The following is a 144179-nucleotide window of genomic DNA, read 5'->3' as shown; positions in this document are numbered from 1 at the left end:
GCAGGCGAAACAGTAGCATGACTAGTTAGAGCATCCGCCTCTCACTTCTGAGAACTGGGGTTAAATTCCCGGCCCCGCCTGTGTGGAGATGTTCTCCCCGTGTCGATGTGAGTTTTCTCCGGGCATTCCGGTTTCTTCCCACATCCCAAAAACATGCAACATTAATTGGACACTCTAAATTGCCCCTAGGTGTGATTGTGAGTGCAACTGTTGGTTTATTTTTATGTGCCCTGCAATTGGCTGGCAACCCCTTTCGGGTGTACCCTGCATCTAACCCAAAGACAACTGACATAGACGCCAGTATGCCCCCCACCCTAGTGAGGATAGGGGGATATGAGAATGGACTGAGGGATAATCTCCACAAAAAAATGTGACCTTCACAGCTTTTGTGAACATTCATTCCATTTCAATGTTAGCGCTGGTTGCTCTGTAAACACAGCACAAAATAATTTGATCTCCATGAACATTTCAAAAGTGATTCATACAGTCACAGATTTCATCAATCACTGTAGTTATACAATCAACAATCTTGTATTTTTTTCTTTCATCAGTTTTTTGCAGGCCCGTAAAATTTAGGTTAATAAAAAAGTTACATTATCGCCACATTACTGGCAGCCTTTATTACGCCGTAACTGTTACCGAATGTCTTTATGTCTCAGTTGGCTGTCCGTTGTATCCATGTCATACTAGAGCGTCTCCAATTTTCCGAATTCCTCCTATTTTTCTTACGTACCTGAAAAATAAAGATGATTCTGATACTGATAACTAAGTTTCAGAATCAGCAATCACACTGAAAGGAGTTGAGAAGTGGCGTAGATATTTAATATTTTAAAATTTTGTTTAGAAACTTTGGCTTTTTAAGTGTATGATCAATATACAATGTTCTAAATCATATGTATCATCAAATTGATGCTCAGTATAACAGTTACCATTGAGACTTAGAGTAGCTAGAAAATTTCTTTCTCGATCAATGTCTCAGTCGAATTAACGAAGAGTGGCCAGTTTGCAAGATTGCTTTTTGTTTTTATTCATTTAGATGTTGGAGAAATTGAATTTTACTTTAAATAAATGGAAGAGATGTTTTTGGAAATTGGAATGTCACCAGGCATACCTTTACAGCATTTGCATAATTTGCGGTCCTTTGTTAATAGACATTAAAAATGACTTGAAACACAAAGGCAAAATGTTCTTGAGATTGCGAGAGTGAAATATTTCTCTTTTTGGCAAAAACTGTGTTGGGGTTGGTAATTGCACAGTTCCTTCAACAACTTTTTGTGTACAGAAGGAAAACATTTCAGCAGAAATCCAGTTGGCGTACAAAAGGCTGTCACTCACCAAGCTCATTGACTTTCTTAATAAAGGCGTAATGAGTTCTCACAAGAAGTATATAATTGCCTCCTGTCTCATGATCGACTGACAACCATCCCCTTTACACTCTGACCAGCATTACATCAATACTGGTACACAGTATGCATGGCCAATTTACTGCCATAAGGTTGTTTATATTTACATATCGTAATTACTCTGAACAATGTCAAACAAATATAGTACTCTTATTGCTCTTGAACTGGAACATATTCCCTAAACCTGGTCTTCGCTTAATTCTTGTGAATTCTCGTAGAACTAACCCAGCCGAACAAGCTCTGGTGAAAAGATGGGGGGTTTCTTCCTTGCTGAAGCATGACTCCATCTGTGTGGCAGCACCATTCATGACAACCCAACTCCATCTTCCAAATAAGGAGCAATCAGGCCTCCCCTCCGTCTGTGGACACTCATCAGTGTGTCAATGGCCCGTGTGGCTCCCACATGATTACAGGTGTGACCTCTTCATCTCCGTCCATTCCCACTGGTGTGAGCCAGTTCTCCACCTGCCGAATGTGCTTTAATTGGGTGATTCACCACTGTCCTCGAGTGCAAACACACCAAGCACCATAGTGATGAATATTGTCATGGTCCCCCTGGTGGTCCCACAACAGGAAAGCTGTCATCACACAACAGCCCCATTTCATTCAATTCAAAATGTATTGAATGTCCCGTTTACCGCTCTAAATTACAGAAAGTCAAACAGTGACCTACTGCATAGTTATTTTGAGCATCAAAATGTTTTTGGTTGATTGCGAGAAGATGATACACTGAAATATAAATTTTCTATAAACCTTATCCTGTTCAGGGTTATTTGGGGTTAAAAGGCAAACTCAGAGCTGAAAATGTTACGGAACGTCCATATTTCGTGACGGGAATCACTGAACGTTGAGTCATTACGACACGTTAATTGCTAAGCTATCTTTTACAGGTAGTCACAAAATATCAAAGTAAGTGATTTGTTGAAACATTTCTTTCGTCATATAGGTCTGGCTGGAACTTCATTTTTGAGAAGAGAGAGGAACAGAACAACAAACTAACCAGCCAATTAATACATGCTCAGAAGGAAAAAAAAAATTCAGATCTACTTGACGCCATGTCTTAACCAGAAATGTATTTATACATCACTGGATATGTCAATTCAGAAAGTGGCCACATTGAAAGTATATTATTGTTTTTTATAATAAATACTTGTAATATATGATAAGATAACATTTATTAGTCCCACAATGTGAATGGAAATGTACATTGTTTCAACTGCGATTATAGATATAGGAAATATAAATGTTTTATAAATACTATGACTAGAAGACATGTAGAGTATAAGAAGTCCATTGTAAAAAAAAACAAAAATAGAAACCAATTATTAAGAAACTAACCAATCCAGTCAATCAGCAATGTTATCTGTTGGGTTTCAAAACGTTTTTTTTATACCAAGGTAGAAAACAGAACAGGCAAAATGCATATTAATCTGGACACATGTTTTTTTATGAAATGTTGAACTATCAAACACTGATATTTTGATTTAGGTTCCTCCTGCGTCTGCCATTATAAGGGTGATGTCTATCTATCCATGTATTTTCTGAGCCACTTGTCCTCACAAGGGTCACAAGAGTGCTGGAACTAGTCCCAGTTGTCATCGGCCATGAGGCGGGGTACACCCTGAACTGATTGCCATCCGATCACAGGGAACATGGAGACAGACAACAGTCGCACTGACAATCACACCTCGAGGCAATTTTGAGTCTCCAATGAATGCATGTTCTTGGGCTGCGGGAGGAAACCAGAGTGCCCGGAGAAAATCCACGCAGGAACGGGGAAAACATGCAAACTCCACGCAGGCGAGCCTGGGATTGGAACCCCGGTCTCTAACCAGTTGATCCACCGTGTAAATATTCTGGTCTTTACTTAATAATATTTCATATGGGACATGAGAAAATAACTCAATCAAAAACACTCTATCCTATGTCACATAACATATCCGATATCAAATATAACAACCATAAACCCTTTTCCCACATGTGGTAGCACGAGGTCAATATACTTGAAGAGCAGAAAGATGACTTAAGATAATGACTGCTGCCCACAGTGTTCTCTTGGAAAACCTTGCATTTAACATTAAACAAGGACACCAAGAGTTACAGATTTCAAAAACCTTTTGACAACTTGAAAAACACCAGAGCTGTAAATAAAGCCTGAGGCATTTCCAGTTCATCTGTGGCCACCTCAACACCTCGATACACTCACATGTGTGCCTATCGACATTGATGTGTCTTCAGGCATTCAGACCAACTGTTCATACGAGGGGTAGCCAATATGGTCCTAGCGGGAACGCGGTCACTTAGGGGCACTATCCTTGGGGATGAAAGCACAAACATGCATCCAACTCAGGGTTATAACAGTTTTGGATCTTCCATTATAGTTCATTTTAATTTCAATTTGATTGTTCTTTTTCTAATTCAGTTAGTTTCACATTAGATAGATTACATTTGTGTCCATCCATCCATCCATTTTCTGGTCCACATATCCTCACAAGGGTCCCGGGAATGCCAATGCCTACCCCAGCTGCCATCGGGCAGGAGGCAGGGTGCACCCTGGATTGGGTGCCAGCCCAAGGGCACATGGAGACATTCAACAGTCGCATCGCACTCACACCTAGGAGCAATTTATAGTGTCCAATTAATGTTGCATGTTTTGGGGATGTAGGAGGAAACCGGAGTTCCCGGAGAAAACCCACGTGGCCACTGGTAGAACATGCAAATTCCACACAGGTGGGGCCAGGATCGAACCCTTCACCTCAGAACAGTTAGGCCAACACTTTTCAGCTGTGTCACCGTGCCACCAGTCTAACAGACATTCAAACCCAAATCTCCTTCCACTATGCTGCCCACATTGTTTAAATTACACATACATTATAGTAGTCTAAAAAATTTTATTATTTATACAGAGCAATATCCCCACTCATGACTGTGATTTCAGTAATCCCCTGTGTCACAAGGTTGGGTGCTTGTATAAAACAAGGCAGTTTTATACTTTCGATAAATCACTTATTCTGAATGCATTGAAATAATAAGAATAAAAATTAACTGGAACACTTGCTCTCATTGTATGTGTTTCCTTCATGGATGTCAAGTGTGGGAGTATGTGCATCATATTCATTTACATGTGAATAAAAAACAGCCTGACATGGAGCTGGAAAAGGGTTTGTAGGCGGCAACAAAATGGCTGCCAAGTGGCATGAGGTTTTTTTAATATTAACTGAGGGTAGATAACGAAACCTTTCAATGACTAAGTTGTGTGTGTATGAAAGGCAGAGACGCCAGCTGACATATCTTTCACAACACAGTCCATATTCCAAAGCAACCAAAGATAAACAAACTTGTTTGAATACAATGTTAACCTGGAGCGCTGAGATTTAGTCTGACAGCTCTTTAAAAGTTAAATATGCTAATATATTCTAGTGGCATGGGGTGAGTAGATGATTGGAACATGCCCAGTGCTGCTAGTGTCTTGTGGTGATCAAAACATCACACAGACAGAAATCATCACTCCTCTGTGAGCCAAGAAAATCCACCATTACTAAGCATGCAAATGCAATTGTTCCAATGCAGATCCACTTAGACCGATTTATCAAGCATTTTATGGAACAACCATCTGTGCATCAAGGGGCAAAATTATCATTCACAGACAAAGAAAAGTTCCTGTAGGAGATGTGTCTGTTTTGGTAGTTAATTATCAAGTAACTGCTTCACACTAGACCAGAGGTTGTCACGTCCCATCGGAACGAGAGTAGGACCCAAATGCAGGAACTCGGAAGACGCAAGGTAGTTCAAGAAGACACACGTTTATTATATGCAGAGGTAGGGGATCGAGCAGGCAGTCCGGTGCAGCAGCGGTAGTTGGGACGTCGGGCGAAGAGAGCAGATGAGCGGACAGGCAGGAGTCGGTACACAGGGGAACAATCAACGCAGGCAGAAGTATCAAAGGAGTCAGGCTTACAAGGTTGGTCGGAGAAAGGACGAAGGTCGGTACACACAGGTTCAATCAGGGATACCGGAGCACACGAATGGGACATGAAGATCATACGAACTGGCGCCGGCCAGTTGTCATCACGGTCATATAAATCCATAGCATAATCAGGCTGCATGAGGCGCAGGTGTGCACCTTCCAATCAGCGCACCTGCGCTGACACCCGCACAGCTCGTGCTGAAGCGGCAGGATCATGACAGAGGTATCAAACACATTTTTGTCATGGATTGCATTGTCGTAACAATTTGCTTCAGAGTGATGATATGACTGTGTGAGGATGTAAATAATTAATTATGTCATTATATACTGCCATCCTTTTCCTGACGCGCTTATCCTCACTAGGGTCGAGGGCGTGCTGGAGCCTATCCCAGCTATCTTTGTGTTAAGGGCAGGGTACACCCTGAACTGGTTGCTAACAAATCGCAGTATGGCACATATAAACAAATAACTATTTCCACCTACAGTGAAGAAAATAAGTATTTGAACACCCTGCTATTTTGCAAGTTCTCCCACTTAAAAATCATGGAGGGGTCTGAATTTTCATCGTAGGTGCGTGTCCACTGTGAGAGAGATAATCTAAAAAGAAAAATCCAGAAATCACAATGTATGATTTTTTTAACGATTTATTTGTTTGATACAGCTGCAAATGAGTATTTGAACACCTGAGAAAAGCAATGTTATTATTTGAAACGGTAGCCTTTGTTGGCAATTACAGAGGTCAAACCTTTCCTGTAGTTTTTCACCAGGTTTGCACACACTGCAGGAGGGATTTTGGCCCACTCCTCCACACAGTCTTGAGGGTCCTATGAGAATCTCTGTCAAAAGGAGTTCAACTCCCACCTCTGACATTGAGTCACAGTGGACCATGTTCCATGCCTCCATTGTTGAGGCTGCCGACCGGAGCTGTGGCAGTCAGGTTGTTGTTACCTGTCATGGCAGCAAACCATGAACCCATTGGCTGAAGCTGAAGAAAGAGTCCTGTCCGGCCTATTTGGCTGCGGAAGTCCGAGGGGAGTTGATGAGTACCATCTGGCCAACCACAATGCAGCTTTGGTGGTCCCTGAAGGAAAAACTCTGGCGTGGGATGATTTTGGTTTGGACATGGAAAATAATTTCCGAGGACTTCAGAGAAATTGTGGTGTCTCAGAATGGGAAAGCAGTGCACCGTTGACACTGTTTGTAGTGGAACAGTGTGCTGCTGATATCAACTCTGGACATTACAAGTCAGTAGGCCCCATGAGGAAGCAGAGTGCGGAGACTCTGAGGATCCTTTACAGTATCTCTGAGGTTGAGGTGACCATGATGGACAAAAAGCTCCTAGGTGGAAGGGCCACAGGGGTGGATGAGTTGTAAAGATTCTGGAAGTTGTGGGGATGTCCTGGTTGACTGTTCCGCTGCAACATCGCTTGGACATTTAAAGGGCCACTGTCATGAAATGCAGGATTTTTAGTATGTTATTAATGAAAAAACGGCATCCAACATGGAGCCGTGCGTTTTTTAACCACAAAACATGATTTTGACGTATACAGCTTTTTGTAGCTACCGCCATGAAAATCCTCTCGAGGGATTTTGTTTTCGACAAGAAGGAGGAAGTGACGTAGAGGACAGGACCGCCCTCAAGTGGACTCGTTTGTTTCTATTAGTTTTGCGTCCGGGAATGTAGCTCATTGTTCCTTCGTGTTAGCCAAAATGCCGGCTCATTGAATTGTTGGACATTGCTTGAACACTCGGGAGGATGGATTTACCCTTCATAAATTTGCAAGAGACCCGGTTCGTCGTGAAAAATGGATTGCACGGGTGCAGAGGACGAGAGCTTCGTGGGTTCCAAATGACAGGTAGGTGTGTATACAGCTACTAAAAAAAATAATAGTTTGGAGTGGACCACGTAATTGGTCTCTCATAACGTAACAAAAGATCCGCGTACGTATGACAGGCATCCTAAATGTGTCGATGTACGTGTCGGACGGCATCAGGCTGCTGCGTCACTTCGCCAGCGAAGGCTGCGCATTGAGCTCGGGGACGGCGGCGGCTCTGAACAACATTGCAGAAAATGCCGAAATCAGTTGCGTGCGACGACAATGCTGTAAAGCGCCCCGGCTCGACGGTGTTGTTCATCGCGAACAGCGGCGGCTATGAACAATGCCCTAAAGCAGCCCAGCTCACCTCCTTGATTAGCCACCTCGCCACCAAAAATGAGCCACACCGGCTGAGACGCTGCATTCACTGGTCACGGCTTCGGAAAAGGCTACGCGTCGGGCTTTCGGATGGCAGTGGCTCTGAAGAACGCCGCCAACAATGCCTCACTCAGCCGCGTGCGACGACAACGCAGCAAACAGCCCCGGCTCGACGGTGTTGTTCATCGCGTACTGCGGCGGCTATGAACAACGCCCTAAAGCAACTCGGCTGCGTGATATGGCACCTCGGCACCGAAAATGAGCCACACCAGCCGGCTGCGGAAGTGGATAGGTCGGGGGTTGGTCGTGATATGGCTCGAAACAATAAGGTAATGTTGCCCCGGTAATTTCACTCGGTTGTATGATGTTTTCTTCTTCGAAAAGAGGTTCCGTGTCAGAAGGGGCGTATTTGTCTCCCATAGTAGGGTCCATCGCATGTTTTCATTGGCGAATGTCTGGGTGACGTCACGACAGGGGATGCAACCAATATGGCGACCACTTGGATGTCGTTGAATGACACGTCTGCAACTTTGTGCATGTAGTGGTCCAGCTTTCTAAAAAGGAGGAGTGGAGGTTCTGTTCCAACTATTGGGGATGACATTCCTCTGTATCCCTGGTAAGGCATTAATTCAGGGCTCTGGAGAAGAGAGTTCATCAGGAAGTCAAATTTCATTCTGGTTGTCATCCTGGCCGTGGAAGAGTGGACTAAACTCTTCACCTTCAGCAGGTTGCTCAAGGGTGCACGGGAGTTCATCCAACCAGTCTACATGTGTATTGTGGACTTGGAGAAAGCATTTGCCCATGTCCCTGGGGGATGCTTCCCAGGCGAATGTGTGTCTGACTATATGATACGGGCTGTTCAGTACCTGTACGGTCAGTGTCAGAGTTTGGTCCATATTACAGGTATAAAGTCGGATTCATTTCAAGTGAGTAGGACTCCACCAAGGTTGTCTTTTGTCAACAATTCTCTATCTTACTTTTATGGATGGATGGATCCTAGCCTCAGGTGGGGTGTTGAGGAGTTTTGGCTTGTTGATGCCGGCATCAAGTTTCTGCTTTTTGCGGTTCTGATGGCTTCATCAAGCCATGGCTTGACCGGCTAGGAGAAAAATCAGCACTTGCAAATCTGAGGCCATCCTCCTCAGTCGGAAAAGGCTGCAGTGCCCGGGTGAGGCATGAGATCCTGCCCCAAGTGGAGGACTTCTCGTATCTTGGACTCTTGTTCATATTGATGTGGTGTCTGTATCGGTCTGTCATGGTGAGGAATGACCTGACCTATAAGGCGAAGCTATCTATTGAACTGCCAATCTACCTTCCTAACCTCACCTGTGAGTTGTGTGTCATAAATGAAAGATCAAGGTCATGGATATAAGCAGTCGAAATGAGTTTTGTTCATATTAGATTTGAGGTTGACAGTCACTAAGAGAGGGATAGTGTAATGGTGGCGCCATGTCTGCTTTGGCTCTCGATAGTTACACCAAACCAGGATGATACACAACATTGAAACCAGTAAAATTATACCAAAAGTTTAGGAGAATCCGACTAAACCTAGCAGTTTGAGTTGTCATTGCGTGGATCCAGTTTAGCGCGTCAGTGAACACTGGAGAGGTATCTGGCATGTCAGCCCGGTGCACTATAAATCATCAGACTTTACTACTAGCACATGGCACCGCAGAAGCATTATAACTACAACTGCAACTCTTGAACTCCACTGTGGATTCAAATGTTCATTGTTTTACATTCCACTGCCGTACAGCATTAAATCATCATCATCATCATTCATACTGTACACTTATGTGAGCTCAGCTGTAAACTATCTACTGTGCTGTGTTATTTTTTTAAGACTCCGTCAATGTTAGATGCTTGTAAGTGCTATTAAAAATTAAATGCTATTAAATTGTTTTGGGATCATAATTTGTGTTATATTTGCAAATTAGCCCATTACAAAAATCACACTTAGGTAATTAGTTGCAGATATTAGCTATTAGCTTAGTGTCTACCCCCCAACCCCTCGTGAATGACAGGGGTACTGTAAATATCCACAGTAAATTAATTCTGTGGAGGATGCAGGAACGAGGCCCATACTTAAGATCATCTTCTACGCCAGGAAGATTTTTCATGTGTATATTGCAGGTTGCTGTAATGCATCCTGCCTTCCTTCTGTTTTTGAATAAACTCTGTATTTGTAACCTTGTACTTTTCGTGCATGTTTTTTCGAGGTAACATTATGTCTAAATTTTCTGTTAATTCACTTTATTTTGGCATTTTCCTGGGTTTCCCTTCTGACTAAGTATTCACTTATTGCAACAAACAATTCATGTATCCATGAAGAGTGCCATCCTACTTATATTCTTGTTCTATAGACCTCTATAATTAATTGTCAAGCCCACCACATTCCAGTTGTATAGCCGGGTTCACGATCCTGTGTTGCATGTTTATTCTCCTGTTCTTGTTCTGTCCTATCTTGTCCTGTTCTTCCTTCACAGGGTGTAGCACGACAGTCACATGTAACATCCATACTTGTTTCTTTGTTGGAGATATTGAATGTTTGTTTCCCCTTATTCTGTTTACAGTTTGATGTTTTGTCTTTTTTCTTATTTATCACATGCTTATAGAAGTTCTGTTCAGTTAAACTGATTGACTCTGATCCTATATAAAACTTAAATTAAAATACAAAGAAACCACAGAGGAAGTTCAAAAACTCCATTGTGACACAGTAAAACCGTTCCGGAAATGCAGATTCTCCATTCTGCTTGATCTAACAGGTGAACAGGACACAAAAAAAAAAAAAAACTACAGAATCTGCTGATATCAAAGTGCTAAAAATGATATAAGGTTGAATAGTTACTCAAGAAGGGTGACAATTGTGGTGTTGTTAGATCTCAGTGCGGATTTTGATGAAGTTGATCATAATACATTCCTGAACAGGTTGGAAACGTGGGTAGGTCTAAATGGAGTGCTCCTTAAGTGGTTGAGGTCCTACCTGGAGGAAAGGACGTACTGGGAGGAAACCAGATTGTCCTGACGAAACCCACACAGGCAATAGGAGAACATGCAAACTCCACACAAGCTGGACTGGGATTTAAACCCCAGTCTTCAGAACTATGAAGCAGACACTCTCATCAGTCATCCATAGTGGCACCTGCCTGTGTAATGTGTTATTTAAAATGCACCAAGTGCCTTGGCCTGAACAGGACTACTGAGCTGCAAGTGTGAAACACAGTCTAAATGTCAAACAGACCTTGGAGTAAGAGACTCAGGCAGAGGGAGGGCTGGCCCTGGATGCCCAAGGTGCCCTTTTGTCAATGTTTTGTGTGCTTACGTGTGTGGCTTTTCAACAATTAAATTTAACAACAATATTTTTGATGATGTAAATAGAGTTACAATTGGTCGCATAATGTGTGGACATGTGCCCAGTCATGTCCTGCAGCTCGGCACCACCTGCAGCTGATAAAAAAGTTAGCAGCTTTGGGCCACTGGGAAGGTTTGTGTGTGAGACTGTGTGACACACTGCCATCAAATGACACTTTGTACCTGATTTACTAAAGGTTTGCATAGGCCTGTTCAAAATAAAAATCATGATTATTTTTCATCAATATTGTATTCATTAGAAATAGTCGTGAATCAGCTGATAAAGAAATGGCCTCACAGTTCTGAGGTCCCAGCTTCAATCCCAGACCCGCCTGTGTGGCGTGTGCATGTTCTCCCTGTGCCTGTGTGGGTTTACTCAGTCTGGTTTCCTCCCACATCCCAAAGACATGCAACATTAACTGAACATTCTAAATTACCCCGAGGTGTGAATGTGTGTGAGTGTGGGTGTTTGTCTCCATGTGCCCTGCAATTGGCTGGCAACCAGTTCAAAGTACACCCCGCCTCCTGCCCGTTGACAGCTGAGACAGGCTTCAGCACTCCACGCGACCCTTATGAGGATAAGTGGCAACAAAAATGGATGGATGGATAGTCATGAACGTATTTTATTACTTTATTTTTCAACAGACAATATGTAACAGTTTTCCTTGAATATGAATCTTTAAATAAGAATAAATGGATAATTTTTTTTAAAAAATCAATGTTACCCAAAAAAATTCAACTTTACCAAGGCGTAACTGTCCTATTACAAAGTGCAATCACAATTTGCAACTCAGTGGAAGCAAATACGCTTAACGCATACAATGCAATAGCACCACTAACTTTTCATTTGAAACTCAATCGTGTCGTGATATAGTGAATTGTCAAGGAAAGGTATGTCTCCGTTGTTCTGCTTGACCATTGGATAGTCATGCACGGCTACAAACTGCAAAGAACACGACACTTGTGATTTCCTTCTCTATTTACTATGGTCATCCCAACCAAAAAGTTGAAGTCAGGGCAGCTGCTACAACAATGATTAATAGTCTCGCACCGTGACAGACTGCCTTTCCACTAACGCACTGAGAGAGCCAAGTTCAAACTAAAAGCTCTAAATATTAGAGCTTTGGACACTTATACCATATGAAGCTTGTAAGTTGGCCACGGAGCACAGTGGCAGCCCTTCAAGAAAGCTTTAACCACATATTCGCCCACTGGTGGCTAGCTGACTAGGTTGCAGGCACCGCTATAAATCAAGCACTTTTAATCTGCTGCAGTGCCCGCATTTTAAATGTAAAAAGAAAAGGTGATTCCACAAATTTAATCGTCGCAGTAATTACAATTCAATTAATTGTGCAAACTTGATTGTACTCACCAGCAGATGTGGAAGCAAATCTGCTGACCAGGCCCAACACTAAATTGCTAAGTCATTTCATTTTGTGAGCTACAGAAGGTGTGGACAACAAATAGCATTTATGTATTTAGCAGGCATAATGTGATACAGAAAACCGAAGATGAATTGTGACGGCTGATTTTGTGTCTATAAATGGCTCATATGCAGGTGCAAACCAGCACCCAAACCGGTGTCACGGTAGTACAGGCAAAATGAGACAGCACGGAGAACTTTTCTGCTCATTTAAACATATTTCAAATGCCAGCAAAAAAAATATTGAGATTTTTCATCTACAGAGCAATGCACTTTTGGAGCTCCTGAAGGATATAAGGGCTGGTTTGGAGTCAGTCACGAGAAGGAGTCATGGCACATCAACAATGAGAAAGCGCTAAATGTATTTTCTGTAACCCAGAAATATGTCTGTCTTCCATTCACACTTAAAATGACATTTTGAAATTTAAAGAGAGATTGCTTTACTCTTTCAAATGTTCCACAGTGAAAGCCATCAGAGCTACTCTGTTCATAAAACCCTCTTGGAAGCACATGGTTTCTTCTACTCTTACACCTGTTGCCAAGGTATGTCCAAACCATTAAATTGAATGAAGTGTCGCTGTATATGTCTGTATCACGCCCATAATGTATAAAAAGGTTATGGTCATGTTAATGCCCATAATTATATACTCATAATTTAAAAAATGGAAACAAATGGATTACAGGGCAGCACAGAGGAGCAACTAGTTTAGAGCATTGCCCTCACAGTTCTGAGTTCATTCACGGACCCGCCTGTGTGGAGTTTGCATGTTCTCCCCATGCCTGCATGGGTTTCCTCCGGGTACTCTCGTTTCCTCCCACTTTATTTTACTGACTGTTTTAAAGTGGTAGGGGAGAGTGTAGCTCGACTACACGGGATGGTGCTGTGTAGGACGACTCTGGTGGTCGGTAGGAAAATTAAGAAGACAAAGGTGGTACAGAGAACCAGGTGGTGGAAGTTGAGAAAAGAAGAATCCTGTGCGGCCTTCCGGAAAGAGGTGAGAGAGGCTCTCAATGGACAGGAGGAGCTCGCGGAAGACTGGACGACTACAGCCAAGGTGATCAGACAGACAGGCAGGAGAGTACATGGTGTCATGCTCCTGGCATCCTGCCCAGGCTGGGCGTTTCGACTGATTACGCCCAGTACTTATAGGATCCGGTGACGACTGGTCCTCCGCCAGATCGTTGAGGTTCATGCCCCGTTCAAGCACCCCCATATCTCTGATCGTATTCCTGTGTGTACCGACCTCTGCCTGTTCTCTGACCAACCCCGGAAGCCTGGCTCCTTTGACACTTCTGCCTTCCTTGATCGATCTTCCGTGTACTGACTCCTGCCTGCCCACTGACATGCCCTCTACGCCAGATGTCCTGATTACCGCTTCTGCACCTGACTGTCTGCCCGATCCCCGACCTTGGAATAAGAAACTTTTTTCCCGAATTACCTCTGCGTCTCCCGTGTTCTCCTGCATTTGGGTCCTCCCTCCGTTCCGATGGGTCTTGACACCTGCTGTGTCATCTGGTAGGAAGGAGATCGGAAGGATGTGAGGCAGGTAAGCGTAATTAAGGATAGAGATGGAAATGTGTTGACTTGTGCCAGTAGTGTGCTGAATAGATGGAAACAATACTTTGGGAAGTTGATGAATGAAGAAAATGAGAGAGAAGAAAGAGTAGAAGAGGCAAGTGTGAAGGACCAGGAAGTGGCAATGATTAGTTAGGGGGAAGTCAGAGAGGCACTACAAAGGATGAAAAATGGAAAGGCAGTTGGTCCTGTTGACATACCGGTGGAGGTATGGAAGCAATTTGGAGAGATGGCTGTGGAGTTTTTGACCAACTTATTCAACAGAATACTAGCGGGTGAGAAGATGCCTGAAGAATGGAGGAAAAGTGTGCTAGTTCCAATTCTTTTAAGAACAAAGGGGACTTGCAGAGCTGTGGCAACTATAGAGGAATAAAGCTGATGAGCCACACAATGAAGTTATGGGAAAGAGTAGTGGAGGGTAGACTCAGGTCAGAAGCATGTGAGCAACAGTATGGTTTAATGCCTAGAAAGAGTACCACTGATGCATTATTTGCCTTGAGGATGCCAACTGAAAAGTACAGAGAAGGTCAGAAGGAGCTACATTGTGTCTTTGTGGATCTAGAGAAAAACCTATGACAGAGTGCCAAGAGAGCAACTGTGGTACTGTATGCGGATGTCTGGTGTGGCGGGGAAATATGTAAATATGAAAGATGGAGGCATGCACTGGAAATGAGAGGAATTAAGATTAGTCGAAATAAAACAGAATATATGTGCGTGAATGAGAGAGGTGGAGGGGGATATGTGAGGCTACAGAGAGAAAAGATAGCGAGGGTGGACGACTTCAAATACTTGGGGTCAACAATCAAGAGCAATGGTGAGTGTGGTAAAGAGGTGAAGAAACGGGTCCAAGCAGGTTGGAACAGCTGGCGGAGGGTCCCTGGTATGTTATGTGACAGAAGGGTCTCTGCTAGGATGAAGGGCAAAGTTTATAAAACAGTGGTGAGGCCGGCCATGATGTACGGATTAGAGACATTGGCACTGAAGAAACAACAAAACAACAAAGACAACAAAAATGGCAGAAATTAAGATATTGAGGTTCTTGCTTGGAGTGAGCAGATTGGATAGGATTGGAAATGAGCTCATTAGAGGGACAGCCAAAGTTGGATATTTTAGAGACAAGATTCAAGAGAACAGACTTCGATGGTATGGACATGTCCAGAGGCGAGAGAGTGAATATATTGGTAGAAGGGTGCTGAGGATGGAGCTGCCAGGCAAAAGAGTGAGAGGAAGACCAAAGAAGAGGTTGATCAATGTTATGAGGGAAGACATGAGGACAGTGGGTGTTAGAGAGGAAGATGCACGAAATAGGCTTAGATGTAAAAAGATGACGTGCTAAAACCCTAACCCCTAACGGGACAAGCCAAAAGGAAAAGAAAAGTAGAAGACTCCGGTTTCCTTCCACATTCCAAAAACATGCAATATTAATTGGACACACTAAATTGCCCCTCAGTGTGATTGTGAGCGTGGCCGTTTGTCTCCATGTGCCCTGTCATTGGCTGGAAACCACATCAGGGTGTACCCCGCCTCCTGCCCATTAACAGCTGAGATAGGCTCCAGCACTCCCCACAACCCTCATGAGGATAAGCGGCAAATAAAATAGATGGATGGATGGTTTACAGGGCAGCACAGACGAGCAACTAATTTAGATTGTTGGCCTCACAGTTCTGAGGACCAGGGTTCATATCCCTGTTGACAGATGAGATAGGCTCCAGGACTACCACGACCCTTGTGAGGATAAGCGATTCAGGAAATTAATGAATGAATGGTTTACAGACCCACTGTTCAGAAAAATCAACGACATCCCCTGGTCAGACTCGAGACCCCAACTCTAAGTAAGGAAAAAATCTGAGGGAAAAAAATGGGGGGAAAGGGATTAATCAGAGGGATACACGCATTTGTATCTCATTTGTGAGAACATTTTCACTTCATTATGTATTAATGGAATGTGGTCAAGCCACGACAGAAAACCAGTGTTATGCTATCAGTCAGTTGGTCCAACGCTTCCACCTTTTTATCAAATTATTATTTAATAGAATGGTATGAATGTAGTTTAAATGTAGCTCAAATATTCTCTTTTGTTTCTGCTTGTTTTTGTCTGTCTTGTCTTTCTGGATCAGATCAAAAAAGTGCTCCATAAAAATAAAACAGAGCACTTCTGTTTTATTTTTGTTTTTTTTACTTTAGAGAGGGCAAGGACAGTTCACCTCACTCACGCACAGTAATAAAACTATGCTTCAAGATTTAAAAAAAAAAATCAATGTTGTATTTGTTTTAGCTGTCTGGGCATAAACCATATACTGTATAGTATAAACACATGGATTATAGACAAACATAAACTAACCCATGAGAGTTAAATTTAGAAAATGATGAAAATGTGTGTAGTAATTTGTCCAGTTTTGTAGACATATCATGGAAGATTGCATTATAGAATGAGCTAAAGTGTAAATGAAAGTGTAGTGAGACAAGTTCAAATCAGCCTTTTGATATTTTTTCAGTCGGAGATGGTGAGCCTACCTCTAACATGATTTTTTTTGTGTGAGAAAAGGCTGTGAGAATTTTTAATTTTTATCAGGTTGCTTGGAGGCGGGGTGAATTTTCAGATTCATTCAGTGGAATGCACCTCTTGTCATTAATGTTATCAGGGTGGCAGCGGAGCACTTTTCCTTGGTGCATTTTTCATTTAGGGGAAGGGTTAAGTCGACATCAGGAGTTACCCTTCTGTTGTTGAGCTACATTATTTTAACCAACATCATCTCCTGTGCTGAGCCATAAACCAGCAGCAAGCCGAACAGTCTGACAGTCACCCATATAATTTTAGCCATATACAAAGCACATACATGTATAATGACTTCTAAAAGAATCCGTTTCTGTAAGATTTTTTCAAACACATTTTCCATTTGCCCCATTTTAATTTGGAGTGCTCAGCCCTCTGCTCATTATTCTGCGCAGCCCTGTGATACAAGAGTGATACAAAGACAACTTTGAGCAGCAGTGTAAATAAACACGCTCCTGACTAATTTCACACTTGTGAATTCTCTCAATGAAAGGCCGCATGTGCCATAGTGTTTTGATTGTGGCTCCGTGTTGCTGCTGACCCAAACTTAATGAAGGGCTTGCTGAAGCAAGTGAAGTCTGGAATGCTTTCAGGTCATTTTAGGGTCATCTAAGGGAGAAGGTGAACCGTCATCTCAAAACAAGACTGCATCACACTTGACTTAAATGAAAATCCTATTAGGTATAAGGAATGTAAGATCTTTTAATAGTGACTTTGTGAGAGTGAAGCTGTGACACTGAATGAATGCAAAACAATGCCACCTTTTTCGATAATTTGCCCTTTCAAAGTCATTGCTCAACAAAGTACTCCTCTAGCACAAAGCCAGAATACATTATTTTAGTGACAATATTGACATTGGTTGGTGGTGCATTAGAGCTTCAAGGCATCGCATTAGCATTGATGACAGAGTGAAAAGATTGGTCAGCAGAAGGAACGCCTGCCCACAGCCAACATTTGGAAAACCACGTGCACTCATTTAAAAACACAAACGAGGTCAAGGTCTGATAACACAATCACAATACCAGTCTTTAGTTCAGTCCAATGCCAAAACCTACAATGGACTGCAGTTCAAAGAAAAAAAATCTAATCAGGTTCAAATAACTGGTAATTTAACAACTATAAAAAAAACTTCCACCCACCTATGCCTATCAACAAAAGGCTCTGGCAGTCAGCCAGAGTGCAGGGCTGTCTGACATGACAGGGAAAATGAAAGCTTCTCGACTGCTCCTACGGAGGACTGGGAGGCCATAGAACAAGAAAAACAGAATACACTCTTGCTGAAACAGAAGCAATGCACCACAAGAGATGGGCGGGATTGATAGATACGAGATACTTTGTTGATCCAAAGAGGTGAATTAATAATAAAGAAGAAACCACAGGAGACTTATAAATGGACAAGGAGGTCACTGGAGGAATGATTGCGGCTGTGAGTACTGCAGGCGTAAGTGTGGGCACAAGCATTGCAGGTAACTTATTGGGTTTTGCTGCTGCAGGAGCAGAGAGTAAGTAGACGAACGGTTTTGAAACTTTCGGTGAAGTACAGAATCCAGGATTACAAAAGTATCCAGCACTGCCGTTGCCTTCTAAACATACATGTGTTAGGAGTGTCAGCCATTCAAAATGTATATGCAAAGTCATTTTTGTAGTCAGGCTTGACCATCAACTTTTAGGCCTGCAATAAATGGAGACTTGAGCGACCGTTGGGTACAATCTTCGTGAATTTTACCCTCCAGTTACTAGAGATAGCACAACACATAAAAGATTCTTCATGCTTCTTGCGATCTAAACCTGTAAAACTAAACGACTACATAAAACTCATTGAAATAAAGGTTAAATTGCAGAAACCACCAAGCACCATATGCATTTTTATACAGGTACGGTCATCTTCATCAATTCCAAACCATTCCTGATCCCATACATATATATGTCATCACAACCTCATCATGTAATTCCTCAGCTCACATTTTTTTTGTTGCTGTTGAGTGCCTGCTAATATAGCTTCAATTCGGCTGATAGTGAGTGTAAACGGTCCTAGAGTGGTGATGTTATGAAACTCATCAGTGTAGTGATTGGTCGGCCCTGAATGCTCATGATAAACAGCCAGGATTGGCTTTGTCACCATCCCATCGATGAACAACTTCACTCGTGTAGCAACAAGACAGATGTAAAAGTCTGTACCCCCTGTAGGCCATATGTTTGTGTGAAGGTATATTCTCTTGTATATGTGTATTTAATGAGAAAAGGATATTCACTTTTAGTTAATCATGATTGGGGTTTTATGTTTCATCTTATATACAGCACTTTTTTTTACCATTGCCGATGTCGATCGCGATCAAGTAGGTCAAAAGGGTGTTGCGGATAGCAGCAACATATAAGATATCTGGCTTGATGCAGTCAATATGACTTTTCTTTCCCTTTGGACGGTGAGAATTAGAGTTCCATCCATTCATTTAGTGAGCCGCATATCCTCACAAGGGTTGCGTGAGTACCGGAGCGTATCCCAACTATCATCAGGCAGGAGGCTGGGTAAGCCCTGAATCGGTTGCCAGCTAATCGCAGGGCACAAAAAAAAAAAAAAAATCACCAAAAACTGGATTGTTTGCTTTTGCATTTGAACCTCAAACTTATTGTAGCACTATTATCAGCAGAAATTGTGGTTATTTTATGTTATAAATAATAAAACACTCTTGAAAAATTCTTAACCTTAATAAAGAATGAGCAGCGGTCCTCAACATTAGCAACTTTGGATTAGCAGGAAACTTTGTAAAGACACAGCAAGAGAATCCTAAAAGGTACGTTCTTAAGACTAAATCCACGTGGCAACCGGATGAGCTAGGCTAACAAAATCTTTACTTTGCTGAAAAATCTTTGTTCTCAATGAAAGATTCATGAAGAGAAGGAACATATAGACAACAGATGTTTGGGAGTGATATAGGAGAAAAATGCCCACTCTCAAACACCACTGAAGTTTCATCATCTGTCTTAGTGTCACGACGTCCTGATCCAAATAATCTCCTCCATCTCTCTCCATCAGTCCCTGCTGCTGTCTCTTCATGATATTAAACTTTTTTCCTCACTTCAGATTATGCCACTTGTGCTTGCTCTGTGGGAGTTCTCCTCCTCACAGCCTCATCACCTCATCACTCAGCACAACTGCCCTTCTTTCTCCCCCGATTTATTTCCCCACTCATAGACAAACCAAAGGCCTCTTTTCCTAATTTCCTGCTTTTGATAAAGCCCATAGTTGTTTTACGCCCACCAGTTAGAGCATATAGAGCAGATTGCCAGCACCCACTCTCATCTTGAATAAATGTTTCTGACCTGACCAAAGTGAAATTGCAATCTTGATTGCTGAGAATCCTGGGAAAATCTATCCACCCACCCCCCCAATTTCCAAACAAAGTTTACCGTCCTTGATATTGAAGGAAAGGGCTGCTGTTAAAGTGTGGAATGGGTCAGATTTACAAGTGTTTGATGAAACATGCAATCAGATTCCATGGTCGCAGCCCTCATCAAATAGTCGAAGATTTAAGGTTTTCACTATGGTACTCAAGCAAAATGTTAAGGAGTAGGAACGGTACTTAATCACAAGGTTGATAAAACATAGTATATTAACAGAACTGACTCTTTGCTCTGTACAATATGGCTGGACAGGTAGTAGCGACAGATCTCTATTATCCAGAGTATCTATTTTCCCCAGGGCCTATTACAAGTCGTTAGCCTTATCTTTGAACCGGGGCGGCTGAACAGTGCTTTCCATTCTAATTCAACCTGAGAGGAAGAAAACTTCAGGTCTGTGCAGAGGCGATTTCAGTCAACGGAGACAAGCCTGGTGTCAGTGTGCCTGAGGCAGCTTGCTCGTCTGGCCCAGTGTGGCTGCAGAAATGTGATGACTTTTACTACGGTAAATTGGGGCTAAGTCATAATGGGCAGTGTAGTGGAAGGATTACAGGGGAACACAGGGCTTAGGCACATCTTTCTCTGGGCATCATGAAATGTATCCACCCCCCAGTCTAATTACCAGTGACTATAAAATCTTTCCTCCTGGATTCCGATGCTTCTTGGGGGAATTATGTCTCACTTTTGCAATCGGGCAAACGAAATGCATCTACACTTGCTTGCATTCAACTTCAGAGAGTAGTACTGCACTTTAATGCTGAATCTGTCAGAAAGTTAAAAGATTGCACAAGTTTCTTGTGCTGTACAGATAGCATATCTCTGCAGTGCTGGATTTGAATCTTATAGTTCAGTTCAGTTTCCTTCCACATTCCAAAAGCATTCAAATGAGGTTAGACTCCAAACTGTCCTTAGCTGTGAATGGTTGTTTGTCTGTATGTGTCCGATGATTAACTGGTGACCAATTCAGGATGTACCATGCCTCGTTTTGAAAGTCAGATGGGATAGACAGATAAACCATCACCCTGAACAGGATTAGTGGTAGAAAGTAGATAATAAATGGATGGATGGACTCATCTTTGGACAGTCGATGCGTTTCCCATTTAATTATACCGTGATAGTCCCACTACATATCCCACCCTGTTGCCCGCAGTACTGTGGAATTTAAAAAAAATCTCTCATTAAATAGTACTAAAATGAAACTGATCAAAAGTAGTAGACATTTAATTATCCCATCCATCCATCCATCCATCCATCAGGTCAGATTGTGGGGGTAGTAGCTTTAGCAGGGATGCCCAGACTTCCCTTTCCCCAGCCACCTCATCCAGCTCTTCCGTCTGCCAGCCAGGAGCCATCTTAATTAAACCAATTCTGTCCAATACAATTGTGTACATTGTGTCATGCCTCTCTTCTTTGATATTGGGTTTGTGGTTTTAGTACCTGGTTGAATGCTAGTGGGCAGGGTCCCCTATTGCACACCTAATGGCTATGATGATCAGCTGGTAATTTCTTCAATGGTCCTCATTGTTTGAGTGTGGTCAAATTGATGGTTTGACTCTCCTTCGCTTTTTGTTTTCCCCCTGACCATCCTCCTTCAGCTCCGGCCCCATCCACCAGTTCAATCTGCTATTGCTTTAATTATTTATTTACTTATTTGTTTATTGCTTTAGTTCCCCTTTTCTCCTTGTACGTCACATGGTACTTCTGTTATTAAATTGAAAGTATGCAAATATATCACGTCTGCTTTTTGGGTACTTTATTCCCTCTACGTTACATAACATATTGTGATACTATTACATACAGTATGCCCAGCACCAAGAAACCACCTCATAGCCTCTTAGAACATAATCAAAAAAATCGGGAAACATAAGTATGAAACACATGGGCTGTATACGTATATTGCTGTGCTCAAAATGTCTGGTTATGCAAAATGATTGTAACTATATTCGTGTAAAGTGTAAAGGGTACAGTATGTACAAGTGTAATTAGAATTCATTTTTTACTTCCCGTACTTCTGGGAAAATTTTGAAGAACATTAAAGAAGTGAATCATCCGTGCATTTTTTGAGCCACTTATCCTCACAAGGGTGGGAGTGCTGGGGCCAATCCCAACTTCTGTCGGGCAGGAGGTGGGGTACACCCTGAACTGGATGCCGGCAAATCGCAGGGCACATGGAGACTGACAACAGTCACACTCACAAACACACCTCGGGAGAATTTCATCCATCCATCCATTTTCTTGGCCGCTTATCCTCACGAGTGTTGCGGGAGTGCTGGAGCCGAACCCAACTGTCATCGGGCAGGTGGCAGGGTACACCCTGAACTGGTTGCCAGCCAATTGCAGGGCACATGGAGGCAAATAGCTGCGCTCACAATCAGACCTAGGGGCAATTTAGAGTGTCAAATTAATGTTACATGTTTTTGGGCATGTGGAAGTAAACCGGAGTGCCTCGAGAAAACCCACGCAGCCACGGGGAGACCATGCAAACTCCACTCAGGTGGGGCCGGGATATGAACCCCGGTCCTCAGAACTGTGAGGCCAACGCTTTACCAGCTGTACTACGTGTCGCCAGAAGTGAATCAATGGCCTTCATATTGATGTGTCGTTTAGTTACTGTAGTTCACACAATGTCAGTCGGAATTAGCGCTCCAGCTGTTCAACAACTGCTCACCCATCGCTTTGAAGCCCTCGTGCTTCATATCCTGCTGGTGCTTTAGCTCACATTTAGCACGTCCCATTTCATTAGTCTCACTCTGTCCCTCACCTTGTGCTGCATCTCAGACTGCTGTCCTCCAGCCATTTCTAGTCCACTGATATTTGCACATCACATGGGCTTTGAATATGGTGCATGTGTGTCTACATGTTTGTTTGTTTGGTTTTTTAGGTGATACAGTAATGGTATTTTTTAGATTGTTTAAATAATATTCCTATCTGTTGTACACATTTACGAGAGAATACAGAATAGATTTTGATGTAACACTCTTTCAGGGAAAAAATGCCTCTGGTCACATAATCTTCTTGCCGGCGACTGTGAAGTGCACTCTGCAACTCCTTCAAAATACCTTAATATTCCATCATATTTAAGGCCGCTGACATGTCATTACTTTGGATTAAGTAGTCAGTAAGTGCCACTGAGGAGACGACAGTTTGAGGGGCAGCAAAGAGGAGAGGAGCTCACAGCAGTCGCATCGACCCCACGTTCATCTTGACATTGAGTTTCTTGTTTGAAGGACTTTGTTATTGTCTTTTTTTTTTCTTTTTTTTTTACACTTTACATTATATAGCACTCAAGATTCTGTTGCTGTTTAAGGCCCTTGCAGGCCGGACGTGGAGTCGCTGTTTTTGAACTTTAAGTTATTCTATTCGCCGCACGAGTTCACTTTATTCATCCTTTTCTCCCCCACCACCACCCCCAGGCTAACGCTGCACTACTAATGCTCGCTGAACAAGTAAACGAACTCGAAGAAAAGTACTTAGATTCACCCCTCATTATTTGTGGGGACTTTGAAAAAGCAAAACCCAACCACAAACTCCTAAATACAAGCAGCACATTGACTGTCCTACCAGGAAAAACAACATTCTAGACCATTACTACACCACACTAAATGATACATACTGTCCTATGCTCCGTGTAGTTCTGGGCTTGTCTGATCACTGCTTAATTTACTTAATACCAACGTACAGGCAAATGTTTAAATGAGTGAAGGCTGCAGAGAAAGCAGTGAAGTGGACCTATAAAGCAGAGTTTGAAATTGAAGACTGTTTAGACAGCACAGATTAGAGTATTTTGAAACTTCAACTGGCACTCTGGTTAAATATACAAACACTTTCACATCCTATCTCACTTTCTCTAAAGATGTGTGTGTATCAACAAAGATATTTTGCACGCATAATAACAACAAGATGTGTTGCTCACTGCCAAACTTCGGCGACTTCGTCAGGCTAAAGAGGACACCTATCAAAATGGGGATAGTGCCTGTACAAGCAAGTGACAAACGAAATTAACAGTAAATGGAAATTATGCAGAAAAGATGGAAAAATAATTCAGTGCTCATGACTCTAAATCAGTCTGATGAGAATTGCAATTGCTAACCAACTACAAGAGACCATCCCTCCAAGTGGAGAACAATAAAAGACTGGCTGCAGCCAGCCATCTTCTACTTCTTGGACAGATTTAAAAATGACACTATCACACCACCTATCAATTCAGCTGGACCTCCGACAAGCATTGCAAGTGTGACTCCCCCTTCTGTGTTGACCATCCAAGAACAGGATGTGAGACATATCTTCAAACAACAAAACATCAACAAAGTGGCGAGCCCAGACCAGACCCTGCCTCGGAGTCTAAGTAGACTAGCTCGCTCCAGACTTCACACAGACCTTCAGCCTGTTTCAAGCGTTCCACCATCATCCCAGCCCCAAAGAAACCTTCAATTTCAAGTCATAAATACTACAGGCCTGTTTACGTGACATCACTCATCATTTCTCACTTTTGAACACCTCATGCTGGACCACAAGACCCCTCTGCAGTTTGCCCACCGACCAAACAGTCTGTGGATGTCGGATTCAAACTGGAAATCGAACTATATCCGAGAACACCTTGACAGCTCAGGGACTTCATGCAGATCCTGTTCAGGGACTTCAGCTCTGCAGTCGACACCATCATCATCATCAAACTCCTCTCCCCGAAGCTTTTCAAGCTCAGCGTCTCGCCTGCCATTTACCAGTGGATTTACAGCTTTCTGATTGGCTGGACAACAATTTAGGCTGGGGAACACCACCTTATCTACATGCACCACCAGCATCAGTGCAACCCAAACATTTGTCGTCTTTCTGCGCCTTTACTCTCTCTACACCACGTCCCCAAAATATGCATTAATTGAAGATTCTAAATTGCCTTTGGATGTGATTGTCAGTGTGAAAGGTTGTTTGTGTCTATGTGCCTTGCGATTGTACCTCGCGTCTCACCCAGTCAGCTGGGATAGGCTTCAACACGCCTGTGACCTGAGTGAGGATAAGTGGAATGGAAAATAAATGGGTGGATAGACAATAATAATGCATTCATTTTCATTTCTATGAGTCACTTTGAACTGCTCAATTTCTTAAGGACTCCGCACCATTCGCACAATTCTCACCATAACACATGATTGCTCAGTCATTTCAAACTGTTCTAAATTCCAAGAGGACTCGTCATTTGGAGAGCTGTCATTTAAGCAGGATTACTGCACATCATCATCATTATACTTGCATTATTCAGTTATTCTCTAGTATATTTTAAGATTTTATGCCTCAAAAGTTTTTTTTTTTTTTTTTCAAAATACAAGTGTATGTGTCTGTGTGTGTTTTTGTGATTTATGTGGCATTTTCATACATGTTTTGCCATTGTGTATTAAGAACATACTGTAGCTCTTTTTATAATGATAATTATTATTAGCAGCTGCAAGCAGATTAGGTGAAGAATGAAGATGAGGAGAATTATGTGGTGGTCTTATTGGGGAAGATGGAAGCAAATGGAAAAAGAAGGAGCCTTCTGCCGACTGGTCGAAATGCCAAATGAAAGGCTGTGGTACTCTAGGTAGGCAATAATACAAGTTTTATGCATATAATGCAGCACAAATAATAACACCTAAAATCACAACTCATTGGTTAGTATTCAGAGCTTTAGTGCAAAGCAGGAGGAACAAAAGTAATTTGGTCTTACGTTGTGAGCACCGGGGGCCTTTCCATCTAAATTTGGGCCTCATATGTCCCTGGTACCAGTGATAACAAAGAAGAAAAATTGTGATGACAAATATAGAAGCACTAATAAAGTTCATTTTGACATCGCGGCAGTAAAAGTAATACACACGGTGGTGTATCATGGGCCACCAGCATCAGGGCGAGTGAATTTATTTGAAATTTTTGTTGACTTCTACATTGCAGAACTATAAAAACTTGTGCCTCATCAATGCCTCTTATGATCATCCCAATGTCTTGAACTGTCTCTGAAATGGGTGCTTGACATTATTCTCCTTTGTTTCTGACCAGTCCCGTCCATTACCTTAGCCGCTTATCCCCACAAGGGTCTCGGGAGTGCTGGAGCCTCTCCGAGCTATTGTCGGGGAGGAGGTAGGAACCCGGGGAGTCAGAACTGTAAGGCAGATGCTCTAACCAGTCGCTCCACCGTGCCACCAGACCAGGCCCCCGAAAGAAATGTGGATAATATTAATGGCAAACATTTATATGTAAAATTAAATCTACATGATGCAGTTGTTTGATCATATTCATTCTTGCCTGTACATTTTTTGTTCCTGTAGGGTTTACAAACATCACTATTCACTGTTCCAGTTCAATGCATGAATGCTCTCATTTGATAGGTTCCCCCAGACGCATGTGTTCCAATCACCGCATGGTGTCATTACATTCTTTTGTTTTTCATTTGATCGGATCTTGCCAAGTCCCAAGTTTCCAAGCCCCAGGTGTTGTTATCTGATTGCTAAGTAGAATTCCAAAACAATTCGGTGGAGAAAAGTTATGAAACAAAAGTGTTTGTTCCTGTTTCAGAGTGACCTCTCATTTTGCACCACTGTTCACATTGTTCTTCTTTTGTTTATTGTAAATTGCATTGGCCACCTGCAATGTCAGTTTAAGTAGTTCTAGTTTCTGAGCCAACATTAAATGTTTGGCAAGTTACAGTAGTGTTCAAAAGAATAGCCCAATATGCCTAACCAAATAAATCCACATTTTCAATATATTCTTTTAGTGCTACATGTCAAAAAAAATTATCAGTAGCTACAGTAGATTCTCATAACCCCTCAAAACCCAGCATTCATGATATACAGTGAAGAAAATAAGTATTTGAACACCCTGCTATATTGCAAGTTCTCCCACTTAGAAATCATGGAGGGATGTGAAATTTTCATCGTAGGTGCATGTCCACTGTGAAAGAGATAATCTAAAAGAAAAATCCAGAAATCACAATGTATGATTTTTTTAACGATTTATGTGTGTGATACAGCTGCAAATAAGTATTTGAAAATCTGAGAAAACCACTGTTGATATTTGGTACAGTAGCCTTTGTTTGAAATTACAGTGGTGAAACATTTCCTGTAGTTGTTCACCAGGTTTGCACACACTGCAGGAGGGATTTTGGCCCACTTCTCCACACAGATCTCTCGATCAGGCAGGTTTCTGGGCTGCTGCTGAGAAACAAGGAGTTTTAGTCCCCTCCAAAGATTTTCTATTGGATATAGGTCTGGAGACTGGCTGGCCATGCCAGAACCTTGATACGCTTGTTTCAGAGCCACTCCTTGGTTTTCCTGGCTGTGTGCTTAGGTCATTGTCATGTTGAAAGACCCAGCCGCGACCCTTCTTCAATGCTCTGACTGAGGGAAATTTCACAATGCATGGCCGTGGTCATCCTCTCCTTAATATAGTGCAGTCGTCCTGTCCCATATGCAGACAAACACCCTCAAAGCATGATGCAACCACCTCCATGCTTCACAGTAGATATGGTGTTCTTGGGGTGGAACTCATCATTTGTCTTCCTCCAAACACAGTTGGTGCAATTATGACCAAAAAGTTCTATTTTAGTCTCATATGACCACAAAACTTTCTCCCTTGACTCCTTTGTATGATCCAAGCGGTCATTGGCAAACTGCAGACGGGCCTTGACATGTGCTGGTTTAAGCAGGGGAACCTCACGTGCCATGCATGATTTCAAACCATGACGTCTTAGTATATTACAAACAGTCACCTTGGAAACGGTGGTCCCAGCTCTTTTCAGGTCATTGACTAAGTCCTGTTGTGTAGTCCTAGGCTGACTCCTCACCTTTCTAAGGCTCATTGAGACCCCACGAGGTAATATCTTGGATGGGGTTCCACTCCGATTGAGATTGACCGTCATGTTTAGCTTTTTCAATTTTCTAGTGATTGCTGTGGACCTTTTTTCACCAAGCTGCTTGACAATTTCTCCGTAGTCCTTTCTAGCCATGTGGAGTTGTCTCTGGTGTCTTTGGACACCTCTTTGGTCTTGGCCATGTTACAAGTTCGAATCTTACTGATTGTATGGGGTGGACAGATGTCTATTTGCAGCTAACGACCTCAAACAGGTGCATCTGATTCAGGATAATACATGGAATGGAGGTGGACTTTTAAAGGCAGACAAACAGGTCTTTGAGGGTCAGAATTCTAGCTGATAGGTGTTCAAATATTTATTTGCAGCTGGATCACACAAATAAATCATTAAAAAATCATACATTGTGATTTCTGGATTTTTCTTTTTTAGATTATCACTCTCACTGTGGACATGGACCTACGATGAAAATTTCAGACCCCTCTTGGTAGAAGGGTGCTGAGGATGGAGCTGCAAGGCAAAAGAGCGCGAGGAAGACTAAAGAAGTGGTTGAACGATGTTATGAGGGAAGACATGAGGACAGTGGGTGTTTGAGAGGAAGATGCACGAGATAGATTTATAGACTTTCACAGATTACAGATCCAAGGCTCATAATTTTTACAATTTTAAGTATTTGTTTATGATTACATAATTTGGGCTTCCAGATCATAAAACCCACAAAAACAAGGATTATCCTCAAGACTAAATAATTTTGGCCGAAAAGACATTTTCCTTCACCCAGATGTGGATCAAACTCTGGAGTCCCATGTGGCATGAGTAATGTGGATCACCTTCCAATGGGCTTCACACCTGTGGGACATGTCAGAGGGGTTGGGTAAGTAGTCCGCATGGCTCGCTGGTGAGGTGTTGTGGGGACATTCCACGAGGACCAAGGACATGCTGCATGTCTTGGGGTGCCTTGGGATCTAACCTGAACAGCTGACCCAAATGGCTGGGGTGAGGGAAGTCTAGGATAATCCATGATGCACTGCTCTTGTGACCTGAATTGGGATAAACGAGTGGACAGATTATTTGAGGCCTTTTTGGACTGTATCTTGCTGTTTCCCCAATCACTAACATTTAGTGTATGTGTGTTGGAGGTCGAGGGGAGGTAGGAGCATTTTACATCCCACATTTGCCTCTTAAAATTCATAAAACTCAACCGGCTGGTATAAATTGGCAGGAACACAATTTGGCAAAGGCAGTTAAAAAAAAAATATTTATACAATTTATACACTTGAAGTCTTACTCTCTATTAATTAGATAATTAAGTAAGTATTAAGTATCTAAATATTTTAAAACATGGAATACCTAAAAGACTTCCTGCTTCACTCAAAATTGCCTCTCTTTATACTAATGGTTCAAAGGTGGAATACTGAGCCTATACTGAGGACAACAAGTTCAATCTGGTCTGCAGGTCTAACCTGACTTGTGGAAACAACCAAGGACCCCAACCTGTTCACACGCAATCCGCAGTGGCACAATCCCATTACGGGGTGTGTTATTGGTCCTTTCACAGCACTGGAACAAACAGCCACAGCAACCAATGCTGCCAATCGGGGGGAACGGAGTGGCTGCTTGATCTTCTGAGGTGCTCATCTCACATGCACCCCCACCTTTCCTCACCCCTCAGTGCCCACACCACAGTCCCAGGAGTCCCCACAACTTCCCCCCATTTCTCACTCCTCTACTTCTCTCAATTGCCCATGGTTTTCATCTGTATGCCTTGTCCCATCTATACTCACCTTGCCACAATCCTCACTTTTTTTTTTTTTTTTTGCACAACAAAAAAACGAACCTTTTTTAGCAGTCTGCTCAGCAGCACTATCGTAAAGCTGCCCATTCGCCTGCTTAGATTGCTGTATTCTCGACATCGTCTCCAAAACCCTTTGTGATTACGTTCCTGCCATATCTCATCAGTTCCCAGTATCGCACACACACACATCTTCCTGAAATGCTGTTTTTCTACCAACGTGTTGCTCATTTGAAAGCGGGACTTTTTGTGCACAAGTTTCAGATTAGAAGGAAGCCTGTTACAGTTCAAGCAAGACGTCAATACAGAATTACTCGGAGTGTTTCTACTACGTGTTAAATTGCTCTCTCATGTCAACAGAATTCCTTAGGAAGACAAGACTTTAATTTGTTTTTTTTTTCCTCTGTTGATTGTAAATCAGTACCAACAAGTGTTAGTTTATCTGAGGTTACAAATGGGAACAGTGGAACAGTTAGCTTATGGCAACTTCAAAATTCATGGCCGTGGAAGCAACTAGAACAAACACCGGAAACAGTATTGTGCTTCAGGACGGCAGCAAAGGGTTTCTTTGACTGTATTTTCTTTCATATGTAAGGCTTTATAGTTTCACAAAATAGTGCTCTTGTTTTTCTCCTCAGCAAAGCAAACTTACATCAGAGTGATGTAACATTAAACTATCCAAGTGTGACGGCCCTTTCAAGGTCTAAGGAAAAAAGGGGTTGACGTGTTAACGGGTTGAATAAATCTCCATAAACACTCAAAACAGTCATTTATCACACTCAATAAACAACAGCCCAAACGAATAAATGATTGAAGGGAACTAAAGACAATTCAAATCTGACTTCTGCCTAAAATAGTTAACATGAAAGGCGGTTGTTTATATGTTCCATCAGGTAAAAGTCAAAAGCCTTTCCCAGCAACTATCTGCTTGTTATGCATCCCAACGCTGAACAAAAGCTAAACCCAGAATGCACAAACTGCCAAACAGGCCATCTGTGTAGAATAGCATCATTGACTTAGACAGCTGTAATTGCACAAACATTGCTGCAAGGAGTGCAAAGTCAACAACCAACAGTGAACCAGAAATTGGTGAATTATACTGTGTAGACAGTTGGGGGTCCTCTAATGCAATATGTTGTACACTTGAGCCTTTCAAGCTGAATCCTTTCCATGGTCACGGCCCAATTCCATTCATTCACATTGGGAAACAATACTTCATAGCGTATCTGAAATTATACTAAAACAAAACCTTTACGAGAACTATATAGCAATAAAAGTTAGCCATTGTTAGTTTAAAGGTAAAATGTTTGGATAAATTGAACATACATTTCTTGAAGACACAACAAAGATTGAATGCCAAGGGGAGTCACATCACAGATGGTTTGTTTTCAGACATGTGGAAAAAAAGGCAAAAAGAAAAACATGCTTAGCAAATCGTTTTAATTCTTGTGAGGTCTGCTGGGGGCTTCTGTAATGTCACGAAGATGTGTGCGACATCAGGAGTGTTAGAGGGTTTTTGAAAATTATTTATTACTTTACAAAATGCATAATAGCTGAGATGCGTCTTGTTTGTGAAATCTGTCAAAATATTAATTAAATATCTGACACTCATCACTCTTTGAATTCCACCTCTCCAATGATGCATACTTTGCCAAAGTGAATTGCTCTGTGCTCATATTTTGTTTTGTGTGAATGTTTTAAAACAAATGTTTGGTATTTTTACCAACAGTTATCAGAATCCTTTTGAATGGTTCAAAAGTTTGGCTTTTAAAAAATTGGTTCAAAGAATATTTTTTTTTGTCAAAATGTCAAAATCAAGTTTCTCCATCCATTTTCAGCAGCTTTTCCTATGCAGAGTCACGAACTCGCTGAAGCCTCTCCCAGCTGACTTTTGCCAAGCGGGGAGGTTTACCCTGGACTGGTTGCCAGTCGATTATTTCCCTCTTTTTTTATATATTTTTTTTTAGTTTGGCCTTTGTGATCTCAATTTGTTCCACAAGGTTTTTGTCCCAATTTAACTACTTTGTAATTACAAGCAGTATAAAATGTGATTAGCTATGACCTGAGCACTTCTATAAAACATTCGGCAATGCCACGCTTGGTTACGTTGCCTCTGGCTGGGACACGTAATGGTGGAAAGTGTATCAGAATTGGTCTTGCAAAAGGTCAGGGACAGGAATTGAACATGTAGAATGAGCAATAACACATCTTCAACCTTGGTCTAAAATGAGAATTTGTGTTTTCAAATCAGTAGCTCGTGAAGAAAAATTCCTTCAAATAAGTGACTGAGTGATTTTGCCAACAAACACCTTGTGGGACTAATTATCTCGTCGAGCTAATTTCCAGCATTTCAGTAAATACCTTTTTTGTAAAAATGCTTGCTTATGTAGACTGTTTTGGATTTTACTCAGAAGAAAAATTCCCTCTGTTTTCACTGTTGCTAAGTGCTTGATGTACTGTGCGTTTATGTGCATGTGTGTCAATTTTACAAGCTATTGAATGTATCTGGGCTCTGCTGTGAGGCCATCCTGACCTTAAACTGGCTTACTGAGAGATTCGGATGCAAGCAATGACTGTACTTTATTTGGCTATTGGACCTTTAATGGCAAAGCGTCATCAAGATACAATCTTTTTAAAAAGATATATAGGACGTGTTTACATTTTGAATTAGCTACCCAGGAAAAAGGTTACATGATGTTGAGTGGTCAGCATATCCTCCTCCCCCTTACCCCGCCATTCCTCCAACCAATCCAGGGTGTACCCAACCTATCTCCCAAAGTCAACGAGGATGGGCTTCAGCAAACCTACACATGACCCAGATAAGCGGTATAGAAAATGGATGGACAGATAGACTAGACAAATGGCATTGCTGTTGTTGCCATGGTGACACGAGAGCACCTGTTTTTGTAGGAAGTCGGAACATTCATATGGCTCTATTTGTGTTAACTTTCCATTGATAATACATGAAAGTGGGCATCAAACCATCTGAATTACTGCCAATTTTAATTGAATGCATTATGATTATCCATCCGCCCATCCATTTTCCATTCCACTTACAGTATCCTCACCAGGGTTACAGGCCTGCTGAAGCCTATTCCATCTGACTCTGGGCGAAAGGTGAGGTACATCCTGAACTGGTTGTCAGCCAATCGCAGGGAACATATAAACAATAACTATTTGCACTCACATTTACATGTATGGGCACTTTAGAGTCTTCATTTAACCTACCATGCATGTATTTGGGATGTAGGAAGAAACTGTACCCGGAAAAAAAAACATGTAACCTCAGGGAGAGCATCCAAACTCCACACAGCCGAAGTTCTATTTGAACCCGGGTCCTCAGAACTGTGAGACAGATGTACTAACCACTTTCCACCATGCCACCGCCTCTTTTTTATTATTATTATTATTATCATTATTATTATTATTATTATTATTACTATCCAGCCATCAGGCCACCCATCCATTTTCTGCACCACTTATCCTCACTATGGTTGCAGGCATGCTGGGAGAAAGGTGGTGTGCACCATGAACTGGTAACCAACCGATTGAATTATAATAATAATAATTATTATTATTATTATATCTTTTTGTCACGACCCATCGGAACGGGAGTAGGACCCAAATGCAGGACTCGGAAGATGCAAGGTAGTTCATGGAGAAACGTTTATTATTCGGTGGTCGCGGATCGGGCAGGCAGTCAGGTGCAGCAGCGGTAGTTGGGACGTCAGGCGAAGAGGGCAGGTGGGCAGGCAGGTGGGAGTCGGTACACGGGAGAACGATCAAAGCAGGCAAATGTGTCAAAGGAGTCAGGCTTACGGGGTTGGTCGGAGAACAGGCGAAGGTCGGTACACACGGGTTGTCGATCAGGGATACGGGAGTACTCGAACGGGACATGAACCTCAACGATCTGTCGCGGACCAGTCGTCATCGGGGTCATATAAATACACAGGATAATCAGCCCACATGAGGCGCAAGTGTGCGCCTCCCAATCAGCGCAACCGCGCGGGCACCCACACAGCCCGGGCTGGAGCGGCAGGATCATGACACTTTTAAATCATCACACTAGCCAGCACAGCTCTGTAGGAGGGGGAACAGACAAACAATGGTGAGGTCGGTGTATATATTTACGTTGGGAGTGGTTATCATGCTGTATTTAAGAAAGGTACCCGCTGATATTGTCTGCTATAACATCAACTGAAAGCACTGACAATGCTCCACTCATGCAAGAATCATTGCAATTATGCATTGTCCTCCTCCGCACAGAAATATCTCACTGTGAGTCTTTGTGCCAGATTTAAAGGAAATGAAAGGAGCTGCTTTGATTGGATATGATTAAAATTTTTTGTGTTCACTCGCACAACTGCACAGAACACACTCTTTTAAATGTCAACATGTGCTTGTCTGTGAAATTACCAGGAGCCGGTCAAATCTGCCTCTACACTACTGCAGTAGAGCTCAAAATATTAGGAATTATCTGTTTCAATTTTGCTAGGTTTGTATTTGTTGTACTTGTATTGTTTTACAAAAAGTTATCATTAATAATAATCTTTGTGCATGTACTGATGCAGTGGTAAAATCTCGGGACAGGCCAAAGGACATGGTTGTCCTGGTCCGTGTAATTGACAGAACAAAATCCCTAAACCAACTAAAATAAATGCTCAATGATGGCAAGAAATTTAATTAATATTGTTGATAACACATATTACAGTCTTAAATAAAGAGATTACAGTATTTAACACAAATATTTTTGAATTAAATATTTGTGCATAAAATGTTTGTGCATAGTGCAGTTTATCCATGACAATACACATCCTTGGCCAAAACTTCAAAAGAATCATCCGACATCTCCAATCTAAAAAAATATCCATCGTTGCCATCTTAGGTGCATCACTGTCTAACTCATCATTGATGACTTGGTCCAGTTCTGGTGTCTCCTGCATTCATGAACAATGATCCCATCTTGCTCCCACAGCATGTCATCCTCTGTGCCATCCATGGCGTTTGTCAGGAAACATTTTTTGGAATCCCAAGAGTCTTGGTTCCCTTTATTCCTCATTATTGTCAACGGTGCGAGGGGAAGGTACACTGTGCTCCCAGCGCAGCCTCTTGCCCCCGTTCGGTTACAATTTGTCGCAGCTCTTCATAGCGTCGGGTCGCAAGAAAAATGAGAGCTCAATATGTAGAAATTTGCGTAATGGGCACTTGAAAAAAGTGAGCATTTCAATCATGTGTGCTATCCCGTTTTGTTTTTTTTAAACGTGCCCATTACAATCTAACTACGTAGTTTTGTTAGCTAGCTGTTAGCTCATGTTGTTTTGCTACCGGTTTGGCCGTGTCATCAGCCAGAGTGAGGTCACATTTCTTTTAAAAGTGGCTGCACAACTTGCCCTTGTCGTCGACATGTTTTGTCTTTGTTTAAGTTAAAACAAACTCACGGGCTGTCATTTGCTGCAGTAGCAACAAAGGGCTGGGTCACACGTGATGTCACGCTTATTCATCCGGTTACTTGACCGCCATTGTTGCAGACAAGAAGTCAGCTGTCCATCGTCATCATGCCAGATTTTTGTTACGTCTACAGATGTGGAAATCGCTGAAACAGAGACATTGGGAAGCGATTTTTCCAAGTTCCAAAGATTAGATTGCATGATGGAGATGATACAATGGAGTTATCAAAAAAAATGGCAAAAAAAGTGGCCGAAGCTTGAGTACACAAGGCAAATGGTTATTTGAAAGTCTGTTCTGATCATTTTGTAAGCGGTAAGCATGTGTACTTCTAGTGTCTGGATATTCTACTTCAGGGAAGTCTTTCAGATCCTTTGAAAGTACGTTGTTGTGGAGAGTATACAGATTAATATCTGCACAGAGTTTGATCTTCTGTCCATGTCTAGCTTTGGCGACATCATCGAGTGAATTAAAGTAGGCAGAAAACACCCGCCGCTCGCCGCCTAGACATGGGTCTGTGGACGTTGCCATGTTGATGTCGACTGCAACGCCTAGCCGTCTAGCTTGTCTGTAGAAATGGCGGTGATTATCACGTGATTGCAACCAAAGCATATGTGACGTTAACGATTGTAAAATGCAATGTGCCCCCCAAATCCTAATGAGGAGATCAGAGTTCAGGGTGGTGGCGCATATTACCGTAATTTATATAAATGTGTAACATTAGACATCATATATCATCGAATTGTATACCTTTTTTTACCACCTCCGGTCATTTGTATACGACTATACAATGTGATTGTACTTTTTTATTTTTCATCCATACGTAAATATAATGCACTACCTTGACTTTTTGAAAATATTTTTGGAAAAGATTGCGCATTATTTTTGAGAAATTATGGTAATGCTTTAACCTGCAACATATTGATCAAGCAGAGAAAAAGTTAGATTGATAAGATACATTAAAATAACACATGGTATAATGCAGAATATTATTTTTTTGCCAATCAATCTGCCCAAAGCATAACGAACAGCTGCAACTGCATCAAAATCTTTGCAGTTGTTCATTCGAGAAACAGTTAAAGCGTTGAATGGATGGACTTGCTATACGGAGTGGAAACTTTGATTAACTTTTTAATTACCATATTTGGTGTACATGTAATCTTACGTCACATCCATAACTTAGCTTCCCGGTATCACTTTGTAAAGACACTCTCTGTGTAGGACAGTGCACTATTTATAAAGGAATGTGCCAGGTGGGCACTTGGGCATGATAAAGTGACAGACTGACGGGCATGAACAGTCACAGCTGAGAGTTCAATGAGGGATGGGGAGCGTATGGGGAAAAAAAGTGGCTTTGCTGAAGCAAGATGAAAGAAACAGCTTGTGTGGGTTATTGTGGCGAAAAGGAGAAAGCGAGAAGAAAAAAGGGGGTGACACCACACAAATGAAATGACAGTGATGACTGAGCTGTCTAACGAGGCACAACTGTGTGGATGTGGGATTGAAAAAGCCAGGAAAAACAAGACCAAAAAAAGCAACCCAGTTCAATCTTTTCCCGTTCATTTCCGAAACCACTTATTTTAACTTAACACATTTTTACACGACACGTCACAATCATTTAAATGGTTCAACATATGTTTTCAACAGTTACAGTACGATAGGTATGCTTCTAATTCACTTGCGACTGAGCAGTAAGGTGAAAATATGACGCTGAAACAGAACGGCATACATTTTCACTTTTGTCTCTTTGTTAGTTTTCTTTTAGTTGTTTGACATCTTTAACACTGGTGAACACTCATACACATTGGATCCAGAGGGCCGTTTTTCCTGTTACCAAGGCAACCAGCTCAGCTCTGTGGCATTGCGGTGTTGTCTACCTGTTTCTTCTCTATACCAGATGAAAGCAAGGGGAGGAACTTAAAGTATTCAACCAAACTGTTTCTTCCCAATGGTTTAAGACATCAATACATCAACATTATATACTTCAATTTATGCTCAAGGGATGGAAATAATCTCGGCTGTGATATTCTGCAAGAAATCCCTTGCTTATAAGTGCACAGAGAGCGAACGGAGTGGTTGAATTGCTGTCAGGGTGTTATTTCTCCTTTCCTTTTCCATTTCCTGTGAATGTTGAGGTTGAAACAATGTGTTTGTTCCCTGTGTTGTCACATTGCTTTCCTCCCACAGAACAAAGAAGAGGTCGATGATACTGTTTGCCATTTCTGCTTGCTCGCAGATTACTGCTCTTTCTGGGCTCGCTTAAGTTTATCACAGAAATCGTAAGTTGAAGCCAGGGTAAGAACTCTTCTCAGTATAAAAACAATAAAAATTAAAATGACAAACTGCTTTAGACTTTAAGAGTGTAGTGAAGAACTTTTTCAACACATTCCAACTTAATTCTTGTCCTTTTTGACAGCAGCTAAAGTTGGTGAGTGAAGGAGACCACCGTCATCACACAGAAACCACAGAAAAAAAGGTTGTTTTTATATTTTATTTTTTATGTTTTTAATCAGACTCACATGTGAAACCAGCAGAAACTCGAAACAAGGATGAACCATATGAAATGTTTTACAGTTAAGCCCCCAATTGAATGGATATCTTCTTGCTGGAAATTACACAAAACGTTGCAATCAGTAAAAAAAAAAAATAATAATGTTTATGAAAATGATTAAAATCCCTGCCAATTTTGAGAAAACAATATTGCCATTTAAAATTGTACTTGACATACAACATTTCGACTTTACAATTACGCTGGTCCCCCGTCTGACGTTTTGTTTAGTTAATGTGCATAGTGCTCGTCCGTGTCTGTGTGCCGGGAGTATCTACACATTTTTCGCCCTCCTTTTAAGACATTTTGGCCCCAAAGAAGAAAGCTGTGTCTTTTAGCAACGCTTCTGTGGCCAAAAGAAGATCCATTACCACGGAAACAAAGCTCAAGATCATAAAAAGATCTGAGAAAGGAGAGACTCTGAAGGACATCAGTAAAGAGCTAGGCTTCAGTCAGTCGACCGTGATGACATTTATTAAAGAGAAAGTCTGTATTTTAGCACATGTGAAGGGTTCCCCTCCTATGTTGGATACAGTGATTACAAAACAACGTTCTTTGATACTTGTCGAGATAGAGAGGCTACTTACGTTATGGGTTGAGGACCAGATTCCTTTGCAATAGCTAATCACAGCCTCCCCTTCTTCTTCTCCATCCACCTCTCAACAGTAATGGTAAGTACAGCATCTTATTTTTTTTACTTAGATGTATTTGGTGTTTTATACAAAGTTTTTTTTACATAAATTCTGACTTTAATGATGAAGTCCGACTTACAACGAAATTCAAGTTATATTACCAGTATAGGAACGGAACTCGTTCGTAACCAGAGGACTCCCTGTACTGTACATTTACACCTTTGATGGTCTGGATCATGGGTAATGTTAAATAATGGACATGGAAACTTTGTAAAAAAAAAATGTGTAAAAACAGTATCTCTGAACACAGCGTTCAGGGTCCACTGTTCATTCAGTTAAAAGAACGATTCACCAGATAAACAATTCACTTAACTTTTATCAGGGTAAGAATAAATTGGTGTTGATTTATTTTTTTCTTCCTAATTCATGTTTTTTTATCCATTGTCCATTCCAATACCAACACTCGCCAATCTGGTTGCTCCAACAATAAAGAGCAAGGAAGTCAATAGCGATGAATGGCCTTTATTGTAACAGTCCAGTTAACTGTTGGCTAGTTAACTCCTGATGCCACACAAGTCAACAGCGACAACAATCCTCAAATCGATAGCAAAAATCATAAAGTAGGATCCATGGAAAATGAGACTAGATGATAAGACTGTACAATTTATGCTCTGAGGTGAGGGGGGAGTTTGATTGTAATTGAAATGGCTAAAAGAGGAATTCAATTCACTGACAAAATAGAAAAGGAGTTCACATTTTTGCTGATCTATTTGTAAATTACATTTTATTGAATGGGAAAGACATTAAGATGGAGCATTGGTATTTTGCAGCTAGGTGCTGTAAATGGGACTCAAAGTTGAATTGAAATCTTTTTTTTGTCCAGTTTAAAGCAATCAGCAATCCAACAGCTTTGGAAGAGGTATATTATAACATTACAGTACGATTTTTAAAGGTGCCTGCTTTATGTTTGTGTGGACTGTCCTGAGAAATGGACAACTCTCACACAAAAGCAGTGAAAGCATCTGAATGAGTTTAGAGTGGATTCCAATGTTTACTTCTCTCACTGTGAAGCAAAGTGTTCAAGAACTCAGCTGAGGGATACACACAAATATTTTTTCCTACCTGCATTTTTGTATCTGGAAGGCCAAAAGCCTCTGCTGGATGAAGCCATGCAAATTTGTAGAATATTATGTAAAAATAAGAAAACTACTGAGAATCAAAACAATCTCATCACATTTCATTCACACTTCTCGTGTCAAACACAAGGCTTAGGGGCCACATGCGGCCCACCACATCATTTTATGTGGCGCGTAAAATCAACTTATTTGTGTAAACTTCAGTGATTCTAGATCAAATCTGTACAAAAATTTAAAATCATAATATGTAATAAATAATGAAGTACTAACCAACATTGAAATATTGCAATCATTTTTTTTGTTACCAAACCGCTTTTTTTACTGTAACTTGACTAACAGTTGAACAAACTATTATTCTTCAATTCTGTTTCTTCTCGTCTAGCAATTCGTTGTAGATACAGTATGTAATACTGTGATGAGGTGATGAATTAATCTACCGGTACATGGTTTTCACAATAATATCTACAATGTGGTCAAACATTTTCCTTGAAATATCAAAGAAACAATCCATCTGTGATAAACATGTCTTCTTCAAAAGCACAAGTGGACACCTTCTGATCTGTGATCGCGGTCCTATGGAAGTGCATCATGACAGAAAAGATTTTTTCAGACCGGTAGCAAAATCTTGGCTTCAAGCCACAGATAGGCAGCCAAAAACATTTGCGCCTCAACAGATGGAAGAGACACTTAATAACCTCTGCTTAATTAGATCATGTACATCATTTTGACAAAGTCAGCTTTGAGTTGTGTTTCATTTCTCAGTTTCTCATGGCTTTGGGCATTTGGGCAACAATCAAAACTGCACCATTGCAGCTCCACTGCAGATATTATTGGCCTAACCTCACAAAAGGTTTAAATTGAAAGGGGGAAAGTGCCTTTAATCTTGGCTGAACTTGGTATCTCCAGGGCTAGCGATGAGAGCACTGGATGAGTGAGAGGCAGTAAAGTCAGTGTCATCAGTGCACAGAAAGCCTCACTGATTCCTGGTCTTAGGATGCGCTGTACTACAAGGGCTCAGCTGTGCCTCTGCCGGCCTCTCATCTTTCCCATCTGTGTCTGGGACCACCGAGTCACTCAGGTCCTCTCCAGCTTTGCATCCTGACTGCATCATTTGAATCCAGAACTATAGATGCACTTTATTACTTCTGAAAGCTGCTAAAACTTCAAACTCATTTTCTTGCCATGTGAGAGTAAAAACATGACCGAAAATGTGGAACTAAACACGTGCTTGCACAGAATGTTGCCCTACACGAAAGAAGTCTTTCGAAATATTGACAGATCATTAACAGGGCTCAATGACCAAGCCAACCAACGATCAAAATTTACGGTGAGACTTTGACAGGTGATCTTTTGGAGATTCACCTTTTTCATTCAGACAGTGTCTGTTTCTTAAAACACTTCTAGGTTTGGCTGTGTTTTCAATAAACGTCAGACTGTTTTTAAAATTAAAAAAAAAATAAGCAGAGGGAGTATTACAAACACCCACTGTGGCACAGCAAAACTGTTCCACAAAACGCATAGAGAGCCACCATTCTGCATCGCCATGCAGCTGAACAGGACATGTTCAAGGAAAAAAAAGAGGGAGAGATGGGGATGAGCAGCAATTTGTCTGGATCCTGATGGAGGAAATCAGCTCAAGACCATTAAACTACCACTACCTATGTTCGACTATTGGCATGATGTTCTTTTTCTGAAATGCTGTTCTTCATTTTTGAAAGATGTAACAAGACAACTTTCAGAAAGATCAGCTTTCATCTTGTCAGTCCATATAATATTCTCCCAAAGGTTTGGGGAATCATTCAGATTTTTTTTTTTTTTTTCAAAAGTAAAAGAAGACTTTATCTTCTTTTTGGTCACCACTGGTTCTGGCCATGGAACTCTGACATGGATGACATTTTTGCCTAGTCTCTTCCCTGTTGTTGTGGCATGAACACTGAGCTTAAATGAGCCAAAGGAGAACTGCAGTTCCTCCAAAGTTGTTTAGAGTTTCTTTCTGGCCTCCCGGATGAGTCATTGCTTTTCTTTTGAGGTAATCTGTGGAGCCCAGCCACTCCTGGGAAGGTTTAGCACTGTTTTGTATTTTCTGTGAGGATAATGGCTCTCCCTATAAATTTGTTGGAATCCTAAAGCTTTAAGAATGGGCGTTGCAACCCATTCCAGACTGATAGAGATCCAATTTTGAATTTCTCAACACTCCTGGAATTTCTTTTGCTTGTGACATTTTGTTGCTGATTTTTTTGTTTGTTTTGTAGATTTTATCCCATTCTATCTCAAAGTCTGGGCAGACCAATTTGCTCCAGTCTTCACAATGATCTTCAACAAAACTCTGGAATTGTGCAATATTCTATCCTGCTTCAAATGCGCCACCATCATCCCGGTCTGCAAGAAACTTGCAATCTGGCAACTGAATGACTACATGCCGGTCACATTCACATTTGTGGTCATTAAACGTTTTGCTGGACCACTTCAAAAACATCCCAAGACCCCTGCTGGATTCCCTGTTTTTGCTTACCAAGCAAACAGGTCTGCAGATGATGCAGTCAACATGAGACTGCACATCATCTTAAAACCCCTCGACAAATTCAACAAAAGACAGTGCCGACTACATGGCATAAAGTAGCCAACCAGAAAAGTCATTGAGTGCTATCTTCACCTTCCTCCTCCTCCTGCGCACAGAAAGCGCTGAAATCGTCTTCTTCTGTGTCAGAGCTCAACAAACTCAGAATTGCATAATCTGATAATTTCTCAGCCTGGTTTTTACTTTTACTTTCATTCAAATTCAAATTGCCTCTGAGATTGCGCCATCTTCCTGGACATGCGGTAGTCCGCCACAGTTTGGAGACGCACACATGCCTGCCCACGATGCACAATTTAAATTCCAACGCTTGCACGTGAACCAAGATTCAAGAGCAAGATTCTACTAGTGACGACTCATGACTATGTTAAGTCTTGGTGCATATGATGCATCCACTTGTTCTTGCTGGGCTCACTCGATCACTAATTAGTTGCTCACAGGCTCTGTGGTGAACGTGACCAACTATAAGAAGAGAAGATAGAGCAGAATGGTGATTTCTCAGCTGTCTCTATATGGATACCTTGTAGAGGTCTTTTTCCCTTCCGCTTGGGTCAGGCAGAAACACGCAGCGTTGCAATGCACCGTCGTACATAAAGAAAGTCTTGTCAGCTGTGTGCAAGGGTACCACAGCGTTGTTACCCACTTAATACAGTTCCAACATTCACCATCTGATTGAATTCACTAACTGTCGTTTATGGTCTAATAAAAGCATTATATTCCACGTAAATAGTCTTATGCTGCTTAGAGCGTCTCCTTTTTAACAGGTAACTTACTTTAAAATTAACTTGATTGATTCATTTGGCGGAACGTATGAGGAAATTTCATTGAAGCAGTATTATAAATCTACTGCACTACTTTTTATACAAAAATGCACATATTCACTTCATATTCAGCTATTTTCTGTCATTTCTGTAATGACATCCATTTTTAGTGATTTTTGGGGTGGAAAAAAAAAGTGCAAATATACCTGGCAATATGTATGTAACACTACATTATTTTTACTATACAGTGATTCTCATATGTGAACACATTTTGTTTTACCCTTCGAAAGACTGTGTACGATATACACTATAACCTGTACAGTATTGGGCCTCATTAGACAACTGAAACTGTACCTAATGATGTCAGTGTAAATGTAAACTCTTCCAGGCTGCCGTATGAGCTGCGTGCTCCGTTTGGCAGCAGTTACTGAGTGCGCATGTTAATAGTCTCTCCCGAACACAATGAAAAATAGATGAATTACCCAGCACGCCACTCTTTGTCAAACAATGCGTCGTTGCAACAGTGATGCATTTCAATCTATGTTTATGAACCGGTTCAAGCAGCAGCAGTGTCTTTTTCTCCTGGGTGGATATGGATAGAAGTGCAGAGGACGGAAGAGAGTCATGATAGTGAAAGTGTTGAAGGAATGTGTGTTAATGTCCTTTTGCTGAAGCTTTACATTCACCACTTGCTCCTCGGGGACTTTATTCAGGCTCCTCAACGAGGCCGCTAATTTCTTTTCGACATCGTAATTGTTTTTTTTTTTTTTGTCTGCCTTTTATCAGCAGCATACAGTCTCTTTTGCCTGAGCGAAAGTCTGCCAATGGCATCAGGTCTGTTACGTGTTGATCGAGGCATTTTAATGCACCATTTGTGCCAGTTATGCATACAATAATGTGTGCAAATGAGGTCGATTCAGCCTGTCTGCCAATGCAAGGTAATTTGAGATGTCCCCTTGATAGTTAATTTATGCGTTAAGTAAATTACAGACAGCAGGACTTAATATAGGTTGTTTGGAGGAATTTCCCTCCTGTGTAATAGAGGCTGTCTTGCACGTTTATTTTTTTGTGGGAAATGCTGCTGTTTATCACACAACTACAATCATAATTCTGTGTAATCACTTGGCACTCCATTTTTATGATGTCTAGTAAAAGCTCAAATGGGATTATATCTTCTTATTGAGCTGGTGCAGAGCAGTAGTTTCATGATGTAGCAGCGCTAACCATGCCTGAGCACTGTCACTGACTAAGATTTAATAGCGTCTCTGCTGTATGTATATGTCATGTTGCTCATGCTCACAAGGGTTGCGGGAAAGCTGGAGCCTATCCCAGCTAGCTTTGGGAAAAAGGCGGACTACAACCTGAACTGGTGGCCAATCAAGCGCAGGTCAGATATCAACACCATCACTGAGCGGAAATTCGATCCCACGCTACCCGCACCAAAGGCAGGGATGTGTACAACTACACCATCAGTGACTACTGTATGTATAGACACGTTCTAAAAAATGTGAACATCATGGGAAAGTTTATTTCTTTACATAATTTCATTCAGGGTCCACGGTTTAATTTCAAGTATTTATTTTCACAAAATTAAGTCTTCCAGCTCAGAAAACCCACAAATCTGCCTCACAGTTCTGAGGACCAGGGTTAAAATTCTGCCCCACCCGTGTGGAGTCTTCATGTTCTCTCTGTGTGTGTGGGGGTTTTCTTCAGGCACTCCGGTTTCCTCCAACACCCCAAAAACATGCGTGATAAGATGATTTAAGACTCTAAATTGCCGGTAAATGTGAGTATGAACGGTTTGTTGTTCCTATGCGCTATGCAACCAGTTCAGGGTGTACCCCACCTCCCACCCCGAAGATAGCTGGAATAGGCTCCAACGAACCCGAAACTCTTATGAGGATAAGTACCTCAGAAAACAGATGACTGGATGAACATTGCAAACTCCACTGAGGTACTCCAGAGCCCTTATTCAAACCAAAAACTGCAGAACAGTGAGAAAGACGTCCTAACCACTTGACCGACATGTCTCGATATATATATATATATATATATATATATATATATATATATATTTTTTTTTTTTAACTTGGCCATTAAAAGACAGTTGCTGTTCTGAAGCTACATGATACAGCAAAGGGTCCCAGGTGAAACATGAGAACGATTATTTATATGCTTGCCTCAGTCTTGTTATCCTACGTACAAGTCTTGATAGTGCGGTAATGGCTGGAGTTGTTAGCGCTCTCATATTTAGTTTTATCCTTTGATTCCATTATTGCTGTTATCCTCATTTATAATTCCAAATCCCCAAGGGAATCTAATTTATAAACTATCTAAGGAGTACATCTTGTGGGGGAGGGCGCCTTTGTGTCAGACCCATGTTTCAGTAAGAACAGCTCTTAATGGGAGAATAACATTTTGTCTCAGCATAGTGTTGCAAGAACACCATTAACAAAAGTTATGTTCTCTTTTTGGTTCAATATGATATCCATTTAACTAACTCTCAACTCTCCTGATACATGTGAGGAGAATCTGGCTGCAGGCAAGCAGTGTTCTTGGCTTACAGGCTGTGCACTTAGCGAAGATGGATGGGCAGTCTTCTTTGCAGAAGCAGCAGAAAGATGCTTTACAATATAGAGCCAGTGACAAAAGGTGAAGCTCTTTTGGGAAAGAAGCAGCACCGTGACACCTAGGAGGTGACGGTGGCAAGTCCGTGTGGGGCTGAGGTGGCGCTATGCCTGAGAATCACACGGCGCCAATTGCATGGCTGTCCTGCACCAAAACAAAAGCCAGAAACCTTCAGCCAACCAAACAAAGACCCGGCGGAGAGTTAATCAACATTACTTACAGTACTCGATAAAGATTTGAATATGAAACATTTGAGCTGCTTGGCTCGGGATGAGCTTTTTGTTAACCACTGCCAAGCAGATAGCCTCGAGAAGAACAAATCATTGCCTGTAATTGCACCAGATGACCACAATAATGATTTAATGTTAATTCCAATGTTGTGATGCTGTGAAAGCATCATCAAAAGACATAAATCACAAAAGCACATGAAGCGCAGGTATTCTAAAACTACAAACATCTGAAAAGTTCCAGATCATGGCATTGAGCTAGAGAGGCAGTGCTCTAAATTATTATTTTTTTAATAAAAATTCAACTGACTCAGCATCAATTAACGTACTGTCTGGTCAACTGAAAAGCAACTTAGTGTCAATATTAGAAGGTCAGTTTTCCAAATACGCACTGGTGATTTTTTTTCCTCCTATCATATTTTCTATATATCATATGTTTTCACACCAAAGCAATATCAATATGAATACATGAAATTTACATTTTATAAGTTCAAGTGTGCCAGCACGGTCACCAACTGGTTCGAGCGTCTGCATCAAAGCTCAAATCCCAGGCCTTAAATCCCGGCCACACCTGTGGGGAGTTTGAATGTGATTCCCATGCCTGTGTGGCTTTTCTCCAGGCACTCCGGTTTCTTCCCACATCCCAAAAACATGCATGGTAGGTTAATTGAAGACTAAGTTCTTCCTTAGGTGTGAATGTGAGTGTGAATTGCTGTTTGTTAATACATCTGTGTGCCCTGCGATTGGCTGCCAACTAGTTTAGGGTGTACCCCACCTCCCGTCCGATGATACCTGGGATTAGGTTCAACTCTCCCGTGAACCTTCTGAGGATAAGCGGCTGAGAAAATGGATGAATGGATGGACTAAAAACATTTATGTTGGCTGGAATTCGCCAGTAAATACAGAGGCAAGGCTCAAAAAATTAATCAGGGAAGTTTGATGGACTAAAGACGAACCTCTGCCAAAGTGATGCAAGAAGAAAGAAAAGATCTCATGAACCCAAAAATACAAGCTCATCTCGCATACAGTGGCAGTAATGGAAGCATAGTTTATTCTGAGCCAAACTCTCAAACCTTCACTGATGATGTAAGACTGCAGAAAATCAAATCTGCCAATTTAAAAAAAGTTGTAGCCAAAGTGAATGGAAGAGCCTTTGTCATGCAGAAATTTGAAAAAGACCCAAAACATACTGCCAAAACAACAATGGTGTTGATTGTGTCCCCAATGAAGGTTTTGCGGTGGACTGGTAGAGGCAAAGGTTGACCCAAAAGCAGAGAAGCAGGAGAGGTAAGGGAGGGGAATAGGAGTAATCGGGGAAAAATATATATTTATAAGGAAAAGGGCAACACAAAAAGTATCGGAACAAAATTATAAAAAATTAAAATCTAATAGATATTAAAAAACAAAGTAACGGAGAAAATCAAGGGGAAGACTCGCCACGACAGAAAGAAAGCATCATGATGTGACGTCCATCCATTTCTATCCATTTTCTACCGCTTCTCAGGGTCAGGTCGCGGGGGAAGTAGCTTCAGCAGGAACACCCAGAATTTCCTTTCCCCGTGCACTTTTTCCAACTCTTCTGGTGAGATCCTGAGGTGTTCCCAGCCTACCTGAGAGACATAGTCTCTCCATCGTGTCCTGGGTCATCCCCGGGGTCTCTTTCCGGTGGTAAATGCCTGAAACACCTCACCAGGGAGGCGTCCGGGAGGCATCCGGATCAGATGCTGCAGCCACCTCATGTGGCTCCTCTCAATGAGGAGGAGCAGCGGCTCAACACTGAGCCCCTCACAGATGACCAAGCTTCTCACCCTGTCTCTAAGGGAGTGCCCGGATATCCTGCGGAGGAAACTTATTTCAGCCGCTTGTATCCGGGATCTTTTTCTTTTGGTCACAACCCACAGCTCGTACCCATAGGTGAGGGTAGGAACGTAGAGTGACTGGACCAAACTCTGAGAGCGGTCGTACAGGGACCGAACAGCCTGTATCAGGGGGTTCGGTACCCCATACTCCCAAAGCACCCCCCACAAGACACCTCGAGGGACACAGTCAAACGCCTTCTCCAAATCCACAAAGCACATGTAGACTGGTCGGGTAAACCCCCATGCACCCTTGAGGATCCTGCTGAGGGTGTAGAGCTGGTCCACTGAACCGTGGCCAGGACGAAAACCACATTGCTCCTCTTGGATCTGAGATGCGACTTCCCGACGGACCCTCCTCTCTTGTACCCCTGAATAGACCTTACCAGGGAGGCTGAGGAGTATGATCCCCTTATAGTTGGAACGCACCCTCCAGTCCCCTTCTTGAAAAGGGGCACCACAACCCCAGTCTGCCAATCCAAAGGCACTATACCCGATGTCCACGCGATGTTGCTGAGGCGTGTCAACCAGGGCAGCCCAACAACATCCAGAGCCTTTAGGAACTCTGGGCAAATCTCATCCACCCCCAAGGCCCTGCCACCACGGAGCTTTTAAACACCTCGGTGACCTCAACCCTAGAGAGAGAAGAGCCCACCTCAGAGAACCCAGACTCAGCTTCCTCATGGGAAGGAGTGTTGGTGGATTTGAGGAGGTCTTCGACGTATTCTCCCCACCGACTCACAACATCCCGAATTCAGCAGCGCCCCATCCCCACTATACATAGTGTTGACAGTGCACTGCTTCCCCCTCCTGCGATGCCGGACGGCAGACCAGAATTTCCTCAAAGCCATCTTGAAGTCGTTCTCCATGGCCTCAGCGAACTTCTCCCACGCCCGGATTTTTGTCTCAGTGACTATCGAAGCTGCATTCTACGTGGCCAGCTGGTACCTATCAGCTGCCTCAGGAGTCCCGCAGGCTAAAAATGCCCGATAGGACTCCTTCTTCAGCTTGACAGCATTCCTCACTGTTGGTGGCCACCAGCATCTTCTGGGGTTGCCACCACGACAGGCACCGACCACCTTACATCCACAGCTCCCTCAAGTCCCCTGGAACGTGAGTAAAGTTCTTTCAGAAGTTGGAGTTGAATCTGCCAGCCATTCCCAGCGGACCCTCACAATACGTTTGGCCCTGCCACATCGGACTGGCATCTTCCCCCACCGTCGGAGCCAACTCACCACCAGGTGGTGAACAGTTGACAGCCCCTTCCCCTCAACCCCCCCCCCCCAACTTAGCTCCTAGGATCATCGAAACACACAAACCCCTTCACCACAATAAGGTGACGGCTCAAGGAGGGATGTGACGTGATAAGGACATTTGGAAATAAAAAACCAACAAAGACCAGAGACAAAGAAACAGGGAACTAAATACAAATTGCCGAGACAGTGAGGCACACCAAGACATGAAGCGTGTGGCCGGAGGGAGCTAATTAGATATAATATTACCAGGAGACAGGAAAACAATACAACATGAAAAAAAACTAAAACTAATCAAATCAAAGTCAACAAAAGCACATATCACAACAGAGCAAGAGAATGAAGTGGGAGATTTTACACTGGCCAAGTCACTCACCGGACAAACACTCATATTCTTTTCAGTGAAATAGGATCATCTGTCAATCTTCATCAACTGGCAAAGTACTAAACAATTTCACACAAAAAATGACGTGAGATTATTTTGAAAAGTAATCAGCTCTGACAATATAAATTAAAGGGTGCTCCCTTAAATTAAAATAAACATTAGAATGAAAATATTACAAATTATATGTACAGGATGTGTATTTTTTTAAATGGGGACATTGAAAAGTTTGTATTGTAAAAAGGTTTTGTTTGTTTCTGCTGTCTCTATCTACGACAGCTTGTGGTGTAGGGACACTAACACGTTTTCTGTAAACTTTCATTAAAAGTTTGACTTGTGCATTGGTCATAGTCCAACGCAAGAGGAATTGCGGGGGACGTCGCATTGCAGGGCCCATTTAATGTGTTTTTAAAAAGAAATCTCCCTTCTGCGGGCCTGCCTCTCTTGATTTTTTTTTTAAAGGAATACTTCACTGAACAATGAAAAGCTTTAATCCGACAGGTCATGTTTTATGTACTGTACCTTGAAAATTTGAGGTTAATCCAATAACATTTAATGGTGTTTTGAGAAGATTTTTTATTGGCAATTACGAATATTCATCGGCACCGCCATTTTGGCAAGTCACGTGAACTACTGGCGCGGATGTGACGTATTCTGTGTGTAAACAAAGAAATCATGTCTGATTTGTACCGTAAAAACATGCAGTACCGCCACCATCGGACACTTGAAAATGCCCTACTGTATTCTGCTCAGTAAGAAAAAGAAACATTTAAGGACCCAGTGGCTAGCTAAGTGTGGTCGCCCTGAGCCGTACGACATAAATACGAGTGTATTTGCATGTTTCCGTGGGACAAACCCTTTTAGGGTACGATACGTCTCTGAATTCTTTTAAATAAAATTATGATGTTGCTAACCAATGATGACAAAAGTACTTCTTCCCATTAATGCGACTTCTTGTGCTTTCATACGTCGTGCAGGTGTTGAGACTTCCATCCGTTAATCGTGAACGTAATTCAATTTGATTTGGCATTACGATGGTACGATGCTGAACAGTTCTTGCGGACAAAGGTATCTCTTTTATTCGTTTGATTATCTTGTCTTTATGCAAAGTTGGCAAAATGTTTACAGGCAACGTCGAGTACGAATGCTTTAGCATACTCCCCATCTGTGAATTTAAATACACAGCAGAACCCTCGCTCTCCACAAAGGCTGTCCATTCTTGTTGAAAAGTTCGGTGCTACTCATATTTTTTTGTTTGAGCGACCTATATCAAAAGCTTCCATAATTATTGTTCCAACACCATCAGTGTTCGACCGTTCTGTTCCTGTGGTTAGTTAGCTAGTCAGACAAAAATCCAAATATTCACCATTATTTACAGCCACAGGTTCAACTCTGTATGGACATATTCCTCCGTCTTCCGGATCAACTGATACTGCTATTTCTTCATCAGATGAGGATAAATCCGAGAAATCAGCGCTGTCTGTGATTGTGTATTCCCTTTGTTTGCACACAGGATACGTCACTTCCTGTTTTTAAGTCATGTGACACGCCAAAATGGCAGTGCCCATGAAAATTCGTAATTGCCGATAAAAATCTTCTCAAAACACCATCAAATGATATTGGATTAACCTCAAATTTTCAAGGTACAGTACATATTACATGACCTATCGGATTAAGGCTTTTCATTGTCCAGTGAAGTATTCCTTTGATCTATTGGGGTATTTTAGCCATTGTGGAACAAAGAAGAGCTACATGCACGGTTTGGAATATGGCGGCGTAGATCTCAGTTAACTCAGCAGCACCTTTTGAGAGAAGAACTTACCAGCAGAAGCTTGACGTTAAAGAACGCGGACCAGACCATCTGAACTTTAAAATCAAGCAGAAGTCAAAAGAGCGATGGAGAGAAAGGTGTTTTTGTAGAAACAAATTCAGGCACCACAGCCAGATGAATGCTATGTTTAATTTCCGTGCCAGCCTTTTACAATGTCAGGGACAAAATGTACTAGAACAGGTATTACGCATTTAGAACACTTTGCTGAAAAGGCAAACAGCATCAACTTTCTGGGATGCACAAAGGAAATTCACCGTGTCTAACTGCATGTAGTAAACATTGCTTGCCAGTTTGATGAAGGCAACAGTTATTTGAATACAATAAGAGTTGAATAGATTAAAATTAGTGGGGGGGGGGTCTTCATTTCATGTGGAAAAATAAAAGAGAGTAGTGATCCATAAAACCAATGTTATTTGTTAGTATTTCACATTGCTGTTGGCAATCAGGCATATGATTTTTTTTTTTAACTAAAAAAGGCGGGACAATGTAACTAAACATGAGAGACTGTCCACCTCTATGGCCAGCCATTTGAGCCACACAAAAAAATAACGACAACAAATATATGACTTGAAAGCAAACACATGAAACCCATTTGGTCTCTAAAGATATCAGAGGTAGTGATGGGCAGGGTGGAGCAGGTCCCGCCCCCCCACCCCCCCCTGAATGGCCACATCTGCACACGTTTGTTCCAATGCAGGACCGAGCGTACCCCATGCTAAGTTTTCTGACCGCAAGCCAGCAGCTGCACAGTTACACAAAGTTGAGCGACTTAAATGGAATTCGTTGCAAAGCCCAACACCACCACAGCAATGTGGAACATTTTGGATTCAAGCCAGATGAACACAGCCATCCCACTATCACCATTGAGCTGGTATGTCAAATTTTCACAACAAAGACAAAACAATGTAAAAACTCAAACGAACAAAATCCATTTTAAACATAATAACCACACCAAATTTCTTCAGTTGGGAGCAAAAAACATAGCGGGAGATTTCCAGTCTCTTGTCATCTTGCAGTTATGGAAACCTTTGCTCAACAATGCAAATACAAACGTGATGGTGTACATAGTGCACAAAAAAGATATAATGGATAGGAATTACAAAGATATAATGGATATGAATAATGGCCCCATCTCAGTCGACTATCAGTGTCCTCCTGAACATTGCTTGTTATGTCCAACAGTGCCTGAGCATCTCATCCAATTTTGTGCACAGCCAGATTTAATGAGTTGTGTGTGTGTGTGTGGTGTGTGTGTGTGTGTGTGGTGTGTGTGTGTGTGTGTGTGTGTGTGTGTGTGTATATATATAGAAGCTGAAATTTTCTTGACTGACTTTCCAATCTGGCCAAGGCTAAATACGAAGTAAATGTCCTACAAATGGCTCCAAAGATCATTTGTCAGATGTCAGTTTCAGCCATGAAAATTGTTTAAGAATGTATTCAAGCTGAGCCTGAGGGATGCTTTGTGGAAAACACTGACAAAAATTGACTCCTACCTGGCCTTGGGTTTTGTGGTTGCCGCATTTGAGAATGTCGACCTGTTTTCTCTAAATGGGATCCCCGCGGGTCATCGGTACCTACAAGACTCTGTTATGACTGCTATAAACTTGTTTTGTCTTTAACTGCAGCAATAATAGTCCACCACTAGCATTAGGATATTGTAGTATATGTCGCCAATAGCTCTGTGGGATTTATTGCCCTGTGCAAAAGTCGTAGGCACCATTGAATTTGGTGTGATCATCTATATTGACCATGTATAACTACAATGTAATTCTTTGGAGTTAACTGGGGTCGAGAGCATGAACAGAATCGTGGTGGTGGTGCAATTATGATTCTGGAGGATGGCTAGTTCTTCCACTGATGTCATATTAAAAAGGTTGTAGTAAAAAAAAATTTAAAGAAAAACAACAAGAACACTTAAAACGTGCATATTGTGTTTGAAACGTAACATTATTTTTAACAAAATACTACAATGCATGGGTGCGGGGGAGGGGGGGTATAGGTGCTCAGACACCTACCCTGGATACCCAACATTCCTCTTTGTCGATATCTTTTTTTAACATGTGTACAGGTGTGTGCAAGCCTCGCTGTGGCCTTTAATCAATAAAATCTAATGTAACAGTGCTGGAAACTCATACATATATTGTTAAACAGTAATAAGGAATGAATAAAGTTATATATGCTTGAACAGAGAGAGCGTACATGTGAGAGGGGAGGGACTATGGCGAGTCTCTTTACGTGCTCATGTAAGCTGTTCACATACTTGATATTCACATTTCTCAGACAATAAAACGTCAGTTTCACCAGAGTCAGAGGTGCCGTAAAAGATCATGGAAACAAAGCATCACCTGCTATCCCTAACTGATACACACAAACACAACTTTTCAGCCATTGAAACAATTAAAATCCTTTTACCATGCTATGACATGCATTTCCACCCTATGCTTGAATGCATATTTGCCATGGATGATACTGGAACAATCAGGCCGATCAAATGTTGGACGAAAGAGGGTCATGTTAACATTAGCAGGGATGATGTGTTTGGGAAAAGTTGAACAGTCAGGAGACGTCTGGATGACTCGGTGGTCCAGACCTTCCATAATCAAAAGTTTGCATTTTGATATGTGATGTGTCATAAAGTCAAACCAAAACCCTGATGAAAGACTGATTCCGTTGCTAATAGTATATTAGCCTACTTGCTAGTTATTGAATGTAATAAAAAAAGCCACATATTTAAGTAACATTGTATGGAAAATTATTGATCAAAGTCCCATATGTTGATCATGAGTTTTGATGTGAGGTTTATGTGGGGCTTAGAATTTCAAATTGGACAGACCGGGGACTTTGTTGGGAATGACTGGATTAATGTTTTATTACAACATGTCAGAAAAAAGGCAGCAATGTTGATCACTTTTCCAAAACCTGAAGTCCAAGATTTTTTTTGTGTGTCTTTTGTTTGTTTCTTGAAAACACAAAGGAAGGTTGTTTCCTTTGACAGAGGACTAAGGAAATAAAAAAGTGGTCCAATTTGGCAAAAAATCTGAGGATTTGAAATCTCAAATGTCATTTTAAAAAAGTGTTTCAATACACTTTCCTATCCATTCCATCGTGCATCATCATTAGCCAGTTAATTGTGTGTCCAGTTGTGATTAAACTTCACTGTATTGTACACTTTGGACCATTTTCCTTTTAGCTAAATTGTTTTGTTTTCATTTCATGATACAAACATGGCACACTAGATAATGAGCTGCGCCCTTTCTGTGTAGCAACACCCCCCCCACACACACACCCCATATTTGACAACACATGACACTTTTTGCCAGGCAAAAAATCTATGCACGTTCCAAACATAACAGTAACACCTACACAAATTATTAATGGACGCTGGAACAACCGACCCTGAAGCTTGCTAGCAACCCATTTGCACCAAACGTTATGTGGAAAGTTCACTATAAGATGCATCAAACCCAAGAATAGAGGCTGTTGCACTGTACTGTCTTGCTCATACACTGCTTGTTGCCAGGTCCATTCTATTCTATTCTATTCAGACATGACCGAGTGTGTATGTGTGTTGCTGTGGTTTGATTTGTAGCACGCTTGTCATGTCACCGTGTTTGTTATGTGTGGTTCAGGTCACAGGTGGAGGCAGCAAATCATTGTGCCAAAATAATGTGATTGAATGTCAGTGAGCTTGCTGTTTCCCTCAAAGGAAATAAATGGACACCAAATGGCAAGCTTCAGGGCCCACACATCAACATTTGTTAAATTCAAAATGAGCTCAGAAAGAAGGAAAAAAAACTAACTCCCAACTAAAACAAAGCTTGTACAAGAAGTGTTTAGTTTGGACGTAGGCTACTAAGCTGTCTTGTCAAGTGAAAACTAAAACATTCACACATTTAAAAGGTCAGTGACAGCTGCTGTGTGCCGCTCCTTCAGTTTGTACCTGTGCTCACGGTGTGAAACATATTTGGGAACAGTTCAGTTGGCAAAAATTTCATTTCTTCAGCATCGCTGCACTCAAAATGTAGGAAGCCAACTGTGCTGTTATTTTTTCCTGGCATAGAGGAGGCTTCTATTCCGAATGAAAGTGCATGATGTTGGATGTTTAAGCAGTGAGTGCAAAGAGGATTTGGCATGTGCTACATGTTTATTTGCACTGACAAGTGCGACGAATGGAGCAAACTTTTGCCGAGCATTTTCATAAAGCAAATGACATGCGTTGAAACGTTGGTGAGGAGTGAATATTAAACCCATTTCACCCATTGAGCTCTTTCATTATCATTTTAAAGTACTGAATGATTTTCATGTAAAACGGTTGCAAGATTGTTCTTTAAACACAACCGTTAAAAGAATGTTATGACTCTTAATGATAACGGGTGGAACACAGTGCAACTGGTTACCACATCCGTCTTGACAGTTCTGAGGACGCAGGTTTAAATCCAGCCTTGCCCGTGTTGAGTTTGCATGTGCCTGCATGGGCTTTCTACAGAAAATTTAGTTTTTCCTCCCACATCCCAAAAACCTGCATGGTTAATGGAAGACTCTAAATTGCCCGGAGATGTGAACGTGAGTGTGAATGATAGTTTGTATGGAACCTGAAAATGGTCGCTTTTTGCCTGGAGATAGCTGGGAGAGGCGCCAATATGCCTGCAACCCTAGTGAGAATAAGTGGAATGGAAAATGGATGATGATAATAATAATGATTAATATTAGACCATAATTATTATTAATCATTAATAGAATTAAGTTAAATTACTACCACATAAGCGAAAGGAACAGGAAGATGTTTAGCATTGTCTAATTTTAGTGCTAGAATTAAAACATTGTCAGGTTTAAAAATAAAACAATAATGTCTTTTACTGTATTCCTCTTATTATCCTCAGGAGCAAGACAGGAAATAATTGAGTGCAATGTTAATACTTGTAAATTAAACATGCTGCAACTCGGCTTAATAATAATGATGTCCATTCATCCATTTTCTGAGGCGCTTATCCTCACCTGTACCGGTTGCAAGCCGTATGCAGGGTGCATGGAGAAAGACAACCGTCACACTCACAATCACACCTAGCGGCAATTTAGAGTCTTCAATAAATGGACATTTTGGACATGTGGGAGAAAACCACAATACCCAGAGAAAACCCACGCAGGCACGTAGGTGACAACATGCAAAATCCACACAGGCGGGGCTGGGATTCGAACCCCAGTCCTCAGAACTGTGGGGCCAGCACTCAAACCAGCTGCTCCACTGTGCCGCTACTAACAATGTTATTATTGCAAAACATTTTGTATGCATCATGAATTCATTAAATAACACTTTCAATTTGCTTTGTCAATGATTTCATTTGTTTATATGATCCTTGAAAAATGGACCACTTTCTCACCACAACAGAGGGTTTGGTACCCAACTGTGCTCACACAAACCTCACTATATGAACCAGAGATTAATTAAAATAAACAAAGCCAAGTGTCTGCAGTACTGCTGCATGCTAGCCAATATAAGAAAAGTAAACACTTTTCACAAACAAAAACAGATATCTATGGCTTCCAACAAAGGACACTGGACGCTAACAGAAAATTCCAAGGATGTAAGTGACTTTATGTCCAAAACTTAAAATTTGGAAATAAAAATGTATGAGGCTCTGATTGGGCATGGAACTACAGTACACATTGGATACACGGTGAGTGAACGGCGCAGATGAATACGTGAACTGAATCGAATTGTTTAGCGGCCAGGTCAAAATAGACTAATGCACATCAGTCACTCTAAGGACACAAGCTGGAGAGACCAAGGCAAGGAGGGTGTGACTTAACATCAAACAGGAGGCTGCTATCAGCATTTATCTGCAAGAGCCTTGTCAGTCTAAGATGAGCTTTAATTGTGGCTCTGTCTATTAGAGGTCACAAGCATCTCATCAATCACTGCACCCGGGGCAAGGCAAAGCGTCTCCGAAATTCAAGGAACAGAGGGGAGCTCGTCAGGAATTAGAATAAATGACCCCGTTTGGCATTTGAGGGGAAATATGAAAATGAGGATGAGTAAATAAATAAGAATGGAAGGTGGTTGTGACAGCGATGATTGATATTCACACTTGGAGAGCTGAATAAAGAAAGTGCTGCAGAGCTATTAAAACAGAATTCAGGAGGAAGTAAGGGTGGGGTCAAATAGTGGGTGTGAGTGGGTGTGTGTGTGTGGGGGGGGGGGGTTGTTAAAAATAGGATGTCCAGCAGGTCCACACACACACACAAATTTGGTTCCATTAATTTTGAAGTCTAAGAAGGACGTCATTGATTTACAGCATCGTGTAAAACGATGACTCTCAACATGACCCATTCTCAATGGGTCGCTCGACTAAAAAAAAAAAATAATAATAAAATAAAAAAAGATCTGTAAAACTACAGTAAAGGGCGGCCACCATTTCACAGAATAAACGTGCTAATAAGCATGGCTAATGCCAAGCATAAGACAAGACTAAATGAAATATGTTTAATTTGGGACAAAAGAGGGGAGCGCTGATAAAACAGTTGATTACAAGTTAAATGTTTTGTTTTTTTTTAAAATCCTATTTGAATTGCATTTTGTATATAGTACTTGAATGTTACCTTGATTCAAATGGTATTTTGAGTTTGTGGATTAAAAACTCCTGTACTTTTATTTCTTCTTGGGGGGTTTCTATATTTTTAGTTGGCCGAGGTCGCTACATCCTATAAAATAAAACATACATTTGTTAATGTAGCATTAAAGGATAGTCGTAGACGAATTCATTTTGAATATGAATGATCTGAATTATTTAAAGGCTTATTTCAAATTGCTTCAGCCATACTGCCAAAACAACTTTTGTTGTTCATATAATTCTATTTGAAACAAGCCTATTTAGTGATAAAACTATAAATAAGTAAGTAAGTAAGTTTCTTTCGGCTTGTCCCTTTCGGGGTCGCCACAGCGTGTCATCTCAGATGAACACATATATGTTTGGCACAATTTTTACACCGGATGCCCTTCCTGACGCAACCCTTCTCAGGGAGTGGAGGCCCCAGTGGGATACGAACCCACAACCCCTGGTTTATCAAACCAGTGCTCTAACCACTGAGCTACAGGGCCTCTTGATAAAACTATAAATATTGTTGTCTTAAAGTTTTTAAGAATATTTTTAGTTTCACTTTGAGCTATAGTGATCATATAAGATTTTTGGAAAATTCCATTGTTTATTCAAAAATGCCCCCCCATAAGCCTGTGACATAATTTTAATTTAAATGAGTCTAAAATTTTCTGGTAGAAAAAAAAAAATCAGCTCTGCTGGCAATTATTTAACGCAAAGGTTTCAAATAGCATTATGGACATAAAAAGAAACAAAGAAACAAGAAACAAAGACATTTTTATGCACTTAAAAATTTACTTTTTTTTTCTGAAAGTGACCACTGAATCTAAACCTATGCACAAAAGTTGTTGCATTTACAAAATGTTACTGAACTCATATTCATTTCCTGTGTTATGGAGCTTTTTCTGTCCCCAACATTGACATTTGAGTGTTAATAGCGGGAATATTTTCCTCTCTAACATCTCACTATTTTGATTGTTTCTGCTTATGGCTAAAGTTCAATTTGTGTTTATTAGGCACACTGTAATATTTCATGTGAGAATTTGTATTAGATAAGTTTGACATATTGAAACTTTACCTTGATTTGGGTCAAAGTCCAAACAGTTGAGAACCACTTGTCTAAAATTATTTTGCTAAACTGGACTTGGGACATCATGTTTGTTTTAATAAATTCACACATTGCGGTTCTTCATAATTGTTATGTAGTGTATATTATGGCAATAGTGTACGTGCATAATGTGTTTTAGTGAGTTTGATTGAAATAAAATTTCTATTTTGGGCATATAGCACAAACCCTTTGGGAATGCCTGTTTTAGATTGTCAAGTAAAGAAGCCACCGATTTCTAAATATAGGCATCGCTTTGACTCAGTAAAGCAAAAAAAAAAGAAAGACCCATTGGCTCACTGATAAGAGAGCCTCGCCTCAAAATAAAGTAACAATTAGGAGGAGATATAGCTCAGACAATCACAGGGTATTAATTCAAAAACGAGAAGGGGCCAGATGTCAATTACGTATGTGTATATTAGTTTAGCATAAACAGTCATCAGAAGGGATTCAAGTGGAAACACTTAGAATTGTAGTTCAATTAGGCCTGGTGCATTAATGGAACAAGAAATAATGTTAGTCGTGCAACAGATTGCTTTGCAATAGCGAATAAGTAATAGCCAAATATCATATGCTGCATCTGCCCTCCTGATGGATTAGGATTCTCATGATTTTTGCATTTTGATGAATTTTCTTTTTCTTTTACAACCACCACATAATTTACAATTAGAAAGAGCAGCTGTATTTGGTCAGAGATTTATGTCTTCTGCTGACTTCAAGAAGAGGTGCTGTGAGCCGTACAAATAAATGCACGGCTTTTGTGCTCTTTTGGAAGGAAGGAGTTCAGCCAATAATGGGAAGTACACGGGCAGTATCTACAGTACTTGAGTGCCGAGCTGTTTATGTTATGCGCCTTTCAAAGTCGCCACTGCTTGCTTTGGATGTTGACCACCGAGAAGTACACCCAGATTAGAGGTGGCAAGGTGACAGCTGTAGACAAATACAATGACATCAAAGGCACACAACCACTGCTGTTGCTAGCCTAACAGAAGGGTGCTAAAATATTTATGCACTAGAGATCAGTGATTTTGCTACAGTTTCGCACCTTTTGGCAAAGAATTCTGTTTCTGCTTTCTGACTCAGATCAGATAACAAAGCACAGAGTCCAAAGAAATACTTGAAGTAGCTTTTAGACGCTATGCTGCAGACTAATGAAATAAATACGGTGCTGTGAAAGTATTGGCTCCATTCTCAAATTGCCATATTTTTGCAGAGTGGGGAAATGCTTTAATGTTTCATATCATCAAACAAGTGTAAATACCAGACAAATATAACCCAAGTGAATTTAAAAGGCAGGTTTTAAACTGTGACAATTTATTAAGGTGAAAGAAAAAAAAAATCTGCTCCTGTGTGAACAAGTAATTACAGCCTTTGTTAAATCATGAATAATACTGCGGCTACTCACAACTTTTAGTTAATTTTCACTAATCACACACAAGCATGATGACCTCCAGAGCTCTTTAATTAATAAACCTTCTACCATGTAAACACACCGAGTTAAATTGTGTATGGAATCTGCTATCTAAATAGATGTGGCTCGTGAAGAGCTAAAATCAAACAGACATGGTCAAAAAATGGTTAAAGAAAAAGGTAACACAAATGGCTTCATGAAGTTTAATGATCAGAAAGTGTTAATTCAATTTTCGAATTGTTGGTTTGAAAGCACGTTTTATGACTTTGCTTTAGTCACTTTTTACGCTGAGCTAAGCAATCCTTTTGCTGGCTTTACCGCCATTTCAAGCTTGAAGACATGAGTGTCAGCCATGCTTTGCGATCTCGACCATCTACAGGAGCAACCCGTTAAAACAAAGACGCGCCACAATAAATTGCCTTGACAACGTGGGTATGAGTTAGAGAATTGATGAGCCCTTGTCAGTTTGTTTACACAAAGCAGATTCATAAATAACCAAGTGGCTCCTTTACTTCTGCCGGAAAATAACCTTGACTCACAACAGCCGTAACTAAAATTCTTTACACATGTTTTTACCTACATAATCAAGACATCAATAAAAGGATGACTAATGACACTGTATGTAACAAGCAAGGCCGAATGTGACTATCAGAGCGCAGATAACAGATTACGAGCAGTATTTGATTGATCTTCGGCAGAAGGACATCCAGTACATTTGTCTTTGCGCTTTAGGGATAACAGAAGCAGACGTTAATGATGGAGTGGGATCACAACAATACACTGTAGCCTTGCCTGAAGCCCACAGATGCATGTGACAGACGGTGTCATGCCTGGAAAACCTCCTTGAAAGACTTCTCTTGCCGCTGTTGCGGGGATTAAACCTGCCTCATAATGGCCTGTAGGATTTGTGCCACTGCAGCGTGACAGCCGTCGAACTGGGTGGCAGCCAGAGATGAATTGCGACGAGAACACCACGCTCGATCTATACGGGTGCCAATCACACGGCAGATCTGTTGACCTCAGAGAAGAAAAGGAGACATAATGCGAGCGCAGGCCCGCCTCAGGTGGAGTGTTCTCACGGGATGTGTGGAGTTACTCTGCAGGCTGCGTTGGATTTGTGTGCATAATCCCGTAAATGCTTAAATCCAGCACGCTGCTTCCTACAACCATGAGTGGCTTACTTTCGTCTCGTTTTTCCCGATTCTTAACAGTATTTTTACAACTACTTTACATCCTGGAGATAGGTATTCCACACAGGAGCCAGTTGCCATGGCAATATAAGTGGTGAAATGCAGGAGCAAAGGAAGAGAAATCCGTTCAGGGCTGACAGGGAAATAACCGGTTTTATAAAATTCTGCCATCTGATACCCTCGGTCACCAGTGGCAGGGCGTTGGTAGCCATGCTGAAAGAGTTCGTGTTTGTGTTGGAGCCCTAATAAATTACTACTGGGGTCAGAGCGGCGCAGGCCGCACCCGTTGATTAAATGAGACCAAACTCATATCCCTCTGACATCTTTCGGGCTGCGCCTCAGGAATCTGAAGGTGCACAGACAAATCCCATAATCCTAATTAAGTATTTCCTTCTATTGCAGCGGAGGAAATGTCTGTCTGCTCTCACAGAGAAAGCTGCTGCTGGCTTCACAAGCTCTGTTCAAGCATGTAGTTTATGGGTAATCTCTACAAATGCAGAATAAGACATGACATCACAGAAAGTACTGCCTCAGTAGGTTGAGCATCTGAATATGAGGATGTTATTCTCATTTTCCCTGACTCACACTCATCTCACGGTCAATTTAGCAGGTTAGCGTGGGAGAGGGAATCGCAAACCGCAGCTGCTGCTGTGGCTCTTTCTCCCAAGCCTTTTAACAAGTACAGCTCCGTGGACTTTCATTTGTGCCTCCACACAAAAACTTTGAGTGGGTACAAAGGGCGATGAAGTCTTTGCACCGATGGAGAAAAGACTTTTCTGCAGTAACGCTCACCGTTAAACGCTGTTGGGGCTTCTCCTGTGATGAAGCTCAAATAATCCAAATCAGGGACGCCACAACACGGCGCCTCCATTGTGACGCAGCGTTCAAAGAGTGATAATACATTTTGCTAAGAAAAGTGTTTGTGTCTGTGTGTGTGCATGAGTGTGTGTGTGTGTGGGGGGGGGTGAATCACAGGTCTTGTCTATCCATTTGTTAATTAGCAGGTTCATATAGAACCACATTAGACTACCATTTGTAATCTGTCGAAGGTGGTGGAAACATTTTAGTAGAATTGAAGCGGCAAAGAGAGACAATAGATTTCGTTATCTACAAATCTGTGATGAACATTCAGGGCCAGCAAGGCCTTCTCTCCTAGCCTAAACACGATTGGAATCCATGATCTACAGTACATCCCCAACCTAAATCCTAATATTTGTACTTTAATTGTACAAAGTTATTCCCCAGTCTGCTCTCTTTATTTCCTAGCATGTCTCTTGGCTGCACTGCCTTCAGCATGTTTTTGTCAAATCAGATTTCAGCAGCTATATGCTGTGGACATTGTCCCAGACCATCACATGACTAGTCACTTTAAACTGGATAGACTCGACAGCCTTTGCACAATAGCCATTGCACCGGACTATAGTTCTAAAGGTCATTCTAACTGCTCTAAATGATAGAAGACTCTACATCCTTAGCACAAGTGTGAGTTTGAAAAAAAAAATGGTTCTCCGTCAATTGACTGTCTGTTGTCGTACTCAACATGTATGTCGTACTATGATGCCTCCGTCTACCGAAGACTAATTGTTTATGTGTTGTTCCCATACTTGGCCAATAAAGTTGATTCTGATAAAAGATTCACCTCTTTGTGAATAACTGCATGAGAAAAGAAAAATGTTCCTAAATTGACAATGACAAGGAATTTAGGGATTTCATCATTTTACGGTCCATGATATTAAATAGTTCCGAGAATCTGGAGAAATCGTCGGATGTAAGCGGCAAGGCCAAAAACCAACGTGACCTTCGATCCCTCAGGCTGCACTGCACCAAAAACAACATCAATGTGTCCAGGATATCATGGGCATGGGCAGAGGAACACTTCTGAAAACCAACGTTAGTAAATACGTTAAGTGCAACTTAAAACTCTACTGTGCAAAGCAAAAGCCATTCATCAACAACACCTAGAAACGCCGCCGGATCCTCTGGGCCCAAGTTCTTCTACGATGGATTGATGCAATGTAGAAAAGTGTTATGTCGTTCGACAAGTCCAAATTAGAAATTTCATTTTGGGAAATTGTGAACAATGCGTCCTTTGGTCCAAAGAGGAAAAGAACCATCTGGACTGTTGTGGAGGCAAAGTTCAAAAGCCAGCATCTGTGGTGGTATGAGGTAGTGTTAGTGCCAAAGGCATGGGTAACTTAAACATCTGTGAGGGCACCATTAATGCTGAAAGGTACATACATGTTTTGGAGAAACATATGCTGCCATCCAAGCATCATCTTTCTCATGGATGCCCCTGCTTATTTCAGCAAGACAATGTCAAACCACTTTCTGCTCATTGCAACAGAGTGCCTTTGTGATAAGAGTGTGGGTAGTAGATGGCCTGCCTGCAGTCGAGAGCCCATTGGGAATGTGTGGTGCATTGTGAAGTGTAAAATAGAACAGAGACACAGGACTGTTGAACGGGCTGAAGCTGTACATCAACCAAGGACGGGAAAGAATTCCACTTACAAAGCTTCGACAATTAGTGTCCTCACTTCCCAAATGTTTATTGAATGTTGTTAAAAGAAAAGTTGGTGTAACAGTGGTAAACATGACCCCACACCAGCTTTTTATTTTTAACATGTTGCAGCCATAAAATTCCAAGTTAAAGATTTTTTTCAAATCATTGCATTCTGCTTTAATTGTTTAACACAACATCCCAACTTTATTGGAATTCAGTTTGTAAAATGTTAATGGCAATCCAAAATTATTCTAAATTTGGGTCGGAAGCGCAGCAGGCTGGGGCAAAATGACATCAGCGTTTGTACATCATCTGATCAATTTCAAAGAAGGAGATAAATTCGACAAGCAAAAAATGTCTGAAGTAACCTGCACACATTGATAAATTGAATAACCCACCTCTCAGGTGATCATGAGCCATGTTATTCATATTTTTGGTGTAATCTAAGTCGTTGGGTAATTATTGATCCTGAATATTTTCATGCTGTTTTAATGTGTTTTTGTGTTGCATTGATGGGTTTTATAATTGCAACAGGACCATAGTGATATTATAAATTGGATTACGTTGTGTAAATCCCCACTAAAGGCCAAAGTACCAAATGAATGGTCCACCACTGATACTCTAGCACTAAAATGTTTCCCCCTCTGGCAACATCATATGACTTTATGGAAATTGGCAGTTTCATAAACAGTAGATTGAGTGATAAAACTTGTTGACTTGGATCTAAAGAATGACAGTTTCATCAGATTAAAAAGTCAAATGTATTGAATTCAACAATGTGTACATTCAATTCATTGTACTAATACCACAAATTAAACAATAACGGGATTTTCATAAGCCTAGATTAAAATACAATTAAAGCCATTTCACTTTCTGTGCTCCCGTTATAACAAATGTATTATCAATAAATTACTAAAGGTCTGTGTAGCAAACATGAATCCAAGATGTGGAGCCATATTCTGTTTTGATACTGTACATTCGCGCATTGTGTTTGTAGTTCACAAGGCTGTCATCATACTCAAGAGTTTTTCTCAAATTTGACCCCACCACTCATGTACAAAATAAGTTACAAAGCTAAGAGTAATGGTAACTCCTAACACATGTATTGTTGAAATAGATAATTGTACTCTACTGACTAAATAGTAAGTAGAAAAATTTTAGGTTTTGAAACATGCTAGAGGGACATAAGCGCCGCTCTTTTGTAAGGAAGCATCCATTATGGATATTTAATCACAAAAAGAGGAAATAATGAGGGCTCCAGTGATGATCCATTTCATCACCAATGCATGGCATGACAATTAGTCTGTCTATTACTCCATTAAGTCTTTGTTTACAAAGAAGTGTCATTATGGAGGAACAAATGTTGGGCAAATTTCTTTAAACTCTTGGTACCTGTCATCAGATGAGTCTCCTCGCTTTTTTCACTTTCAAGTTAATTATCGGTTCCCATCTATGCAGAGAATATTGCTCATTTCTACTGCAGAATAGAGCTCCTGTAAGTAATTATTTCACTCACACACACACACACAACACACACACACACACACACACACACACACACACACACACACAAAAACAGCCAAAGATGTAAAGTGACTTCATTATGGTGTTTATTTACTGTTAATGCAGAGTTTAATTCGAGAAGACACACGGGTACGCATCATATTCAAGGTTGTGATAAACTTCGAAAAGGTCAATGGTCTCTTGCTTCCACATGTGTGATCGGTACTTTATGCCATGATTTATGTGAAGGTGGTCTAATGCACCAGTTTGACTCAGAGCACCTCCTCTCTGCCGGCCTTGATCCCTGTCATGACAACATGATTCAGTCTGTGGTGCTGTTTTACGCCCGTCAAAAGCAGCGTCACCTCCACAGTGAGCTCGACCTCTGCCACAATGTTTGCACTCTGCAGGCTTCACACTGTGCTCAGGCCTCCGTCGAAGACATTTGAGAAGATTTTAGAATTCCCCGCACATCCCTGGATTAGTGACAAGGGAGGTGGCGCCCCAGTCAGCCCTCAAGGGCAACATGGGCCCATGGTGCTGGCTCAGAATTGCAAACAAAGAGCAGTCAATTTAAACAGAAGCCACCTATCTAAAGCAAATCAATACCTGCGAGAAAGAGAAGGAAACCGTCATAAGAAGCATCAATCATAAGCACAGGTGTGCCTGTCAAATTTGCAGATACCTTAATTACCAACTATCAACTGGGCTAAATTAATATTTCCCAACCAAGCAGCATGAAGGGGAAACCGTGTGGTGATTTTAGGAAGAATTTATTTGCCTCTCAAGTGCGGCTGCTCCCATAAACATTTATCACTTGGGTTGACTTGTAATTATCGCTAATGACTGCACTGATGGCAGGCAGGAGCAGTACAAGTTATTGCTCGACTAGGTGATGCTGATGACAAGTTAGACATCAGAGGCTTTATTAGATGCTGCTGTTGCACCACGGGTCGAGAAACAGCAACAGCGCTCCGGTGTAATTATTAGGAAATGAACCACACTGGCAGCTTCTTTATTAAATGGAGCCGGTAGAGCTATCAGTCAAGCTTCCTGTTGCTGAGCTGAAGGAGACTCCAGTAAGAAAGCTTGATGAATGAGCCACAGTGCCATATATGCAAAGACATTTGATCCAGCATGAAGGATCAACTCTAAAAGGAGCTCATAGCCACATCCGAGGCATTTAGCTGATGCTCCCATAAAATCACGTTAAGTTACTCCACACTTGTTTAAGGATAATTCCATCAACAGATGGACACCGCTGAATTATCATGTTTTGAATAGGATTGTTAAGTAACTTTGCTTAGGATAATACTTTTGCACAAAGGTGAGAGAAATAGCGGAAAAGAGCTTGCGGGATTAACAATGTTTGTAGTTTCACCACAGAAGGTATTCAAGTTGATTTATTTCACTTGTTTTGGATGACTTGTACAAATGTGTCCGTTTAGTATTCGTGTCTTCTGAAACACACATTACCGGAATGCAATAATTACTATTTACAAATACAGTGCAAAACATTATAGTATAGAATATAAATACTGAACAACATCTCATCTACAGCACTGAAAACAACAGCTTAAAATGTGTTCTGAAGTATTATGCGCATCCCAAAAGTTGACTTGAAAAAAAATCTGGAAAATTCTTCTCCCAATGTACAATACACACCAATTTGCTGCTGTCCATATGCTCAAAATACTAAGAATGGTCTGTATTTCTATTTTGCTGGGTTTGCGCTTTTATTGCTTGTATTGTCTTTACAACAATCATGGATAACAATCTTTGTACATGTGCTGATGTAGTGGCACTAATATATACACTGTATCTTGGGACAGGCCACAGGACACGGTAGGGCCACAGTAGTAACAGCGCAGCTTTTTACCCTCCATTTGGCTACAATCTGTAGCAGCTCTTCCTCCATCTCTGGTAACTGCGCAACTTTCCCACATCCCGAAACTCTTCTATATAAGTTTTGATGGGTTATTTTCTCCATCTTCTTCCACAATCTGACATTTGATTCAGCCACTTTGAACTGTCATGGTGCTTCGTGGTTTCCGATTTCTTTGGAACGAGTGATGACACATTCCTTTTAAAAGCGGCTGCATAACTAGCCCTTGTGATCGACATTTTTTGTCTTAGTTGAAGTTAAAACAAACTCATGGGCAGCCATTTCTGACGTTTGGTGCAGTAACAACAAATATGTTAAGCTAACGACCATAAAATTGCAAACTTTGCGAGCAGGTCAGGGAGCTCAGGTTGTTGGCGCACATTACCGTAAAGTATTAATGTGGAACATAAAACATTGAATGTCATTGAAATGTAAATGCATACCTTTTTTTTACCATGGTATCTGTATGTGACTATACAATGTGATTCTTTTTATTTTTAATCTATACCTAAATATAATGTGCTTTATTGACTTTTTGAAAATATTTGGGGAAGATTTTGCACATTATACATGAGAAATAACAGTATGTCTTTGAAAAATCTCATTATATGACAATGTTTTGTATTGCATGTCATTACATGGCACAAGCAATCATTATGGCTTGTCAACCTAACTCCTACCTTAAGTGGAGAAAAGGATTGTGTAACACAGAGCAGTGAAGCAGGGCACCTTCTTTAAAACAGGCTCGACAGATAAGCGTGATTGGTCACTTCACAGAAAGCGTTTGTTGGCACTGCGGAAGGATTTGCTCGCCATGCTCCGCTGAGGAGACTCATGCCATAAAGTACATGGCATACACTTGTTTTTTTTTTTTTTGTTTGTTTTGCTGATGTTAATGGCAGAGGAGGTTTGGAACGCCGTGTTAATTGAGTCAGCAGTCTTCATGACTCACTGTACACACCAGCATTCTACAACCTGGTAACTTTGTGGCTGAATTACAGCAGTTGCGAAAAGCTTCCACTTTGCAAGAATACCACTTGCAGTTGATCAAGGAATATCTGGGAAGAAAGTTTATCGTAGCACTGGTGAAATGATGCTATATTTCACAAAGAAATAATGACTGTCTAGATAACTAGGTACTTCAATTTATATACTTATAGTAATGGGAGTGAATTAAGCGAGAAGAAATAAGAATTGGCAAATTTCTTTTAACAGCAATAAAGCTACTAAGAAAGGAGTACGATGAATAGCCGCATCACTTTTATTGCAATTTTAAATCAAAGTTACATTTGTCGCCAAAATGGTGTAAAAACAATGAATCGATTCTTCAGAAATAACGGGACAGCACTTCAGCTCTTGGTTTAACTTTCTTTGAATACATCTTTGCTGTGTTGTGCCCTTTATTCTGGACTCCGTTGTCTATCTAGTTGTGGCCTTGGAGAGCCTCCGCCATGAACAGCTTCCCAAGGTTCTGAGAGGTGAATTCCTTCACGTTTTGGCAGTAGTTGTTAATTTGCCCTGTTGGAGAGTAGCCACATACATCCACACACCCCACACAAAATCACACCCATTGAGGTAGGCATACAATCATTTGTGCACACCCAAACAAAGGGGATGGAAACAGAAGCATAGAAAAACAAATCAGTGGTAGGACTAATGCAGAATCAGAAAGCTGTCAGGTGTGTGTGTGTGTGTCTGGGGTGTGTGTGTCTCAAACTAGCAGACAAAGGGGTGGTTCGCTTAGTGACTTAGCAAATAAACTTTGGGTTAATGTAATTTCCAGATAATAGCAGAAATGTTTCCAAAGAAGAACTTGATCTTTTGTGAGGGTATTTTGGGATGGTGGGGGTTCCAACTTTGGAGAGGACACCAATCTACATACATTACATGAATATATTTATGTTCCAGTACCTGCAATAAGTAGCGTATCCATGCGAGGCGGCGGCTGGGGGGGCTTGAACATTTTGCTGATATCCTCCTCAGGCAAGGCCGCTTCCCCTCTGCTCTGTCGCTGGGCATTCTCTTGCTGCCGCCTCTGGAGATACTGCACAGAAGGACAGAGGGAGGGGAAAAAAGAGAAAATACATTACAGTTCCAACATCAGATAGCAAAGAAAGAGGAGTTTGAATGCACCAGCTGACAGTCAATCAACTAAGTTTCTGTAACTACCGGTACTCTTGTTCATTTAAGGAGAGTCCCCACAAAATGTTGTGGAATGGCAAGCTCAATTTTCAGGGTGCGCGCGTGTGTACCGGAAACATTTAGGTTTCTGATTAAAAGATGAATATACGACAAAAGTTCAGAGTTCTTTCATTTCAATGTATTCAAATTTTGATGCGTTAAACAACTCGGGAAAGAGCACCTTTTGTTTGAACCCACCCACCTTTCAAAAGACAAAAACTATTCGAAAAGTTATTAAATTGACTTCAAGTGAATAACAGTTAATTGTTGGTGACATTACTTACAATACCTAGATTAAACCTGCTACTGTTGATTTCACCAAATTGTTCCATTTTTCAGTTGAAATGCTTTTCCAGTGCTTTACTGCAGCCTTTTTCAGTTCTTGTTTGTTTCTGGGGGTTTCTCCGCTTCAGCAGGTAGAATGCAAGCTCTATTTGGTTAAGGTCCACTGATTCTATTAGCCAATCTAAGACTTAAATGTTATACATCCATCCATCCATGTTCTGAGTTGGTTATTCTCACAAGGGTCGCAGGAGTGCTGGAGCCAATCCCAGCTTTTATTTGGCAGGAGGTGGGGTACAAGCCGAACTGGTTGCCACGTGTCACGAAGGGCACATGGACACAGACAACAGGTGCACTCAAAATCACACATAGGGGCAATTTAGTGTGCAATTAATGTTACATGATTTTGAGATGTGGGAGGACAACGGAGTGCCCGGAGAAAACCCACGCAGACATCGGGAGAACATGCAAACTCCAAACAGGCGGGTCCAGGATTTGAACCCTGGTCTTCAGAACTGTGAGGCCAACGATCTACAGCTGCGCCACCATTTTATTCATTTTAAATTAATGTAGTCACGTCTGTTTCAATAATTTTGCTCACTTGAAAAGTGTCTTGTTTCAAACTAAAGGTGCCATTCTGAGTTATTTAACACATACAGATGTAAATCCCATAAAATAAAAATGTAATTCTGACCTTTTGGCTTATATTCATCTTTTGATATAAAAAACAATTGTCTTCAGTAGAAAACAAAAACAAAGGAATTTACCTTGCTATTGCAGTACATTTGGAGTGGAATGTACATTTGAACCTATCGAGTTAAAATTCTCTTGTCAAAATATAACCAAGCGTCTACGTATAAGGGCACCACAGTGAAGGAGTCGTTTGCACTAGTATCTTCTATGTACACTACACAGTATTAAAAAAAAAAAAAAAACACTTTGCATTTACCTTGGTGAGTAACGATAATAGAGCGTCTCATGTCTTATTATTATTCTCTATTGGTTTGTGTCATTTCTTTAAAAAAAAAAAACAACTTACATTCACAACGATCATTTGGCAAACACTTAACAGGGCAAAATCATAGCTCACTTGCAAAAGCTCATATCTCTCCCAAAACAGTTCACTGGTGTCAAAACTAAATTCCTCTCTCATAAATAGTCACTTCCTTCAAAACGCATTGTCCCTTTGGCACTGTTATGATCGTTAGCCAAACTGTTTCAATGTTTTGTCACTGTGGCAGGCAGAGGATCATTGAAATATCCTCAACATCCACTCAGTCTTATCCCATGAAGTAACGCTGAAATGTTTTGCAGAGAACAACCATTAGACTAAACAATCACTTGAGATCAACAAGATCTTTCCACCCATCATTTTTCTGTAGCACTTATCCTCACTCTGACTGCGGGAGTACGCAAGTCGAATCTATCTTTGGGCGTGAGACGGAGCACACCTTGAACTGGTCGCCACCTGCCATGCAGGTTTTGGGGGCGTGGGAGGAAACCGGAGTACCTGGAAAAAAAACCCATACAGGCACAGGGAGAAAATGCAAACTCCACACAAGTGGGTCTGGGATTTGAACAACAATCCTCAGAACTGTGAGGCAGATGCGCTAACCTTCACTGTACCGCATCAACAAAATGGATTCACTTGGAAATTGTCCGAACAGTGGGCTACCTACACTTAATCATTTGCAAAGATTTACTGAGACATTGATACATGTACTAAGACATTTGCAATTAGATGAAAGATTAATGCATTGTGAACAACTGCTAAGTTGTTTAGAGGTTTGCCCCTGTTATTTTCAGAATGCAATTTCTGTTTCAAGAAATAAGAAACCAATGGGGAAAACCTATTATATGAACAGCAGTAACGTGTACAGTTAAAGGAAGAACTTGATCCTTTGTTCATTATTTCTTGGAGGAAGATCAGTTAAAAAAAACGGAGGCGTTGTTCAAACATAAAAGGTCCACTATACAAGTAAGTGGGGAGATTTCCTTTGCATTTTTCTGTCTACAGTATTAAATGGTATGGGTTTTGGAACGCAAAGTGTGGATTGAAATCCAGGTATCAGGTATTCAGTATAGATTTGGCGTCCTCTGTTAGGGTTTAGAAGGGGATGATTTGATCCTGCATAGCGGCTGTCACACAGACTGCAGAGGGATTTCTTAGTAGTTTGTTGTATTTATCCTCCAACTTCACAAGTCTTCCTGAGTCTCTTGCAGAGAACCATCCCCACAGCTGCAACTACCAAGCCTCATGTAGCAGAGAGTTTGTTTCTGGCTACATCTTATGGTTGAGCTTATACAGAGTTTACTTTTAAAGTATTGGCTTCACGTTTGCATCAATGTCTTGTTTTAACTTGAATCATCCTTAATTGAAGAATCGGTAGCATACAATAGATTCAAGCCAGTCGGGAATCGAGTGACGTGGCTGTACTACTGTAGACAAAACTGGGTAATTGTTTACAAATTACAATGCGTGACTGACCTAACACAACTACCAATCATGGTGCGGGGCAATAATGAACAATTAAGTTACAAACAGCACACAAGCCACTGAAATTAGGTTAAATAAAATGATGAAATGTGGTAAATTTTAGCAGGAGAAAGTTTTTTTTCTTTCTTGGTGGCTTGATAAACTCTCCAGTGTAGTTCTTCAGCTGTAAAAGTGACCACTGCAGTGGTTATTGATTATTGCAAGCCAAGGCTTTGCATATTTATAGAAAAACTGTGTGTGTGGGGGGGGGCTGAAAATAATTTAATCTCCAAAAGGGAGATGTTGTAAACCACTGCAGTATTCTAAAGATCCATGAGAGAAAAGCATGGCCAAAAAAATAGCTATATACGTGTGCCTGCAAACATGATTTTTAGTCAAAGATCACGTGATATATGTAATATAAAGTGGCATTTTGATCAGCTGTTAGAACTATAATGTTCCAATGCCGTTCACTTTTGACTTGCTATTTGGAATTTCAGAGGCGTTCGGAAATGTTGTTCAGTATGGTGCTAGTTTTTGAGTCCACTCTGGTGATTTAAACCATCTGACTAAAGGCTGTGCAGAAGGAACCCCACCCCTACCCCCTACACACACACTCCAACACACATGCACACAAGCCACACTGAAACAGCACTACAGATGCATTTGTATTTGGATTGTATATCAATTATGTGATTTCTACATGCATTTTGCTGTGATTCTATCTAATGTTAGTCCTTGTCTTCTGTCAGTGCAGTGTTTTCATTTGAGCTCAAGTTAACCATACCACATGAGAACTCATTTGCAAGCAGACTGAGAAACCACTATTCTGATCTCAACTGTTGATCTCAAGACCTAAACATGACAATAATGCATATTAACTCAGGGAAGTTTGACGTAGGAATTTTCTACACCAAAGTCTTGAGAGCGTACAATAAATAATGGAGCCTTCTCGAGCATGGTGAGTTTTCCAGTCTTCTGATGATTAATAAGGTTCCATTTACCCAACAGGCATCAGGGTCAATAGCACAAGATTACACGGAGCAAATACAGTAGATGAATGAAAGGTGTAATAGAGCTCGCTTTCAGTTCCTCTTGGAGTACATATTGGTCACTGGACAGAACTGCCAAAATAAAAAGTAGATAACGTTTATGGTGTAGGTCTATGCAGTATTATGTCTGCCACTGGACTATGTTTAAGTCTACGCACGTGTGCGCGTGCATGCGTGTGAGCCTCGGGGGGCCTGTGATGATGAGAAGGTCGGTGGGGGAGGATGATAAATCATACTGGCTGAAGTGTGGGTGATTGGCCCGGGGACGTTTGGCTATGTATGTGTGTTGTTTTTTGTAGTGCTTGCATTATAAACAGAGATGGGGTCCGACCTGGGTGATTATTGTACGTCTGGCTGACGCGTGTTAACCTGGCTGATGATGAAGGCTGAACATCAAAGTTTAAGACGTTTTCTCAATTCCAATAACAGAGTAGCAACAGAATATTAATGTTTAACGTTAGGTATCTATGCTGCCACATTCTGCCGAAGTTGTTACTTTTAATTAGGATTATTATCAAAATTATTAATATTACTATGATTATTATATGCATGCATGACTCTTGGGTTTATGATGCAGTTGATTGAGGCAGTACTTGCTGAAAACGTGGTACCCTTCATTAGTCTAGTGTTCTGGCTGAGTGTGTGCTTGTGCATGTTTGAACAAACCAAATGCTTGCCTGCTGCAGCTTTTTCATTTCCAGCTAATGAACTCTGTGTACGAAATAATTCACTGATGTATTGAAAGAAAATAAAAGCCGGGTTATGAAAGACTAATTAAATTTAAAAATTTTTACTTTTGTAGTAATTCGGTTGCCTTGTGTCCAATTGCATGAGCTCCCCCAGAGTGCTGACAATATTTGACGTCGACAATTACGGGAACAGTAATAAAACCTGTATTTCGATTTGGAAATTTTACCAAATTAATCAGATTGTAAAGTCACAAAATCTTGGAGTCCAAATTTGAATGACGAGACATAAGCTCTTTTCATTCAAAATTGTACACCTGAAGGGTTGAAGGGTGTGACACTTAGGACACTGGAACCTACATTACTATTTCCTTTATTTTGCCTGGGGGAAATGTTCTTTTGAGTTATTTTAAATGTTGTGATTGGCTGACAACTAGTTTAGGGTGTACCCCGTCTCCTACTCGAAAATAGCAGGAATAGGCATTATTATTATTATTATTACATTATTGTGAAATACTAACAAAGCAGAGGTTGAACAGGATCATAAAACACATTGTAAGCATTGACACTGTTTGATGACACGGGAGCTTTCTATCACAGGATCTCCTAGCATACCTAGTGCCTTTTGTATGGTTGTTAAAAATCTTGTCAGATCAGGAATTAGAAGTGGACATTAAAAACATACAATGTAAGTAACTTTGTTGTTTCCCTGGCTGAGGGAAAGACTGCTGCAGTTTTTCTGCAGAGCCCCAGCAATTGTATCTGCACCTTTGTAGGCAAATCACTTATATCCATGCTGCCATGGAGTTTTCCTTGACTATTCAGCTTACGGTGTCTGTGTGGCATGCATTTGCTTCTGGGAAGAAAGGTTTGTGTGGGCATACAAGTTTATGTGTCAGAATTACCTGGTGCTTCTGCTGCTGCTGTTTACTCAGATTGCGGCTGTAGGTGTTATACTTGACAATGTCTTGGTTCATATCATCCACCCTGTCCATCAGGAGCTGAAGGCTCTTTTCCAAATGGTTACTGCAAGAAAGGTATTCATCATTAACAGCCTGTTGGTCTGTGACTCTAGGAAGGGTTCTGGTCATCCCAAACATTTTCCGTTGAAGAATTATGGAGGCCACTGTGCTCTTAGAAACTTCAGTGCAGCAAAAAAAAATTTTTTAAACTTGCCTGGATCTCTGTCTTTCCAGAATTCTGTCTCTGAGCTATTCAAGCAGCTCATTTGACCTGATGATTCTATGTGCTCTGACATGCACTGTGAGGAGTAAGGTCTCATACAGACAGGTGTGTGCTACTGTATTCTTAATCAAGTCCCATCAGTAAAATCAAACACTGCTGGATTCCAATGAAAGTGTAGAACAATCTCAAGGATGATAAAAAGAAATGTAAAGGACCAAAGCTCAATATGTCACAACAAAGGCTCTGAATATTTATTGGTGTGAGTTTTACATTTTTCTTTAAGAAATCAGCAGGAATTTCAACTTTTTTTGTCAATTTCATTTTACTATTGATGATTTAAATTGTTTTAAATTGTCACTTTGGCTACTAGAGTGTATGGTAAAAATCCCAGTGGCGCCAAACAATTTACACAGGTATAAAAGTACTTCGTCCAGCTATTACATACCGATGAACAGGAGAACCAACCCCTCATTGATTGGTGAATTGATGAGGTATGTCTGAATAGTTTCTCTCAAGTGTACACAGTCATGGGGGAAAAAAAAATTCTTCAATTTCTTGTTCTTTTTTTTAATGCTTGGTACCACTAAATGTTAAAATAGCTGACAAATACAATGAACATGATAAAATGTGGCTGATTCCATAATACTTCGATATCTTCGACAAGAGATGGTCAGACCCGGAATTTAAACCAGCAACCCTTTAGTCACTGGACGACCAGCTCTACCAACTCAGTCACAGCCACCCCGTATTATATCTTAAGGCTTTGGCTCTTGAGATGATGCTTCCCACAACATTTTTTGGGGGTCAAAAGCCATAAATAGTGCATTTTTAAACGTTTCTTCTCTGAAAAGAGCTGTCTGCTGCAGCTATAAATAACAGCAGTGAACCCGAGAAGTAAGGTCAGAGGCCTTAGCAAAACAATGAGCATGTACTCCCTTTACTACTGTAAAAGTGAGCGGAGCTGCAGGGTTAGATGATAAGTATTAGTCAGTTCATCATTGAGACAGACGTCTCTAAGAGGAAACGCTGACATTTGATATATTGTTGCCATTATAAAACTATTGATTATGCCCTCTTGCAATTCAAAAGATAATGGCAAAAGGTGTTGCAAACAGATTGCTATCAGGTCAAAATTTCTCTACTTAAACGAGGAATGCATTAATGCCATAAATGCCTTTCCCTTGACCGTTGGAATGTTTGATAAGAGCAGATAGCTTTGCTTGCCCAGCAGGATCATCAGTCAAGCTGAACCAAGATTAAACAAGAATAATGCTGAATGTTAAGCACAATACAGATTGATAATCTATTATAACTCGAGGAAAGAATGGGATGTGACAAATATGAATGTTGGTTTCCAAATTTTTCATTTCGTGATCAGATTTCCAACTTAATTTACATGTGTATTACATAAATATTCCCCACTGATATGGACTGGAATGTCATTCAGTTACATTACAAAGACAAATGTCACTGTATTTTGTCAAAAAATACATATATATTACAAAAACAAAAGTATGACACTTTTACAACCTGTAAAACAACCATGACTCCATAGGTCCAACAATATCAGGGTAGCTCAGTTGGTCTGCATGTGGGTATATGAGCATGAAATGTTTTATTATTCTTTACTGAACATATACAAAAGTTTCAAGTGTTGCCTTCAGTGATCTCATTTTGTATTTTTGTGTTTGATAGTGTCATTCACTAAGTGGCTGAAAGTGCAGACACTCTTTACTCACATGGAAGGTCATCACGGCACCTTGAATTTTCATCACTACTGTACCTGAAGCTTGATAGTACTTTGAATTCTAGCTTATTATAAAACAACAACCAAGCGAAGGCTCATTACTCGAAAATCTCAAACTGGGGGGACTGGCACCACAGTCTGTATGCAATGAATGCCTGTCTGGCACTAACAACATAAAAAAGTACAATACTTTATATCATGCAATACGACAGGGCTGATATGTTATACATTTATTTCTTCATCTTCTATCCACCTTACAATATCCTCACTAGGGTCACAACCAGGCTGGAGCCTATCCCAGCTATCTTCGGGCGAGATGTGGGGTACAACCCAAACTGGTCGCTCGCCATATCCCAGGGTACATACTGCACAAATGAACAACCATTCGCGCTCACATTCACACCTACGGGCAATTTAGAGTCTTCAATTTAACTTACCATTAATGTTTTGAGGATTTGGGAGGAAACCAGAGTGCCTGGAGAAAGCACGTACAGGCACAGAGATAGCATGGAAACCCCACATGGGCGTGGCTGGGATTTGAACCACATTCCCCAGAACTGTGAAGCACACCTGGTAACCAGCCGCCCACCGTACCTGTGCTCATATGTTAAACACCTATAAATTCAAATTTACAAGGTATTTGCTAAACAACAGATGGTAAGAAACACGGAGAGCATGTTCTGAAAGGAAAGATTCTATACAGTACCTTGTCATGTCTCCCATAAAATACATCCTTTCCTCCCAGATTGAACTACGACAAGCCTTAAAAACAATTAAAAAAAAAAAACTTGTCCCATGAGAACAAACTTGACCTGAGTGAAGCAAATAAGTACCAACCAGTGTTCATTTCGAACCCAAGCTTATTTAATTATTGGACTGCTTTGTTTTTAGAACATTATTTACATGGGGTTTAAATTAATTTCTTTTATTTTCATTGCATTGCAATTACTTCCATCATAAAGTTTTAAACTTATGACTCTTAGCCAAAGCAACAACTGGATGTACCAGAATGTGGCAAAACCAATTAGGTATTCCTGACTAAAGTACATCCCATGGAAAGGGAGTGGCCAACTTCTCAAATTCTTCATCTTAAACTTTAGCTTCAGCTCAAACAAAGGGAAATATCAAATATAACCCAAGTGAACTTAAAGTGTTTTTTCTTTCAAAAGATACTTTAATTTATTAAGGGAACAAAAATATTCAAAGTTTTCCGGGCCTGTGTGAAAAAGTAATGGGTCCCTCAACCTAATAACAGGTGGGCTATTATCAGCAGCAACAACTGAAATCAAGCATTTTCTCTAACTGGTAATGAGACTTAGATATCATTGGTCAAAGTGAAGAAAATATCAGTTGGGTCTCGACCAGGTTTTTATTGAGCTTTGTATACTGTTTGAGGCAAATAACTCCTAGTGTGCTAGAATGGAGTATTTTGAAGCAATGTAAGAGTGTGGATCGAGACTTTTAGTCATCATTGTGGTAATTTCTCACAAATCCCCCTGGGCAAACTTTTTTATTAGCAGCAGCTTCACAGCTGTTTTGAGACTTGCAGCAGTTTATTTCCATAAATGATTGCTGACCAACAACCTGGAGGCAGATGCTGAGTGCCACAATAATCTAAATGCAATGCTGCAAGAGCAAGACTGTGGTTTAATATGCATGACGTTTTTCAGATCGGTGCTGGTAAAGTGGGCCCTAACTATGGGGTACTTATGCAACTACTAAAATAATCCAAAACTCACTCTGTCATGATATTGTAGCTGTTAAAGCTCTAATGTGGAGAATTGCAGCAAAGAAAAAAAAAAAAAAAACTTGGAAAAACTGATTTTTTTTTTTTCTTAATCACCATTAACACAATAGAGGACAATGCAACAACATCAGCAACTATAGTGACTGAAATATTCCTTCATTCCAACAACAACGGCTCATAAAACAGTCAGCCTGGTTAAAAACTGGGATGATCAAGGCTTTATTAATACTTTTTCAATCAGACACAAAGTATGAGTATAATTTTTGGTGGATGATTGTGATAAATAAATGAGTATTTTTGGAAAGTGTGGGAAAATCTTTTGAACACTTACTATTTATGGATTTGTAAGCCACAAATATTGTGGTCCAGCCCGCTTGAGATTGAAGTGATGTAAATGTGGGCCACGATCTAAAATGAGTTTAACAGAGCTCCTCGAGATTAATTCTGGCCACTGGTTGCACTAGATGTGTCACAATACAAAATTCAGACTTTGATAATGTACCTGCATAAAATATTTCGATATGGGTACAGAAATGGTACCACGGCAAAAGCCCGATTTCTAGAAAATAACTAGATCTATGCCTACATTAACATTCACAAACGCGTGTGTGTATATACGGTTCAAGCCAGTAGCTTGACACTACTTTCAATTTTCCTTTGTAAAAAAGTGCAGTTTCTGTTGTCACTTTTTAAATTTACACAAGTACAATTTAACTTGTTTGTTGGGGCGCAATGTATTGTTACAGCTTTTTTGGTAGTAGATAAGGGATATTCTTGCTACCTGGAAGCTGCTGTCCTGAGAGTTGTCCCAATAAAAACAACTCGAGAGTTTGATGGATAGGGAAAAGAAAAAAGGTATCAACAAAGCAACAAGTAAATATAAGTATTAACATTACAATGCCTTTGTTGTGAGAGAGAGAGAGAGAGAGAGAGAGAGAGAACCCAAAGACCCCTCAGATATGATGCTGGATTTTCCAACAACAGTGAAAGCAGACACGTTAGCCCAAGCATCCACAATCCATTCACAAATTGTGGCGTAACTCACCCGGCGCTGCCTCTTAATAAAACTCATGTTCACCATTTTCCATTCATCACTCCCACGCCAGAGGCCCCGTAGCTCAGTGGTTCGAGCACTGGGTTGGTAAACCAGGGGTTGTGGGTTCGTATCCCACTGGGGCCTCCACTCCCTGAGAAGGGCGTCAGGAAGGGCATCCGGCGTAAAAATTGTGCCAAACATATATATGCGTTCATTTGAGATGATACGCTGTGGCGACCTCGAAAGGGACAAGCCGAAAGAAACACACACTACCATGCCACTCGCAACTATACTTTGTACACCGTGTTCACCCCGATGTCCAGTGAATGAAGTTGCTTCGTCAAGCCTCCCGGAATAATAGCAAGCTACGAGTTCAATTGCCGCACTTGTTTTTCCACAGCGGTTGTTTGTTCTTTGATCATTAATCCATTGGTCGAGTTGTTCTTCCAACTCTGGGCACCTCGCCTTGTTTCCACAGAAACTCAGCTTCATCTTCTTGACTTCGCAATGCTTGTTTTCCTACTTCTTCAACTTTGGTACCATGAACTCGATCTTGAATTCTCTCGCAGCTGCTTGATTCCCCATTTTCTCCAAGTAGCTGATAGCTTGGAGTTTAAGCTGTGCTCAGGCATGTTGTTTAGCACAAAAGACATTCCGGCTTTATGTACCTCCAGGGGGGCGTGCCTATATCATCCTCTCTCACGCTCACACTACCCCCTGTAACGTCCACATGGTGTCCTCTATATAAGTAGCATGTCAGCAGGAAATGCTCCGAGTCAGTTGCAAATTTTGAACGTCGGTTATGACATAAGGCATTATAAGGCGCCCCATCCATTGTGGAGTAAATTTAAGACTTTAAAGTACATCTTATAAATTGTGAGAATATAGAATTCATGGGGGGGAAAAAAAAAAATCGGACATGTTGGTCCGGTAGAACCATGTACCCATACATGAGTTTGACACTTTATCAACAAGGACTGGGCTGTAGAAATTATTGTATACAAGAACATTGTCACTGCTTTGTCCAATACGCCAGCTGAAATGTTTGTCGTCAATTTTTCACATTAAATATATTTCCAAAGGTGTTATTGACATGAAATTTTCACAAAATGTTGGGAAGTACCCATGTAATCCATGCATACAAAGAATGCAGAACAAATAAGATTGGAATGTGTGCGATGTGAAATAACAAGAAAAGATTGAACACATGAAGAAAGGGAGGTACAAAAATGCATGGAAAGCCAAGACACCTAAAATCTATCAATCAAACAGCAATCAAGCCATTTGTCAGTCCAAATGAATTTCAGTTGGTTCAGTCACAATTGATGGCCGACAAAAAGGTCTCATTGCTAAGGTCTGTGAAGACACATGATGGGTAAAAACAAAAAAAATACAGCAAGACCATTGCAAAGTAACTGTTCCAAAACAACGATCACAATGGTTACAGGGACATATCTAAGCTTCTGAGTGTTCCATTGGGCATGGTTAGGCAAATAATGCGTAAAACCGGATCATACAACTATAAATTTGCCTCGATCTTGTGCTCCTTACAAGATTTCTCACAGAGGAGTACAAAAAATAATCAGAAGAGCTGGCCAAACGCCAAGGACCACATGTGCAGAGCTTCAAAAAGACCTCGTGTTGGCAGGTACTGTTGTCACAAGGAAAATAATGAGTAATGTATTCTGCCGCCATGGCCTGTATGCATGCTCACCACACAAGTTCCAATTACTGGCCCTACACCCTCACCAGCTAACAGCAGCGTCCACAACCAGGTGGGGCTCCTGTCAAAAAATGAAAATGCAATTCCTGAAAGAGAAGAAGGCTGTAACCTGTGTGGCCTGGGGTTTGATGCAAATTTCTGCCCAATTTGATGCCAATTTCTGCCTTCTTTACAAGACACTACGGTTTTGTAGTCAGTAAATAAAGCATTCAAAGCACTGCAAGACTTTACTGATGGTCTGTGAGGGCAAAGGTATGAGAGCATCTCCTGTATTAAACCAATTATCCATTTGTTCAAAATCTTCTACTATGAGAGGAACACAACACTGAGCTTACCAAAACAATAAAAAGAAATGTACTGAGATACATTTTAGGAAAAATACAGTGACAATGTAAAGGATGAAGTGTTAGATATGGTTTCTCTAATCGACCCATGGTTCTGGACAATCTACATTGATACAGAGAAGGTGAAACAATTCAAAGAGAGTTGTGAATGAAGTACTTTATTTCCCCATCGACAAAAACTCATCACGGCCTGGTCTAGTTGTGCAGGTGGACAAAGAAAATGCTTCAGCCAAACCCCAAATGGAAAAAGAACTTCTGCAGCATTCTTGAAGAGGAATCATGTACCAGCTTCTGACCAGTCAGAGGCAGATAAAATTGAGAATGAACTAGCAACTTGTCTGCTATTGCCAGAGGCAGTGCCTGACACTGATCCACTTCAGTGGTGGAATCCAATTATTCAAGACTCAGTAACCTGGCCAAGAAATATCTTTCTATCCCGGCGACAAGTGGCCCATCCGAGAGGGTTTTCAGCGTGGGAGGAATTGTTACATGCAGCAGGTATGCCTCAAGCCACAGGTAATGACAGGCTTGTCTTCAGTGACTAAAACTTAAGAGAATTTATAGAAAACTAGAGCAGATCTCATGTCCTGCACTTCAACCAAATGTGACATTCATATTCACTGGTACAAGTGCCTATGTTTATCTTTAAAAACAAAGTAATGTAGAACAAATGTTTTTAGTTTGCACATTATGAATCCCCAGTATTAGAAGTTATTATTTGTATCCAATGTACTCTGCTACAATTATGTCAAACTACTGTATTCAAAACAGAAGTTTTGCACTTGAATATTTTTATTCGAGACAGACTTTAACTTCAGGAAGGAAATGGGGATTGCTTTGAAGTTTTTAAATAAAATTAAAAACTTTAGTTTTCTCTGTCATTTGAAAGTAAGGTGCAGAGAATCAGAAAAAAATCGTACATCAAATTTTTGGTGAAAAAAAATAGATTTTATTTTTTGGCCAATTGTCCAGTCCGACAAACATTACTAAAGTACTTCAAAACCTTAGCATTAATAACAATACGTACTGCAGTGGATCAAAAAACTATATACCAGGATGCATCACAGGCTTAATACACAAAAGGATTAAGTTATTTTATTTGTGATGGTAAATACCGTGTAAACCTGAAAATCACAAGATTTAAAGCTAACAATTTTGAAACCTCTACTCATTTCTCATTTTACTGTGAAGAAATTTTCTAACTTTTTTCTATGTATAATGCACACTATTGACTTTCAAAGTTGTTTAAAGGGAAAAAAATTCATTATAGACTAGGAATTAAGGAAGTGTGGATGTGTGTGCGTGTCTTTCAGTGGTTGAGAAACCACGGTGTGTTTCGTGTGTCTGCTTTCAAAATTGCAGAGATTTTTATTTTTTCCTTTTTCAAATGGCTGGGCAAGCATGTGTGCCCTCATTCATTTATTTATATTTTTTAAGCCCATCATTCATAAATCCTATACGTTGTTTCCCAAACTGGGACTGCAATTTTTTTTATTCCCTGGGTCTCAAATATTGAAGTTTTAAAATGCTCTTAAGGCTATATATTTATGGTAAATGAAGGAAGAATTTCTTCTGTAAATGTTTCTTTTTCGTGTTGCACTATACAGTGTTTTTGCATTAGTTTGTAGAAATATATTCAGATTCAGAAAAGAGACATACAGATGAATACCTCCACTCAGTGTTGTGTTTTTTTTGCGAGCATTCCTGTTAAATCAAGGTATGGAAGGTTTTCAGCATATTGGACAAAATATGTCATAGTTCCGTGTAGTATGTAGATGAGTAAAATGCCATCTTGACAAAATTATCTAAAACCAGTCTAGTCATCACCCTTGGTATTCCAACCAAAAGAAATGTAAGATTACGTTTTATCATTGACTTCTTAAATCACACACTTCATAACTCACACATTGCTTCAAAGGATTTTTTTTTTTTTTTGTCAAATATAATTAACTAAAATGACTTGAGAGGGAAAAAAAAGAAAATAACTGATCAAATTGGTAGCTTGGATACACAAAGAACAAGTGAAGATTTGGGTTGAGGTTTCTGAGTAAATGCTTACTCAATGAGCGTGTGCCTAACCTGCTGGATAGGTTGAGTAGTTCATGTTTGTCAGCGACTGTGGACTTGTCCTCCAGCTCCCACATCAGCACGTTGATAAGGTGAGAGTTTTTGATGACAATGGGCACCTCCTCAAACATGTGATCAAAGCCAATGTTAGCCTTCTTCAATCTGGAGGGGAAAGAAAAGGACCAACCAAAAGGTCAAGGAAAATCCTTCCCAGTGAAGTTATGTCAAAACAAGCAATCAAAGCTAAGTTTTTTCCTTTACTTTTTTAAAGTAATATATTCCCCTCCCTTGAATACTTACACATGGAAAACAAATCTGTGGTACCTCTCTGTTAATGAAAGAAGAAACTTAACTTGAAACTAACAAGTAATACCAATTTACTGAATATTTCCACAGCTTTTGAGTTGTGATTTTTGTGAACTCCTTTAAAAAAAAAAAAGAAAAATAATGTACACGTGGGCAAAAATTATGGCACATTTGGTATTTTGTCTTTTGAAGCATCACTGCAAATAAACAATTTCTGTAACTGTAAAAAGAAAAAAACAAACCTCTTTACGGGCCACTCCAAGGAAGCAACTTCTCCAGTTGTCTTAAAAATGTATTTTTTTCTCAGGTTTTACTATAAAATGTAATGTGCAGTGATCTGTATGGATGGATATGATAACTTTAGATTTTTTAAGAAAGCTGTTATTTTGAAGCTGCACGATTTGAAGAATGACTTTATAGTCTTGTGATTTGATTTTACCCCCCCCCCAAAGATCCAAAACACCCTGTGCTAAATGTTGAAAAGCAGCCCTCGAAAATTCGCAAGTCCCCCTCTTTCTCACTAGGTTTAGAGTTGATGTTATACTTTACATTGATCTGATTGTTCTGATCAGTATCAGTCGACAAGGAGCATTTTATACTGTTCGGCTCACCGGCTTTAATAAGATAACTCGCTGGACTGATGAATGATGTCATTGAGCAGCTCCACAAAAGACATTTATTCCACGTTGTAGTATGTAGATCATATACAGTATATTCTAGGGAGGCCGCACAATTGATAACTTGAACTTAATTCTCAATTTAGTCCCTATGTAAAATGCATTCAATTCTATATTTTAAATTGCTGGTAGTGGTAATTGTAATGAAAATATTCTGTAAATATTTAGAAAGGTTATGTGAAATTGTGGTGTACAGTATATGTTGAATAAGAAAATACTCCAATAGTAATAAATACAATCATCACGTGTGCAATTTATTTTTAACTTGTTAATCTCAAACACTGAAATATGTACTGTATCTTGTCTTCACTTCATTTTACCTCTTCAGTGAGAATAATCTAGTCTGTTTTCTGTTTCTGTAGTGTTTGGAAATGGGTGACAATGTTGTACTCCACTTGGCTTGAGAGAAGCTGCAACTTTCTCATGAAAGCTTTCACTGCACTCTACATTTGACGTCATGTTGCTGTTTGATATTTTGTTCATTCAACAGTGCACTCATCTATAAGAAAACCAAGGTCTGCCACCCAGTCGTTATCTGAAAGCTGTGGGGTGGCATGTCCTTTATTCACATAGAAATCCTGAATCTGCTCTCTCAGGACCCAGACATTTTTCTAGGGTGAGCCACATGACAGTACGGTGATAACATATGTCACCATGCTCTCTCATTTTCCTCCAAAGTGCAACAAACTGATTTGATTGATAAAATTGTTTTAGTTTCTGCATCAACATCATGGGTAATTTTTACCACTGAATGATAACACTTCCTAATGTATAAATACAATGTAAGAGTGTCAATTCCTGCACAGGGTTAATTTTTAATACCTTATCCTGCATTCTCTTCAAAAGTCTGACATTTTACTATTTCATATTAGGACAACCATCCATTGTCACACCTGCCCGCTTCTCCCATTACAGTCCTAACTTGTCAAAACATGCAGTTCCATCCATGAACAAGTCACTCCTAGTGGTGGTCCATTTCATTGATTGCATGGCTGCTAGGTCCTCCGTGATTTGAAAGTCTGCAGTTATCCAATGTAAGAAGATGAGCAGCGTCATGTACATCGCAGGACTCATCCAACGCCAGAGTAAAATAGTCTGTTGGCTGCTCTGGTCTTCAGCTGAAGCTCCACGTTTCCAGCGATGTTCTCAACTTGCCTCATTACAGTTTGTTGGGAGAGTTGCACATTCTCAAATGTTACCCTTTTCTCTGGGAATATCAGCGCACGGGGTTCCAGTAAGAAATCCTTAATAAACTCCCCATCAGAAAATGCCCTACTTTTTCAGAGACAATTATCTCCTTCAGAGTTTTTTCTCCGTGTTCAGTTTGTTATACACTATGTCAACAAACAACACAGTAACTACTTGTCATCCTCAAAATACAGCGACTGACTGATCAGAATAAGTCATATTTATTTGGAAAGTATGTCAAAGATACAAGGAATTTCTCTCTGGCAGTCAGAGACACTCAAGTACGACAACAGACTCAATTAACAGAATACTTTTCAGAGAAAGACATTGGGAAAAAAAACACTGACTAAAAAAAGGTTGCTCATAAACTGCCGTTTTTGTGGAGGTTTTTTTTGACAATTGTGCAAAACATTCAGAGCCCTCTCGCAATTAGAGCAATTTGAATAACTAAGAGAGCAATAGTCTGGTGCTAAGACAGGTGTAGAAAGGGTGAAGATACTTCAAGAAATTGAAGGTTTAAAATAACTAGTAGTGGGACAATCTGGGACAATGACGATATTGTACAAATGCAAAGTTTTCAATGTGCAAAAGTTGCAGATACTACTCAGTCAATTGTGCAAATGGTGCTGATGCGGATGAGTTTAGAGACACCTGTAATTAGACGACGCTTCGCTGTGGTCCATTTTATTTTTAAATGATTCTGCGGAGACAATTCAAAACAATATCTGATTTTCAATGGTTAATTTAAGCATTTGTTTATTTTTGGATGAGAATTGTCACTTTCAAGGCATTTCAGTGATCATTATGTTTGAAACAAGAGTTTAAGTTAGCCATTGAGTACTTGGCATTCCTACAGGAAAAGCACATCTTACATGGTGTAACACTTAGTGTAACATTGTACTTAATAAATCACCAGATTTGCTTTCCAAACCTTCCAGCTTTGATCAGTTCAGCTGACCTGCAACATTTTGAAAAAAATTTGCAAGTGAAAGGAATGCAATAATGACTGTTTCTGTATCACAGAAAATACCTTCTTTTATGTGCTTTTTATACATTTAGACTTTTTCATTCCTTGTTATATGGTCGCACATTTTACAGCAAGAGCAAATGGAGGTTTGGTCTGTTAGCTTTGAGTTATCCACAGTCAATTACATCCAAGCTGGGTCAATGCTGAATGTAATTCACAATGCTATGCTTTTTGCATTTTTTTTTTAATAACTGAATGTATGTATAATTTCCTTTCCTTAAGCAATGTTAGAGTAAGTAACGTGGTTTTTCCAGATGTCTTTGCAATTTGCAACTACTACTTTTCAGTCTGTTGCAAATAATGTCTCCTTGGATGTGAGTTGCATTGACTGCTCCCACAGAGGTCCAACCAGTCACTTGTACAAAGTACATGAGCTAAAATCTAACATTTGTTTAGGTTTAAGTACACCTTGTTTGATATGGCATGATTGTTCTAGGATCAATACCGCAAAAAGAATTCCAAAGTAACCATATTTAATCGACCATTTTTGATGAAAGGAAAATTACAATATCATATGTTTCCCAAACCATAACTACAGGTATACTTGAAGGGGGACAGGACATTTAACAATCCCGTGTTGGGTCCAGAGAGGGGAGACTATGAAGTTATGGATAACTACAACCTTTTACATATATTGGCAGAATTATACATCAATGGGGTTCAACATGTCATGCATAAAATGACCTTTTCAAATGGCAATAGAGCAATATAAATTGGTGTGTGAGGAAAAAAAGAGGAGCAACATGTTTTAAGAGGGACAAATTGTTCCAAGATAATGGACCTTGACACATTTAATGCCATGGTCTTTCTAAGTCGGTTCCCACTGGACAAAGCCAAAAGTTGATTCCACAGCCAGGCTAAAGCAATGCTTCAGACTGTAAAATCAAGTGCACACTATTGACCACCCTCCAAACCACAGTGCACATGGAGGTCATAGCAAAGGGATGCTTAACTTGGGCAATCTTCTACACATAGACAAAGGCGATATTATTGTAATAAATGACCATTAAAGGAACTCTTCCCAAATTTCATATGTACAATAATTCCTCCAATGTGAAGTAATATTATTACATATATTTTGGACATTAATTGAAAAAAAATTGAAAAAGAATATTTTTTAAATCCAAGCAAAAAGCTTTCACAGCCAAACGCGGAAGAAACATCCTTGACTCCGCCCCTGACATTGCCGGTGCTTAGCATTACAGACCATTCGTGCGAGCTAAGCCAAGATGCCGACGTGTTGTGCAACAAAACTGAGAAAACGCACCCAAGTTTCTCCTTCTTTAACGTCCCTTGGGGTTAACCTGACAGGATAAAGCTGTGGCTGTCACAGTTGTGGCTCGTTCACCAGCAAGGGAAATTTGCACACATAAAATCATTACTGGTTATTAGCTGCTTAGTTATAGCCTCTCATGCTGGTACTGTATAAGCAACAACATATTTCATGCGGCTGCATGGTGGCGGAGCTGGTCAATCCCGGACTTCAGTGTGTGAAGTTTACATGTTCTTTCAGTGTCTGCGTGTGTGTAAACTTGCCTCCTGTCTGTTAACAGCTGGGATAGGCTCCAGCATTCCTGAAACTATCATGCAGCTAAGAAAATGGATGGATGGATATATACGTGTAAGCACACAACACTTCCCAGTTACTATTTACCGCGATGTGCGCATGCAAACTCCCCCTCCTGCCATCCCCACCACTGGTCGAACACGAGAAGCTTGAAAAGTACAGCTTTGGGAAGGAAAAAAAATGTGTGGCCATGCCTGCTGTATATTCTCTACATCGAAACCAACTCCTCAGAAAAGCATCAAATCTCCGCGGTCCATATAATGGGACTGTTATTGTACGTCAACACCACGCTCCTCCCAACACGTCGACTTCTGCCTGTTGCATTCTGGCTCAAAGGCTTGAACATTATACATTCTTATTTTTGTTTTGTTTTCTCAATGCCGGGAGTAGTAATAGCACGGAGCATCGACTCGCTGTTATGCTCTCTTTGTTGGCTCTGAGCACACAACACTTCCTGGTTACTATTCACGGCGATCCGCGTGTGCAACCCCCCCTCGTCCCCCCGCTGCCAGTCGTTGGCAAGAGGCTGACTGCTTGAAAAGTACAATTTGGGGGAAAAAAAGTCTGGCCACGCTTGCTGTATAATCTCTACATCGAAACCAACTCCTCAGAAAAGCATCAAATCTCCACGGTCCATATAATGGGACTGTTATTGTTCGTTGTTAGTGCCACCCCCCCTCTATAACACGTCAAGTGCTGGATGTGTGTATTCTGGCTCAAGCGCACAGGCTTGAACATTGTACATCATGCTGTTTTTGTTTTGTTTATAATTATTTTTCACAAAAATCGGCCACAAAATGCCAGATAGTGGACATTCTCTGTTCGGTGAAATGTATCCACGAGCATTTCGGGGGTCAGAACAGGAAGCACTGCAGGTGTGGCAAATGCTGATTGGCTGTCAGCTTTCCAGCCAGGCTCATTGGAATGTCTGAGCGAGAGAGGAATTTCAATAATACTTGGTGAAATCTGTGGGTAACTCTGGCATTAAAAAAAACACTGAACTCTCATGTACTAACTTTTAATGTGTGCTCTCATTCCTATTAATTTCGACAAAGTCTTCCTTTAAGAAAGAAAAAGGATTATGGTTGCAATAACTTCCAAAGGTACAAAAAAGTACTGCAAATTTAAATGAAAATACACACTTGGAACAAGGAAGCAGTAACTTTTTTTTTTTGCCAAGTCGTTCACCTTTTGCAATGGACTTGGAACTAGGAAGTACACTAATTCCTCCTGTCTCATGAAAGCAACTCTCCTGTGATGACTACTGTATGTCAACAATGGATGACCATGACCAACCATATTGGCGTAATAACATTGGATGAAATGTGAAACTTTCAAATTAAGCTATTTTTATTATTTACAGGAACTTTGTACTGTCCTTGTAGTCCTGGGCCACAAAAATGATAATGAGAATTTTATGTTTAATGGTAATTATTTTACTGTAGCGTAATATGGGTCCATATGGCCTAATAAAAAAAGTTCTTCAATGTAACATACAAAGAGCTAAAAATCGGACGACCTGTCAGCTGGCAACCTCAAATCCCCCCCAGGCAGTTCTATTGGAGTTTAACTGTATTTGAATTTTCATATACCTATTTCATATTATTGAGAGGCCCCGTAGCTCAGTGGTTAGAGCACTGGTTTGGTAAACCAGGGGTTATGGGTTTGTATGCCACTGGGGCCTCCACTCCCTGAGAAGGGTTGCGTCAGGAAGGGCATCCGGCGTAAAAATTGTGCCAAACATATATGTGCGTTCATCTGAGATGACACGCTGTGGCGACCCCGGAAGGGACAAGCCGAAAGAACAACAACAACATTTCATATTATTGTTTAACTGACATTCATGGCCTATTATGAAAAAAATAAAATCAGAACACCAGTTTCTAGTTACTTTTTTTCCCATTAAACAGGTAATTAATATGAGGATAGCTGTGGTGAAATATGGGTGCATATGACCTCAAAAAAAACATACTTCAATGTAACAATCGGTTATGTATTGAATCAACCAGTCAGCCGCCAACCCCAACTCCCTTGCCCTTCTCGGGCAGTTCTATTGAGGTTTAACTGCATTTGAATTTTCATATTCCTATTTCACTGACATTCACGCCCTCTAAAAACAAAAAAATCTGAGCACACCAGTTTTTTTTTCCATACTGAGCAAGTAAGTAATTTGGAGGGCGATAAAGACTATTTGAGTCATGTAAAAAGTAAGAACACTTAAGTATAATATTTAACTACTCAAAAAAAAAAAAAAAAAGCTAAAATACATATACATAAAATACATTTACATTGTCTTAAGTCTGTGTTTTGTGTAGAACAACAACACGGTATATGAGAATACAAAGTATTTCTTTGCACTGCTACGAACCCTTCAGGTGTAAAATCTTTCTCTTTGCAGATCTCCATGAGTTTTGGAGTGAGCCTGTAGGCCTTCAGGGACAGCGAGCCTTGGGCTGTCTTTATAGGGTCTGAAAAAGTAGGGAAAAAAGAAAAGTGAGAAGACGACATATTTTTGCTATAATTTATGATAGTAGGACATTTTATATAGCTAAAACATTGCATTTCCAAAGTTGTATATAACCAACTTGTACATCTGAGTACAAACCACAAGAACTCAAGAAGAGAAACTTTAAATGTTCGACCATGCAGTGATCAAAAAGATTGTCTTGGGGCATTTTTGTATTTGCTTAAATGACATAGGGGAAACTTGACAATCAGTTGTTCAATTTTTGTACTTGTACCAGTATTTATTCCATCCATTGTCTTTCATCCTTATCCTCACAAGGGTTGCAGGCGTGCTCGAGCCTATCCCAGGTATCTTAAGGCGAGAGGTGGCGTACAAGCTGAACTGGTCACCAGCCAATTGCAAGGCACAGAAACAAACAATTCGCATTCACATTTAGACCTACGGGCAATTTTGAGTCCTCAATTAAATTAGCATGCATGTTTTTGGGATGAAACCAGAGAAAACCCATACAGGCACAGGGAGTACATGAACTCCATTCAGACGGGGCCAGAATTTGAGTCATCCACTGTGCCGTCCAATTATTTTATTTTATTTTAATAATTTCATAGTCTGGACTCTCCTTCTGAATTTTAAGAACTCCATGTCAGCAATGTACTGAAAAGAATATTTCTTCCCAGATAAGTTTCCAAAGTGAAGGCTTAGTTGGATATACAGTTGATGCGGAAAGTATTCACACCCCATTAAATTTGACACTTTTTTTAAATTGCACCCATTTGCTAAAATCATTTAACTTCATTATTTACCCGATTTAATATAAATGGCGCCCCATATTGATGGGAAAAACATGGAATTTAAATTTGCCATAAATATTCTGATCCTTCGTTGTTATGTTGTATAAGCTTCTTTTTGAGCTAATATGCTATGAATCTTTTTGGGAATGATGGTACAGGTTTTTCACACTTGAATTTGGGGATCCTCTGCCATTCCTCCTTGCAGATCCTTTCCAGCTCTGTCAGGTTGTATAGTGAATGTTGGTAGGCAGCCATTTTCAGGTCTCTCCAGAGATGCTCAATCAGGTTTAAGTAAAGAGCTCTGGCCGGCCATTCAAGAACTTGTTCACTTGTTCTGAAGCCACACCATTACTTTAGCTGTTTATGTAGCATCATGGTCTTGGTGAAAGGTGAACCTTCGGCCCAGTCTGAGGTCCTGAGCACTCCAGAGAAGGTTTCGTCCAGGCTATCCGTGCACTCTGCTGCATTCATTTTTCTTTCGATTTCAACCAGTCATCCCTGAAGTTGGAAAACACCCCTACACCACAAAGCTTCACTGTATTAAGACAGCTGATGAGCAGTGCCTGGTTATCTCCACACATATTGCTTAGAATTAAGGCCGCAAAATTCGATCTTAGGCTCATCAGACCGTAGTATATTTCTCATCCCCTGCAGGTGTTTGTTTTTTTGCAAACTCCATGCAGACTTTGTGTCTTGCAAGAACTTTCTCCCATCTTCCAACTGCATCTCTAGAGCTCAGCCACAGTGATCTTTGGGTTCTTTTACCTCTCTTCTTCCCCAATTGCGCAGTTTAACCCAAAACCTAAAAAATAACCAATGATTTTAGCTAATGGCTCCAATATACAGTGAAGAAAATAAGTATTTGAACACCCTGCTATATTGCAAGTTCTCCCACTTAGAAATTATGGAGGGGTCTGACATTTTCATCCTAGGTGCATGTCCACTGTGAGAGAGATAATCTAAAAAGAAAAATCCAGATATCACAATATATGATCTTTTAACAATTTATTTGTGTGATACAGCTGCAAATAAGTATTTGAACACCTGTCTATCAGCTAGAATTCTGACCCTCAAAGACCTGTTAGTCCACCTTTAATTGTCCACCTTCACTTCAAGTATTATCCTGAAGCAGATCCACCTGTGTGAAGTCGTTAGCTGCATAAAGACATCTGTCTACCCCATACAATCAGTAAGACCCAAATTTGTAACATAACCAAGACCAAAGAGCTGTCCAAAGACACCAGAGACAAAATTGTAAAACTCCACACTGCTGGAAAGGGCTATGGAGAAATTCCCAAGCAGCTTGTTGAAAAAGGTCCACTGTTGGAGGAATCATTATAAAATCGAAGCTAAACATGACGGTCAATCTCAATCGGAGTGGAGCCCCATGCAAGATATCGCCTTGTGGGGTCTCAATGAATCTTAGAAAGGTGAGGAATCAGTCCAGGACTACACGACTTGACAGGACTTGGTCAATGACCTGAAAAGAGCTGGGACCACCGTTTCCAAGGTGACTGTTGATAATACACGATAAGACGTCATGGTTTGAAATCATGCATGGCACGGAAAGTTCCCCTGCTTAATCCAGCACATGTCAAGGGCCGTTTTAAGTTTGCCAATGACCATTTGGATGATACAGAGGAGTTATGGGAGAAAGTTTTGTGGTCAGATGAGACCAAAATGGAACTTTTTGGTCATAATTCCACTAACCGTGTATGGAGGAAGACGAATGGTGAGTTCCATCCAGAGAACACCATCCATACTGTGAAGGATTAGGGTGGTAGCATCATGCTTTGGGGGTGTTTTTCTGCACATGGGACAGGACGACTGCACTGTATTAAGGAGAGGGTGACCGCGGCCATGTATTGTGAGATTTTGGGGAACAACAACTTTCCTTCACTCAGAGCATTGAAGATGGGTGGTGGCTGGGTCTTTTAACATGACAATGACCCGAAGCACACAGCGAGAAAAACCAAGGAGTGGCTCCGTAAGAAGCATATCAAGGTTGTGGCATGGCCTAGCCAGTCTCCAGACCTAAACCCAATAGAAAATCTTTGGAGGGAGCTGAAACTCCATGTTTCTCAGCGACAGCCCAGAAATCTGTCTGATCTGGAGAAGATCTGTATGGAGGAGTGGGCCCAAATTCCTCTTGCAGTGTGCGCAAACCTAGTGAAAAATTCCAGGAAACGTTTGACCTCTGTAATTGCAAACAAAGGCTACTGTAACAAATATTAACATTGCTTTTCTCAGGCGTTCAAATACTTATTTGTGGCTGTATCACACAAATCGTTTAAAAAAAATCATACGTTATGATTTCTGGATTTTTCTTTTTAGATTATCTCTCTCTCTCTATAACATTTTAAAGGGGTCTCAATACATGTTGTACCCACCTGTAGCTCAAATGCCCACATGACATCAGGCAATCTTTTGGAGAACACAAGTTAAAACTGAATCAACACTAATTCTGCTGGTTGCAACCAGGTAATGAGCTCTAGTTAGCTTTACAAATTCAGGAAATAATCATCTTTAAACAACAAAACCTTTGTAAATGTACAAAAAATAACCACGATAAATAAATCAAGACATGAACTATCAGCTATTAATTTATGGTGGTGGCCAAGGAGCTCCAAAAAAAAAAAAAGGGGGGGGGGGTTGGCTAAATACAACCCTTAAATTTTTGGTTTGCTTAGGTTGTCTACAATGGGCGGCACGGTGGATCAGCTGGTAAAGCATTGGCCTCACAGTTCTGAGGTCCCAGGTTCAATCCCGGACCCACCTGTGTGGAGTTTGCATGTTCTTCCCATGCCTGCGTGAGTTTTCTCCGGGCACTCCGGTTTCCTCCCACATCCCAAAAACATGCAACATTAATTGGACACTCTAAATTGCCCCTAGGTGTGATTGTGAGTGCAGCTGTTTCTCTTGATGTGCCCTGCAATTCGCTGGCAACCAGTTCAGGGTGTACCCCGCCTCCTGCCCGTTGACAGCTGGGATAGGCTCCAGCCCTCCCCGTGGCGCTCGTGAGGATAAGCGGCAAAGGAAATGGATGGATGGAAGGTTGTCTATAATATGTAAGTTAGACAATGGCAATAAAAAGTCTTCATTGCAGATGTTGAAATGCTTGTTTTTGTCACTAAATTGAAAAACAATTCTTTGAGGGCAAGTAAAAATAAACAGATAATGCAGCTGAATAAGTATGCACATCCACATAACAGGGGATGTGACTGGGTATAATTAACCAACCACATTCACGCTGTTCTTAAAAAGGAATCAACACACCTGCCACCATTTAAAGTGCCTCTGATTATTCCCAAATGAAATTCAGAAGCTCTAGTAGCACTTTCCTTACATTTTTATAGTCAAATCTTACAGCACAAACCATGGTCTGCAGATTTCTTCCACACCATCAAAGGGAAAATAGTCAGGATAAAGACACAAAACAATTTTCAAGACATTAAATAAACCACGGAACACAGTGAAGACAGTTATCATGTGGAGAAAATATAACAGTAAATTTAGAAGAACTGGCCACCCCTCCCAAATCGATGATGAGAAGGGTTAGGGTTATTTACCACTCTCCAAAAATGTTTTACAGTGCATGTTGTGTGCCAGTGTGTGTGTGTGTGTGTGTGTGGTGTGTGTGTGTGTGGTGTGTGTGTGTGTACGCATGCATAGTGCAAGTCAATTGTTTCTTAAAATATTTTCTTTATCAAAACCACACTTCCAGTGAATAAAAGTGGAATTGATTGACAAAATGGTTGCTGCTACAAATGAGCTGCCATGAATAACCTGTGGAAGGCAGAACTACATTTCAAAATATTTTGTGAACCCGACTGATGTCATCGATTAATTGATTTATGCTAGCCGACAAATTTAGCGACAATGTTAATTTGACCTTCAAAATCTGACAAGGGAAAAGTCCTGGTTTATTGTAAGAGATATGTGTACAGCTTGCTTTCATTTCAAGGGAATTGAAAGACCATCTCTGTCGAGCAATTTCAGGCAGCTTTCAAATGCTATTGCTGATTTCTGCTGAGAATGTCAGAATATAAGAGTGGTGCCGAGGAGGTGAACTGCCAGAATACAGTCCAATAGAGTGTTGTTGAGACTTGTTTCTATCTCAACAGCAGACTGTGACAAACCACATTTTGCAATTGACAAATCAATCTAAATGGATGTTGACAAATTCCCACAGGCTCCACTTGACTCAGAATAAGCTCTCCTGCTTTTTGTTGTAACTTTACTCAATACCTGAAAGTAGGACTGGCAGAAATGCATAATTTGTTAATCACTGGAAAGCATTAATTTGTTTCACATTGAACCTGTTACAGTCTTTCATATGTTTTGTATAAAAAAAAAAAAACAGCTGTCATGATTTCCACTTAAAACCATTTTTAGAACTGCATGCTAGAAATTGCTAACTTGGCAAGTAATTTGTATTAAAAAGATTGTTGTGGCCGTCAGATGATGGACATACAAAACTAACTTAGTTGTTGGGCATCTCATTGACATGCATAAAATGACCAGCGACTTAATGAGGAGAACAAAAACAAATTCAATTTTCTTTTACGTTAAACAGAGATCAGATCAATTTCTTTGAGGTGCTGTGATCAATTAAGTGCAGCATGATTGATTCACAATGAAATTAGTCCTCATTTACAAAGAAGAACTGTGTAGTTGATCAAACGTCAAACAAGTCTTGGTCAGACTGATTCATCTGTCACATGGCTGAAGTGCTTTTGTCAATTTAGAAACATGATGGCCCAAACAAAATTTATTTTTGCAATAAATTTTAAACAAACAAAACCTTTTGTTACATTTTTTAAATTTCTGTTGTGCATACCAGGACTAAAATACAGTGGCAAGAAATGTATGTGTACCCTTTAAAATTTCATGGTCTTCAAATATGATCTTGTCATCATCTAAGTCAAGAGTATTGATAACTGTAATGGTCTTGGGGAAAAAAATGATAATCAGAATTCTGGCTCTTTTAATTATTGAGAACATGCACAAAAAATGTGCTAACAGAAAAAGTTTAGTGCTTTAGTGCTAATGGAAAAATTACCTCAAAAAGCATGAGTCATTCTAAAACAGGGGTCGGGAACGTTTTCGACCGAGAGAGCCATAAATGCAAAATATTTTGAGATCTAATTTCAAAAGAGCCATACAATATTTTAAAAACTGAATACAAGAGTATTTGTGCATTTATGTAAGACCGTAAAACAATTTGAGTACAACAAGTCTCTGAATTATTTTAAATAACAGTGCTATACAGTTACTAACCAATGATGACAAAAGTACTTCTTACCATTAATGCGACTTCTGCTGCTGAATGGTTTCGCTGATGGCTTTATAGTCTGTTTCATACGTCGTTAGATTAAGCTTTATGCAGGCGCTGAGACTTCCATCGTTAATCTTGAACGCGATTCAATTTGATTTGTCATCATGATGGTACAATGAGGAACAATTCTTGCCAACAAAATGTTTATTGCTAAAATCAAGTACGAATGCTTTGGCATACTCACCATCTGCGAATGGCTTTCCATTTCTCACAATTGCTAAAGTATCAGCAAAACTATCTGAATTCCATTAATCTTGTTGGGTCTGAACACAGATTTGCTCCTGACGAACTTGGACTTTGGAAAGTAGCTCTTGGCATGCTTTCTTCCTGGTGTACCCCGCAGGATATTTTGATGCAAACACATTAAGAATTGGCGCTTTATATTCGAGCATTTCATTGTTGCAATTTTATCATTATAATTTAGACACACTGCAGAACCCTCTCCCCCCACAAAGGTTTTCCATTCTTGCTGAAAACTAAAGTACTCCTATCTTTTAACCCTAGTCCCCAGTCAAAAGCGTTTTCATAATTAGTTGTTGATCTGCGTTCAACCCTTCTGCGCCAGCGCACATCGACTGCCACAGCAAACTAAGGCAACTGGCTGTTTGTGTTGCCTGCACAACACAAATCACATGTAGAGTATGTCATTATGAGGGTTCTGCAAGCTATATGCAACCATCAAAAGAGCCAGATATGGCTCCCAAGTCATAGGTTCCCGACACCTGTTCTAAAACAAAAGGAGTCCAGTTGAGTTTGGCGGTATGGACTCCAGCTAATTACACCGACTTAAAAAAAAAAAAAATGGTTGGGTACACTCTGCAAAAGAAGACATGGCTCGGTCATCAACAACTTTTGATTTACATAAACCTGGCGAGGGTTACGAAGTTATTTCAATGACGAGAAATTCCACAGTCAACACTTTGAGGCTGTTGCTATTCGACCAACAAGTGAATGCCAAATTAAAATCAGACCGAGAGCAAAAATTATATGCAATCAATTAAGAAAAAAAAAAAAAAAACAACAACCGAATGCCAGCCAAAGATTTAAAGACATCGTTTGAACTGGCTAACATTTCTTTTCATATCTCTGTCAAAATACAATAAAGACAGTCACTGCTTACCCCGATGCTTGTAAATAGCAAAACAGCCCAATGACACGCCACGGTGATATTGGGAAAATGTTTTGTGAACTAAGAGTAAAGTATTTGAGGGGGAAACACGGTCCTTTGTAATCCTGGGTGTAATTTTCTTCATGTCAAGCCATAAACAAGGGAGAAAAGATTAATTTGTAATCCATCTGTAATTTGTACTCTTGGCCAATGGCAAATGCTGTACATTATAGCATTTCGTGCGCTAAAGACTATTCATTGAATTTATTAGATTATATTTCCATTATTATTTTTTCCTAATATCAGAACATTTCTTGGAGAGGATGGCAAAATTTGTGCAATTGTTAGTTGTTATAATCAAGAACTTATTTCAAAAAAACACTTTCAAGATTGGGATCATTAACAAAATATTAAGAACATTATTCTTGTTGGAAAGTCATTCATTCAATTTTCACTCTTAAAAGGTGGCATAATTATTTTTAATTCCGAGTAATGTCTCCCTGGGAGTTGCAGTGTTAAATCTGATAATTGTTCTACCCACAAATTCTGTCATTTGGATATGTGGCTCACCCACAAAAGCAAAATAAATATTGATGACAAAATAAATGAATATAAATTCTGCTTACCATAGATAAGCACAACAGACTCCTCAATGGCATGCTGGTAGCTGAATTGGGAGTCGAGCAGGGCTCTGCTGACAAAGGAACCATAGTAGGTGGACTGGTACCATCCTACATGCAGATGGTCGATGTTTACGTGACGCAGAGAACGCATCATCTCCATCTGGTACTGGACTGAAAGCAGAAACATGGGCCACTGAACAAAAAAGTCTGAATGAACTTAATCTTTAACACTTGAGAGTGGGAACATTTTTCATTTGAGGCACTCATCTGATCTCCATTTAGAGCTGGGAAGAAGGGAGGGAAATAAAAAAAAAAAAACATTGGTTTTGATGACTCCAAAGATGTGTAGGAAAAATATCCCAAAACAGAAAACTAAAGGCCCCACTCTGTTATCAAGTGATTGGTGGTCCTATTTACTGCTATAGAAGTGCCCACTATTGACATTCACTCCACTTATTCATTCCTCTTGCTGATGAATATTTCCCTGTGGAGGAGAAAACAAATGGACTGATATATAAATAGGTTTCAGCAAGAAGGGAGCTGGTTGGTTCATTAAGCCTAAAACCATTTAATTTCAGACTACAGGTGACCTGAAATATAAACAGCCTTATTACCGTGCCAGTGTTAAAGGTCTACCGACATCCCTATATACATTTTAAAATTTTATATAGTTATGAAAAGTACATACTGTATAATATTCACTTTAATGTCTACACAAAAAAATATATATATAACCAGAGGGCGTATCATTCATACGCAAAGTTGCGGAAGTCTCTCTCAACATCTCAGTGGCAGCCATATTACCTGCAATGTCATTTACAGATGTCACACTGGGACAGTCGCCATCGAGACGCTGTGCCATCTGCTATGGGAAACGAACAACGGAGATTTTCTGATTTTTCCGACACCCCTTCTGACGGAAGCTCTTTTCGAAGAAGAGAACATCTCACAAGCAAGTGAAGTGACCGGGGCAATATTACACTATCGTTTTGAGAGTCTATTCCGGCTGCCTTGTTTTTATTAAAAACATACTAAAAATCATGCTTTACGTGTCGGTAGACCTTTAAGTAACAGCCACAGAAAGTGGTGAATTAACAGCATGTCCATACAGGCTATCTGAGGACTGTTGATAAATCAGGGCATTATTGGTGAGCTGTAGCCCTTAGCCCCCAGCATGGAGAGCACATCCTTCTTCCGATGTGGCTGTTAACAAGAATAAACTGAAGAGATGGAAAAAGAAGGTGGCAAATGTGGTGAGTTTGGTTGGGATGGGGGTTGATAGAACTGGGAAAAAATAATAAAAAAATAAAAAAAACAAAAAAATCATAGCCCAAGAATCATTGTATCGTACTACAATAGTAAAATTCCTCTGCTGACATCATAATCTTAATTTGATGTGAACCAAGCGACCACAGAAATAAAGAATTTGATAATTCAGTAGATTTATCAGTCATTTGTGCTACATTTGGATCAAAGTAGAACCTACAGCAATACATAGAACCTTCTGGTTCATTCCTGATCACTTGTTTCTTAAATAGCTAAGACTAATTACTGAATACATTCAAGAAACTCAATTCCTCTAAACAAAACACAAACGACAATCTTCCAAAAACTGAATTCCCCTATTTCTCTGCACACCTCTGAGAAGTCAAGTCCATTCTTCTGACAAAAAAGTGTCCAGTTTCTTCTTCTTTTCCTTTCGGCTTGTCCCGTTAGGGGTCACCAAAAAGTGTCATCTTGGATGAACGCATATTTGTTTGGCACAGTTTTACGCCGGATGCCCTTCCTGACGCAACCCCTCTGCATCTAGCCGGGCAGAGAAGCTTACACAGCACCTGGTATTCTCAGACGGACTCCCATCCAAGTACTAACTAGGGCCAAACCCGCTTCACTTCCAAGATCTGACGAGATCGGGCGTTCTCAGGTTAGCATGGCCGTAAGCCACAAGTGTTGCCAGTGTAGCAGATACAGTCTGTCAGTTCCAGAATTGGACACCGTTTACTAGTGGAAAAAGACTGGTGCCCATATTTTCGAGTTGTTGCTGCTTTGCCAGAGATTACAAAGATTAGATTCACAGCACGGCTAATCAATGTGAATAACATAGCAGTGGCCATGTTCCCTATCAATGGACATTATCTTTACCTGCCCCAAGTTGTAAATTGTTTTTTTATTTCTAAATACATTAAATCTTTTTGAAGATTAATGCTGAAAACCTGAGCAAAGACTGAGAACAATAGAGGACTGAATTGTTGAGATATGGCTTAAAACTATCCTCGTGATGTCAAGACGTATGGGGGTATAAAGTACTTTCCGACTGTGATTCTCAAATCCTAAAACTCAACACATGCACCACTACCCCCAGTTTCCTCGTGACAAGCCCCGACTGACAAGTCACTCTGTCAATTAACAACTTGCTGAATATCAGAGGAAACAAAGGGGCAAAAAGCATCTCTGCAGCCCATGAAAACGTGCATTGCTCCTTTCACTGGAGGCAGAGCAGCAGTGAATCCACGATGGAATACGGAGGGTTTCTTTTGTTTGCGTGTCCTGTTCAAGTGTCAGGTCAAACAGAATGGAGGATCAGTATCACTTTTCTGTCAGAACAGTTTTATTGTTTCAGTTTGGAGTTTCAAGGCTTCCTGTGTTTTGTTTTTATTATAATTGATGTTTATTGACAGTAGATCCATCAAAACAGAAAAAGTTTTCTACCAAGGGTTAAGAAAAAGACTAAGTATTTGATTTAATGTTGGAGGCGCCCAGGAACACACCCACAGCATCAGGAAGGTCGAAGTATATCTTAATTCTTGGCTATTTTGAAGTTTGAGTTCACATTTTTGTTTGTGTCAATTCAATCATTCACCGTCTACTGTAACATTCTTTTTTGGGGTGTCTCCAATTTACAAGACCATTTTGAGACAGGTTTTGTGGCACTTTAACATAAGCACCCTGCTCAAAAGAGCCATGTCGTGTCTACCTAATCATATCTACGGCTGTTGTTTACCAATCTTAAGGGAGGTGGGAAAAGGAAGCGCGCTAACTTCATGGTTCATGAAAGCAACCCTAAACACCCCCCACAGCAACTTTCTCCAACCACCACACCATTATCACTACTCCCCAGCACCATGAATCATGTCATTATTACGACAGCATGAGACAATCACTGCTATGTTTGAAGGTAAAATTGGATAAACTAACATTTGCAAAGTTTCTTTATACTTACAATTGTTTGGTGGCATACTGTATACTTTTAGGCAAAACAATAAGCACATAATAATAATAATGAAAAAACGTCTGTTAATTCACGGTTCCACTGTATTTCTACATCGTGAATTCCACTTGTTGCGGGGGTGGTCTGGAACATAATCCCAGAGGTGTAGTGGGGATTACTTAACCCCAAAAATCCAGGTAATGAATTTGCCCAGATTTTGACTAAACTAAAAACAGGGTTCATACTCAGTCTGACCAAAAAAATTCAAGGGCTTTTTAGGGGCATTCTTAGGGGCTGACGCAAAAAATTTAGGGCTGACAAGGAAAAAATTTAGGGCCGACACGAAAAATTTAGGACCATCGTGGGAAATCAAGAGTAAGGAAAAAAGACTCACCCAATGGTGCCATCAACCGTTCTTGGTTCATCAAATGTTCCAGTATCTCAGTACCTGTGACAGTGATTACCTGTCGCCCCTTGTGGTAGTTCTCATTGATATGACCATTGTCAACGTCTTCACATAACAGTATACAGAATAACAGATTATAACTACAATTGCAACTATATACACAAATGTCTTCTACTGATGTCTGTCTCAGCACCCCTACTCTAGCTCCTTGAGCCTACCCAGTGCCTCCTCTATTTGTTGCTGCAGAGGTGCCAAAGTGGCTCTCTTGTCCTTTGCTCTGCCTCTGAGTGCATTGGCCTCGGTGATAAACCTCAGATTCCTCTTTTCTTCTGCCTCCTCACACAGCCTGTCAGCCTTCTCAATAAGCGTTGATATGTCAGTCTCTATTCTGGCTTTTTTGGCTTTGAGGCAGTAGCGATGAAAAGTGGGCAGCGATGCCAAATGTAGCCAGGTACAAAGTCTTCCTTTCCCCACAGTGGTAGTTTTTAGCAATGTCACTGTCTGGGAACATGACTGCAAACACTTTCGAATTATTTTCACAAGATTTGCAGCTGTAATGGCTGCAGATCACTTTTAAAGTCCACACGATCTCTGCCTTTAACGAGTCCGTCTTTGTGTATTGAACTACGTTCATAAAGCCTGACTTCTGGCTGGTTGAAGTCGATGGCTAGACAACTGTAGGTGCGCATTAGGGATCACAACCGGTTACAAATAACCGGTTTTCGTTTTTTTTTTTTTTTTTAAACCGAAACCGTAATCGGGCTTTCGAAATCGGTTAAAATTTCCAATCATTTCCTCCGGTTCCGGTACTCCACATTGCCATTTATTTTCAACATCATTTCCACTTTTTTCAAGTTTCGCTGTTAGAATAAAGTTGGACTCAAAAGAACATTCAGTTAAATCAAAGAAACATCAAACATGGCATCAAGGAAACGCTCAGTATACTTTCATGCCCTTTCTGTAAGTCCAAAAGAAGAATGTCAACATTAAAACATTTTTACAAAAAAAATAAAAATTTAACTTACACGAGTGCGTTGTTGAAAGCCACATTCAACAAGCTTGTTTGTCAATATTGTGTACAAACTACCCCATTACCGCGGAGTAAATTAACGATCGATGGTGTAGCGCCGGAGAAAAGGAGTCGGAGGCGGAGTGTCGGACACAGGAACAAAACTCGTTTTATAGGCAGACATCAAAACACTACTCGCATAACAGGGGGAACTCTGTGAACTCGTCACTCCGGAAGAGCAACAACAAAAACAGTCCGTGCGGAACCCCGCACCCCAACTCGAGGTCCCGCGAGTGAATTATGTAAACATCACTATGGTACCGGTTTTAAAACCGGTTAATCATTTTCTTGCTACAACTGTTCGGTTAAAACCGGTTATGAAAGTAAGTGTTTTTTTTTTTGCGATCCCTAGTGCGCATGCACTGCTAGTACCACTGCCTGAAGTTGATGCTTCACTATCTTGATATTTTAGAAACAAATTCATACCAACGGAAGATGAGAGAGTCTTCGCCAAATCAGCATGTCTCCTGTTTTTCCGGTGCGACTCCAGCGCTTTGACACCCATCTTTTCAAGCTGGTAACGCTGCTTGCACAGATGGCAGTAAAACATGTGCCGATCTTTTGGATCTCGACGAACCCAGCTCCCAAACTCCTTACTTTCAACCCAAGCTTCTTGAAAAATGCACTTCTCCATGATACAAGTTGGATTGTTGAAAGAACTACCCTACGTCGTAACGAAGACGAAGTGAAAGGCCTACTCACGGAAACAAACAATGGAATATCAACAAGATGGCAACTAGTTATCAACACGGTGACTTCCGTTGACAATTTCCGGCTGATTTGGACACCAGACGGATCGCTATTTTTTTTGTTACATAAAAGATTAATTTATTTTTTAGGTAAAATTTTGGCGGTAGACGTCCTCCCTTTGATATTTTTTTAATTTAAGGCCTTTTTAGGGGCTTGACCAGTTTTCGCGGATTTTAAGGACTTTTAGGAGCCCCTAAATGCACCTTCGAAAATTTAAGGGTTTTTAAGGACTTTTAGGGCCGCGTGCGAACTCTGTAAAAAGCAATACTAGCAAGATGTCATTGACTTTTGCAATAGGATCAAGGCTTGTAAACCCGTTTGCTATTAGCTTTTTTTTTCCTGCCTTGGAGCCTTTTCGATTAATGAAAATGGGTCGTCAAACCAGATAAGGAATGAGCCATCCCATTAATTTAAAAGTGCGGCTCTATTGTGACTGTGTACGTGTGTGGAGAATGCAAGAAAGATGCAATGATGCGCAGGTGTAAACATGGGTGTGCCCATTTGACAGTACAGAAACTCGTGTGTGTTTTGGTGTTTCTGACCTGGAAGCTAAAGTTTCACCCTTCGCGAAAAATGTAAATAACCAAAAAACACAACCAGGGAGTAAGTGTGTGGTTAAATGCGCTTGAAAACGCAATGGGCATGTATGTGTGTGCAATGAACCAGACAGATAGTTCATACTCTAATATTCAATGACAAGAGATGAACTGCTTCAGACCTTTCATGCTGCTGCAGGCCACAACATTTCAGAGCAGGGAAAGGGGGGGTGGGGAGAGAGGAGAGAGAGAGAGAGAGAGAGAGAGAGAGAGAGAGAGAGAGAGAGAGAGAGAGAGAGAGATAGAGAGAGAGAGAGAGAGAGAGAGAAGAGAGAGAGAGGAGAGAGAGAGAGAGAGAAGAGAGAGAGAAGAGAGAGAGAGAGAGACTGGGAAGATCCACATAACAGAGTCACAACATATTCAAATCACCACCTTGTCAAAATGTAGGAGCTATTCCCTTGAAATCACACGCACACGTTTAAGTGTTCAAGTGGATGCAACATCGTCATTTGGGTTATTTCTGTTTCATTCTCCTTTCACAACAATCTCAATCAAACCAAATAATCATCGTACTTTTATTGACAAGTGGTCTTTCCGTTTACCTTCTAGGTCCTGAAGGCTGCCGGATTGTGCTGGCCACCAAATACCCAGTTGGAAGGTTTGAACAGTGCCAATAAAAAGTTTAGAACAGACTAGTCTGACAGTCAGGCACACGATTCCCAAAAGGCAGTGTGGTGGGCTATAGATGCTGCTCCAGTGTCTGACTTCCATCTACGCTTGCTGTATTCTGGCACTTACAGTGGCCATAATCAGTGACTGCAAAAAATCCATACAAGCACTTTCGATCCCACCAGTGTTCAGCAAATTTGTTTCTGGTTAGCTTACTGCGCCAGTCCAAATCAATTTGATCCTTGCCCAAAAGTGTGCTACATATCCTTACAATGCCTACAGTAGATGGTGTCTTTAGGAATACAATGGAAGCTAATGTTGCTTTTGTATTGAGTCAATCTGATGCAGAGTGTCATTTGAAATCCTCATATGAGCCACCTATTTTCCTATGGAACATAAAACTATCCCTCAAAATTTACTGTTTGAGGGATACGTATATGCTAAACTATATATATCACTCACATTTGACGAGTGATTGAAAACTTTCCCCTCTACATGCTTTAGGAAGCTATAGATCATCTACTGCTAGGTTTCATCAATTGATTGCCAACAGATACCGCCGTAAATTACACTAGATTAGAACAAGACATCACGATTGCCGATAGGAATGTTTGTTACAATGTATCGCTAGCTTGTTGCCACTCACGCCAATTATGTTTAACTAAACTTTCAGCATTTTTAAAACATTGCGGGTATAGATCGTTCATGTTTATTCCTTGACAGGCCAGTGCATTTAACTTTTCTTCAGATAAAGCTTGTCTGTTCAAGAATTCTTACTGATGAAAAATTTTAAATATCGTTTTATATCATGTTCTACTAATAGTTGAAATTGGAAATTAACATTTCTGAGTTAGAAATTTTTGTTTTTTTATTTTAGTCATGTATTAATTTATTTTACTTTTAATTTATAGCTCTGTTATATCAGGGGTGCCCAGACTTTTTTACCCCAAGATCTACTTCTCAAGCATCCACCCTCTTGCGACCGACGGGGGGTCTGACGTGTTTTTATTTATTTAGTTTTTTTTTTTTTTTTTTTTAGAATGACCAATGATGAAATGGAAAGACCAAGTCACAAAGATCAACCCATTACAAAAATGGAAAATATTTATTTTATAGTATATTGAGGATTCTTTATGTGTAAATGTATTTTTGTGTGCCTTGCATTACCGCATGAGCCAATATTACGCAACACAATTAACTTCAAACATTTTTTGTAACTACTTGAGTTCACGTTGATGATCACTAAACGCCATACGAATGAAAATGCACACCCGGGCTGTGTCACTCACATCAGTGGATTCATCCAACTGCAGTGAGAAACACTCACTATCTCCGATGTCCTTCCACACGAGCCATGGCTTCACAGCTGCAGAGATTTCATTGAAGATAATATTTCCGCCTTATTTTCAAAAGATCCTCTTGATAGGACTTCTAGTTATTAACGATGATGTGACGAACCCGGAAACGATGTTTCAGTGGCAGCTTTCGCTGTTGAACTATATTGTGTGAAAAGTGACTTTTGTCCTCAAAAACTATAGTCACCTTAAATGAAAACTGAGACCTGACATAATAGCTCAACCATCTTAAAAAGAAGTGTCAGAAGGACGCGTTAGAAGGACGGGCAAGAGCAAGGTAGATGAGTAAGAAAAAGTGACAGACGCAAAGAAAATCGAACATTTTCAACTAACAATATTCTGGTATACTTCAAACCTGGTAACATCATGACAAAAATGCTAGTACCCCAAAGATCAGACACTCCACACGCAGAAATGCAATCTGATGTAGGCAGTGAAGTGCAGTGAAGAATGCACTGATGTTTATATCGGGGAAACCAAGTAACCACTTCGGTGTTTAAAAAAAAAAAAAAAAAAAGATTCGATTTCCCGACTGATCCTAAAATTCCCGCTGATTCTAACATTTTTACACCACGTAATAAATACCAGTGGCACTGCTACGAAGCACACAGTTAAGTCGGGTGATTGACAACAGCCTCAGCGAGCGGCGGCGTGGCCGTGTGCCACTTCCTCGGGCATGCTGTTTATGTTGTGTATTCACAAGCCTTGTTTTTCATGCCACTTGTTGCCAAATTGTTGTGTATATGCATATGTTTTCACGAGCGTCAGCTAGCGTAACTGCTTCGTTCCATGCCAAAGCTTTACTAAGCCATATCAAGTAATGTTTTCATGTTTTGCCATGTTTGACTTTTGACATTGTTTTTTTAGACAAACCCTTCATGAATTTTGATCTCATCCATGAGAGAGTCTGAATTGACGAGAACTGACAAGAAAATGGATGTACCATGTGATGGCGATGGAGTAAAAATATTTTGTCACAAAAAAAAGAAAAAAAAAATCCTACCTACAGTCTCTAGTTCTGAAATTGGAACCAATTTTTTTTTGTTTGGCACAAACAAAAGGCACAGTATAGGCACATGACAACATAGATGAGGTAACTCTTTAGCTCAAGACTCAGTTATCTACCTGCACCTCAAAGAGAACGAGCACTTTTTTTCTGGACAATGAAGACGGGTTGAAAGGGGTGAGAGACGCCATCTACATTAGACCTGAAAGACCATCTATATGAGGGGTCACCAAGCTTTTTCTGGTTGAGGGCTACTTTGTGAGCATTGATCGTATGAAGGGCTACATGACCTGTTTGCCGTAATCTCTCTTTATTTTACAACAGTATAATACAGAATATTAACAAGGGATCTTCCACCCAATGGCTGGTGTTGACGGGCAGCTGTCTCTGTGCAAAGCACCTAAACGACTGTTTTTCACCCCAAAAGACTGCTCTTCATGGTTCTGCTGTGCTTCTAACAAAGGAAAACTATTAGGGTTCCCAGACTAATACACAAACTAATGCTATCCTAACTCGGCTTGTGCATAAACTAATGAAGCCTGTTCGGGTAGCAAATCGACTCCGATAACTAGAACAGTGCAATTGTGATCGATTATATGTCTTGAGATTGAAATTACTTGATTGAATGAAAATTCTTTTGTGTCAAAGCTTGAAGATGGACATGAACAAAGGTTAAGTTGTACACAACAGTTAAGTATAGAGTAGAAGACGTGTAATCATTGCATAAAGGCCTGTCAATATACAGTATAAAACCGTATAATGCCAATACTAGCACTGCATCAGCACAATTTTTAAGGCAAACTTACCACTGCAAGTACAGTTAAAGCTCATTGAATTAATTTAAATTTGAGGCTGGTCTTCTTGGTCTGAATTCACTGGTAAGGAAATATTAACATATCTCCCAAACATAAGCACTTGCCTAGAGGAAATTGGTAAAGCGCTGGATTTTAAGCCAAAAAGCATCACAAGTGAAGCTAGCAGCAACACAAATATATCAAAACTACCACGAGCATATGCAGCTGGGTGAAGATGGACATTTTCTCTCACAAATATAATTTGTCAAAATCCAAGTAACACTGAAACCAAAGTGTATTTTGCCAGTCTGGTGAGTGACTATGTCACTATGGAGGTCCTGAGTGGCGCAAAGCATGCTGGATGTAAATAGCGTTTAAAGTGCATGTTTTGTGTCAATTATTTTGTGAATAATTCATTTGTTTTATTATTTGCTAGTTATGCTTTTCTGTTTGTTGTGGTGTGATCATTTTAGTTTTGATGTGGCACCGAGTCTGTACAACAGTCAGTTTGTTGGTCTCAAACCTGTGATTCTGACAGATTGGGGAGAAATTATATATATTCTGACTGAGATTGTGTGGCTTCTAGACTTATTCACCAAGATGACAAATTAGCTGCAACATTCAGATTTTTAATACAATTGTGGCAATTGAGACATTTGCTGATTAAAGGGAGATCTGAAAGTTTAGCGCAATTGCAGTGTAGCTGTTCTAGATGAGGCTAAAATTGTTGTTCAACATTTGGATGTATGCAGGTAATGAAGTGCTGTATTTAGTTAGCTGTCCACCACTGTGTCATTAGTGCAAACAATACATATGCTATCGAAGCAGCAAAGGGTGGGAAAAAATGTATTTCATAATTTTTAAAAAGGTGACCCCAAAAAACTTTGGATTAGATTGATTATTCGCTCAACCATACACAGAACGCAATCCTTTGCATATAACATATTTCTTTATGTTATCATGATAGCAGTCACAGGAAACGGGAATATGCCAGCAGTCGAAAATATTTAATTTGAGCAGAAAAAAACATGGATTTCTCTTACATAGTACAATAGGAAAATTTGCAAAACATTACCATATGACTGAGGGCCATGTTAGGGTATTCAAATTAGCATGCCAATTACAGCCATATTCTTTTCTTTTTCTCCTGTAAAAAAGAGGGCAAGCACTTTCTTATTGAAGGTCAGTCAATGCTAGTATGAGAAAGTACATGGGTTTTTCTTTTGCCAACTTATTAGCTCCGTCCACACGTTCATCTGTTGGAAAGAGGGAACAGTGATAAATGTGCAAGATGACGAAAGTAAATGGGTGATATCGAGTTGCAGTCTACACTGAAGTGTCAGGAGAGGCACAAGGCTAATTTTCAGCAGTAAGGCTATAAAGGGATCTGTGTGCCTATTTGTTAGTACCTGTGTGTTTGTGTGAACATAGCCACCTTGGTCCATGTTCCACTTGGCACAGTGGATTAGGTGTAATTAATCTTAGTTAAGCAAGACCTCTGGAGAACTGCACATGCACGCACACACAATCATCAGACGAAAAATGTGTACACAACACACTGCATGATGTTTCACGACACAAGACAAAGCTTCTTTGTCTTCAAGACACTGACACTGACAAACTCAATGTGTGGACATTTGACAGCACCAATTGTCGCACAACACCATTATTGTAGCAGTCATGTAAGGGTCATCTATAAATGAAAATTTTGTGTGTAAAGGATCAATTTGTGAACTTGCTAATTTGTCTTCGGGAAATGGGAAACCGGAAATTTAATTTTATGTGTTCTTATCAATGTTCAAATAGTGCACATAACTTAAAAAAAGATCCCGTGCATTAAACAAAGGGACACCCAAGTAATTTGTCTAATCAATATTCCTGTTGACGTACTTATACAAAGAGCAAGTGTACAAACATGGATGAGAAATCCTATGTGATTAAAAACCAAATTGTGGAGCACAGAGTGGATTTTAAGTAAAGATGCAGCTATGTTGATTCAGACTGTTCAACGTTGGTGAAAAGCACTGGATGTATCAGTATTATGAATACCAGTATGAACATTTTGACATTTGAGACTGAGAAAACTATTTTCTTATTCGCATGCATTTGATCCTAACTCTACACTCTCCTGTCTTCTCAAAAATATATCAAAATGAAATAAAGATTCATCTTACATGTAAAGTAAAACTTGATAGAAAAGCTGTTTTTGGATAATAACAGCACCAATTTTATGATTTGCTTCCAAAGACATGAACTAAGTGGAAAATTACATAAAATGTATTACTTTCTATCAGTTTCCTTACACCCATTTCTACTTCAAGGCAAAGATACCTTACCGTGAAAAGAAATGCAATCCTCCTCATAGGCATTTAATTGCATTTAATTTTGTTTTAAGATACGTGAATAGCTATTGTTCTGCTTTCTCATAATACATGATCAGTTTAACACTATGTAACACAACTTCCAAGAACACATTTTGAATTGGGTATCCATATGTAATTTTAGTGACAAATGACACTAACTAAAAGTTAGCTCACAAGGACTTCTTTGCTTCAACATGAAGTTTTATGTTTAAGAAAAAAGTTAAATGATTACATACCTAAATGTCTCACGAGATGGACCAAGATAATATGAAACATCATGTATGACGTTTTGTGTTGTGTGCAACTTTAGGGGTTTATTTTTCAAAAAATGGGGATATAATTCAAAATTTTATGACCTCAGGAGCTATAGATTTTCTTATCAGCAAGGCAGAAAAAAAGAGAAAAATTAAGAATGCAACCAGAACACCTGCACATAATAATAAACAAAATGTGTCTATTTAATTTACCGAAAAAGAAATAAGTCTGGATTACCTTCTTTCCTTTTCTAGTCTACTGCATTCAATGGCACTCTCAAGGAACTCAAGAGTCTCTTCCTCCATTTTTGACAAAATTGTTCTGTGCGAAACACCTGAAACATCGGTTTACTTTTGCTATCTTTTTCCTAGTCCCCTCTTGTTGTGCTTGCCCTACCTTGCAATATTTTGCTTGGTTGCCCTTACTTCTGCCCTGTAACATTGTTCCCATCACTCCACTGCACATCACCTTTTCTTCCCTATTGCCATCCGAGATTCTTTTACATTTTGTCTCGTCCTTGTCACCTCTCTTCTTGCGTCTCACCCAGACCCACAAAATTTAATGTGGTAAAGAATCATGAGACAATGGAGCAGATGAATAAAACAGCGGAACTGATGGAAATGGAGACTGCACCTGGGGGATTCACATGATTTATAATGCTGCAGGAGGATTTAAAATCAGATACAGCTCTATACAGCTGTAGCTTGGTGCTAAGATTCAGGCTTAGAGCTCCGGTACAGTGAAAGGGAGAGAGTAAAAATGTTCAGAACGTATCATCTTGAACACAGGGCCACCAAGTGATCTAATTGGCTTCACTGGGGGGAGAACAAGATAAAAAAATGGAGGGAATCAATTTCCCATTTGGGGCAGGTAGAGTGATCTATTGAAGGGCAACCTCTAAGAAGGACCTCATCAGAAGGGGGGAGGCCCAACTTCTTACAAACCACACACACGCACACCTCATTGCATACTGAACAGCATATTTACAGCGAGGAGTTGAGAGATCATGGTAGAGTCATTTTAACCGTCTGACTTCAATTAACCTATGGTGAAGATGTCTGCTCCAGATGACAAAGCTTCAAAAGTGAAGGCTTACATACACAACCTCAAAAAGGCATAGCAGCCAGTTACACAGCTAGGCAATCGTTGATTGGTCAAAAAGTAGAGCTGTCAAATGTTTGGGAACTCCATATTTTGTTATGGAAATCACCTGAATGTTGACTCCGGTTATTAACACTGACCATAAATTTATTAAATTAATTCAATGAAATAAACACTTCTTTGCCTTTCGTCTTGTCCTGTTAGGAGTCGGCACAGCGTGTCATCTTAGATGAACGCATATTTGTTTGGCACAGTTTTACGCCGGATGCCCTTCCTGACGCAACCCCTCTGCATTTAGCCGGGGAGAGAAGTTGACAGCACCTGGTATTCCCAGGCGGTCTCTCATCCAAGTACTAACCAGGGCCAAATCCGCTTAGCTTTCGAAATCTGACGAGATCGGGCATTCTCAAGATAGCGTGGTCGTAAGCAACAACACTATGTGTTGCAAAAACAAAAATGTATTGACATTAAACAGTAGCCCAACCTCCCCGCTTTCTGAGTACTGCCGTCAGTGCATGCCATTATACCATCCTCCTACTCCAAGCCCCAAACCCACCCCCGATTACCCCACTTCAGGGGCAAAACCTCTCTTTGTGTCCAGTGTCAACACATTATAAGTGACTAACCATTGCCTCCAAGACACTGTGTCATGATGGAGGAAGGAGGAAGTCCAGTCTAGTATCTGGATCATTATCCAGAGTGAAACCATGAATAAAGCCATTACTCCTAAAGAAACAAGACAGATTAGGTCTTCATAAAATAAACAGCATCATAAAGAAGAAACATTACATGGAGATATTAAGGCAACATCTCATAACATCAGCCAGGAAGGTAAAACCTGGGTGGAATTGGGTCTTCCAAATGGAGAACGACCATAAGCATACCGCCAAAATGGTTAAAAAGTGGCTTGAGGATAAAGTCAATGTCTTGGCTGGGCCATCACAAAGCCATGATCTGAATCCCATCAGAAATTTGTAGGCAGATTCTAAAAGGCGTGTGTGAGCAAGGCAACCAACAAACCTGACTCAGGAAGACCATCTCTATCAGGAAGAATAGGCCACGATTCCAGCAGAGTACTGTCCGAAACCTGGAGAAGGTTACCCAAAATGTCTGACCACAGCCATGCAGTTCAAAGGAAGGAAATTCTCTCATTATCGTGGTATTTCACAAAATTAAAAAAAATATTGGTGATCCTGACAGACCTGAAACAGGAAAGGTTTGATTTGAGTGCAGAAAGTGTGACGAAAAATTAAATGTTTATGTAGTGTATGTAAACTTTAGGCTTCAACTGCACCTATTGCATTTTCTAGCTGATAAATCACATCTATACTCCTCTGCAAGCTGCTGTTGCACAATATATGGAAGTCTGGGGGGGTGGGGCATCACACGAGTGACCAAAACTGCCAGTCGATCGCAATCGACACATTGAGTACCCCTGCACTAGAAGATGCCTTGATATGGGCCAATTTGAGCCTATTTTCCATACTAAAATTGGGGAAGATGAGTGAACCAATCACCAACGCTTATTTACAAGTCACATATGAATGAGAAACTCAGTACTTATAACTGGCAGGTGTAAATGAAGACCCAAAACAGCTTGAAAAAAATGTTCTGGGCATTTCTGACCAAAATTATCTTACAAACCCAGAAAAGAGATTAAAGACTATAAAAAAATAAAAAGCTGATGGAAAGGGACCTTTAGGTAAGGAGTTTGCAAGAGCACTGGAGCAGTGAGGGTGGAGCGAGAACACTAAAAGATGCAATAAAGAAAAGTTCAAACAAAATGCAGGGCCCGTGAGTTCTTGGAAAGAGAAGAAATGGAGTGTAAGAAATGAAATTGAGAAGGGAGATCGATACAGAAAACGCAAGCAACTGAAGCTTTTTTTCCTATTAGAATGTCACAATCATACAGACCCCTCCAAAAGTATTGGAATGGCAATTTCAATTCCTTTATTTTTGTTTTGCACTGAAGAAATTTGGTGTTGGGATAAAAAAATGACTGAGACAAAAGTTCAGAACCCCAGCTTTCATTTTGTAGTATTTCCATCTAGATGTGTTAAACAACTCTGGACAGGGCACAAATTGTTTGAAACCACCCACTCTTCAAGTGAGCAAAAGTAGTGGAACGTGAATAATGGGTGTTTGTAGTTGCTTAGGTGTTGCCTTTTAAATAGCTTAAACACTGGATAGTGGTTTTTGACTTTGGGTATCACCTGTGTAAACTGCATTTGCTGTTAAGAAAATGAAGTTAAGGGTGTTCTCTATAGGAGAAAAGCAAATGATTTTGAAGCTGGAAGAAGAAGGAAAATCAGAGTTATTGCACAAACCTTGTGCATACCCAATTCAACAAATTGTAATGTCCTGAAAAAGAAAAGGAAAAGCAAACTTATTTATATAGCGCATTTAATGCATAGGGTAACAATGTTCTTTACATGACTGGAAGCATTTAAAACCAAATAAAACAAAAGCCTATAAACATGTAAAGAAAAAAAAAACAGTACAATTAAAACAGTGTACAGTGGAAGAAATATATACAAGTGAAAATGCTATAGAAGCATGAGGGAATATTTAACCAGAACTTAAAAACATTTACAGCTCCACCACACTCTCTTTTTCCTACTTTACACCCACCCCCCGAACCCCGCTCCCTCCTAAAGACGTACACTCATAATTACAAATGTTACAGTACTTGCACAGCCCATCAATGTGTTTTATAATGACAGCGTCCACCACTGCTGCTTTACTTAGCAACACAGTCTGGGCAACGTCGACCAAAGACGAGCTAGACATGCTGTGTATGTTTACTTTTGATAATAACGGAGAAAGTTAAAAAAGAAATGCTGTTGTTTTAAGATGCAATGACTGTCGGAGTATGTGAATAATCGAAGAAAAAGTGGACGACATTTTCTCTTTTTTGAGTGGAAAAGGTCTGGTGTGAAGCCAAAGTAGAAAGTGCAGTGTGAGATGGTGTGTAATTTTAAAATTCCACCTTGGCACAGCCTGATACAGAATGAAACCACAGACAATACAGTGCACAAAAAGATAATTCTGTATTTTAAACATAGGAGGCAATATAACATTAACCTTAAAACGGTTTGGGAGCATCATCATCATCATTTCACCCCCACCATCCCCTCGTCGGTAGCTTGGGAGAGGCTGGATGCTTGAAAAGTAGATCTTGAGGTCAAAATGTCTGGCCACCCCTGATTTACAACATTCTGAATAGCTGTTCCTCCTGGATATTTCTTGCTGCTATCGGAACACTGAGTGCACAGCACTTCGCCGGGAATGTCCACTTTTTGTATGTGTTCGGTTAGACATGTTGATACCGTTTTCGGTCCTATCTGCACGGTTACACTTTTTTCAAGCCATGCCCGTCTGAAACAGTTTTTGATTCCAGCATCCTTGTCAATAGCCCTTGCTCGATCGTCATCCTTTTTTTCCTAACACTTTCGCCATCGTAAAACTTTGAACACACCGTCGCTCAGTTCGCGCTAAGTCCCACGCGCCATTACTTGGCTAACTAACAAGTTACACTGCAATTTCTGAGAACCGAGAACACATGTACATGGCAATGGTGAAACTCGATTAACCACTAACACGATTGGATCGTTATACTGTGTAACTCTGTTGTCCAATCGAGTAATCTGCCGCAAACACGTTTTAATGTTTATGTCACAAAATGCAAATATTTACACTACCGAGCAAAATAGAACACCTTGTGCTAGCACTAAGCTGAACTTGCAGCTTGGAGTCCACCACCGTGAGGCAGGCGCACGATACCCTACCCCTAAACCCCCCCCCCCCCCACACACACACACACACACACACACCCCCACCCCCCACTGAAATTTTCTCAACGGATTTGCCCTTATCTCGAGAATGGTCATTTTGGTCTGAAAAAGTCGGAAATCCGCCGATCTGCGGAAAATTCTCATCCCACATCATCAGCAGACCTGTATGTTGAACATCTCAACAGCGAGGGTACCTATGCAAGGATCCTGTTTGTGGACTTCAACTCTGCGTTTAACACCATCATCTCTGAACTCCTCTCCTCCAAACTTGACTGTCACACCAAGTGTTAACGTTGCATGCTGGCTAAAATCACGTGGCTGAATTAGTCAAAAATTTAGCTGATTTAAACTAAAATAAATGTGATGACATTCTGAGCACTATGGAAATAACTTGGTATTTATCTTTATAAGCCAAGAGAAACAAAAAACTGAATAAAAAGCCATTTATTGCCAAGAAATGACTGGTGTATAAATAATTGTTGTGTGAACATAGAATTATTTTTCGTGCCAATATGCAAATACATCCACATACAGTATACTTGAACTCGCCATATCCTTTATATTTTCACACAGCACTATGTGCTGACTATGATCATTTGATTGTTTTTATCTGACTTTAACTTTAACATAGATTAGGTAGTGTGTGAATCGTGTTTCTTATGTGCTGACTCTGTTTATTTGATTGCTTGTTTTGACTATCTACAGCCCGAAGGGGGGCCAATTCCTGTGCGATGTATGGATTAGAGACGGTGGCACTGAAGAAACAACAAGAAGCAGAACTGGAGGGTGCAGAAATGAAGACGCTGAGGTTCTCGCTTGGAGTGAGCAGGTTGAATAGGATTAGAAATTAGCACATTAGAGGGACAGCCAAAGTTGGATGTTTTGGAACCAAGGTTAGAGAGAGCAGACTTAGATGGTTTTGACATGTTCAGAGGTGAGAGAGCGAGTATATTGGTAGAAGGGTGCTGAGGATGGAGCTGCCAGAGTGAGAGGAACACCAAAGAAGAAGTTGATGGATGTTGTGAGCGTAGACATGAGGATAGTGGGTGTTAGAGAAGAAGATGCACGAGATAGGCTTAAATGGAAAAAGATGACACCCTGTGCCGACCTCACGGGACAAGCTGAAAGGAAAACAAGAAGAATATGCAAATACTGTATCCATGTGTTTGTGTCCCTCAAACATTTATAAGTACATCGTATATGTGTGTCCCTCAAATGCATAGCATATTTACATGTACCCATGGTGCAAGGTCATATGTTTTGGGGGTCCTATCAAGTTTTTTTTTCCCTACTCATGTTGAAGGGCTATTTTTTCACTACAGCTCAATTATTCTCCCACTCTGGCTCATTTGTACAGTAACTGTGGCCCCACACTGGCACCTGTTGATGAAAACTAAAATAGCACAACGCTGACATGTTCCCAAACACACAACCATACTCAAGAATGCGGTCATGATTTTCAGTCGATTTATTGTTGTCTATAAATATCGATCAGAGGTGTCATTCTGATCAAACAGACATTTTGCAAATTAATAAAGTGATCCATGAAGAAAGTTATTTATGGGATAACAAGTGAATTTGCACACTATTATTTTCCAAGATTTGTACTGACATTTCAGTAATCCCTTGTTGTAGCTGCTTGTCAAAACCAATCCTATCACTACTTTGACATTATTTGTAACAACACTAACACAAGAGATGTGGAACTGTATCAATAAAACTCAAAAATCTTGCATTGGGTCACACACAGCATATTTCTACACAAAGAGCTTCCAATGAATTAGAGTTGACAAAAACGAAAGGAAAGCATAGCAATATCAGCCTTTGCATAATAGTGTAAATCTCCATTTATAAAATGAGATGATGACAAATTAATGTGAAATAGATGCAGAAATAAGAAGGATGCATGGCTATGATTACATATGTCAACACAGAATAAGTCACTCATTTTCCTGAAGTTCTAACTTGAGGTTAAACAAACAGAAGCTGTGGCCAAAAAAAAAAAAAAAATCCCATTCAATGAGGAACAATGTAATCAATGTTTGGCCATTACTAGCAATAAACAGTAGCACAGAGCTCATTCCAGTTGAACTTCTAACACTTGCACTGAGACAGACATTTTTAAAGAGGTCAATAGACATTTAATATCAAAACTAAATATTCATATCATCAAATAATTTTATTTCATCATGATGTATTGTTTTATCGTAATTTACGGTCATATCTATTGTCAATCCATTGATGAAAGCTAGCAGTAGATCTATATCTTCCTAAAGCATGTAGAGGGGAAAAGTTTTCAACTTCAAGATAACGCGGTATCATGGGAGAAAATGACCATTCGCATTTAGATATATGGGCAGACTAGTCTAATATTAGAACTTAGATCAAGTCAAAGTAAATCACAATCTCATATTTATTATAATTAGATACTGAAACATTAGTTGTGTTAGCTGGAATTTTAACATTAGACACCATCTCATCCTGTACTTTCTACTTTGGCTTCAGACCAGACCTGTTTTACTCAAAATAAAGAAAATCTTGTCCAGTTTCACCACTTTTTCTTCCATTATTCACATACCCCGACATTCATTAAAGCAACAGCGCTTTTTTTTTTTTTTTACTTTTACCATTATTATCGAGAGTAAACACTAGCAGCATGCTCTACATAGCCCAGCCTGTGTGGGTGGTCATTGTTTGTAATTGAGTGTACCCCTTTAAGAGCCGAAGGGGGGGCGGAGTCAAGTAAATGAGCAGGAGACGTGTGCTTTCATGTTAAAAAAAAAAAAAAAAAGAATGTCAACTGTATGTATTTCTACTCTTAACACATTTTAGACGCGTGATTTTTCGTGCTCGACTGCAGATTTGTGAGCGCGAAGGTGCAGTCACATTCGTCAAATGTGAGTTACTAGCATACAGTATACGATGCACGTATGCTCACATTACATAAAGTGTAGCACTACTTACTATTGTAACAGCTGTAGCCATTAAACATGTTGACAAAGGCTGCAGACCTTTGAAAAGTAGTTCAACTCTTGAATCCAAACAGGCTGCTTTGATCTACTTATTGTAGCTCGTCCGTCCTGAGTATCGGGGGCGTTTCAGCACACCACGCACTAATTGTCTGGCCCTCAATTCTCAAGCATAACCTATGGGGGCATGTCTTTTTTTAACAATATTCTCATCCAAGAGAAAAAAAAAAAAAAAAAAAAGAGCAGCAACAACGACCGATCGTGCCAACCAACAGAGCAATTGTAAAATACGCCCGAGTTGCTATTAATAATTTGTGTGTCCAATCTCATATATTGATCATTGTGTGTGTTATTTCAAAAAAAAAAAAAAAAAAAAAAATGGAATGTTTTACTTTTTAATGTGAGAACCCTTATACCTGATGCTAGATAAAGCAAGCAAATTGGATGGAGGGACATTTATAAATGTATTTCTCAAATAAATGTTTTGGTCTCAAACAGGTTTTGATCATTGTTTTTTTTTTTCTAGAATACAGTGGTGTACTTTTTGGAACTATTAGAGATGAAAGTGAACTTTCGTGAAAATTCCTGAAAATCTAAATGCACTGAGGGAGTGAAGTTCTGCTAGGGGGGTCCAGGGTCATGCCCCCACCGGGAAATTTTTGAAAAAAAGTATGGCTGTGGTGCATTCTGGCGAGATCTATGAACAAAATTCAGACACAAATTGAAAGTAAAATTTCTAAGTCCTGACCAAAAAAAAAAAAAAAAAAAATTGGGCAGAAGTTCCACCAGGGCCAAGCCCAGATTTTTTTGCCCCCCATGCCACTATCACTGGATAGCACAAAATCACATTTGTCATTAAAATATGGTTAAAATATACCAGTTTATATCAAGACAAATCAATTGAGTGAACTATTCAGTAAAAAGACATCTAAAATTGTAATATTCCCCACATTATACAGATTATTGTATAGATATAGAATATACATGAAAATATATCCGAGAATTTCTATACCGTACAGCAAAACATGTTAAAGGAATTGATCTGTAGTAATTACGATTAACGTTTAAGTCTCAAATTTATTACGTCACAGTGTACTGATACACTCGACCACATTGCTCACTATCTTAGATATAGATCTAGTAATACTAATAGTATAATCAGTTGCCATTAATATTTATATATATATATATATATATAGATGACACGCTGTGGCGACCCCTCAGGGGACAAGCCGAAAGAAACTTACTTACAGTCACTCACATTTGAAAAATGTACGGGTGTGGTCAGTCATGCTCGCAGATAAAGTTCCGGGTGTGATTAGAGATGGCCTGAAAATAACTTAAATGATTAATATAACATAAATGTAATTTAAAAATTAAATAAACAAATACATAAATAGAAAACTAAAATTTAAAACTCGGAAATGATCATTTCCAATTTCAACTTATATTAGTAGAACATGATATAAAACGGTATTTAAAATTTTTCATTAATAAATCTAACAAACTTTATCTGAAGAAAAGTTAAATGCACTGGCCTGTCAAGGAATAAACAAGAACGGTCTATCCTCGCAATGTTTTGATAATGCTGAAAGTTTAGTTCAACAATCGGCTTTCGTGGCAACAAGCTAGCGATACATTGGAACAACATTCCTGTTGGCGATCGTGACGTAAGGTTGTGGGGGGGGGGCATCACAGGACTGCCGTAAATAGGAGGCTGGCTTGCTAGAACGTGCCTTTATGTGTACGCGCTCAACTTATTGACAACACTTGAATCAAGCGACAAGGTGGATGATAGTCTGTTGTTTTTTTGTTTTTTTACACCGCCACAGTGCCTCTCCATCGACGCAATGAGCACCCCGAGTGTAATTTAATTTCCTTTGACATGGCTCATTATGTTGATGACTTTCGACGTAAATGCGTTCGCATTATGTGAAGCAGTTCTGAATATGCGCTTTGGTACACGCTCCGTACATGCTCAGTACAGTTAACTTGCATTTCCTGTTTCCAGGTGAATACCGGTTGTTTTGGAGCATGATTGTTTAGTTAACAACGTTCATGAAATACACACGTAAATTAATGTCAAGACCACACAAACTAAGCGACGTCTTGAGAGAATGCGAGGGGGGGGGGCGTTACTGCTACTAGTGATAGTGCCTCAACATGGCTACGCTCGTGAAAGCAAGACAACAAACTCTAACGCATGTCTGTTCAATGTTGTCAACTAATATGTGGATCAATTTTAGGCAATTTTTCCTCAATTTTACGGAGAAATTTTCATGAAAATTTTAAAATTCCGGGAAAATCCAGAGGACTTTAATCATTGAACTATGAAAGTTTGAACTTTGAGAGTTTTAACAAGAAATACGAGAACATGTTAATACCTGTGTGAAAAGTTTATAAAGTGTGTTGTTAGGGGTTTAACAGCTTAAAAAAAAAAAAAAAAGAAAAAAATACTTAAAAGAAATTACTGCAAATGAAAAAAAAACATGCACAGTAAATGAAAAAATACTGTAAATGAAAAAAACACTCTGTAAAGCAGTGGGGCCAAACAAATTTTTGTCACCAGATTGTACTTACGGTTTCCCTCAGAGGGCCGCTATGACTGTGAAACCATAAAAATCTTTTACTGCCTCATCATATTTACACATTAAATTTATGAAGTAGTTTTGGAATCAAAAATCAAGTGTTAATGGGTTTTTCAAATATTGCTGTTTGGCAACACAAAAATGCTTCTGATATCTCAACGTTATCATTTATGATGTGAACATTTTAATTTTTGGTACATATTTTAACAAATATCATGGAAAGTTGATACACATGATTTGCCTCAGCAGGCCGCATAAAATCATGCAATGGGCCTGATCTGGCCCTCAAGTTTGACAACTGTGCTGTAAACAACAAAACGTATAAATATAATGAACAGAATTAAAAAAATAGTGCGAGGAAAATCAACTTCTACTTCATGGATTTGACTGAACATGGGTATTTTTGGGACGTAACCTATGCATTTAATGAGGGAACACTAAACAACAGTACAATTGGATCGAGTTGTTTCAAAAGGTTTAAAAAGGTACAGATAAGGCCGCTTTATTATTTATCTGTCTTTGGACAAAAGATTACTATGTGGACAAGATGAATGACAAAGAAAACTGCATCAGGCATCAATCTGTTCACTTCAATATTCAAGCTGCTCACATAAAGACAAAAATACAAAACACAAAAAAACTTTGCGGTCTAAAAATTAACTGTAAAGCTCGCAGGTGTAGTTGAGTTGTGTGATTAAAGTGAACATATTTTTGAAGGTGCATGCATTTATTTTCATCTATAGAGCAATGCAATATTTTGAAAAATTTACCTTCATCAAAGTCAGCATCATCCTCCGTGTGCTGCGGGAAGGGGAAACAGTTGGTGATCTCCAGCCGGTCATCAACCACCAGGCCTAGCAGGACGCCCTGAACAACCTCACTCCCCTGGCCCTCTTCCTGGTAGTGCTTTATGATCTTCAGCACCACCTGTGTGAACGAACCAGCAATATTAATATTGCAACAGTGCGAATAAAAATCTAAATTTCCTTTTACCAACTCTCTCTCATACCTTCTAGACTTCTGTAGTAAAAGAGGGCCTACAGAATCAGTGGGCATATAAATACATTGATGTATGAATGTGTGTGTGAGATTGGATGAATGTGAGGCTTTGACTTTTCACACTATTCTCACCACTTTTTAAAGGATTCAATTTGAGCATGCCCGCTAACAGTTGAAGTAGAAAAAAGCTACATTAGAATATTAAGTATTTGTCATTTTTTAATGACTCACTGATCAAGACTGACAATTTACAAATTGACCAAGCAGCTTTCAATTTAAACTATACTGTCTGATCCTCAGTCATTGTACATACACACGCACACACTAGTAAAATGTAGTTGATTTAATTCAAGGCACAGTGAGTAAAAATGTCACACTGGCTGACTATCGAAATCAGGTCCGTCAGCAAGATGCCATGAAACTGCATGCTTTGAATCACTCTTTCTGAAGGTTTAAAGTTAATTTTATAGGCTTACGTCCGTCACTAAGGTTATCCCAGTGACTGTGATTCGACGCGCCATCGCACTCGCAAATCTACTGTCGAGCACGAAAAATCACGCATGTAAAATTTGTTCCGAGTAGAAATACATAGCTATTGAAAGATGTCACTTATTTTGTGTAGTCTTGACCAATGTTCCCTTTAAGCTGTGCCACTCCACAATTGCGCACACTCTCAGCGCACATGAAAACCGATCCAGCGCAGTGAACTACAGCCTGACGTTTTTTTTTTTAACATGGAAGCACACTGTCTCTAACAATGAGCTGCTACTCAGGCTACTTCTACCTCCTAGTTTACCTGACACCGCCCCCTCCACTCTTAAACGGGTACACTCATAATTACAAACATAACACACACCCGCAACCAGTCACTCACATTTGACGAGCGCATTCACGCCCGCGCAGCCATCGCACTCGCAAATCTACAGTCGAGCACGAAAATTCACGCGCGTAAAATTTGTTATGAGTAGAAAAAAACAGATACTGAAAGTCATCACTTATTTTATATAGTCTTGACATTAATTTACGTGTTCATTTCATAAACGTGAACAAAACAACCCAGCTCCTAAACAATCAGTATTCACCCGGAAACAGGAAATGCAAGTTATCCGTACTGAGTATGTACGGAAGTGATGCCAAAAGCACATGTTCCGAGGTGCTTCACGTACTGCAAGCACATTTACGTTGAAAATCATCAACATCATGACCCATGTCAATGGAAATTCAGCTACATCACAGGTGCTCAATGCGTCAATCGCGAGGCAGTTTTGCTTGATCGTGTGACGGCGTACCTTCCCCCTCAAAAAATACGTTAGACTAGACATCGTCGCGTCGCGTGATTCAGGTGTGACCAAAATGTTGTGCACACGCACATAAAGGCGCGTTCTAGAAAGCTGGCCGGTGGAACAGTTGGTGGAAGGTGTCTGGTGTTCTATGTGACAGAAGAGTCTCCGCCAGGATGAAGGGCAAAGTTTATAAAAAAAAGTGGTGAGGCCGACCATGATGTACGGATTAGAGACGGTGCCACTGAAGAAATGACAGGAAGCAGAGCTGTATGTGGCAGAAATGATGTGGAGGTTCTTGCTCGGAGTGAGCAGGTTGGATAGGATTAGAAATCAGCTCATTAGAGGGACAGCCAAAGTTGGATAATTTGGAGACAAGGTTCAAGAGAGCAGACTTCGATGGTATGAACATGTCCAGATGCGAGAGAGTGAGTATACTAGTAGAAGGGTGCTGAGGATGGAGCTGCCAGACAAAAGAGTGAGAGGAAGACCAAAGAAAAGGTTGATGGATGTGGTGAGGGAGGACATGAGGATTGTGGGTGTTTGAGAAAAAGATGCATGAAATAGGCTCAGATGGAAAAAGATGACACGCTGTGGCGACCTCACGGGACAAGCTGAAAGGAAAATAAGAAGAATATGCAAATATTGTATCCATGTGTTTGTGTCCCTCAAACATTTATAAGTACATCCGTAGATGTGACCCTCAAATGCATAGCATATTTACATGTGCCATGTGTTTACATGTGTTTCAGCAGTAGTAAGCTCTGGCCTCTTTCAGAACACGTTTGCACAATCAGCATTTAGCAAACTAAAACAAGCCACAGCCAAACAGTTGAGAATAAGGAAAGCAAAGCATCTAAATGAAAAGGTAGCAAACAGGCTCCAAGTACAGCGTGGAGAATACGGGGCATAAATCACACTGATAACTGTGTGGGCAGGTCATAGAAAAAGGTATTAATAATACACACATACAGTGGAAAAGGGGGTGGCAGTCCTGGAGCCAGGCTCACGACAACAAAAACACCAATCAAAATCATGAGTGAACCCCAGTGGTGTCAGCAACCTCTCACACACAAGCATGCACAGAAATCTGTCCAAGCACATGATTTATTCCACTGGTGTGTTGGATCTGTCACCCAACAAGTATAAGAGCTAGGGGTGGAAAGAGAGAGATGATATGGCTTGGAATGAGGAGGAAAATAAATTTCACTGCCTGCCTCCCTTGGCTTCTCTGATCAAAACTAAAGGGAAAAAATGAGATGGAGCTAAAGGGTGTTGGAAGGTCATGAGTAAGACCACCAGTGGGCTAAAGAGAAAAAGCACATCAACCTTGTGGCTTTTATCATCAAGTTACAAATCTCTATAAAAAAAAGTGAGAATGACAGACTATAGAATATAGTGTATGTTACGATAAAGATAGCATTTAGGTGATCTAAAAGGAAATCAACGGAGATCAAATTGAGGAGCAGTCCTTCAATTACAAAGAGTTACATGTATAAAGTTGCAATTTACGAGACTGTCCACGCAATTCTTTTTAGTTATTGTTGGAGGTTATTATGGCAATGAAAAAATTAAGAATGAAGCAGGACAACAAAAAATATCCACATGCTTAAAGGCCAACTAGCCCAATCTAAAAATTCTCAAATCCAAATAAATACCTAAACAGATGAACAGAGGAAAAACAGATGTCTGTCCTTTGCAAGAGGAAAATGAAGAAGGAAAGTTCCATGGATTTGTTGTGCTTGCTTCCTGCTGTAGAAAACCCTCTATCTTGTATTGACGGGAAATCCTGTAAATCACCATGTTTGTGCAAAACTCGGAAGGAAGCTCTATGTGTTTGCCTTTGTGCACAGACATCTAGACACTGTTTTATTGATGTAGCTAAGCAGCAAGTAGAAAATCTAGTGTGCACAACTCATGTAGAGAGCCAAGATAGATAAATGGATAGCATGGTATACATCAATTCTTCCTTTTTCTGAGCTGCTTATCCTCATTAAGGTCGCAGGAGTGCTGGAGCCTATACCAGCCATCTTCGGGCAGGAGGCGGGGTACACGCTGAACTTGTTGCCAGACAATCGCAGGGCACATAAAAACAAACAACCATTCACACTCACTATCACACCTAAGGGTAATTTAGAATCTCCAATTAATGCATATTTTTTGGACATAGGAAGAAATTGGGAGAACCCGAAGAAAACCCACGCAGGAAAGGGCAGAACATGTAAACTCCACACAGCCGAGATTTGAACCCCAGTCTCAGAACTGTGAGGCCAACGGTCTAACCAGCTGTTCACCCGTGGTATAAATCAACAAGCTTAAAATTTAATTGTGCACAAACAGTTGTACTCTATGGTCTACAATGGCTTCCTTAAATTTACACTATAACTCTTCTTTCACTCACATAAAGACCAAAACCGGTCTTAAAGTTACAAAAGTATAGCAAAAGAGGCAAGCCTAACATTGGGTTGTTCCAGTGTAGCTTGTGTAAGCGAAAGCTGTACTTTTTCCAACCATCTATTAATTTTCTCTCCAACTTGTCTTCTTTTGGGTCATCGGTCTGCTGAAACCTATCCCAGCTGCTGCAGCACAGGCGAGAGGCCTTGATCTGGATGCCAGCCAATCGCAGGGCACAGACAAACACAACCATTTATACACCTAAGGACAATGTCTTCTTCAATAAACAGAGCATGCATCTATGTTTTTGGAATGTGGGATGAAACTAGAATACTTAGAGAAAACACAAAGACCTAATCAGGGCTTGGGAGCCGCGGGTTGCCGATGCCTGCCCTAGGTTATGAAAAACGTGTGCACTTTTCCAGTATGCCTCCGAGAGGTTATGAAAAAGGTGTATGCTTTCATTCCAATATGCCAATGCCACCTCGAGGTTCTGTAATAGATATTGTCACGGACGAGACTCGGGGGTGGACCCAAATGCACGACTCAGGTGAGAGGTAAGCAGTGCGGAATAAGCCTTTATTCGTTCCAATGTCGGTTACCAGGGGGTCAGTCCAAACAAGCAGCAAGATGAGTAACGGCAGGCTTACGGGGTAGGTCGGGAGACAGGCGTTGGTCGGTACACGGGAGGTAGACGTCAGGAGTACGGTAGTGCGGGAACGAGGCATGAGAGGCAACGATCTAGCAGAGTCTCTGTCGTCCCCCGGGTCCTATATGTACTGGGTCTAATCGGAGGTCATGAGGCGCAGGTGTGACCCTTCCGATTAGACGGCCACGCCCAGCCCTGGCTGAAATCCAGGATCATGACAGTACCCCCCCTCAATGGCCGGCTCTGGACGGCCCAGGTGCATCAGGGTGAGCCGCGTGAAAGTCCCTGATGAGGGAGCGGTCCACGACGAAGCGGGAGGGGATCCAAGAGCGCTCCTCCGGGCCATATCCCTCCCAGTCCACCAGGTACTGGACCCCCCTCCCTCTGCGGCGGGAAGACAGCAACTGGCGCACGGTGTACACCAACCCACCGTCGACCATGGGGGGGGGCGAGGGGGACTTGAGCGGAGGAGCCAGCGACGACGTGCGATTCGGGCGAAGTCTGCTGATGTGGAACGTAGGGTGCACCCTCATCGACCTGGGCAGTTTCAACGAGACGGCGACCGGGTTAATAACCTTGGAAACAGGGAACGGGCCAACGAACCTGGGAGCAAGTTTGCGGGATTCCGTCCGCAGCGGGAGATCTTTGGTGGAGAGCCACACTCGCTGTCCCACTCTGAGCTCTGGTGCGGCCCTCCTCTTGCGGTCTGCTGCGGCCTTGTAGGCGCTGCTCATGGGCATACTCCACCCACTTGATGTGCTGGCTCCACGTGCTCTGGTCCCTGGATGCCAGACATCGAAGACCGGTCTCTAATTCCTGGTTAATCCTCTCAGTCTGGCCGTTAGACTCTGGGTGATGACCCGATGTCCGACTTGCTGAAGCACCAATGAGGTTACAGAACTCCTTCCAGAAACGGGCGCTGAATTGCGGACCCCTGTCCGAAACGATGTCCTGGGGTAGGCCGTGGTAACGGACGACCTCGTCTAATACCAACTGGGCTGTCTGCTTGGCCGACGGGATCTTCGGAAGCGGCACGAAGTGGACCATCTTGGAAAAACGGTCCACTATGGACAGCACCACTGTGTTCCCTTGAGAAGGCGGCAGGCCGGTGACGAAGTCCAGCGCGATGTGTGACCACGGACGAAAGGGGATGGACAGGGGTTGCAACTCACCAACAGGCCGTAGGCGGGAAGTCTTATTGGCAGCACACACCGGGCAGGCGTTGACGAACTCCCTTACGTCCTTGCTGAGGTTAGGCCACCAGAACCTTTGTTCGACCACTGAACGTGTCTTCGCCATACCCGGGTGGCAGACCGTCTTGTTGGTATGGGCCCAGTTGATGACGTCTCCCCGCAGAGATGGGATGACGAACAGGCGGCCCGACGGACAATCCGCGGGTGACGGTGTCTCTCCCAGAGCCTCCTTCACCCGCGACTCGATCGCCCAGGTGAAACCGGCCACGAAGCACCCCGCTGGCAGGATAGTAGCGGCGTCTGAATCCGTGCGCCCTCCCTCGTGGATCCGCGAGAGTGCATCCGGCTTGCCGTTTTTGGAGCCTGGGCGGAAACACACCTTAAAGTGGAAGCGGGTGAAAAATAGGGCCCACCTGGCCTGACGGGCGTTCAACCTCTTCGCAGACTTCAGGTATTCAAGGTTCTTATGGTCCGTGAAGACAACGAACGGTATTTGCGAGCCCTCCAGCCAGTGCCGCCACTCCTCCAACGCGCTCTTGACCGCCAGCAGTTCCCTATCTCCCATGTCGTAGTTCCTCTCTGCCGGGGTCAACTTTCTCGACAGGAATGCGCACGGGTGGATCCTTCCATCCCTGGGACTCCTCTGCGACAAGACTGCTCCGATTCCTGAATTCGATGCATCCACCTCCACCACAAACTGGTTATCTGGGTCCGGAATAATGAGAACGGGCGCAGTAGTGAAACTTGCCTTGAGCCTGCTGAAGGCCTCCTGGCAGGTCCCGGACCAGTCGAAGAGGGTATGTGGCGAGGTGAGCGAATGCAGAGGAGCGGCCACGGAACTGAAGTTCCTTATGAATTTCCTCTAAAAATTGGCAAATCCCAGAAACCTCTGTACGTCCCTCCTGTTGGTGGGGGTAGGCCACCGCAGCACCGCATCGACCTTCCCGGGATCTCATGGGTTGATGCTCTGGTCCGGTTAGAGAGAAGAGTTTCCCTCTGGGAGGTGAGGTGCCTGGCAGGAGTTCAATCGCGCAGTCGTATGACCGATGTGGCGGCAGAGACTTTGCTTTAGATTCAGAGAAGACCTCCCGTAGGTCATGGTAGCAGGAGGGCAATGCGGTCAGGTCCAGGGCGGTACTAGGTTCTGTTAGCCGAACCGGCGCAACTTGAATACCCATGTCTCTCCGGACAGCGACACAGCGACTGAGAAAGTCCTCTCCCCAAGTCTTGATCTGACCCGTGGTCCAATCTATGTGCGGATTATGTTCTTTGAGCCACGGGCTGCCCAAGATGATGTCGCTACTACGTGCGTCGAAGACATGAAAGCTAATACGCTCCGAGTGAGCGTCCGGAAAGCTCATACGTAGCGTCTGAGTGCGATGTGTAACCCGACAAAGGAACTTGCCGTTGGCGGCATAGGCGTGACGAAAACGTTGCGTGGGAAAGGTTGCTGCCCCCAGCTCCTCGACCACGCGGGGATTTATCAGGTTTGCTTCCAACCCAGAATCTATGAAAGCCGTCACAGAGCATGAACGGGAGTCCGTTCCCAAGGTGAGGTGAAGGAGGGACCTCCCTGACCCAGTCGTGGTGTACCGCACACTCACCGGAGTAGCGATCCTGATGTCAGAATGCCCTGGTCGAGTCGGGCAACAGGCGATCAAGTGTCCCAAACGCCCGCAGTAAAAACAGCGTCCCTCTCGTCGCCGACGTAAGCGCTCCTCCGCTGAGCTGCCAAGCCCCTCCACTTGCATGGCTTCCGGTGAAGCTGACAACACGGGTGGCCGGGAAGCGGAAACAACCGGACTGCGACTTTCCCTCTCCTCCTCCCTCAGGCCCTCCATCTGTCTCTGCACGGTGAGGCACTGGTCCACCTTGAGGGCCAATGCGATGAGGGAGTTAAGCGAAGGCGGAAGATCCATGGCCACGAGGTGACCACGGATCTGTGGGGACAGTCCCTCGTAAAACACGTCATGGAGGGCTTCCTCATTCCAGCGGCTCTCGGCAGCCCGAATCCGGAACTCGATGGCGTAGTCGGACACGCGGCGACGCCCCTGGCTAATTGTCATGAGTGACGACGCCGCCTGGCGTTCCGGAGCCGCATACTGGAACACCTGGGTGAGCGCGCAGACGAAGCTCGCCCATGAGCGGCAGGTCTCCGAGTTACGGCTCCACTCAGCGGTGGCCCATGTCTCCGCCCTGCCTGTCATGTGGGAAATGACGAAGGCGATCCGGGAGCGGTCCGTGGGAAAAGCGGAAGCTTGCAGCTCAAAGTGGAGATCGCACTGCGCCAGGAAGGGCTTGACGTTACCGGAGTCACCTCAGAACCGCTCTGGTCGAGAGAGCGGAGTGATGGTGGCACGGGGAGGCACAGGAGCGGCCGCGCTAGCTTGGGAGGCTAGCCACGGTTGCAGATGGGTGCAGAGCTCCTGGATCTGGTGAGTCATACCCTGGAGCGCAGCCTCTTGCTCACCCAGGCGTTTTCCCTGCACTTGCAGCGCACGGCGAATGGCTTCAGAGTCGGCTGGGTCCATGTTCTTGGCTAGATCGTTCTGTCACGGACGAGACTCGGGGGTGCACCCAAATGCACGACTCAGGTGAGAGGTAAGCAGTGCGGAATAAGCCTTTATTCGTTCCAATGTCGGTTACCAGGGGGTCAGTCCAAACAAGCAGCAAGATCAGTAACGGCAGGCTTACGGGGTAGGTCGGGAGACAGGCGTTGGTCGGTACACGGGAGGTAGACGTCAGGAGTACGGTAGTGCGGGAACGAGGCATGAGAGGCAACGATCTAGCAGAGTCTCTGTCGTCCCCCGGGTCCTATATGTACTGGGTCTAATCGGAGGTCATGAGGCGCAGGTGTGACCCTTCCGATTAGACGGCCACGCCCAGCCCTGGCTGGAATCCAGGATCATGACAATATAGTTTACACTTTCATTCAAATGACAGGCATGCAGTGTACAATTGTGCTCATTTAGATACACAGGCAGGATTTCTGAAATATTGTTTTTTAAGTAGGAATGATGACTGAACAAAAATCATAAATTTATTTATGGTGAGGTTTTTCCCTGTGCTGAAATGCTTAGTTTACTTTGAACTCATCAAATTAAAATTTCACGGACAACATCGCACTGGTGAATAAGTTCTTAACCTGGGTTCAAGTCTCTCTCTCTCTCTCTCTCGCTAGCCGATCGAGAGAGAGAGAGAGAGAGAGAGAGAGAGAGCGAGAGAGAGAGAGCTCTCTCTCTCTCTCTCTCTCTCTCTCTCTCTCTCTCTCAGCTCTCTCTCTCTCTCTCGCTCTCTCTCTCTCTCTCTCTCTCTCTCCTCTCTCTCTCTCTCTCTCTCTCTCTCTCTCTCTCTCTCTCTCTCTCTCTCTCACACACACACACACACACACACACACACAACTCATCGTTTCAATTCGTGATGCCTGGCAGCAGAGGATCATGGTACATTGCTTGGCCTGTTGTTGATTCTTGACAAAAAAATATTATTTTATATCTTTATGTTTCAAGCCTGAAATGTGATGAAAGGTTGAAAAGTTTAAGGGAGCCGAATACTTTCACAAGGCACTGTAATTTCTTATTGATTAACGAAAACTACAAACAATCCTGTGACTCTTGTCTAGTTAACCTTGTCTCATCTTCCTTTCAGTTTCTCTGTCTATTATACTAATCTGATTACATGAAAAACATCCAGGCTACATCTCAGATACAAAATGACCAAATTTAAAGATTATGGACAGTTGGTTGAACAGACATACCAATTAAATTTAACTCTAGTCAGTATAGTAAATGATCCTTTTCAGTCAGTAAAAACAAAGTTACTTTAATGTCAACAGAAATTGGCTGTCAAATAGGGCGTAAAAAGTTGTCTGATTTTTCATGGCCACCTCGAGGTTTTTGGACGTCCTGAGGAAACGCATCTGGAGTCTATAAATTATGGCACATCACATTAAATGGGTGCCAAGAAATGCCCTTGCTTCCTGTTTGGTGGATTTGTTACAGATTTGATGGGGGTGGAGATGGGGGGGAAAAAAACTTTCAAAAATAAAAATCCATCTGATACATTCTGTGATGTACAGACTGAGGACAAGCTGTGCAATGGTTGTTTGGGATTGGCCAAATTTTGTGATCTGTGAAGCTTGCTAAAGCTTTTCCATAAAATTCAACACGGATACCTTGGGCCAAACAGTACCATTTTCTGTGCAGTGCCTCAAATTGGAAATTAGGGGCTTTTGCCTTCCCTATATCCCAAAGATCTCCAAAGTCCATATACAGTGTTTGATGAAGCAAGAAGCTTATAAGGAATCACAACATGGTGCCTCCACAGAGTGTTTTAAAACACCACCACATTTCTAAACTATGCTTGTGGAACCTCTAACATTGATCGCAACCTGGTCAGTTTAAAAAAAAAAAAAAAACATTGCTATAAGAAAACAGATGCATTTTGGCATCTTGTTTTCTTATTTTTACTCATATACCAATATAAGAAGAGTATAAACAGTGCACTGTGTGCCCCAGATGATTTAGCACTGGTAAATACTAGGGCCAGCGCAATAATATCTTAAGGCTGATTCTGAAATCCATCCATTTTCTAAGCCACTTATCCTCACAAGGACTCAGGAGTGCTGGAGCCTGTTCCAGCTATAACCGGGCAGAAGGCATGGTACACCCTGGACTGGTTGACAGCCAATCAATCATAGCGCACATAGAGATAGACAAACAGTAGCACTTACAATCACACCGAGGGGCAATTTAGAGTCTCCAATGAATGCATTTTTTTGGGATGTGGGAGAAAACCAGAGTTTCTGCAGAAAACGAACGCAGGCATGGGGAGAACATGCAAACTCGGTCCAAACAGGCGGGGGCAAGATTCGAATCACGGATCTCAGAACTGTGAGCCCAACATTCTAACCAGTTGTCACCCTAGCTGTACATCCACTTTTTTAGTATTTGCTAAAATACAAAAAAAAAAAAAAGTGTGACCGTTTGTCTCTATGTGCCCTTCGATTTGCTGGTAACCAGTTCAGGGTGGGTTAGCTGGGATAGGCTCCAGCATTCCCACGACCCTCGTGAGGATAAGCGGCTAAGAAAATGGATGGCTGGATGGATGGAAATCCTCAAATGTTTTCTCCCTTGATACGTCATCCTTTCGCATTTATTTTACTTCATCCATCCATCAATCCATTTTCTTTCCCACTTATGCTCACAAGGGTTGCAAGACTGCAAGAGCCTATCCCAGCTGTAAACGGGTTTTCAGATCTTTCCACAAATATTTGATGGGATTCATATCTGGGCTTTGTTATGGCCACTCCAAGACATTAACTTTGTTATCCTCAAGCCACTTTTTAACCATTTTGGCAGTATGCTTAGGGTCACTGTCCATTTGGACTCATTTGCACCCAAATTTTAGCTTCCTGACTGATGTCTTGATACGTTGCCTTAATATCTCAATGTAATGTTCTTTCTTCAAGATTCCGCTTATTTTATAAAGAGATCCAGTTTCTCATGCACCAAAACAGCCCCACAACATGATGCTGCCACCACCGTGCTTCACAGTCGCTTTGGTGTTCCCAGGTCTGCAAGCGTCCCCCCTTTTTCCTCCGGATGTAACATTGGTCATAATGGCTTCACAGCTCCATAGTTTCATCCGACAGAGGACATGTCTCCGGAGGATCTTTGTCTTGGTGTATTTTTGCAAACTGTAATCTGTAATTCTTTGGCTCTGTCCTTGGTATGTAGCCATTCGGGCCCATGGAGGTGCGGGACTCGTTTAAAGGTTGATAATTACACTTTTTTACCATTTTCATCCAGCCTCTTCACAAGGTCTTTAGTATTTGTTCTGGGATGGATTTACACCAAAACACGTTAATCTCTGGGACACAGAGCCAGTCTCCTTCCAGACCAGTGTGATGGCTGAACATCCCCATGTATATCCTTGTGTATAGTTGAAGAGATGAAGGTGGCACCTTCTAGAATCTGGAAATTACACCCAAGCCTGTGGAGCTCCACGACTCTCTGATTTCCTAGTTGATTTCTTTTTATTTTCCTATGAGTTCAAACGAGAAAGTAGTATGTTTGAGGTGTGGCCTTAAATACATCCCCTGATGTGCAGTCCATTATGTTAGTTAACCTATCAGGGGGTCCTAAAGCCATGACCTCATCACCTGGGCATCCCCATGTTCTTTAAAAACCTGGTATTTTTTGTGTATGTAAAATTTTGATCTCGGAGAACGTGATATAAAATTTTCTAGTGTTTGTGGCATTGAAAAAAAATCAAATAATTTTGGTGAACCTAATTGACTGGAGAAGTTTAGTCCAATTTGACTTCAGACAGTGGGCCAAAAAAAAAAAGAAATGTGCTATTGCACAGTGTATGTATAGTTCAGGCTTCAATTGTAGATTTTAAGTACATGCTGAACAAAGAGTTAAACTGATACAAAAGCCAGTCTGTTTATCCATCAATAAAAATGTGTATCCACAATCACGTAAACGATGAAACTAGCCACAAACATTCTACTGTTATAAGCAGTGGATTTAAGAACAAGTGTTATATACTGTTCTCAATCTCCATTGAACACACATGGCAATTCTCACACATTCTCGGTGAGAAGCAGAAGATTTTGCTGTAAAAGCAATATCATGCTCAAGAGCTTCGGCGGTATGAATCCAACCCAGTATTTCGCCATTCTTGTTGCAAATAATGGCTGTGAGATAACTGGGACAACATCAGGAAAGATGTTTACTGCATTGGAGTCGGAGCGCCATCTAGTGGACACTGAACACCATTTACCGTTTTAACATAAAGTACAGTAGTTGCTTTGATAATACATTTTAATTGTTAAAAAAAAAAGTTGTTGATAAAGGGTTTTTTAAAACATCATGAATGACTGACAAAATGAGATGCCCTGAATTTAGAGACACAATAGAAACATCATTATTCACAAAGTATGTTGGGGCAAAAAAAAAAAAAAAACAAGGAATATGGTCCAGTTTGCCGAAATCATTCGTGTACTGAAAATTCAATTAACTACAACAGTAGGGAGAAAATGGAAACAAAAAATAATCAAGGCAAAACTAAACTTTTAATTTGGCAACTACCAATCAAAAACTCAATGGTTAAAAGGTTTAAAATAAATTGGATAATATATGGTTTAATCTAATTAGGAAGATATTGTGCAATCCATGCAGGAAGTGGGAGGACGTTTGATTGTCCCTTACCATGTAGCACGATATTAATAAATTTATAGCATCACCTTTGAAAAAAAAAAAATCCAAATTTGAGTTGTACATATTTTTTTGCCCACACGGAACATGTTAAACATTTGTAAATTGGTAGTGTGAGATGAATGTGCTCATTTGGGTTTTTTTTTTTTTTTTAGTCTATGACAAACTTTTTTGGAGAGACATAGAGCAAATTTTAAGGTTATGGATTTATGTCAAAAATTACACAGAGCCTCTGTGATTTTTTGGGGAATTCATAATTTTGCAGTAGTGGTGTGAATTCAATTAACTGCACTGCTTGTAAAACAATGATTTTAAACATATTAATAGATTTGCACTCAGCATACGAAACCTATAGACTATGCACAAAGCAGGATTTTCCAAATATACAACAACTCTGACTTCAGCAGGATTGTGATCAAAGCCCTCACTGAGCAGCTTTCCACTTACGTGGTAACAACAGTGTGGACAGGCTTCAAATTAATGTTACAATAGACTTGTACAACACAGCAAAGAGTTTGCAGTCTGAGGGTACCCCTGCAGCTACACCTCTGACAGACAGATCGTATGATGCAACACAAGAGAAAATGTTGCACATCACTGCACTCAGGTATTTCTCTTCACTACCTAAAACTGACACATTTGCTTCAGCGCTAAGGTTCCAATTGAGGTTACACTGTTTTTTAATTTAATTGCCACAATTAAAAAGTTTGGTTGGTGAAAATGGGAAAATAAGTAAAGAAAATCTCATTAGAGCTTTACAGAATACACACTGAGGTGAAATATTTAGATATGAAATTAGGGTCCCAAGACTCTAGGGCAACTTTAATTAGTAAGATAAAAGGAAGGCAGCAGCTGGCTCGTTGGAGTCCTGTGTTGAGGCACATGGCGTAAATGAGCTGCTTTGTGTCCATGGCAGTGTGAGTTGCATGGAGTGTGCATGTGGGAGGGTGGGCTGGGGGATAAGTGAGGTAAAGTCGAATTCAATGGAAGTGAAGCAAGTTTGTCCTCTGCTGTTTCCATTGTGGTACTACAGAGAAACATTAAAGCAGGTCTCTTCAACTAAATTTACTAACCACATTTTTTTGACAGCCGAAGGCTATACTTTACTATTATTCTTACATATTGAATGTCACCCAATTTAACATTTCGACTAACCTTGATTTGGGCATGAAAAGTAGTGATTTTGTGTGTGAAATATTTTTTTTTAATACATCTGAACCTTGGGGTACTCTGTCCAGTTATTAATGAGCTGAGAGAATCTTAGAACATTATGAACTCCCGTTACAACACCAGTGTTTATTGAGCAGCACAATCGTACGTGGAGGAAACCATATAATGTATGAATGTTGACTTCCCACATCCAAAGACAGGTTCTTGAGACCCCAAGTTAGTTGTGACTAACTCCACAGCACATTTGAGGGATACAATCGAGAAGTGGACTCTCTTGCCTCAATTTTTTCAAATCGTGAGTCAACAATAAAACACAACAGATGGAAATTTTTTATAGGACAGCTCACTTGCCATTGAGTATTATCGATCAATTCGAAGACAAACATGAGGTCAATTATGAATTAGGGCTGCACAATACTGGGGAAACATTCGATATGGCTGAATTATGCGATATCAATTCCACTGCAATTATTCAACATGCGTATAAACAAATGTTTTTATTTAATTAAATAAACCTTTCTTTAATGCGCTAAAATAAACATGTCTACTCTCCCCTATTTCATTTTAGACAACTTATTTTTTTCCACTTTCATTTATTCTTCTACCGCATCTACCATTTGCTTCTCTGGGTCCACTCTAGCCCAGAGATGAGATGGAAGGCATTGCACATTTAGGATCGCATTTGATTGGTCAAACTCTGATGAACACCACACATGTTCAGCAAAGCACATGCGAGTCCACAGCACTTTGACGCAATGTCCACTTTTTGTATGTGTTCGGTTAGACATGTTGATACCGTTTTCGGTCCTATCTGCACGGTTACACTTTTTTCAAGCCATGCCCGTCTGAAAAAGTTTTGGATTCCAGCATCCTTGTCAATTGCCCTCGCTCGATCTTCATCCTTTTTTTCTAAAACTTTCGCAATCCCAAAACTTTGAACACACCGTCGTTCAGTTCGCGCCATCTAAGTCCCACGTGCCATTACTTGGCTAACTAACAAGTTACAATGCGATTTCTGAGAACCGAGAACACATGTACATGGCAATGGTGAAACTCGATTAACCATTAACACGATTGGATCGTTATACTGTATAACTCTGTTGTCCAATCGAGTAATCTGCCGCAAACAAGTGTTAATGTTTATGTCCTCCCCCCCTGAAATTTTCTCAACGGATTTGCGCTTATCTCGAGAATTGTCATTTTGGTCTGAAAAACTCAGAAATCCTCCAATTGGCAGAAAATTCTCATCCCTGATGTTGACGACATTATCAGCAGACCTGTATGTTGAACATCTCGACAGCGAGGGTACCTATGCGAGGATCCTGTTTGTGGACTTCAACTCTGCGTTTAACACCAGCATCTATCTCTGAACTCCTTTTCTCCAAACTTCTCCAGCTCAGCGTCTTGCCTGCCATCTCCCGGTGGCTCAATAACTTCCTGACGGGCAGGACGCAGCAAGTGAGGCTGGGGGACACCATCCCCACGCAGTATTGGCACCGGGGCACCCCAAGGTTGTGTACTCTCCCCTCTGCTCTTCTCGCTCTACACAAACGACTGTATTTCAAGGTATCCGACTGTAAAACTCCTGAAGTTTGCAGAAGACTCCACGATCATCAGCCTCATCAAGAACAGCGACAAATCTGCATATCGACAGGAAGTGGCGAGACTGGCGTTTTGGTGTGCCCAACACAACCTGGCGTTGAACACTCTAAAGACTGTAGAGATGATTGTGGACTTGAGGAGGCATCCTTCACCACAGCTGTCCCTGCCCCTGTCCAACTTTCTTGTGTCAACCATCAAGACCTTGAAGTTCTTGGGAACTAATCTCAGAGGACCTGAATTGGGAGACGAACATCAGCTCCATCCTCAAAAAATCCAAGCAAAGGATTTAGTTCTTGTGGCTTCTGAGGAAGTATGGCCTGTCACAAGAGCTACTGAGATAGTTCTACACATCGGTCATCCAATCAGTACTGTGTCCATCACAGTGTGGTTTTGGGCCACCACAAAAAAGGACAAACTCCAACTGCGACGGACAATCAAAACCGCTGAACGGATTGTCAGCACTCTACCCACAATTGAAGACTTGCACGCAACTCGAACGAGGTCCAGAGCGAGCAGGATCCTTTCGGACCCTCTACATCCTAGCCACCAGCTCTTCCAGCTCCTTCCGTCGGGAAAGCGCTACAGCTCAATGCAAGTCAAAACTAGAAGGCATTAGAACATTTTTTTTTCCTTCTGGCAATTAAGTCATTAAATTCTTTATCAGCAAACCTACTATTTTTCTGCCTTGTGCCATTGTTGGGACACCCTCACATCCTGCTTCTCCAATCAGTTTTAGTATTAGCAATATATTTTGTAGACTATTACACGATTTGTCACTTTAAACTGCTCCGTTTACACAATTGTCATTGCACTGGTCTTTTAAACGGAAACCGCGAATGGATAAAGACACTGTACAAGCTTAACACTATGTGGAACGTTGACACACTCATCTCTTTCCTGTTCTAAATGAAGAAGACTTTACATCTTGCACATATATCTGTGACTCTTACAAGGAATAGTTCCTATAAACAGAAATGTCTCTTTTTCTTTGTTCTTGTTACTTGTCTCATTGTTCTTTGTCCTTCGTGTCATACAAAGGAAGCACCTGCTGGAGAAAAATTCCTTGTGTTTTTACACACTTGGCCAATAAAGCTGATTCTGATATATATATATATATATATATATATATTATATATATATATATATATATATATTCGTGTTTTAAGCATAAGCCTAACAAGTAGCCTGATTCTGTGTAACGTACAAGTTCCTGACAAAAACAAACCAATAATTTTTCCATCAGTAATGAGTCATAAACGTACTCTAAATAAACGAGTCACCGATAACTATGTTTATTATTTAGAGCAAAAATGACGCACCTCTGATTAGCATCTCACCGCACCGGTGGTTATGCGAAAGCAAGCATTCACATCTGGTATTTCCCTATATTTGCTGTTGAAATCTAGAAAGGAAATCATGCATTGACACTGACCAAACCATCGATCTGGATCTGCTTCACAGGAGAGTCCAAGGTGCCGCCAGTAGAAGCCATTGTAACGGTAACAAACCAAGAGCACGGCGACGTTGAGGTCTACCGACAACCCGATACACGCGGAAAAGGGGGACAAGTTTTCATGATGGACGTTTCCGCTACAAGTGACACTTCCTGTTCGTGCAGGAGCATGCATTAGTCAAGAAAAGTTCCGTAAGTAATAAGACTACAGTATGTAGCTGGTGGTCAAATTGTACGTCCGTTTCTGTTAGAGTTTATAAAATGAACATTTATTTCTGGACGTTTTCATTCAAATTTGAAGTGAAATTGATTTGGAAAAAGAGATTCAACATGAAGAAGAAGAACTGCTAACGTCGTTTTAAAAAAAACTAAGCATTCTGTTCTATTTTAATGTATTCGGTTGACTTTTGTTTTATTATATTAAAATTCTTTATTTCTAATGTATTAGTTGTTTTATGATGCCTCGAACTCTCGTAGAAGTATGGAAGCGGCTGCCACAACAGCAACAACAAAAATCCTGTTTTTCTGAATACTTTTTTTGAGGACTTTGGGATTTTTTTCAATATATTTTTTTTCTCTTTAAGTCAAACGGTGTTGAAAGTGGAGGAATCGACGCATCATAAAAGAAAGACTGCTCTTAACAAGGGAATAAAAAGAATTGTTTTGTACACCAGACCTTACGTGACTTATAAGCAGACTCACATTCACAGTACCACGAGTTTCTCCCATACCCTTCACAGCATCCATCCATCTATCCATTTTCTTAGACGCTTATCCTCACAATGCTCACGGGAGTGCCGGAGCCTATCCCTGCTGTCAATGTGCAGGAAGCAGGGTAGACTGAACTGGTTGCCAGCCAATCGCAGGGCACATTGAGACAAACAGCCACACTCACAATCACACCTAGGTGCAATTTAGTGTCCAATTAATCTTGTATGGGCGGCAAGGTGGATCGGCTGGTTCAGCGTTGGCCTCACAGTTCTAAGGACCCGGGTTCGATCCCGGCCCCGCCTGTGTGGAGTTTGCATGTTCTCCCCGTGCCTGCGTGGGTTTCCTCCGGGTACTCTGGTTTCCTCCCACATCCCAAAAACATGCAACATTAATTGGACACTCTAAATTGCCCCTCGGTGTGATTGTGAGTGCCGCTGTTTGTCTTCATGTGCCCTGCGATTAGCTGGCCACCAGTTCAGGTTGTACCCCACCTCCTGCCCGTTGACAGCTGAGATAGGCTCCAGCACTCCCCGCGACCCTCGTGAAGATAAGCAGCAAAGAAAATGGATGGATTATTAATGGCCATGCTTAACTTGATTTTACACTTACAAGACTGTTACGAATGCTAGAACTTTACTAAAAGCTTTTATGATGGAGGCAAATTTACCCTGGAATGGGAATGTTGACAAACCATATACTGCATCAATTCCACTGTGTTTTTGTTTTCTGATCATTTAAATGGTAAAACACACCATGTTGACCACATTAATAAAGTATCATTAAAAATGATGGATGGATGGATAATCTTGTATGTTTATGGGATGTGGGAGGAAATCAGAGTGCCCGGAGAAATCCCACACAGACACAGGGAGAACATGCAAACTCCACACATGCTATCTATCTCGCTATCTTCGGGCTTGAGGGTGGGTGTACACCCTGAACTGGTTGCCAATCAACCGTAGGTCACATTGAATCAACCAACCCCACACACACACACACACACATTCACACCTGAGTCTTCCGTTAATGGATGCATTTTTGGAGGAAATGGGAGGAAATCCAAGAAAACCCACACAGTCATGGAGAGAACATGTAAATGCCACACAGGCAGTGACAGGATTTGAGCCATGGTCTTCAGAACTGTGAGGCAGATGCTCGAATCCAGGGGTGTCAAACTAATTTTTGTCACGAGCCACATTGTAGTTACAGTTTCCCTCAGAGGGCCGTAAAGCCATAGAAATATTTAATCACCTCTTAATATTAGACACAAAAAGTATGAGCTATTATTGCTATCAGAAATTGATGGTAATGGGTTTTCAACTATTCATGTTTATTCGCACAAAAATTCTTGTAATATCTCAATATTATCATTCATTATATACTATATGACAATTTGAATTTTTGATACAGATTTTCACGAGGATCACAGTGGATTTACCTTCGCAGGCCACATAAAATAATGTGGCAGGCTGGATTTGGCCTGCAGGCGTTGAGTTTGACACCTGTGCTCTAATCAGTTCCATGCCAACACACACACACATTTGTATGAATAATATAGAAACAATCAACTTGAAAAAAATACAAGGGGAGCAATCGTGAGGAATTAAGATTTTGTTTAATCCAAGCAAGAAAAAAAACATTAAGATGTTGCAGGTTGATATGTGGTAAGTAATAAATATAGTGTATTCTAGTGTAGTACAAAGTTCAAAGCCAAAGTTTGTAATATAGTTGACATGAATTTATAATGATTGAAGATGAATTATTGATTTTATGAATATGAATAATATTACACCCAAAATCCATTGTATAAAAGTGCTGATGTGCTTAATATGCACACGTAATATTGCACACTGAAAATCATACTTGAACAAAGAGTACAAATTGAGAGGTATAAATATGGATGCTGATGTTAATAATACATGTGTATAGCATTTATTGCACAGTGTCTCCAACTACTTTTTTGTTCACACACAGTGGAGAGTTGTTATATAAATGAATAATGAAGTCCATAACGGATTATGTCAATTGTTGTTTTCCACAGCAAAACTAAATAAGTCTGTTGGAGAGAAGGCTCCTCTGCTACTGCAGTGTCAAGGAGAGGATGTGAAGGATTATTCATGAAGGAGAGATGCTTGCTCAGTGCTCTCTGGTTCCCCACTGCCTCAAACATCTCCACATTCAAAGTCTAATGATGTCACCAGCCTTCTTAATGAGATTATTTACACATACAACAGCAAAGTAGACGCCACTTGACACCACAGACTGGTAGAAGTGCTTCAATATCTTACTGCAAACACTTGAAGGATCTCAGCTTCCTCTAGAAATACAGCCAGCTCATTTCCTTGTATAGACATCCATGGTGGTATTCCAATCTAGTCGTTGTTTGACTGCACTCCCCACAACTAGCTCCTTAAAGGTCAAGTGTCATCCCTATAAACGTTCTATAATAGATATTATAATGAAAAATACATATAACATTATTCACTTAAATGTCCATCCGAAAAAATAAATATGAGCGGAGAGCGCGTCATCCATGTGCAGAGTTGCAGAAGTGTCATTCTCCGACATCCAAGTGGTCGCCATATTGGCTGCATCCTCTGTCCGTGACGTCACCCGAACATTCGCCAATGAAAACACACGGTGCACCCTACTATAGGAGACTAACATGCCCCTTCTGACACGGAGGCTCTTTTCGAAAAGAAGAACACCACACAACCAAGTGAACTTACCGAGGCAATATTACACTATTGTTTCGAGCCATATTCAGATGATACGCGATCACGGCCAAACCCCCTCCCCGTCCGATCCACTTCCACAGTGGAGATGAGCCATCACGGCTCATTGCAGCCGGCTGGTGTGGCTCATTTACGGCGCCGAGGTGGCTTATCACGGAGCCGAGCCGTGCTGCTTTAGGGGGTTGTTCATAGCCGCCGCAGTACGCGATGAACAACACCGTTGAGCCGGGGCGCTTTACTGCGTTGTCGGCTCCGTTCTTCAGAGCCACCGCCGTCCACAAGCCCGACGTGCAGCGTTTGCCGAAGCCGCAGCGCCTCAGCCGGTGTGGCTCATTTTCGGCGCCGTGGTGGCTTATAATGGAGCCGAGCCGTGCTGCTTTAGGGGGTTGTTCATAGACGCCGCAGTACGCGATGAACAACACTGTCGAGTGACTGAATGAGGCATTGTCGGCTGGGTTCTTCAGAGCCGCCGCCGTCCGCAAGCCCGAAGCGCAGCCTTCGCTGGCGAAGCGACGCAGTAGCCCGACGCCGCCCGACGCACACATCGACATATTTCGTACGCGGATCTTTTGTTACGTTATGAGTGACAGATTACGTGGTCCACCCCGATTATTTTTTTTTAGTAGCTGTATACACACCTACCTGTTATTTGGAACCCACGAAGCTCTCGTCCTCTGCACCCGTGCAATCCATTTTTCATGACGAACCGTGTCTCTTGCAAACTTATGAAGGGTAAATCCATTCTCCCGAGTGTTCAAGCAATGTCCAGCAATGCAACGAGCCGGCATTTAGGCTAACACGAAGGAACAACGAGCTACCTTCCCGGAGGTAAAACTAATGGAAACCAACGAGTCCACTTGGGGGCGCTTCTGTCCTTTACGTCACTTCCTACTTCTTCTTGAAAACAAATCTCTCGAGAGGATTTTCATGGCGGGAGTTACAACAAGCTGTATACGTGAAAATAATGTTTTGTGGTGAAAAAAAAACGCATGGACCCATATTGGCTACCGTTTTTTTCATGAACAACATACTAAAAATCATTGAGCTCAACTGTCACGAAATACATGATTTTTAGTACAGCGAAGAAAATAAGTACCGGCATTTGAACACCCTGCTATATTGCAAGTTCTACCACTTGTAAATCATGGAGGAGTCTGAAATTTTTATTGTAGATGCTTGGGCACTGTGAGTGAGATAATCTAAAAAGAAAAATCCAGAAATCACAGTGTATGACTTTTTTAACAATTTATTTGTGTGCTACAGCTGCAAATAAGTATTTGAACACCTAAGAAAAACAATGTTAATATTTACAGAAGCCTTTCTTTGCCATTACAGAG

General features: G+C 40.9%; 1 protein-coding gene and 1 pseudogene across 1 annotated transcript; both read right to left on the bottom strand.

The window, feature by feature from the left end:
* Positions 1–68190: 68190 nt before the first annotated feature.
* On the bottom strand, positions 68191–139546 carry LOC133501325 (eukaryotic translation initiation factor 3 subunit H). The gene is made up of 8 exons (XM_061821006.1): positions 139376–139546; positions 122204–122360; positions 98574–98741; positions 90612–90711; positions 83491–83640; positions 74535–74655; positions 68864–68996; positions 68191–68470 (listed from the first exon to the last, which is right to left on the bottom strand). Exons 1-8 carry the CDS (start codon positions 139433–139435, stop codon positions 68376–68378), a joined length of 984 nt encoding a protein of 327 aa, XP_061676990.1. The 5' UTR covers positions 139436–139546; the 3' UTR covers positions 68191–68375.
* LOC133501554 (5S ribosomal RNA) lies at positions 100392–100512 on the bottom strand (annotated as a pseudogene).
* Positions 139547–144179: the final 4633 nt, after the last annotated feature.

Source organism: Syngnathoides biaculeatus, chromosome 5, assembly GCF_019802595.1.
Source record: "Syngnathoides biaculeatus isolate LvHL_M chromosome 5, ASM1980259v1, whole genome shotgun sequence".
NCBI classification, from domain to species: Eukaryota; Metazoa; Chordata; class Actinopteri; order Syngnathiformes; family Syngnathidae; genus Syngnathoides; species Syngnathoides biaculeatus.
This window is presented reverse-complemented; position numbering and strand designations above follow the sequence as displayed.

Excerpts from the sequence above, each read along its gene's own strand:
- LOC133501325 (XM_061821006.1), bottom strand. The coding sequence starts at position 139,435 with ATGGCTTCTACTGGCGGCACCTTGGACTCTCCTGTGAAGCAGATCCAG. Across the intron at positions 83,641-90,611 it reads AAAGATTTTACACCTGAAGG|ATTGAAGAAGGCTAACATTG; the intron begins GTTCGTAGCAGT and ends TTTCCCCTCCAG. Across the intron at positions 68,997-74,534 it reads AGCAGCAGCAGAAGCACCAG|TATCTCCAGAGGCGGCAGCA; the intron begins GTAATTCTGACA and ends CCTTCTGTGCAG.